The sequence below is a fragment of the Coenobita brevimanus genome, chromosome 61, assembly GCF_032717465.1.
Source record: "Coenobita brevimanus isolate Jiangsu-jjx chromosome 61, ASM3271746v2, whole genome shotgun sequence".
NCBI classification, from domain to species: Eukaryota; Metazoa; Arthropoda; class Malacostraca; order Decapoda; family Coenobitidae; genus Coenobita; species Coenobita brevimanus.
This window is the reverse complement of record NC_137014.1, coordinates 34144833-34289011: the sequence shown is the minus strand read 5'-3', so window position 1 is coordinate 34289011 and position 144179 is coordinate 34144833. Positions and strand designations below refer to the sequence as shown.

Genomic DNA, 144179 nt, shown 5'->3' with positions numbered 1-144179 from the left:
ATTGATAATGTTCATTCCCATCTAGGAGGAAGCACTGTCGTAAACTAATTAATCAGTCTAGTCTGTCCCAACCGAATTCTCTCAATACCACGAGAGTGGTTAGACTGCTTCCAAGCGTGACTAAAGCATGACTGGGACTGCCTCTGACTCGACTCGAGATCATCTGAGCAAGACTCAATGAATTAGGACTGAGAGCGTGGTCGAGAGTCCGAGCAACTGAGGTCTCGAGACTCGTAATTGACCGAGGCCTAGCCGAGCCTCTGGAGAGAAGAACAGAGGCGATCCACTAATCAAATAACTAAAATGCTTATGTGCACATTCCATCCATGCCTGGGAAAAAGACTAAATTATGAACCATAGTATAAATATACGTAATCCTATATACCCATCTCCCTGGGTTACGTATAATACATTATACTTCCAAAATACGACTGCCCATCACCAACTAAAATAGAAAATGGGAGGAATTATTCCTAAATTTCCGACACGCACACCTACCCCCCGCATGTCCTCCTTCACTACATCCATAAACCTTCTCTTTGGCCTTCCTCTCCTTCTCCTGCCTGGTAACTCCATTTCCAGCATCCTCCTTCCGACATACTCCTCATCCCTCCTCCGCACTTGTCCAATCCATCTCAGTCTCGCCTCTCTAGCTTTGTCCCCAAACTGACTTACGTGTGCTATCCCTCTAGTATGTTCATTTCTAATTTTGTCCAACCTCGTCACTCCTATAAAGCAACATCTTCAATTCTGCTACCTCCAACTGTGCCTCCTGTCTTTTTGTCAATTGGTACTGTCTCCATTCCGTACAACATGGCTGGCCTTACTACAGTCTTATAAACTTTCCCTTTCATTTCTGCAGAGACCCTACTGTCACAGATCACTCCTATCACCTTTCTACACCCACTCCATCCCGCCTGCACTCTCTTTTTTACCTCTCTACCACACTCTCCGTTACATTGAACAGTTGACCCCAAGTATTTGAGTTCATCTAACTTTGCCACCTCCACACCTTGCGGCCTCACGGTTCCCCTGTCATCTCTCTCATTTACACACATGTACTGAGTCTTGCTTCTGCTTACTTTCATTCCCCTTCTCTCCAGTGCATATCTCCATCTCTCAAGCTCTGTCTCAGCTTCCTCCCGGCTCTCACTACATATCACAATGTCGTCTGCAAACATCATTGTCCACGGAGGCTCCTGTCTAATCTCATCTGTCAATTTGACCATCACCATTGCAAACAAGAACGGGCTCTAAGTCGATCCTTGATGCAATCCGACCTCCACCTTGAAACCCTCAGTCATTCCTACTGCACATCTTACTGCTGTTACACTATCGTCGTACATGTCCTTCACCACCCTCACGTACTTCTCTGCTACTTCTGACTCTCATACAGTACCACAGCTCCTCTCTCGGTACCCTATTATTAGCCTTCTCCAAGTCCATAAACACACAGTGCAACTCCTTCTGGCCTTCTCTGTACTTCTCCATCACCATTCTCAAAGCAAATATGGCGTCTATAGTACTTCTCCCCGGCATGAAACCAAATTGCTCCTCGCAGATCCTCACTTCTCTTCTCAGCCTAGCTTCCACCACTCTTTCCCATATCTTCATTGCATGGCTGATCAGCTTTATACCTCTGTAGATGCTGCAGCACTGCGCATCACCCTTGTTCTTGAAAATCGGAACTAGAATACCTTTTCTTCACTCCTCCGGCATCCTCTCACCCTCCAGGATTTTGTTAAACAATCTGGTAAACCACGTCACAGCCATCTCTCCTAAGCTCCTCCATGCTTCCACTGGTATACCATCTGGACCGACTGCCTTGCCATCCTTCATCCTCTTCATGGCATTCCTCACTTCCTCTCTGCTGATCTCTTGCACTTCCTGAATCACTACCTCCAACTCTTCCAACTTTCCCTCTCTCATATTTTCTATATTCATCAACTCTTCGAAATACTCCTTCCACCTTCTTAGTACACTCTCCTCACTTGTCAGTACATTGCCATCTGCATCCTTTATCATTCAAACATGCTGCACATCCCGCCCAGCTCTGTCTCTCTGCCTGGCTAATCGGTACAGGTCTTTTTCCCCTTCTGTACTATTCAACTTCTCGTACAGCTTCTGGTATGCCTTTTCTTTTGCCTTAGCAATCTCTTTCTTGGCTATGTTCCTCGTCTCCTTATATTCCTGCATGCTTTCTTCGTCTCTGTGTCTATCCATATTCTTCTTTGCCTGCTTCTCCTATTTATCCTATCCTGTACTTCCTCATTCCACCACCAAGTCTACTTGTCTTCTCTGCTCTGTCCCGATGTCACCCCAAGTACTTCTTGGCGTTCTTCCTCACCACTTCTGAGATAACTGCCCATCCGTCCTCGTCTTCCCTGCCTCCGATAGCCTGGCTCACCTCATCCTTAAATTTACTACTGAAGTCTTGCTCCTTCAGCTTTCACCACCTAATCCTTGGTTCAGCTCTCACTTTCCTCCTTGTCTTCGCTTTCAAACTCATCTTTCCAATCAATACCCTATGCTGTCTTACTACACTCTCCCCTGGCACTACCTTACAATCACTGAATTCTTTCAAATTGCATCTCCTACACAGGATATCATCTATCTGCGACCTCCTTCCCCTACTCTTATACGTAATCCTGTGCTCCTCCCTCTTCTTGAAATAAGTGTTTACTACAGCCATCTCCATCCGTTTTGAAAAACCAACAACCATCTGACCCTCAGCGTTCCTATCCCTGACACCGTACCTGCCTATCACCACCTCGCCACCACTGTTTCCTTCTCCAACATGCCCATTCAAATCCGCTCCCATAACCACTCTTTCCTCCCTGGGTATGCTCTGAATCACTTCCTCTACTTCACTCCAAAACTCTTCATTTTCCTCCAAGTCACACCCCACTTGCGGGGCGTATGCACTGATGACATTCATCAGGACCCCCTAAATTTACTTCCTCAAATTTATTACTCTATCCGACACTCTTTTCACCTCCAATACACTATCTACATACTTTTCCTTCACTACCACCCCTACACCATTTCTCCTCCCATCCACATCATGGTAAAACAACTTGAACCCTCCTCCAATTATCCTCGCTTTACTTCCATGCCATTTTGTTTCCTGCACACACATTGTATCCAACTTTCTCCTCTCCATCATATCGGCCAGCTCTCTCCCTTTACCCGTCATCGTGCCCACATTCAAAGATCCCACTGTCATCTCCACTCTTCTACTCTCCCTTCTCTCCCGCTTCCTCTGGAACTGTCTTCCTCCTCTTCTCCTCCTCCTCTCCTTCCTTTGTCCAACAGTCGCATACTTTCCACCGGCCCCCTGTTGGACAACAGCACCGGTGGCGGTCGTTATTGACCCGGGACACGACCGATCCTGTATGAAGTTTCCTTTTGTGCTCTGCATATTAAGTTGGCTAGGGTTTTTACGCCGGATGCCCTTCCATGACGCAACCCTCCCCATTTATCCGGGCTTGGGACAGGCACTGAGATGCACTGGCTTGTGTCCCCAGTGGCTGGGTTAATGGGAAATGAGAACAGTATTAAGGGGAAATTATTTATCATGGAGGGGAGTGACTTGTGGAGTTCCACACGGCTCAGTGCTGGCACCAGTTATATTTTTAGAGTATATGAATGACGTAGACAGTAACAGTGGAAATGGAAGGTATCTAAATATGTTTGCTGATGATGCAAAAATACAAAGAATTCTAACACAGATTCTTGCAGAGAGCTACAGGAAGAATTAAACTTCGTGAACAGAGCAATAAATGGCAAATGAAATTTAATGTGGACAAATGCCATGTAATTAAGTTTGGTAAGAGTGAAAAAAAGACCAGACTGGGATTATAAGTTAGGAAGTTCAACCCTACACATGTCAGAAAGGGAGAAAGACCAAGGAGTGATTATCAATAACAGACTATCTTTGGCTGACCACATCATTGAGAAGGTACGTAACACTTATATACTGTTTGCTAAAATGAGAATAGCATTCACATATATACAGTAAATGAAGACATGCTGAGAAAGATGATTAAATCATTCATCAGACCAACCATAAAGTATGCATCAGCAGCCTGGAATCCTCATCTCAAAAAAACACATAGATAAGATTGAAAAATTACGAAGGGCGGCTACAAGATGGGTACCAAGCTTAAGGGATCTAAGCTACAACGAAAGACTAGTAAAAATTGAATCTACCAACACTACGGGAGAAAAGGAAAAGAGGAGACATGATTATGCTATATAAATGCATCTCAGGGAAAGAGAAAGTAGACATAAATGAGTACATAACTTATGAGGAAGCATCAGGAAGAGGACACTGAAAAAAACTGCACAAAAAGAGAGGCGATAAAGACGTAAGGAAATTCATTTTCCCAAATAGGGCAATTGATCAGTGAAATGCACTACCGAATGAAAGAGTGTGTGCCAAAACTATTCATAAATTTAAGGATATGTATGATAAAAATGATTTAATACACGGGGCAGTACGAGTTTAACTCATTCCTGTAAATATACAATTGGGTAAGAACACACACACACACACACACACACACACACACAACACTCCGATGTCATACTCCATGAAGTTCCTACATGAAACAGTGGTAGAGAAATGGTTCACTGCCGGGATCTAAGTTGAATAAAATCTTTTGGTGTTAGACCGAACGTATGCGCCAACCACAAAGAGTTAAAAAGAAACTTCGTAGTGAAGACCATACTATTATATGTTACTGTAATCGTGACGACAGCATTAATTCTCAGTCTCCTATGACGTACTCTCATCTGAATAAATTAGTCTGTCATCAGCTGGAACAGAATGTCAGATTTGTTACGCCCATGAGAGGGTTTTAAAATGTCTCTTACGTGTCAAAAATTTAAGGATACTTGTTTACAATATGGGGTAACGACAGACACCTGTCTCATCCCATGCACACCTGTCTTACCGCTTAGACTACGAACACTTGACTAGCCTCACAACACCGCCTCTTATCACACCACTCTATCTTCACTCTCTGAAAAGTTGATCAAAGTAACGTGTACTGCAGAGTACCGAGAACATAAACAGTACGCAAACGCGTGAGCAAAATTACTTGCCCTGCCAGGGGTGTGGCTCCTTTGCTGACACAGTAACTCAAGAGTGAGTAAACTTCCCCTCAGAGGACATGAATCTGGGGACACACACACACACACACACACACACACACACACACAAGCGTGTCCATGCCAAAACTCTAAGCATCTTGTCACACACACTTCGCAAGAACGGCTGCAGGAACACAAAAGTGACAAAACACTCCCTCAGATGATAATAGTTTGGACCAAAGTCGGAATATTAGCTATTAGCTCCCGTTGATTGCGTGTGCAGTTTTGTCAAAAACGGTTGTCCGAACTGGAGCTGTTACATACATTTATATATACACACACAGCTTCAATAATGTAGGTGACTGAACAGCATTCAATTGTTATTCTCTCTCTCTCTCTCTCTCTCTCACACACACACACACACACACACACACACACACACACACACACACACACACACACACACATCATGCTTCGACTCTCCATTGTACAGTGTTTACTATACTTTGTTCACTTTATTTGGGCGTAAAATTGCCATCTCTCTATCTCGAAATCACAGGGAGAAATTAACACTAGAATATGTTGCTAAACACGAAAAAGTGCAATGGAGAGGATGCATGGCCGTACTCTTTTCTTGTTCAGCCACGGGAAATGGACTTTGAAAGGAAAAAACACTCCAGATCAATGTATTTTTAGTATAATCTTGGTATCTCCAGACGATTTTGTTAAGCTTTGGAGAGACTTTTCAAGTTCAAGGGGTTAGATATAGCGTTACTTAGTCCCTTTGCCATTACGGTTGAAGAAAGCAGCTGAGTATTTTGTTATAGTGCTAGCAATATTAGAATAAGAATGTGTCATAATAGTGAACTGGTTACGGTGAATGCATTGTCGTCCAGCTATGACCGACGACGATGAACAAGTACTTGACAAAAAAAAAAAAAAAAAAGATCCTTCGTCATATTTGAACAGATGGTCGAGCACACCTTGATAAAATTGAACAAACATGTTTATGACCAGTTGAACCTAACCCTCTCATGATCTGAAGAACTCTAGCAGTCACGATTTTATTCAGCTGAGAGTGACTCTAGTGGCCTGAGAGTGTTGCTACTTTCACCATTAATCCTTTCATAGCTGAAACAATTCATGCCTTCTATTCCAGCTAAAGCCAAAAGAACGTGTTCAGCTGAAAGTGAGTGCTAGAGCCTTGGTGTTGCATGTCACTTTTAACCCTTCATGGTCGAAAAAAAAAAAAAAAAAAAACAGTATTCTGTACTAGTTAATGGTAAAAGTTTTTATTACTCGGAAAGTGAGTCATAGGAGATCGAGAGTGTTGTCAGTTTTCAGATGCTATAAAGATGAGTAATGTTGGACAAGTGTTCGAGATGCAAATATGGAATGGATAAACCAATTTGCCTTAACGTTTTTACTGCCATGACGTCTTTAAAATTCATTCATAATGCCTGCAGTTATTCCCCCCGGCTGTTGAGAGACTTCGAGCTGGAGGTGTTAGATAATACAACCTTGATTAAACACTTCGCTACAGAATCCCTCCTAAAATTAAAAATCGTCTGGGAGTGACTTGCATTAAATAAAAAATACGTCATTGGACTGAAAGGTTAAAGAGCTCGTTAGCGTCAGAAGCCTCTAGATAAAAAAAAAAAAAAAGTCTTTGAAACAGTGAGTCGTATTTTGAGTAGATTTAGAGATTTCGTAACATTGCTTCCTTGTCGATTTATTCTGAACACTGCAGTAGATCTCTATATCTTCAAGCTGCATGTTATTGATGTAAACTACGCCTGTATTACAACGGCATCAATAGCACACAAGAAATAGTTAAGGTATACTATTCAAATAAATCACTAAAGGAAAATGTGCTATACGAGGCCTCTTCAGTCATTTCGAACTGGGCTTAGTGTCTCAATCGGAAAGCATTTGATGTACAGTCCTACAGTACAAAGAGTGTAATCGTGAACGATAACAATAGTCAGGCTTAAACAGTAGCAACATTTTCAGATACAAAGGCCAAAGAAGAAGAAGAAAAAGAAAGAGGAAGAAAAACGGAGAGGGAAAGAAGAAGAAAAGTAAAAACGGAGAAAAAGAAGAAGAAGAAGAAGAACAACAACAACAACAACAACAACAACAACAACAACAAGAGCAACAAAAAATGAAGATGAAAAAAAAGTGCAGTCACTCGTTCAAATGACTCAGTCGATTATTATTCATATTACAACCCAATGCCAAGATGCAAATGAATCATTCCTGCTGTCAAAATATTCTAATGGGGTATAGTCATCAGTATCAAGTCTCTTGCTCTCAGTCTCTCCTCTCCACATTTTTACTTCTCTTATCATTCAACTTTCACTTTCCTTTATCTTTTATTCCTTAATTAACATCTACAGGCTTTTAAATAACGTAGCAGTATATCCAATATTTAACTCTCCCCTTTCTCACGTTTTCTTACCTCTTCATTCATTTTACTGTTCCCTCCCTCTTCTATGATTCACATCTCTCTCGTCCCTTCTTCATCTCTCGTTTTCCTCCCTCCCTCCCCCCCCCTCTCTCTCTTTTTCCCAACACAACACATCTGTGACAACAAGTGTTAATAAGCTTCACGCACACGACGCAGGTCATGCTATTTATTTTCTTACCTTCGGAGGGTATTATTCAGCTTAGAGACTCTTTTCAAACAGGCAGAGTGACAAAAGGCTTTCATTTACCCTTTACTCCGATGACGAGGTATATTACATTTTTTAAATTCATTCTTGCTACTCCAGACGATTTTTACTGCTTTAGAACAGACTTTTTGAGTGGTGACGTTAGATGTGATCTAAATATCACATCTAACGTCACCCCTTCACTACAAGACAACTCTTTCAAGTTGAATAAAATCATCTGACGGGGCTTGATTAAAACGAAAAATACATCGTTGGTTTGAAGGGGCTAGCCTCACCAGTATCACAGGCCTTTCCGAAGTTGAAAAGAATCGTCTATAATTGACAGGAACAAGAAAAAAGACAGAGTGTAGGTGTCTCAGAGGGTAGCTTGAGAGACTTATAACTGGCGAGAGAGAGAGAGAGAGAGAGAGAGAGAGAGAGAGAGAGAGAGAGAGAGAGAGAGAGAGAGAGAGAGAGAGAGAGAGAATACATATAATGAAGGGATAAGGTGTAGGGGTTCTTATTTATTATCCCAACACCTGTCACACACCTGTATCACTCACACACCTGGTGCCACGCTGTCCCTTTCTGTGGCTGTATTGACAAATGAGGAATATACCGGAGAGAGAGAGAGAGAGAGAGAGAGAGAGAGAGAGAGAGAGAGAGTTATGCATACTACTTGGGAATTTATTCTAATCAAATGTAAGCAATTTTTCATGTTACACGAACACCACCCGTTGCTCGAGTCATGATCGCGCCCTCTCTGTCGGTTGAAAATGAGTCATAGAGACTCTAAAAAATACTTTCACCGTTAACCCTTTCATGGTGTGGGGAACCCTAGCTTCCTTTTCCAGGGCTGAGATGCACATGTTTTGGTGGAACGTGTCTTCCTTCCCGTTCAGGCTTAACCTGGTTTTCAGGGAGGTGAGGAGGGAAGGAGGGAGTTGGTGGTCACCCAGAGCTCTAGATTCACGTTATGTAGAGGATATTTATGAAGTTTTCCACCAATTATATTTTTATGGCATGATTTTGAGTTACATCGCATAAGTAATGCAGCTCAATGAAAATTAATGATCATACGTAGAACATTTTGAGTTTTGCATATTATACTATGGTCCATTGGATAAAAAATATCAGCAAGTACAGTATACATACATATGAGTGTAATATCCAGAGTAATGCCCGAGGCAAGACTCGTTACGAAATCCCCTATGCCTGCTAAAATATGGTTCTGTGGGTCGCTTTCTAAGCGGCATGAGAGATTTCGTTAACATCTTTTCCTTAGGAATTTATTTTGCACATTACACCTTGGTATATTCTTATATGCTATTGTTTTAAACTATGACCATATAAAAACGGCATAAACAGGGTCAGATTAACTTCGCTGGGGGCCCTAGACTAAACTAGATATGGGGCCCCCTACTCAGAGTAGGGGGCCCCATATAAAGATTCTAATGACCATCACTGGAACTTGTATGGTGCCAGCTACAGTTATTGTCATCATTTCTCCATTTTTCCATTTAAGTTTTTATTTTGTTATTATTTTTCTAATAAATGGGGCCTCCCTCCAGGGTGGGGGCCCTAGGCTGTGGTCTACTCAGCCTAGTGGTTAAGTCATTTCTAATTTTTTTTTTTTTTTTTTAATAGGAGCCCCTTCAACGGTGGCACTTTTTTTTACTGTGCCTGTTGATTAATCCGGCATAGGGCATAAATGACATACAAGAAGGTACTAAGATGTAATACTTAACTAAATCAGTATGGATGAGTGCTACGAAGCCTCCCATGCCAACGATCAGGTTTAATATCCTGTGCATTATAACACTTTCCATCTGGTGACTTTTTTTTTAGTTTATTCTTTGTATCCCAGGAATATTTTATTTTGTAAGGATCATCTGTAAATTAATAACGGAGTTGGAAAGTCTCCATTAACCCTATAAGCTGAGTAATATCACATTAAACTAGCAAGAATAAACTAACAGGTAAAGAATTCCCAGATGGATGAGGGTCCTTGTGCAGCTTCGGTAAAGTGAAGCACCGTATGGGGCCTCGCTAGAGTTGAGTGCATAGTCTGCGTGTGAATATCCTAAGGCAGCTAAAGTGAAGCACTACAGTATATGGGACCTCGCTAGAGTGTAACACCTTGCGTTTGAATATTCTTAGGGAGCTAAAGTGAAACACCACATGGGGCTTTACTAAATAAAACATGATGCGTGTAAAAATCCTTAAGCATGAGTGACGAAAATGGTCGCTCCTGGAGATGTTCCAGTAACTAAAAAGTATATCACCGGATTCAAGTGGATGAACGCCTTGTCCCGGTGGTTCGGTCTTTGCGTTCACATAGCTGACGAAATAACCTTGGAAAACCCAAGTCCTGCAGTTGCCTTCTTGACTTAACAGAGACAGGTTGTGTTAGCATATCTTTGTTGGTTTATAGGTTATTTGAGTTTGTTTAGTCACTACATGATTTTTTTAGTTATTGGATAAGGCTCAAGAATTTTTTGAGAATTTTAAAAATCTTTTTTTGGTCAGGGTAGGTTTATTTTTTCCATCTTAAGTCTGATTATATTGTGAGTTTAGGAGGCTGTTGTTTCAATTCATTTTCCTGATCAGGACGACTCTTATTCTATTCCTACCAGAGCTAGATTTTCCACTGGGTGAGTAAGAAGCGTGTGAATTAATGGTCTTCGTATTTAGGTTGCTTGGTTGCTGCCCCGTGTTTTTCATATTGCTGAACACTACTTCTTGAACACTACTTCTCATAGTTTTAGGCAAACCCGTGCTCTACGATATCAAGGTTAGATGAAACCTGCTAGTAAACTAGTTCGCTTAAAGTCTTTTATAAGAACTGCCTAGAGTAGTTCAGTGATATTAGGTTCTGTACTTTGTTTATGGATAGGTCCCATTAAATTGTATACATTCCCCTGCAAGGATGTCTGATCTGCACCTGAAATTGGTTTATTTCGACGCAAAGGGCCGCGCAGAGCTGGCCCGCTGGATTCTGGCCTACGGGGATATTCCTTACACGGACGAACGCATCAAGACTGAAGACTGGCCAGAGAGGAAGAAGGGTTAGTATACATTTTATTAGACTATCTGTAGTTCAAGAAGTGTGCAAGAGATAAATCTTCCTAATGTTGGAAAGAGTAATCTGACTAAAATTAACATAATTTTTAGACCCAAGAATGTTTCAGGATTTAAGTCTCTACAGTAGACGTGGCTTTCATATAAGAAAATGCAAATGTTGAAGCTTCAAATTAGGTTATAGAAGATTGAGAAAAGGGCATATAACGCAGATGATCTTTGATTCTTGCATTTTCCTGTGGCATAGTCTGTCATTTAAGTAGTAAATATCCTTTTGTCAGAAATCGTTGGTGGAAAAGTGCCTGTACTGGAGGTGAACGGAAAGCAATTGCCTCAGTCCCTGGCTATAGGACGGTACGTGGCCCGTCTATCGGGTCTTATGCCTGAGGACCCATTGGAGGCGGCAACATGCGACGCCCTCATAGACTCCATCAACGATATGGCAATGTTAGTTGCTATAGTTTTTTCCATCTGTATAAATCAAGCCATTCCCACAACATTAATGCTACAGAATTCGTGGCTGCAAAATCTGGATCTATTTTTTCATGTAGTTGATTAATATAAGCTTAGGTGAAATTTGTCTGACTTCTTTTCAGAGTTAAGTGTAATTAGATTGAGGGCTGATTTGGTAACAAAGGACTCGGTCCTGCCTCATAACTAGTCCTTTCAATTTCGTGCAACCGTGACTTTTTCGAAACTGTGGGGTTAGCCTAGTTCAAATAATTGTGAAGAGTATGGGCTATACGTTGTGTTCTAGCACTTAAGGTTGTGGTCATATAAAATCTAGGGCGGTGTATGTATCCAGCCTAAAATTTATGGGCTGCTTTAACCTGTGTAACAACTCCGTATCGTGGCTCAGAAATAGGTTAAACCCTGTTCTTGCGTTATACCCTGCTTTTGCGTATTTAATGAACGAGTTCTTAAACTTGGCGCTCGTGATTTTGGTACAATCGTAGCTTAAAATTATGGCACCCCCGTGAATCAGGACTTCTGTTAGTACCTGCTGACTAATTTAGCTTGCCGTACATTTCTAGTTAAGGGGTTCATGACTGCAACAAACTAGCCTCTAGCTCATTTATAAACGTAGTCTTTTTTTAACCTGAAACTACAAAGCAAGCATCGTTTAGATTTTACTGGTATACTCGTTGATAGTGCACACCAGATGAACGACTGTTGTGTGGTCGATAGCCCTTTCAGACATCCTGGATAATCGAATGTCTAGCAGGAGGCCTATCAACTACCGCAGTGGTTGGTTCATCTAATAATTATGGATTTGAAGAGGATACATTTTGAAATGTCTCCCACTCAGGGCAGCACATTTAAACTATTTTCAGGTCGTGTACTAACGACTCCCAGAAGGTGTACGAGGAGCAAGTGTACCCCAAGATAATAAAGCCACTGCTTGAACGCCTGAACAATTCGCTGGAAGGCCAGGAGTGGTACACCTCGGGGAAGGTGGGTTCTTTTTTTTTTTTTTTTTTTTCCTAGGCTGTCTTACTAAAAGGGGCATTGAGACATGTAGTACCCAGTTATATCTTTATTTGTAATTCAAACATTCATGCTGCATAGTTTAGTTATAGTACCAGGTTTCCACCAATTAGATAAAATCATACGGGCATTTGTCATAGTGTAATAGTATATGGCAGGATGCTTATTAACAGCTAGGGAAGTAAAAAAGTAGTTGCAGAACAGGGAGGTTTTAGGAATGGAAGAGGTTGTGTATATCATATATTCCTTTTTAAGTCATTGGTGGGAAAGTTTCTAGAGAAAAGAAAAGTTTTATGCGGGCTTCATGGATTTGGAGAAAGCGTATGACAGGGTGGATAGAGAAGGAATGTGGAAAGTATTAAGAGTATGTGGAGAAAATGGTAAGTTGCTGAATGCCGTGATGGGTATGAATGAGAATGTTATGGCTACAGTACGTGTGGACATTTTTTTTTTTAATTGAAACAGATGTCAGTCTCCAAGGTTGTTCAATCTGTAAATAGATGGGGTTGTAAGAGATGCAAGGTAGGGCAGTGGATGTCGGAATGGCCCTAATGAGAAAAGGCAATGTTTGGAAACTCCCTGTACTGTTGTTTGCAGCTAACTGTATGTGCTAAGTGAAGACGATGGGGAGTTGCAAGGCTTGGTGAATGAGACTGGGAGAGTGTAAGAAACTAAATATAAAAGTGAATGTAGGGAAGAGTGAAGTTATGGTTTTCAAGAGAAATGAAGTCGCTGAATGTACAGTGAGATTGTATGAGGAGGAAATGGAAAATGTGCGTTTAAGTACTTGAGTAGTGTGATGAGTAAGGATGGAAGTTTAGATGGCGAAGTGCTTGAAAGAGTACAGCAAGGAAGAAAGGTTTGTTCTTTGAAAGCAGTGATAAGAAGCGGGGAAGTGAGCATGGAAGTAAAAAAGTTGCTGCATGACAGTATTGTGATACCAACTGTAAAAATAAGGAAGTGAAACTTGGACCTTGTTGGAGAGACAAAAGTTGAGTACAGTGGAAATGAGTTGTTTGAAAGGAGTATGTGGAATCGCATTCGGAGACAGACTGACAAATGAGGAAGCGAAGGAGCATTGTGGTGTGGATGTGATAGAAAGAATTAGAAGAAATACAATGAGGTGGTTTGGCCATATTGACAGGATGGAGAATGAGAGACTGACGAGGAGAATGTGTGAGTGAGGTGGAGGGAGGGAGTAGAGAGGTATAAATAGAGAAGAGTGTGTGAGCGGGGAGCAGGGCAGGGAAATGGCGGGGAACAGGGAGACATAGAGGCGATTTGCCTGTGGCCACCCCTTATGGGATCAAGGTGTCTGGCAAAAGAAAAGCTAATCGTTGTGGAATGAAAACTTGTAAGATAACTTGCAAGCCTCGGAGAGCGAGCGAGAGAGAGAGAGAGAGAGAGAGAGAGAGAGCGAGCGCGAGAGAGCGAGCGCGAGAGTAGGCAGTCCCGTCCCCAAGGCCCAGCAGTCTTGTCCCAAACCTTCGCCTATCGCCACGTTGATATAATACCCACCGTCCATAATTAATATGGGTTACCAGATAGGGCCGTGTAGTGGTTTGATTTGATGTCGATGGGTGTTTATCTGTATACTGGTTTAGTATGTACAATGTTATTGTTCCAGCCTGGGATCTACCTCGTTTGCTTTTATGAGCGCAAATTACTTGTGAACACGGGCCCATTGGCAGTGGGACAAATCGTGAAATGAGGACAAAACTGCGTTAGACGGACCCCTTGGTAGCATGCACTATATTCAAGCTTGTATGAGTCATTCAAGCTTGACTTCATAATCACAGCCTAAATGATCCACACAATGAATACTTTCCAGTGGTCATTGGGCAGAAAATTTGGACTGAAAAAAAAAAAAAAAAAAAATCTGGCCTCATTCATACCTATTGCTGGTCAGTTCTCTTGCTGGAATAGTTTTCCATACAAAGTTGGAAACTTTGGTAGTTTTCAGTCGATGAAAGTTCTGTTTGAAATTAATGAAGGGCGCTAGTAAGTGTTAATGAAGGGCGCTAGTGTTTTCTTATATTAGCATTTGTGTGTGGGGGGTGGGGGTTACTTTAATTCGGAGTATTGTCAGGATTGGCTCTTGGTTCAGGTTAACTTCTATGGTTGTTGAGGGTAGATTTTGGTGTTTCTCGTTATGACTTAATTATAGCGAGTTAGCCTTTGTTTGAAAAATCCATTCAGATCAGTGAGGTAGTTTCTACATTTTCGGGAGTTAGTCATTAAATGATAACTGATGCCCTTAAGTTGACTCGGTACTTTGCAAAATTGCAATACTGTGCAAACTATTGAAGGATAAAAAAAAACAAGTTTCATGCCTTGTCTTTCCAAAAAATTAAAATTGGTCTAAATTGTTTAACTAGCTCGTAAATAAAATTTTCACAACCCGATTTAGATTGGCAAGCAGTAAATAATTCACGAATACCCCAGAGTTCTTTCAAACCTAGGAAACTCTCATAATTTCCCCATAACACAATAGCGAGGAACATTCGGAGTGCAACACCCCCGACCGCCTGGTCCAGGGTCCTAATATGACTTGACTCTGTTAGCCTACTTTGTCCTTAGACGTATACTCTGTGTTGAATAAACTTCATTTTTGCCTGTCCTTAACCTTTTTCTTTGACCCTGATTAGAGAACTGAGTTGACTTAACTCAATGACCATGACTTGACCTTTGTGACCTTAGCCCTGGAAATATATCTTAAAAAATCCATGATTTATCACTGAACCCTTAGTCAGCATAGGATAAAAGTTTCCGTAACCCTGTGATCTTTATATCTGACTTTAAAACTGTTGGGTTATTCTTGCCTGACACTCCTCATCCAGGTTGGATAGAGATTGACACTAAAAAGCGTCGAACCAGATCAAAATTTGATTTATCCCTTTGACCTTTACATTTTGATCTATCTTGTTACGAAACGGTGAGTTTAATCATTGGATGAGTTCTACTGTTTAAACCTGGAAATGAGTAGGTACGCACACGTGCGCGCTCGAAACCTAACTCCTGCTCTGGGTTAGTCGCGGGTGTAAAGGTATTGGTCATTCTTGATAAATTCAGTCAGTGTGGATACTAAGTGCGATATTAACGTAAAAGCTGGCTGGATTTTATGGAACCCGTTCAAGACCACAATTCTAATTCTTTGTTGGCAGACTACCTGGGCTGACCTGTACATCGGACTGGCCTTCAGCGCGCTGAGGGAGAAGCGGCCGCAAATCCTGGATGACTTTCAGAACATTTCCAGACTGGTGGATCGGGTACTGGAGCTTCCAAAGATCAAGGAGTGGAACGACAAACACCCCGACAAATAGTGAAAAGACGGAGCACAGCTGAACAAAACTGAGTAGAAAAACTAACATTCCGCCAACCTTAGTCAGGACAAAACTGAGGTCCCGACATTGGGTTCTATTTGCTGAATTTTATCCAGAAATAAATAAAAATATTGGTAGTTTTACAGACTGTATTAATATTGTCAAATTATTTAAATGATTAAATTATTTAAAATGAAGTCTTAATCTTGTTTTAAAATCCCGTGTATGATGGAGTTGCTATCCGTTACTTGACATTACCAGAGTTATGCAAGCGATACATTAAAGACCAGCTTTTGGAGAAGGTCTATACCTGAAACAAGCATGGAGCACTGGAGATGATACTTTAACTAAGCCTAAACTGGCACAGATTTAAGAGGTTGAAAAAAAAACAAAAAACTGCTAAGATTCGTTCAGCTGGGCAACAAGAGGCATTTAAGACTCCGTCTTAACTATTTTTTTCCTGGATGGTAGGAATTTCTTTTAATTTAAAAACTTGCAAGAAAATTTTGAACTTAGTCTGCGAGAAATAAAAGGTATATGGTGTCATTCACTCCGAAAACAAGAATCTGAGCTAAACTATCAAATTTTCCTGGTGAGCATAGCCCATTCCCTCTTTCATTAGCCAAGGATGTGTGAAATGTGTGCGACACGAGGTAAAAGTCGTGTATTATAGGGTCCGTGCTCGTAGTTAAAATGCTTGTTTGCACTTTGCTTCATATTGCATATTTTCTCGTTCTTTTGTACGGGAGTGAAATGGCTTTGCAATATCTGCATACTGCATAAAATACTGAACCTCCATATGCGGATATAAAAGTAAAAGTCATGGTACATTGTGGAAATAAACTTACTGTAACGTATGTTTTTTTTTTTTTTTTTTTTTTTCCGACTCTGGGCATAGGCTTCACAGCCTGCTATTATGGCCCAGCAGTCCTCCTACATACCATACACCTCTACATGTCTGCCATGCTTCAAATTTTACTAGGAGCACCCACCATCCACTCACCTAATGCAGTATTGTATTCAAGTGACTACGTCGAATGAAAAGCTAAATGTGTTTGTGGGTATGGGAACAATTCATTACTTTGGGTGCTAACCATATAACAAGAAAATGTCCTATATAGTTATTAGCAATTAATTGACTGTGGTCCATGAGGCTTTACTGGCCCGGTACGTCCTCACCACCCTCATTATTTTCGGCAGACCAATTGTTAATACAGAAGACCAATGTCCTATACTAATATTTTATACAATAAATCTCGCTGCACTTGCATTAAGTGGTAGGTGGTGGAGACCATCATCCACTCATTTGATGTGGTGCTGCGTACTTTGACCTTCATCTTTACTCTTTTTCTGTCTGCCTTCCTCTCTTTATTTTTTCCATGTTTCCTGTCATTTTTTATTGCTCTTGTCTCCTTTTCATGTGGCTTTACATTCAGTGACAAGTCCAATGGTTTCCTGTACATCGGGAAACCATTTACAACGCTGGGTGGTAACCATATAACCAACTCATGTGTTCCCTACGTGTCAATAAGTGGGTTGGTGGAGAGTTGGTGCCCCTCGCCGCAAAATGACAAACGGCCACCTCTTACGCGATTATGGCGTCTGACTATCGATAGATAGATGTCGTAGATGCAGATAGAAAATACAGACTTGCATTTGTCTAATTAATTGTAAAACCATGATTAACAGAAGTAAAATAAAACTGCACGTTGATTGTTTAAATGCATTATGGTAGTTCCGTATAGACGGAAGGGGAGGGTGTAGTCGGGGAAGGAGACATCGGGACGGTGATGAGCTTGCTCTTTAGTTGGTGGAAAGCAGCTCTCCGTTCGTCGGTCCTCGTAAAAGGCTCGCCCTTTTTGGTCAAGTCATGGAGGGGTTTGGCGATGTCGGTAAACCCTTTCATGAAGCGCCGATAGTACGACGTGAGGCCCAGGAAGACACGGACTTCGTGAACATCTCGTGGTAGGGGGAGATTTGCGATGGCACGCAGCTTGTTGGGGTCGGATGATATTCCGTCCCTAGAGATGACGTGCCCTAGGAAGGCAACGGTTCGTACTGCCATGACACATTTGGAGAGCCTGAGCTTGAGGCTGGCCTGGCGGATAAGCAGAAAGACTTTCATGAGGTGCAGGAGGTGGTCGGCCCATGTTTTGCTGAAAATAATCACGTTGTCCTGGTATGCCAGGCAGATTTCCCAGGTAAGGCCACTTAGAACAGACTCCATAAACCTGAACAAGGTGTCGGGGGCGTTGCAAAGTCTGAAGGGTAGAACATTGAACTCATAGTGTTTCCCATTGCTAGTGGAAAACGCAGTTTTCCCCATGTCCTCGGGGTGCACGGGGACTTGCCAATATCCCGATTGGAGGTCTAAGGTAGAGAACCAAGAGACTCCATGCAGGGAGTCGGGGGAGTCGTCTATCCTGGGAAGGGACGTGGCGTCCTTAGTGGTTACGTCGTTCAATCGGCGGTAGTCCACGCAAAAACGCATGGTGCCGTCTTTCTTCTTGACGAGGACGACTGGGGAGGACCACGGGCTGGTGGAGGGTGATACGATACCGGCATCGAGGATTTCCTGGACCTGTCGGTCTTCCTCAGCCTTTTTTTTTTTTTTTTTTTTCTGGGATTTTTTTTTATGCAAGAAAGAAGAAACCAAAGGCCAGGAGCCCGCAAACCGTTCCTTCCAAGAAAAAACAAAAACAAAATACAAAAGAGAGCCAAATTCAAGATCCGTTCATTTCGAGATGCCTGGACACACTGCGTTTGAAAGACTGGAGATCATAGGAAGTAGGATATATAGACAAAGAGAGAGAGTTCCAGAGTTGACCTGTTGCATAAGTGAAGGACTGGGAGTAACGGTTAACTCTTGCATTAGAGAGTTGGACAGAAAAGGGATGAGACTTTGTTGCTAGACGGGTGCTACGCATCCGTCGTAGAGGTGGAGGGATCCAAGCAGACAGTTCAGAGGAGCAGTGACCATTGAAGTAGCAATAGAAGAGAGATAAAGATGCAACAGTGCGGCGAAGAGACAAAGGTTGAAGGGAACCAGTAAGAGAGGAGAGTTAATGAGACGAAAAGCCTTTGACTCCACCCTATTGAGAAGAGCTGTATGTGGAGAGCCTCCTCACACATGAGAGTTGTACTCCACACAGAGGCGAATAAAACCCGTGTATAAAGTCAACAAGTGCGCAGGGATAAAGAAGGTTGGCGAATGGGTGGTCCTGTGGTATGTATTTCATGCATCAGGTAGGTGGTGTGGCCGATGTCGGTAGGGCCTGACGCAAAGAGGTCTTGGAAGTCCAGGAGAAGGCGGCGGAGGCTGTCCTCCTGGTGAGGTGAGATGTTCAAGTATGGGGAACAGGTTGGTGGGGGGAGTGGGAGGGGGTGGCACAAGGCTTGGCCTCCTCCATCTCTCCTACTATTAATCCCCTAGATAGCGAGAGGGGGGTGGTGATGTTGGAAATTCTGACTGCTGCGATGTGGGGGGGGGGGAAGGTGGGGGACAGCGGACAGGCCGAGAGGGTCCCGAATGGTAGGTCGGGGGAGAACAGGACGGAGGCGCCAGTAGGCCTGTTCAGGGCTGCGTTTCAACAGTCCTTAGCGCCCCAGAGCGGTCCGGGGGTAGTGGGGGTAGCAGTGAAACCACCAAATACTTGGAGCGCGAATTCGCTTTTACACTAGATATCCTTCCTTCAGAATACTTAGCAGTTATGTATATCTGATCATTACTAACAACAGTATTATTGTTATATAAATATTTGTCAGCAAAATATAATTGTAAATGCATATTGCCGAAATACTTTGGAAATATTAAAGCCGTAATGAAGAACCATAGCAAATCCTGCCTTCGCCACAGCTGCTTCCTCTTGTAATTTCCTCCGATTTTGAAGACGAAATGAACCCAGCAGTGCAAGACTACAGTGGAACAAGATGGCTTTGGAAGATATGATCATTGTGCAGAGGTGAGGAGGTACTTCGTGGAAGTATGATTTTCGCGGGAATGAATGAAAACAAACCCTCAGTCCGTACTCTTTAGATCCGCATAGCCTTTACTTTCATTGAGCCGAAAATCAATACTCAGTTGAAAGGAAGAGGGTATTGTAACAAATCTTTTCATTTAGGACAAGTTAGTATTCAAAATCCGTTCACTCTCCCAAATCACACATAATAATACCCTGGCATTGAGAGTCCTGTTATCCTTTACACGACTGTGATCCAATCCATTTACAGCTGTCAGATGTCGCCAGAGAGACCCACCTCACCAGACAGTTCCAACCGCGACGGAGGCCGCGACAACCCCCTCTTCTCCCCCAACACTTTCGCTCTCGAAAGCGCCGTCAAATTCCGTGGCGCTCCAGCTGTTGAAACGCACCCCAGATGTAACCAAGCCTCGTGCTGGGGAGGGATCGTTAGGGCGGATATAATAGTCGCTGGAAAGGTGGGATGTGGGAGGTAGGGTGGAGGAGGAGCTGAGGGGGTGAAAAGGGGGGTCGGTGGGGAGGAGTAGGGGGGTCTACACGTGCACAGGTGCTGGGGGGGGAGTGTGATGGTGGTCTGGGGGCTTCTGGAACTAGAGTTGCCGCTTGCGGCAGTCGTTGTTCGTGCGCAAATTCTGCAGGAGGTCCAGTCCCAGATAACCATCATACGCACAGCAGGTCGAGTCGAATACAATACATTTCAGCTGAATGGAGACTTGCTGGTGGGTGTCGGTGCATAGGGCCTAGGTTTCCCCACGGATGGGTAGGGGGCCATCCCCTGCGTCCACAAGATGAGCTGATGTAAGGAAAAGCGGGGCCAAAAGCCGACTTATGACAGGAATAAAAATGACTGTAGAGGCAGGATCTGGCCGCTCCCGTGTCGACCAGTAACCTCGCTTTTACCCCGTTCAGTCTCATCTTGTCCCAGACCGGGGGGCGGTATTTCTGAGAGGTGGCCCCCGCCACCGTGGGAAGGTGCGGGGACGGGCCTAAAAATCCAGCTGCTGAGGGATCTTGTCTTAATTTGGCTCCGTTTCCCAGGGGTCGGTGTCTCCGGTGGTGCGTCATCGTCCTCAGGGCCCTTGTTATTGAGGGAGGACACTTTTCGTCACCCCTGAGTGGTTGGTCTGTGCCTGGCAGCCTTTAGTTGTTCCCTGATATCATGGCTGCAAGCAGTGAATTCCCACGGGTTAATGAAAATTAAATTCTGGTTCTCCTTGGGGTTGAGGCGCTTGTTGGTGGGATGCGCCCTGGGTAGGTTGGGTGTTGGTGTGGGTTGAGGGCGGCTGAGGTTTGTTGTGTGGCGCTGGTCTTTGGATGGGGAATTTACTGACGACGTTGATCTGTTGTGGGGTGGAGCAGGAGGTTAGGAGGCGTCGTATGAGCTGGATATCTTGAGCTAGGTCTCCCATAGGGTCGTGTATTGTAAAATGTTCCTTGACCATAGAAGGGAGCATTCTTAGGAGCGTGTTGAATGTGTGTTGTACCCGGGTTATTACATCCGTTTCTGGGTATGCGGGGGTGACGAGTCTCCTGGCCTGGATGAGTGTGTCATCCAGGTTTCCATTGTAGGTTAAACTGTCGAGTTGCGAGAGTGCCACAAATCTTCCTAGTGATGGCGTGACGGCCTGGATCACTGTTTTGGTAAAGTTCGCTCATGTCAGCTCCGGGATGATTTTGGGTGCGATGCTGGCCGCTGCTTTGCCCAAGAGGGGTAGGGTGACTGCTATTTTTTGTGTGTCATCCTCGAACCCTATGTCTAGCAGCAGCTTGATTATGGATAGGTATGTGTGTATGCCATATTGTTCCTTGTTGAATTTAGGTAATTGTATGTGAGTTTTTGTTGCCATTTTTGCTGTTGTCCCTGTTTGCTCCTCCCTGTATTCTGCCCGGGTCAAGAACCACCGCTGGACACCAGTGTTATGCTTGGTGTTTTTAGGCCGACTTCTCGTCCTAGAAACTCCAGCTATAGAGCCAGGGTCCTCTTTTGAGGCTGGAGCTAGAACACACAACGAGAAGAACATGACATAAAAACTCTGGACAACAACCTTACACGTGTATTATCTAAATTACAACCTTTATACAATATGGATGGGAGTTATACACAATACACTATTCACTATCAAATGTACTAGGCAGACTCGAGGGCTCTGACTGGTTTGTGTGGTACTGGTATCACACAGGATACTATCCAGTCATAAGGACACTGAACGGACACTGTACAACAAGTGATGGTAGATCTCACACTGTTCGTTACTTGAGCTCTAGTATCAATCTGAATGCAAGTGTCTCGCTGTATATTATGCAGTGGTAGGGGCACTAATAAAACACAGTACACAATATGGATATAGAGTAACACTACGTAGTCACCAGAGCATTAGTTTGGCACTGTATATACCAGGAGCACATAGTCACAATATGTACCGGGCAGTCACTGTTACACTGGGCAGGCTGGAGAACTCCAGCTAGGCTGCAGGAGCTGGGTGGTCCCCAGGTTGGCCAGGTGTTGGAGGGATTCCATCTGGTGTCCCTTCTCTTAAGGGCCACGGGATGACCCTCAAAGGTGACGTCATCTGCTGTGGGCTGCGGTCGGGTGTAGTGAGAGGCCCTCCACTCGTGGGGTCTGGCTGGGCAGTCTGGTCCTCGGGGCTCGGGCCAAACAGCCCGAGTAGCTGCGCTTGTCTGCACCCACCCTGGAGAGGAGGTTGCCATCGTCTAGGGCTGGGAAGGGATTACGGGGGCACAGCAGGGAGTCCGGCGTCTGTAGTCTCCCTCCTGTCAGGCCGCCGTGAGGGTCGGACTGTGGCATCACCTCCGGAGGGAGTCCATCAGCTGGTCATCTCCCACGGGTGCTGGCTGGATGGCACACACTCCCGGGGACAGCACAGGGCCTTGCCACACTTCTTCCAGGCAGGAAGGCTCCTCCTGAGGGCTGCCTCTGTGAAGAGGACCGGAGGAACGTCCTGCTCGGCTACAGGAGGGATGAGCTGAGCAAGAGTTGTCCTCCGCCAGGGAAGTCTCAGGGGATGAGAGGCTTTGGTGGTGGTGTCTCTCCCTGACATGGCTAGAGGCCATCGCTGAGGTCCTGTGGGCAACAGGGGGAGGGCGGCTAGAGGCCGTCCCTTCCCTGTCAGTGCAGTAGGAGGCCATCACTGGAGCCTGACTTCCTAGCAGGACCGCTGGTGAGGTGCGGGTGGAGGCCGTCACCTGACCACGGGTGCGGCTAGAGGCAGTCACCGGTATCCTGCAGGGGGAGTGACATGCAGTCAAGGTGTAGGCGGAGGCTGTCACCTGCTGCTGGTGTGGCTGGAGGCCGTCACCGGTGTCCTACTCCCAGAGGCAGCTGCAGAAGGAGAGGGGGATGTACCTTACTCTCCCCGAGTGCAGATGGAGGCCGTCACCAGTTTCTGCAGGATAGCGGGGGTTGGCAGCACTTGAGTGGCTAGGGGCCATCTCTATTATTGTGCAGCTAGAGGCCGTCACTTTTGTTGTGTGGCTAGAGACCGTCACTTTTGTTGTGCGGCTAGAGGCCATCACTTTTTGTGTGTGGCTAGAGGCCGTCATTGGTTTTGAGGGGCTAGAGGTTGTCTCTTGTTGTACAGCTAGAGGCCGTCACAGGGGTACTGCTCCAGACTGAATCTTCAGCCCCACCCCGAACCTGTCTAGGGCTAGTCCAGTTGGAGGGTTATGTACGTGGACTGCGACATTCCCGCTGGGTCCGTTCTGGGGAATAAGGGAGCAAGGTGGTCGGAGACATAAGTCCATTCTTCCTTGGCAACGTGAGCGCCTTCAGAGTCCCTCCGTTGTCGCCTCCTGGGAGGGGGGGGGTGTCACTATCTATGTCCCGGTGGTGCTCAGTTGCCACGGTCGATATTTCAAAAAGTATTGGCTGAGCTGCTTCTCCCCAGCCTAGGAAGAGGACATCCTACATCTCTGTCCCTAGATGATCGTATTTCTCACTGGTCGTGAGCAAAACATGTTCGGTCAACACTCCAGCAGCACTCTTCCACTCCTCTGTCTCTCTTTAATTTTCTCTCAGCTCCATCACTCTGTTAATTGTACGTCATTCCAGGGTGCACTGATGTGTCAAGTATGACTAGCTATTTCATCATGTCAACACTGGCCGCATAAATGTATACTGACTTTTTAAATACTATCGATTTGTGAACAGTAGGAAGTGAATAAGGACAGTTTTAGATTGTACTTCTTTTTAAGGAAAATAAAAGGACAGGCAGGTCCCCAAAAGAACAGACAAGGACAAACCTGGCAACCCTCCCCGGGGGCCCGAGGCCCTTTGGACTCTTGAGCTAGTATAGTGTTCTGCACAGTACATTATCTGTCTACTGTGCTCACAGAGGCGAATATAAGGCTGAGGGTTTCCACATTATTTAGCAAATTAAACAAATGACAAAAAAACATTTTCATTTTTAATTTTGTGTGATTCTTAAATTAAAAAAAAAAAATAAAAGCTAGAGTTTTCCAAGATTTCTGAGCTTTTATAAAATTTCTTTCAAGCTCTCAAGGTTAGAGCCTATATTTCAAGATCTGGAAATAAATTTCAAGCAGTGGCACCACTGTGTGAATGGTCCCCATAGCCATACGAGTATGTAATAGCCACTGAGCACGCTTGTGGCGAGGCGGCCTTGGTGGTTGGGAGCAAAGTAGTCTATATACTTTGGTAGGGCGTGCACCGGTGATGGCTGTCGCGGCAACAGTTTTGTCACTCACGCATTAGTCTCATATAACTTATAGTTTTGTCTTGTGCCTGAGTGAGTGGCCCAGCCCCAAGCCCCTACGTTCTTGTGCTGGGCAGTATTAGAATGGATGTCCCACCAGTTGGGCTCGAGTTGTTAATTAAAGATAATTGTGTAATTTAATTTATGTAAAATTTTTATTAATGAAGTACCCACCCCCACGGGAGACCCCCGTAGGGGTGTCACAACACCCACCCCATGGAGGAGCCACGGCCCAGGTGTCGCAACACACACCCCGGGGAGAGACCACGGGGAGGCACATAGGGCATGTGTAAGGCCCAGGCGAGATGGACCTGTGTTCCCCACAACCTTGCACCCCTCTTCCTCTCACCACGGCCACAAGCAGGAACGCTGCCCCAGCAGTCTACTCTGCAGCTGGGCCAGCCCTCGTCAGGATCGGGGTGGGACTTGTCCTAGTACCAGGCAGCACTGTGACAACAGCCACCATCCGCACTGGGAAGGAAGAGACGGCCACTGTATGCGCTTCTGCTGCTATGCCCTGCAGGATGGTGATAACTGCACCGGGAAGGAAGGGGTGGCCACCATACACCCTTTGGCTGACATCCCAGAGAAGGGCAGAACCAAGCTGATGGCCACTGTCTGCACCGGGAAGGAAGGGACGGCCACCGTAAGTCCTTCGTCTGCCACATCCTCAGGGAGCAAGACTGCAGTGATGGCAGCCATCCGCACTGTGAAGGAAGGGACGGTCACAGTACACCCTTTGCCTGCTGTCCCAGGTGCCAGTGGAGCTGCAACGATGGCCACCGTCTGCACTGGGAAGGAGGGGACGACCACCGTATGCCCCTTGTCCACTTCCCTTGTGACTACCCCTATGGAAGAAATCCCTTACTTGCATCATCACCCACCCAGAAGCCAAGCACGACACCTTTCTCTCTCTCTCCCCACAGGTGCAGTTCCCTGGAGGAGTTGCAGCTGGAGGAGGTCTGGCAAGGGCCCATCACGAGTATGGGAGTCAGTGCTCTGCAGCTAGCACCCGGGCGACGCCCCACACTGATGGACTCCACAGGAAAGGGACGCCACAGGCAGCTCCTGACAGTGACTCGGCCCAGATGAGACCGCAGCTCCCAGACGCCCAGGGGCACCCCCAGAACTCTGGGATATGACCTCCCCAGCCCCAACAGCCGGCAGTCCTCCCCCAGGAACAGACGGAGGTGAGCCTGCCTGCTCGCCTTGTTCGGCCCCAGCCCAGAAAGTCTCCTTCCTCACTGAGGCCCCACTAGGGAAGAGCCTCCCTCCACGCTGACCAGCAGCCCATCCTGGATGACTCGGCCTTCAGCAGTAGTCCCATGCCTCCTGCGAGGAGGCTACCTCCCATGCCCAGGCAGCAACCACAAGCAGCCCAAGACCACAGCAGCCCAGGCCAGTGTCATCTAGTCCAAATTGTGTCCCTTTAACCATCGGCTAAGATCAAAATGTAGTAAAGGGTAGTGTCCCCTTAACCTGACCTGTGTTTCATATTTGAAATACCCACCCAACAGAGCCACCCCGACACCACCACCCCGAGAGGAGGACACGGGGAGGTGACACCCACCCCAAGAAAAGGCCATGGGGAGGCTTAGAGGTGTCTCACGCTATGCCAGCCCATATCCCCAGCTACCTTATGCCCCTCTTCCACACAGCCAGACCCACGAGAAGTGCATCGGCCAGATGCATTACCCTCTGACGGGGACAGCACTCACCAGACTCAGGGTGGGACATGTTGGTATTCAGTCCCAAGTAGGCCTTCGGTAGCAGAGTCCACTGGACCTACCTCCAAAAGGGGAAGAGAGACCACTGGTCCTCGAAGCCCTACTTTTCCCCAGGGGAGCAGCTGCACAGTAGTGTTCATCAGACCTGCTGTAGAAGGAGCGTCCACTGGATCTCCTTCTTCTGCCACCCACCTTCGGAAGCAGGTGTCTCGGACCGTCAGTCAGACAACCTTCACCTGCAATCCCAAGGAGGGAGGCGGACCCATGGTAGAGTCCATCGGACCTGCCACTGGGGGAGAGACCACCAGTCATCCCCCAGCTGCAACTTTCCCCAGGCAGCAGGAGGGCGGTAGAGTCCACTGGACCTGCCGTGGAATCCAGAAAGTCTGCCAGACTTTCTTCTCCTGTTGTCCTCGGGACGAGTGGTCCTCCGACAGCGTCCATCAGACCTGCTGGACCGAAGGAGAGTCCACAGGACCTCCTTCGTCCACTACCCCGGGAGGGAGCCTGGGTAGCATCCACCGGACCTGCCAGGCAGAAGGAGAGTCCCCTGGATCTCCTTCCTCTGCCTCAGAGTGGAGTTCCAGTAGAGTCCATTGGCCCTTCCAGGCTGAGGAACAGACCACTGGTCGTCCCTCCTCCACTACCCTGGAGGCTTCCTATTAGGGCACAGTCTTTGACTCAGCCCGCCCCTCCAGAGGCCGAATGAGATGCCCCTCCTGCTCCTCGTTCTCTACAAAGGACGGAGACTGCTCCCCAACAAGACTCCTGTTGGACAGTGTCTGGAGCAGACCTGTTGTGAGCCTGGGTGTTCTGTTCCTGCAGCCCAGTCCCCGATGCCCCCTGCAGCTGACAGACTCTCCAAGGGCAAGCAGCTGCAGACAACCCCTGACGGCCTTTGCCTTCCGACAAGACCACAGCCCTTGGACCTCAATAGGCACCCCGCAGCCGACCCCAAGCACGGACCAGCACGGACCCTCCTCCAGGACTCCCGCCACAGCCAAGGACAGGTGCCATGGAGTGCACCTCTTAGCCCTGTTCAGCCCCAGTCCCAAGGGCCACCACACTCCTAGGGCCCCCACCAGGAAAGGGCCACCACACCGTCCTCCAGCTTACACCGGACTCCTGAGTACACCGCCTGAGACCAGCATCCCTATCAGGAGCGCACCCCTGATGGCCCTCCTCCCACACGGAGCCGTCACCTGTACCTACGTGAGACGTAGCCTCTGTGCACCTCAGTGCCCCACCAGTGGTGTTATCTACTCTGTGCAACACGTGTCCCGTTCTTAGTGCTATAGACCCTGAGTGAACTCCATTCCCTCCGTCCAGAGTGTCTTGCCCCTGTGTAATACTTGTGACCTCCCTATGGTATCATGGACTCTGAGTGTGTATGCCCTGTGTAGTACTTGTACCCTTTCCATAATATCGTGACCCCTGTGTAACACTCGTGACCTCTCCATAGCGTCATTGACCCTGTGTGTTACAGCCTATGTGTAATGTGGTGCCCCACACCCCTGTGTAATACTTGTGCCCAGTTGTGATGTCACGACCCCTGTGTAACACCTGTGACGCCTCCATAGCATCATTGATCCCGTGTGTTACATACTATGTGTAATGCTGTGCCCCACACCCCTGTGTAATACTTGTGACCCAGTTGTAATGTCACGACCCCTGTGTAATACTTGTAATCATCTATAGTGTCAACTCTGTGGAATACTTGTCCCCCTTTGATACATAGTGTTGTGAGATAGTAAGATACACCATACTTGTGCCCATGTATAGTGTTGCTTCATGTACTAATTGTGTAAAGTCCACTGTATTGTTTGTAAGGTAATATACGCGTAAGACTGGCTAGCCTGTGTTTGAGCCATATCCCTTGTTTCCATGCTCTACCCCGGTCCTGAACAAAAGAACCCAAGTCCGTGCCCGTATCTGAGTTCAAGGAGTTGGACCCAAAATACACTGTATGAATAAGGTTATACAGTACGTGTAAGGTTGATCGACCAGAGTTTTTATGCCCTGTTCCTCTTGTTGTCTATTCTAGATCCGGTCTCGAAAGAGAACCCCAGCTCAGTAGCTAGCGTTCTAAGCATGAGAAGTCGACCCTAGAACACATAACATAACAAATGATTTGTTTAGGTACTGAGTCATTATTTGGGCAAATTTTCTAGTTTTATAACTATTTTTGTTTATAATATCTTTCTATCTTGCCAGAGGCCTTAATCCATACGGGGTGGCTACAAACAAATCGCCTCCACGTCGCCCCATCCCCCGTTATTCACTGCCATGCCCCCAACTCACACCCCCCTCTCTCATATACCTCTCTACTCCATCCCTCCTTCTCATCCCTGGCCTTCCCCTCCCTCTCTCCCCATCCACCTCACTCACACACACTCTCCTCGTCAGTTTCTCACTCTCTATCCTCTCCACATGGCCAAACAACCTCAGTGTGTTTCTCCTAACGCTTCCTATCACATCCACATCCACACCACAATGCTCCTTTACATCCTCATTTTGTCAGTCTGTCTCTCCATGTGACTCCACGGGCTCCTCTTAAATAACTCATTTCCACTGCTCTCATTCTTGACTTCTGTCCCTCCAGCAAGGCCCAAGCTTCACTTCCATACGTTAGAGTTGGTATCACAATACTGTCATGTAGAAACGTTTTCACTTTCATGCTTACTTCCCTGTTCCTTATTACTGCTGTCAAGGAACCAGCAACATTTCTTCCTTGTTGTACCCTTTCAAGCACCTCACCCTCCAAACCTCCATCCTTCCCAAGTACTTAAACGTACTTACATTTTTCATTTCCTCATCATCCAGCTTCACTGTACGCTCCCTGACTTCACTTCTCACGAAGACCATCACTTTACTCTTCCCTACATTCACCTTTAGATTCCGTTTCTTACACACACTCCCGAACTTATCCACCAAGCCTTGCAGCTCCCCCTCGTCTTCACTTGACAACACAGTATCATCTGCAAACAACAGTACAGTTAGTTTCCAAACACTGCCCTCTTTCACTAGGGCCACTCCAACGTTCACTGCTCTACCTTGTATCTCTTTTATAACCCCATCCATGTACAGACTGAACAACCATAGAGACATGACACATCCCTGTTTCAGTCCAACTTTCAAATAGAAAAATTCACTCAGTTCACTATCTACACGCACTGCAGCCTTAGCACCCTCATACATACTCTTCACAGCATTCAACAACGTCCCATCTACTCCAATTCTTAATGCTTTCCATAATCCTTGTCTATTCACCCTGTCATATGTTCTCTCCAAATCCATTAAGGCAGCATACAACTTGTTTCCCTTCTCTAGAAACTTTTCCACTAAAGATCAAAGAATGAATATCTGATCTACACAACCTCTTTCCTTCCTAAAGCCTCCCTGTTCTTCTCCAACTAATTCCTCTGTTATTTCCCTAACTGTGTCAGTAAGTATCCTACCATACACTTTTCCTATTACACTAAGAAGACAAATGCCCCTATGATTACCACACACTTGTTTTTTCCCCTTTCCCTTTGTACATGGGAACAATTATACCTGACTTCCAATCCTCCGGGACTCTACCTTCCTCCCAGGCCAATGTGCACATCTTTCACATCCATTCTACCACCATCTCTCCTCCTTGCTTCAGCATTTCATCACACACTTCATCAATTCCTGGGGCCTTCCTCATTTTGACTTTTTTCATTGCTACCACAGCTTCTATCCTACTGATTTCTTTATGTTATCTCACCTCCCTTCTTCTCCCAGCCATTCTCCAGCCACTTATACACGCATTACTTTCATTCTCTGTTCAACAGTTCCTTAAAGTGCTCTCCATCTGCTCACTTTTTCTCCCTTCTCAACTAGTAATCTATCATTTTTATCTTTTACTCTCCTACTAACTTCATTGCCACCCTGTCTAACTCTCTTTACCTCTTTTCAGAACATTTTCTTACAGTCCCTCCACTTTACACTCAAATTCCTTCCAAATTCCTCATCCACTCTCCTCCTCTCTCTCACTAATCTTTTCACCTCTCTCCTCCTTTCTACATATAACTCTCTCTTCCGTCTCTCAACTTCCACGCTCCTATTTCTCATCCATTCATTATATGCTTTCTTCTTATGTGCCACAGACTGTCTCACCTCTTCACCCCACACACCACCTCACATACTGCACATATTTCTTCTGTGAATATCTTGCACACACCTTCCACGTCCCTCATCTGCTCCAGGTCATATTTTCCCAATCGTTCCTCCTCTTCTTTCTTATATTCTACCTTTTTCTCATCCTCTTGTAACCTTTCCACTCTCCTTGAATTTATTCTTCCGCCCGACCTTCCCTTCTGTTTCTTTTTACTTGGCTCATGATTCTAACCACCACTTCCACTCCCCCTACCTCTATATGGCCTTGCATCCATTACACATCTTCGCATCCTTTCATCCACACTCACATAATCACTCATTCCTTCCTTTCATTCAGTTCACCACCCACCCTTCTCATCACTCGCCATATATACCTGTGGATCATTTTGTTCCTGCATAGGGTATTGGCTATCATTCACTAACTCCCTCCCGGCACAAATGTCCACTAAAGCACTGCCATTCTCATCTATCTCAGCAGGCACACCCCACTCACTAACTGCTCCATCCCCCTTCACATTCCCTACTTTCCATTCATATCACCAGTCAAAAACACTCTCTCATTTCTTTCAAACTTTTCCATGCACACTTCCACATTTGTCCAAAACTCCTCTCTCACTCTGCTTGCACGATCTTGCGTTGGCGCATACACGCACGCAATCGCCCACATTTGTAGTCCAACTTTCAATCTGACCCACACCTTTACCCACACATTCCTTGAGCCACCTGATCCATTAGAATATACCAACACGTTATAGTCATCATTTTGTGTTTCGAGCATGTACTGCATGATTTCGCTACGATTTACCTTTCGGAAATATTTTTACATTAAAGTGGAATTTCTTGACATCTAACTTGAATTTATTTGATATTTTTATTTTGAAAGTGAAACTTGCCGCGGAACCATCATCAGTGCCAGGGCCAATGTAGGATTAACAAATCAGAGAAGAGCACGTTCTACGGAGTTCACAGCATTACGAATCGGTTTAGGTGGTTAAAAGGAGGTGTATATGGGAATCTGAATCTATATTGAATTTGTTTACATGCGTTTGGGTTCTGGGCTTATGATCGAGGTTAGTGGAGGGCACGGGCGGGCGGTTGTGAGTTGTTGCTAGTTAATCGTAGACAATAACATGTCCAGCTCACTACAGGCGTTGTTCCAGAAAGCCAAATTCCCTATTTACGCTGGAGGGGTATTTTTCCTCTACTTCTACTACGGTGTGCTGCAAGAGTCAATGTAAGTGGCAAGATTATAGGGGGTAAATGTGGATGCTGACAAGTTCGATGATGTGACACTAACATATGTGAAACATTAAGTTAATGTTGCGCAAGGTATATTGTTTCTTCTCGCTACTCTTAAATGTTATTTAATTTTGTCTCATTACTTAACGTAACAGTGGGATGTTATGTTTTTAACTACGGTAGTCATCTGAGTATATATGGTGAGTGAAACGGACGTCAAAACGGACAATAACGGTAGGATGAAGCATGAACAGAGTAAGTTCATAAAGTAAGCAGAAATCCTCCAGTCAATATAATCCTACTTACAATGCAGGGAATTTTGACTACTGGTAAAATTAGTCCAGATCAGTTGTCACATATTATCCCAGTGTTGCACCTCTGTACCATCATGCCGGACTAAAGACATGCTTAAGTGCAATTCATACTACCTTAAACTGGTACGTTGATATGTTCTTATCATTGCATTTGGATATATCCGTTTATTAGGGGAGATATTGTTTTGTTTTATTTCCCTCCAGTGTCATGATATGCCCAAATAGGTAAATATTTAGAAGCCACAACCACAGTTCAAATATTTTGAAGTATTTTCTGTTTTTATCACGATTGCTGACACTTTTCTTCCATGACACTTCTGTCACAAATTACTGTAAATCTTTCCTCCTTGGGCAAGTATCAGTAAAGATCTGCAAATCATCTCTTTTTATTATTTGTTCAGTGTCGTTTATCCCAATAGTTTTATGTGTAATTTGTTCAGTTTTGTCGCTTATTGCAAGTAATACCTAGGTGGGGGCTTTACTCCCCCTAGAATCCCCAAAGCTTATCACTAATCTCAGACCAGTTTGTGAAGGAAATGCCACAAGAAGGAAAATCATTTATGTGTATATTGGAGAATAATACTGGAAACAAAAATTTATCAATATCTTTGGAGAGTAGGTTTGTAAACTTAAACCCAGTAATCACTCCTTGTAGTTAATAGTCTCTGTGAGTCAGTAATCTCCAGGGGGCATTTGGAGTGGAAATGTCAAAGAAGAAAATTGGTAACAGTAAATAATTATATGTAAATAGAAAACTCATCAAGATACATGAACTTCAGTCATGGCTTATGTTGATATTATCCTCCGAGACTGAGTCAGCAGTATAGACCTATTAGCTACCATATGGTTGAGGAGCCTACATATTGTGGCACTGCATACCTTGGGTGGACGTAAGCAGCCTAGGTGTCCATCCAGGAGTCAGGCCTCCTCATATTTCTCTGCACCTTGCTATGGAGAAGGACCCTGGTTCAACCCTGGTGAGGTGCTGTCTACCACAAGGGGGTGCTGGCCCCTTGCATGGTGTAGGTACTGTACTACAGTATGGTATAAGCAGAGGATATGCCTCACAGAAGTAGCTGCTTATCTGTGGTAAGTGGGTAACAACCATATCATGCTACCACATGTAGAGTTGGTATCATAACTATACTCGATTTTTTTTCCAGCTGATGATCCACTTTCGTGAAAGTGGCATCTGTGCACTCCTGCCGCATGATTGGTTGGTTTCAGTTTCCTACCTGAAGTACCATATTCACAAAAAATAGTTGTACCTTATACTGGTATTCCAGTTCTCATAAATGCTGTTTTGCATTGTCATTGTACTATACAAACAGACATGAAACGAGTATGTACAGTATCCATGCATCACCCAAATGGACAATGAATTTGAGGAAGTTGAATCAGAATTGAAATATTTACTGTTGTAAAAGATACAAAGTTGTTGCATCTCTAATAAATAAATAAATATATATACTTACGGGTAATATGGGGAAAGGTATCGAAGCAGTGGAGTAAGTGTGACCCATAACAAAGTCTTGGGAGTTGAGACAACTTGATTTCCCACCTGGCCATCTCTCGTGGCCCCCCCCCCTCCTCTGTAACGACTGTTCCATTCACCTCCCCACTTCCACCGCTTTACCACTGACAAAACTGCTAATTTACTTGGAATGGTACTATTGTCTAAAGTAACAAGTGCCTAAGTACAGTATTAAGATACCTTTTACTTGCACTTACCCAGCCAAATGTGTTTATTTAAAAAAAAAATATAGGGAGATGCAGCAACTCTACCATTTGCAACAATAAATATTTCAATTCAGTTTCAACTTCCTCAAATTCATTGTCCATTTGGGTGAAGCATAGATACATACTCATTTCATGTCTGTTTGTATAGTACAATGACAATGCAAAACGGCATTTATGAGAATTGGAATATAAGGTACAATTGTTTTTTGTAAATATGATACTTCAGGTATGAAATTGAAACCAACCAATCACGCGGCAGGAGTGTGCAGGTGCCACATTCACGAAAGTGGATCGTCAGCTGGAAAAAATCAAGTATAATGGCATCCATTTAATAATAGTACGATAATAATAATAATAATAATAATAATAATGTGGTCTTTTGTTTCTCCAAACTGCAGGCTTTTCCAAAAGAAGTCACTAATACTGGAAAGACATACAAATATGCACTTCACCTTACAGTTTAAAGAACTGTGACATCACTTATATACAATAGCTACAAACATCATCTGCAGAGTTGGAAGAAGTTTTCATTGGAGACAGCCCTCATTGCAAACTGTTCTCTGGACCCTGGCCATTTTCTCACTTTCTAAGCAGACCTGCACTGTATTTTAAATCATTCTATTTATAAAGGGGTTTTGAAGGTCAGCCAAGTTTTTTTGTAGCTACAGTACGAACTCAGATCTGAAAATCCAAATTTTAAAAACTTCCTCTTACCAAAGTAAGCAATAGAGGAGATATTGATAATGCCTTTCCTCACACAATCAGTGCATATTTGACTTTTTATGTGGACTAAATATAAGAACAGATAATTAATCACTAATACATGGCACTTTACTGTATTTACTGTTGTTGGTTTTGTAGGCTGTTTATCGCAGAATTTGGTCAAGACTTATCATTATGTAGGCAATAACTTTGCTCTGATTTATTTCAGAACACGCACCCGTTATGGAGAAGAGAAGGAAAAGTTTAGGTACTCCTTGGCTCTTGTATTCTTCCAGTGCATTGTTAATGCCATATATGCAAAGATAAGTAAGTACTGTACTATATAACTTTTGACAACATTTTAATTTTAATACAGTAGCTCCTCAGTTGCAGACTGTCAGACCACATAGACTTGTATTCATCCCACCTGGAATAAACAAAACATTGCCTTTTTGAAGAATTTTGCTGACTCATGGTCATAATTCAACATGGCTAAAATTTTGGGATGTGAAATGGTCTGTTTGCACTTGATCAGATGCCACACAATCACTCACTGCCTGCCTCTTGTCTCTGTCGCCTCGTTGCCACCACTCTACATATTTTTCCTTCTTTCAGCCAAGACTTTTGTTAAAACAGGTCATAAAACAACATGTCAAAAATTATGGGACATGAAATGGTCTGTTTACACTCTATCAGCTGGTCACTCACACATAAACATGCATATGTACACACTTTGCTTGCTGCCTGCCTATTGTCTTTCTCAATTCATTGCCACCACTCACAATGTACTTTTTCTTCTGTCGGCTAATTTTTTCATCACTGCTACCGAAATTGTTTTTCCACTAACCTCTAAGTAGGTAAATCGTCATATGAAGATATCCCCTTCCCTGACACCCATGCATCATCCAGACCTTTGTCTTGGTGAGTGATTAGTGAGTGATTACCATTAATTTAACACTTTTTTATGCCCAGTGATGTTCCTAGAGGTATGTGTACTGCAGTGAATGTTAGTTTATGGTCAGGAGGGGTAAACATTTTTCAAGAAGTCCAAAGGGGAGACATTGGGAAAATTTGGGGATTTCATCATAACAGTTAGTCATAATTTATAACATGGGTTTCAGAGGTGCGATTTACACAGCAAAATTCCTAAATACAGTAGCCACGCAAGTTGAGGGTCTTCTGTAAACTAGTGTTAGAAAGTACAGTACTGGTAAATAGTAGGCACAAGGTTACAACATACCTTTTCCAAAGGACAGTTTTCCAGTCATGTGCTTCTGCCTTATTTAGTTGCCTTTAATGACACATGGGTAGCCTTCATTTTACTTCTATCCTGAGAGGTATTTTAATTATACAGTATACCGTACCACACACATTTATATTCACTTTAATGCTTAGATGAGCTTTCAGTTGAAGACATCAGCCCGATGTGACCCATGCAATTTGTATCTTACAACAATAAACAGGTAAATCTTTGATGTTGTCCCCTGATACAAACATAATCACTAAAACTACACCACAAGCACAGAGAACAGCAACAAGTGCTAGCTTGCTGACTGCAGTACTTTGGTAGACAGTCACATTTTACACTTCAGGGCAAGTCATCACAAAGACAGAACTTCCCTAAGGGAGTTCCACATGGCTCTGCTTTGTAACCCATACTTTCGACCTATACTATATATGCATGACGTTCCTGTACCCCAGCTGCCTATAAATATTGCCTCATGTGCAGTTGACATTACCATAATAACATTCCACTGTATACACAACCTGTCCACTGCAGTAAGACTGCCTTTGTGCACTTCAGGCATGGATTGAGGAAAACATGCTGATCTCTCTAGTCAAATCCAGCAGTAGTCAAATGCACAGATTTGCCACCCATAACATCTCATGCAACAATGTACCCATGCCATCTCCCTTCCCCACACTAAGATCCTTGGGAGTAACGTGTGACACTGATTTCTCTCTCAAGGACCATGTACAAGACATTAAAGGGGTGGTGTACCCTCAAACTCAGTGCACTCAGGAAAATTACTGGGACAGATTTTGGGCAAAAAAAAAAAAAAGAGGAAATACTGGTACTCTCCCTACTGTACAAACAGTATGTTTGATCAGTGATGTCCTATACTACCCTGGCATGGGTTCCCATCCTATTAACACCCACACCAACACCTAATAGACTATACTGTATTGTGCTGTGTATCCTGACTGGCTGCACCAATACCTTTTCCACAGTTCACTTACAACTCGAAACTAAGGTCCTCCATTGATTAAGAGGCACACAATTCTACATGGCAGCTGGCATTAACAAACACCTTTCATCATATGACGGAGTCACACAACATAATTAGACATAAAACAATCACTGGTCAAATACCACTAGGCCTATTCCAGCATCCCATCTCCAGACACTCCAACACTAATAATGAAGAAACATTTTCATATCCATTTCATGCCTAGAGCAGTGCAACACCTTGATCAAACACTGTTCAACCTTTAAGACCCCTCCTGGCATCCACCCATCAGAGGCATCCTTGAATACAGCAGACCTGTTTCACCTAGGTAGGCTTAGATCAGGGCATCACCCAGCCATCCACAGTTATCATCATAGATTTGAATTGGGTGGAATCACTGATAACACGTGCCCCTCTTGTAAAATAGCCCCACACAACATAACTCACTTAGTGAAGCACAACACATGCCACACCAATATGCGGACAGAACATCAGTGGTGTAGAGAACCTACGAGATGACCCTGTAGGAACAGTTACGTTCTTGAGGTTGACTGGTCTGCTGGACCAGGCATGACTGGGACTGAGTAATAACAGCAACAGCAAAGGATTATGTAATCCAGGTGATTGAGTTTAATGCACAGGAATATTTGACACTAGTAATTCTTGTGAGGATACAGCACCACTTCCAATAGCAATTAGGAAAGAAATGATGGATTGTGGTTTCATTTAAGAGAGCAGACCTCATAATGTTACTCTGGTATACCATCTCACAGTGAAGAGAGTTGATAAAGATAGATGATAGTTGGTCTTTAAGTGGGGATACTCTCTTCTCACAAACTGTTATCACATAAGGCCAACTCTGATCACTCCAGGCATCAAAATGTAACAGACAGTTATTTATTGTTACTGTACCACTGTCCACCAGCTTTATATCCATGTATCATGCTTTTTAAGGTGGACAGGTATTATTATTATTATTATTATTATTTGTTTTTTATTATTATTATTATTATTTTTTGTCATATATTCGTTATACTGTATATTTTGTAAGTGTAAGCAACTTTGGGTCTGGTTAGTACTTGGATGGGTGACCGCCTGGGAACACCAGATGCTGTTGGCATCCCTACGTCAAGTGGGGTTGGTGGAGGATTAGTGCCCCTCCCTGTAAAACAATTAACTCTAAGCCCTTGGCCACCCCGTCTGGGATACATGGCGTCTGGCAATGAATGAATGAATGAAATAAAATATAACTTGTATTACTTGCTGTAATCCATTTGTCTTGTTTTTTCAAGCTGTCCTCTCCTTTCATCCTTTTAATACTATACTGAATTATGCTTTCATATTTATCCGCTAATTCTCTGTTCCCATCTTCTTAACTTGCAAATGCGTTATACCATATCTGTTGTTTGATATGCAATTTAGTATCCATTACTGTCTTGCCATGACACTCACATCATACCTTATCCATGTAGTCTAACGTGCTCTGCTTATTTGTGCCTCATTGTGTCCTAATGCAACATCCCCTGTCTTGCCCTGCTCTGCTGTCCCCTTCCTCACCCCTGCCTGACTTTGGAGCAGTGGGGCGGTTAGTGCTGACACAAGGAGAGGACACGACACGACGCAGCTATTATGCCTGCTGTGCTCTGACGTACCTCTTGGCCATGGTCTCTTCAAACATGGCCCTACAGTGGGTTAACTATCCCACACAGGTATGGTAGTTTATTTTTTATAGTAGCTGTATTGTAGTACATACTTGTGATTTTCAACATGTGTTTATAGCAGTTTTCACTTTTTTTTTACTTTTCTAAAATGCTGTATAATACTGAGCTTTTGTTGAAAATGTACGGTTCCTTTCCAAAAGCAGTCAGAGCCAGTGCTGTCACTTCTGGATGAGATATTAATGGCCTGTATTTGCTTAACCCTCCCCCATCCTGACGTTTTCTGGGCAGTGGTACGCCCCAGTCCCGACATTTTTGGACCTTTTTTTGGGGGCTCAAACATCCGCTTTTGGTGAGAAACATCGAAAATTCATAGAGAAATCGCTCACCTGAGGTTTAAAATACTCGATCCAGGTAGAAGTACCTCCTTACCTTACAGGGTTTTCTATCAGGCTGGCTGCAAAGAAAACGAGTTCTGTGGGAGGATAACTATTCCACACCACTCATAAATGGTATTTATTTATTTATTTGGTACGAATTTATATGTAGTACGAGAGTATATTGGTTTTCAAACGGTAATATAGGCATTATAAGCATTGTTTCACTCCCTAGCTCATCACCATTCCTGACCTTTTTTTGCCACATTACCTGATCATCATTTCTGACTGTTTCTTCCTCTAATGTTTGTCCACCACATTGTCATCGATTGGGGAATCACTCTGGCCCTGAATTTCGTACCGTGGCATGACATGGCTTTACTGGCCAGGTCATTGATAACAGGTGAATTGCTGAGAAAAGGGCATGCAGGGGGGGGAGGAGGTCATGCTGGGTAAGGCATTGTCCCTGCCTGGCATCTTGTAGAGGAAGGTGTCCCGTGTATACGTGCCAAAAATCACTCGCGAAAATTGAAAATTGTGCAAATTAAATTGAAAATTGTGCAAATTAGGGACCTTGCAATGTTGCCGCGTTAATTTACGTCTCCGGGATATGAGTGCACATCGTGTGAGGACGTGAATTCACGTCTCCAGGACGGGGCGGGTTAACTCGTTCATATGTGACCTTATGAAACCACTTCACATTACAGTAAACTCACAATTATCTCTCAGCACATTACTGTATTTGGTAGTAATGTCCGTCACAACAAATGGAGCTGAGTTTTAAAATTCTTTGGGAAGTCCCAAAATTGAAATCTGTGCCAGGAGTCCCGCCACTGAAAAAATTCAGTGTCATGATTCTTGCATCCAAAACTCTGTTGCAAGTCTCATAACCAAAATGCTGCTTTTGATTTTGGCAGGTTTCCTTTTAATTTGTTACCTTTACACATCCTTTCCTGTCTTTCTTTCCTTCATTCTTTCCTCTTCCTTCTGCCTTTGGGTGACTCTACACAGAGTGACAAGCCAAATGGTTTCCTGTACACCAGGAAACCATTTACTGCGCTAGGTGGTAATCACATAACCAAATTTTGGCGCCTGGTAGTTTCGTGGGTAATTACAGTGCTCCAGTCGGATTGAGCCGTTGAAGGTTTATATTCGAAGGATGGTTAGGGTTTATTACTTACATAATGCCACTCAGGGATGAGTTGGGTTGGTCACTCTCATCTTAAATGTCAGGATCAACTTGCCTAGCCCCGGGTTCCTACGCTTCTCATGGGGCAATGTAGGATTGGATGATGATGATGACCTGTATTTCCCTATCTTTTGCCTTCTTCTCATGTTCATTATTAAATACACCTACTGTATATGTACCTCTCCTCCTCAATGGATTCCACACTCTTTTCTTCCTCGTGTATCTCATCCCAAAATGTGTCGGTCCTCCCTCATCCCCCAAGGGTGCTGCACCATGCTCTCTCTGCAGTATTGTCATGCCACATTGCAGCTGTGCTTACACTGGAGTTTGTGGCATTTTTTGTCATCCCTGTCCTTCTACATGTCGTGCTGGCGTCTTGCCTTCTATTGGCATGTGTCAGTATGGCACCAACTCCTACCAAGCGCCTCAGGAATGTCATGTCTCTTGAAAAGGAGCATTATCGGGAAGCTGGCTAGGGATGGACAGTGAGTCAGGCAGCTTAATTTTTTGGTGTCCCTTATGTGCATGGTCATCAAGAAGGCGCAAGAACAAATCTTGCAGTATGGGACCGAACATGGGCACGCATCCCGACGTCTTTAGTGGAAAATGATGGACAGACCCAAGCACCAGGATTTAGACCAGACATTGTTGAAGTGGTACTGCCAACAGTGGAGTAGTGGTGTCATGGTGTGGGGAGCTTGAGGATGTGGCAGCCAAGTTTGCATGACAGCTGGCAATAACCACCACAAACCTCATGGGATTTACTGTATCCAGAAATTCTCATGCGACTTTCTGAGTTTATTCTCCCTAACACCGTCTGTTTTATTTGTCATTCATGCCTTACTCTCTCTCTCTCTCTCTCTCTCTCTCTCACTTGGTTAGGTCTGCCTATCCTGTTTCTGCCTGCCTTGCTAACCTGCCTCACCCTGCCTAACTCTACCTGTGTGTGTCAGATGTACTGTGTGTGTGTGGTACTGTACATTATACAGTGCAGTACAGTACAGTGACATTGTCATGCTTATTACAGTATTCGAGGGTGTTTTCCTATGTTTAAATAGTTATATGGTTGTATAAAGATGTTGATCATCTCTGGGGGGTTTGAAAAGGGTATTACTTCAGTTTTCATCAGTACATCACCTTCTGTCAGCTTTTTGGCTGCTATATGCCAAACAATTGAGATTACTGTAATTACCTGCTGCTGATGGGGCACTTTGTTGTTGGGGCACCACCTACCAGGGGATCTACTGGGAACTAGACCTTCCCAACTATCCTGTCCCAGTGGAGTGTGGTGTCCCAATGCTGTTGCTGTTGTGGAGCACCTCACGCACCGGGAGTGCTTGGCCAGGGTGCCAGTCTCTTCAGATCTCCTCATTGAAGATCCAGTGAGGGCAGTTGGTTTCCCCTGTTATTTCAGTGTTCCACTGGGGTGACTCCATGGGCAACGCAACAATAACAACAGTAACTATAATTATTTGAAGCCATATCCCAGTATTTGCCACATGCACACAGTCCCACAAGCCCTTAACATACAAATTTGTTCAGAAATAATTAGGGTATTGAACATGTTACTTTTATTAATTTTTTATTTATTTATTTAATTTTTCTGGGGGTAGGGGGTTTTCAAGAATACTCCCCCAGTATCCCTGCTTGTCGTAAAAGGCGACTAAAAGGGTTGGCAGAGGGTTAGTGCCCCTCCCCGGAAAACAACTACACTAACTAAAAAAACAAACAAGAAGCCTCGGACAAGGACTGACCAAACGATGACGACCCAGGACCGGACAAAGGACTTGGTAATGAGTACATGGAATGTAAGAGGAGCGAATGATGAGGTGAAAGAGAGAGAGATTGTCCAGGTGCTTGAGGGTGCGAAAGTGGATGTATGTGGAATAACTGAAACAAAATGGAGAGGAGACAGTGTGAGAGAATGGGAGTATGGATGGGGTATATGTGCAGGAGTAGATGAGAATGAGAGGGCAAAGGAAGGAGTATGTATAGTTTTGAGTAAAAGATGGAAGAAGAGCATAAGACAGTATGGATCAGTTGGGTCAAGGATTGTGTGGGTAAAGTTGAAAGTTGGAATACAAATGTGGGCGATTGTGTCTGTGCATGCGCCAACGCAAGATTGCGCTAGAAGAGTGAGAGAAGAGTTCTGGACAAATGTGGAAGTGTGCATGGAAAAGTTTGGAAGGAATGAGAGAGTGTTTTTGATTGGTGATATGAATGGTAAAGTTGGTAATGTGGAGGTGGATGGAATAGTTGGTGAGTGGGGTGTGCCTGCTGAGATAGATGAGAATGGGAGTGCGTTAGTGGACATTTGTGCTGGGAGGGGGTTGGTGATAGCCAATACCCTCGTCAGGCATAAAATGATCCACAGGTATACATGGCGAGTGATGAGAAGGGTGGGTGGTGAACTGAATGAAAGGAAGGCAATGATTGATTATGTGTGTGTGGATGAAAGGATGCGAAGATGTGTAAAGGATGCAAGAGTGTATAGAGGTTGGGGGAGTGGACTTTCTGACCACTACTTGGTGGTGGCCAGAATTAGGATGCAAGTAAGATGGAGGAATAGAAGAAGGGAAAGACGAGAGGAAGGAGTAGTTGCAAGGAGAGTGGAAAGGTTACAAGAGGATGAGAAAAAGGCAGAGTATAAGAGAGAAGTGGAGGAACGATTGGGCAAATATGAATTGGAGCAGATGGGAGACGTGGAAGGTGTGTGTAAGATATTTGCAGAAGAAATATGTGCAGCATGTGATGTGGTGTGTGGAAGGAAGAGAAGACGGAGGGGGGAGCAAGGAAGAGCGTGGTGGACTGAAGAGCTGAAACAGGCTGTGGCACAAAAGAAGAAAGCATACAATGAATGGATGAGAAATAGGGGCGTGGAAGAAGTTGAGAGTCGGAAGAGAGAGTTATATGTGGAAAGAAAGAGAGAGGTGAAAAGATTAGTAAGAAGAGAGTGGATGAGGAATTTGGAAGGAATTTGAGTGTAAAGTGGAGGGACTGTAAGAAAATGTTCTGGAGAGAAGTGAAAAGAGTAAGACAGGGTGGAAGTGAAGTTAGCAGGGGAATGAAAGATAAAAATGGTAGATTACTAGTGGAGAAGGGAGAAAAAGTGAGCAGATGGAGAGAACACTTTAAGGAACTGTTGAACGTAGAGGATGGAAGTAATGCGAGTATAAGTGGCTGGGGAATGGCTGGGAGAAGGAGGGAGGTGAGAAGACAGGAAGAAATCAGTAGGATAGAAGTTGTGGAAGCAATGAAGAAAGTTAAATCAGGGAAAGCCCCAGGAATTGATGTGGTGAAATGCTGAAGCATGGGGGAGAGATAGTAGTAGAATGGATGTGGAAGATGTGCAGATTGGCCTGGGAGGAAGGTAGAGTCCCGGAGGATTGGAAGTCAGGTATAATTATTCCCTTGTACAAAGGAAAAGGGGAAAAAGAAGTGTGTGGTAATCATAGGGGCATTTGTCTTCTTAGTATAATAGGAAAAGTGTATGGTAGGATACTTATAGACAGAGTTAGAGAAAGAACAGAGAAATTAGTTGGAGAAGAACAGGGAGGCGTTAGGAAGGGAAGAGGTTGTGTAGATCAGATATTCATTCTTAGATCTTTAGTGGAAAAGTTTCTAGAGAAGGGAAAGAAGTTGTATGCGGCTTTCATGGATTTGGAGAAAGCATATGACAGGGTGGATAGACAAGGATTGTGGAAAGTGTTAAGAATATATGGAGTAGATGGGAAGTTGTTGAATGCTGTGAAGAGTATGTACGATGGTGCGAAGGCTGCAGTGCGTGTGGATGGTGAACTAAGTTAATTTTTCTCTTTGAAAGTTGGTTTGAAACAGGGATGTGTCATGTCTCCATGGTTGTTCAATCTGTACATGGATGGGGTAATAAAAGAGGTACAAGGTAGGGTAGTGGATGTTGGAGTGGCCCTGGTGAGAGAGGATAGTGTTTGGAAACTCCCTGTACTGTTGTTTGCAGATGATACTGTGTTGTTGAGTGAAGACGAAGGGGAGCTGCAAGGCTTGGTGGATGAGTTTGAGAGAGTGTGTAAGAAACGGAACCTAAAGGTGAATGTAGGGAAGAGTAAAGTGATGGTCTTTGAGAGAGGTGAAGTTATTGAATGTACAGCGAGGTTGGATGGTGAGGAATTGGAAAATGTGAGTACGTTTAAGTATTTGGGTAGTGTGATGAGTAAGGATGGAGGTTTGGAGGGTGAAGTGCTTGAAAGGGTACAGCAGGGAAGAAAGGTTGCTGGTTCCTTGAAAGCAGTGATAAGAAACAGGGAAGTGAGCATGGAAGTGAAAAAGTTACTACATGACAGTATTGTGATACCAACTCTAACGTACGGAAGTGAAGTTTGGACATTGTTGGAAGGACACAAGTCAAGAGTGAGAGCAGTGGAAATGAGTTATTTAAGAGGAGCCTGTGGAGTCACGTGGAGAGACAGGCTGACAAATGAGGATATAAAGGAGCGTTGTGGTGTGGATGTGGATGTGATAGGAAGCGTTATGAGGAACACACTGAGGTGGTTTGGCCATGTGGAGAGGATGGAGGGTGAAAGACTGACGAAGAGAGTGTATGTGAGTGAGGTGGAGGGGGGAAGAGGGAGGGGGAGGCCGAGGATGAGATGGAGGGATGGGGTGGAGAGGTATATGAGAGAGTGGGGTGTGAGTTGGGAGCAGGGCAGTGAAATGGCGGGGGACAGGGCGACTTGGAGGCGATTTGTTTGTGGCCACCCCAAACGGGATTGAGGCGTCTGGCAATAGATAGATAGATAGATAGATTTTTCTTTATGTGTTCAACTCTGGGCATAGGCTTCACAGCCTGCTCGCGAGGCCCAGTAGTCCTCCTACATACCATACACCTCAACACCTTTACATGTCACCACTCTTAAATTACCAGAAGAGGCTGGATGACTCTGTTGCTGATGCTTGTCCAAAATGTAATGCAGCACCCCATACTATTAAGCACATTATGGAAGACTGCATTGCACACAATCACCTCTGCCAGCATCACAACATACACTCCTTGAGAGCTCTGTGGGAAAGCCCGGTCTTGGCCATGACCTTCCTTAGGGACTCAGGGCTGTTCGGCCAGACTGCCTGGGGAACAACTACTACTACTACCACATGTCACCACTTTAGTGCTAACACCCACCGTCCATGTTGAATATATGCTAGGACTGTCTCATACAGAACTGGTGTATTGGTATTAGCAGGGGTATTTTTACAACATGTCGGTGGGTCGCCTGGTACATCAGTAAAGTCTGCTTTTATGAAATTCAGATCCATTAACTGTTCCCTGCCTTAGTGGAGATTTGAACCTGGGCCCGTTAAGACTGCAGTCCACCTCTCTACCAACTGAGCCACTGCCTCGCTACTGCCTGTGGTTGTGTTTACCTAGTTGTGTAGATTTGAGCTAAGCTTATGTCACCATGTCTTCATTTATCCAATTTGTAGTGGTAGGTGGGGGCTCTCACTATCCACTCACTCGATGTAGTGCTGCTTTGGGTGGCTGCCCATTCCTCTCTTCCCTCCTTCCTCTTCTATAATTCTTTCCTTCATTCTTTCCACTTCTGCTTGTGGGTGATTCTGCACTGAGTGACAACCCAAATGATTTCCTGTACACCAGAAACCATTTACTACGTTGGATGGTAACCATATAACCAACTTATGGTGTCTGGTGGTTTAGTGGGTAATGAAGGCTCTCCAGTTGGATTGAGCCTGTGTAGGTTTATATCCAAGGGGTGGTTGGGGTTTACTGCTCACTTATTGCCACTTAGGGATGTGTGCGGCTGGTCACTCTCATCTTAAATGTCAGGACCAACTGGCCTAGCCCTGGGCTTCTACGCTTCTTATGGGGCAACATAGGATTGGATGATGGATGGATGATGGTTTTTTGAACACAGAGAAGTTCTTTGCCAGCACCACTTCCTCTTCCAAACTGTTTCAAATTCAGTAACTGTTTATTAGGGAAGCTAAGTTTTTGTATTTATTCATTTTTATCATTTAAACATCCACTCTTGCCCAGTTTATAGTCATGTCCTCTTGTCCTCGTGATGGTGTGTTGATGCACACTGTCTTACGAAATCCATGGACGTTACACCTAGGATACAAAAAGCCATTCTGGCAAATGAAAATGATGTACAGTACTGTATTTCCAGACTGTTTGGAAATACATCTTTATTGTCTGCCAGTGTGGATTTTCGTATTCTATTTCATGGTCACAATAGTGTGACTCTTCAGCTGACATTACACTTGCAGTTTCTGTCTCATTGTTTGTATTTAGTTTAAACTTGTGATTGCAGAGCATTGATTTAATGGGTCGCAACCTTTTGCCGTGTACTGAGCTATCCACTTAGCAGAGAGGGGGCCTTTTGAGTATTTAAGTTTAGCTAGTGCCAGAAACTTGTTCAGGCATTTGAAAGAAAAAGTTATTGAACATTTAAAATGAATGTTGAACAATATTTTTAGGCAAGGCTTTAGTGAATGGCAAAACTGAGGATAAGTAGTCTGTAACTGATTCATTTCAGCCTTTGATAATAACCCCTACTGACTGAAGATAAACTGTTTTGTCAGGTGGTTGGCAAGTCATGTAAACCCATCCCAGTGATGGTATTGGGGGTCATCTTGGGCCGCAAGTCATACACCTGGCGGAAGTATGTCTTCATCATCCTCATTGTTATAGGTGAGTCAGGCCTTTTTATATGTATTTCTCAGAAACCTGATAGATAGATTTTATGAGGTGAGTGAAAAGTGACAGACCAACTACAGCTGTTTTGTTTTTACCTGATGGAACTGAGCTACTTCCTCAGTCTGAATGTTGATTCATTTTTGTGTGGATTTCGTTGAGTTACAGTTATGATGCAGGAATGAAATTGCTTACTGATTAAGTGGACCCTCCTTTTTTACAGCACGTGGCTATTAGCTGAGCTGAAAGGAGTTAGGATTTTTGTGAGGTTAGAACAAGTGCACCATAGGTCCCATATTCTTGTCAATCAAGGGGGTTCTGGTGTCCTTCAGTACCATTTTATTTGTATGCTTGGTATGGTAGTATGTTCCTGTATGGTACAGTATGCATATTGTTAATACAAAAAAGATATATAAACATACCAGAGAATAATGATTTGTAATAAGCAAAATAAGTTTGAAAGGAAATGGTGCTATAAAGCCTTTAAAGTAGTGGTGGTAGTTGTTCCCTAGCCAGTCTGGCTTAATAACCCTGAGTCCCTAAGGAAGGCCACGGCCGAGACTGGGGTTTCCCACAGAGCTCTCAAGGAGTGTATGTTGTATTGTTGGCACAGGTGATTTTGTGCAGTGCAGTCTTCCATAATGTGCTTAATAGTATGGGGTGCTGTGTTGCAGTCTAGACAGGCATCAGCGACGGAGTCATCCAGCCCCTTCTGATAACTCAAGAGGGCTGGATGATGCCCACATCTCAGCCTTGCCAGCTGGACCCTGTCCTCAAGAGGGAGGTAGGATTCAGAAGGATCCATATCAAGAGGCTGTGCATGCAGCTGTGTGTTGTCGTTGAGTGACTGAATGGAGCAACGAGTGATTTGTGCATGGATATACTTTGGAAGCTGGTTTGAGGCGGGCAAAAGGGGAGAGATGACAGTACTGGTGTATGATATAGTGAGCTGGGTGTTGTTTTGATGTTCCTTTGTGTGTGTGGATGTGTTGCCATGTAGTATATTGGATGGTGTGGGTTTGGAGAGTCTGTGACAAGAATTTGTGTGCCTTTCATGTCTAGGTGATCCTTGACTTTGGGGACTTTGGTTTATTGATGTAGGTGGTGTGTAGGTGTAGTAGCTGTGCAGCCTGTGATTATTTTTAGGGCCTTGTTCTGTATGGTCTGTAGGGTGTTGTAGTGTGTTTCAGTGAAGTTAGAAGCCCAAGCAGGGCTTGCTTAGTTCATCACTGAACATATATATTGTTTGTATGCTGTGGTGGTGGTTTCTTGTTGTGGCTGAATGTTGTATGGGCAAGTGACCTTAGGGCGTTGAGCCTCTCAAGTTATGACATATTGTTTTCTTCTCTCTTACTAACTCCAGATGATTTTAAATAGTTTAGGATAGACTTTTCTAACTATGGAGATTAGATTTAGCTTTCTTTGACATTTTCACTACAGGAGGTGTCCCCTAACTTTAGTGAAATTGCTTGGAAATAATAGGAGTAAAAAGAAGGAAAAAAATCACCGGACTGGAGTTAAGTTCATGAGAATAAAGTTGAAACTTAGAGGAGTGTATGTGAATAAGATAGAAGGAAAAAAGGAACGAGGGAGGCCGAGTATGAAATGGAGGGATGGGGTAGAGAATAAGAATGAGAGAGTAGCAGTAGTAGTAGTAGTAGTAGAAGATAGCACTGCTTTGTCTGGACGAGTAAACCCACCAAATACAGGTAAGCAGTTGCCCTGGAGGGTTGTCATGTGCAGTGAACTTATGTTCCTTGCAACGGTCAGCACCTCGCTCTGGCAAGGTAAAGAGAAGAATGTGGAAGTTTGGTACCTGAATGGATGCTGCATGATTTGTATCTCTCCACCTAGTAAACAGAGGCATCCTAATAAGGTCAACATCACCCTGTTATATGGTTACCACTTAGCCTTGCAAGTGGTTTCTTGGGTTACAAGAAACCATTAGGCTTGTCACTCAGCATAGAGTCACCTTAGGACGAAGTAGGCAGCACAACATCAGATGAGGGGATGATAATCACCACCATCTGAGAGAGGTGTGAGATAAAAGGTATGGCAGCCAGACAGTGGAGGACAGAGCAGTGTGGAGGTTATTTGTTTGTGGCAGCTCCCTGTGGAGTTAAGTCATCTGGCTGTTGATAGATTTAATGAAGGAACACTTGTGATTATACGATGTTAAATGTTCAGATGGGAGAATTATGCTCGCACATGGAAATGTTGTTTATTGCGAAGGCTCTAGTGTTTACTTCACTCCCCTCCGACCAGTGATTATATGATGTTAAATGTTCAGATGGGAGAATTATGCCCACATATGGAAATGTTTATTGTGAAGGTTCTGTTGTTTCCTTCACTCCCCTCCCCTTACCACTCCCTTAACATCCCCTCCCTCTCTCACCCTCACCTTGCCATAAATACCTTTCATATACAGTATGCATGTGTCCCATCTCTGTGTACACCTTAAGAGGGTTCAGGTTTGGTAGAAACAGTTGTATCTTCCCATTAACAATGTACAGTAACTGCATTCAAGTACTGTGTAGTTCAACTGAAGTTGCTCTTCTCCTTATGAACTTTTGAGTTATGAACTGAAGGAGATGTGAGCTGCTGTTTGAGAAGCATGCTTTGCTATACTATTTCAGTGACATCTGCAAAATTCTGTTTGTGGTACTTTATTTCATTTTATTTTGTTTATAGAGGCCCCAGCATGCATGCATGATTCGGCCTTGGTCACTTGATGGTTCGAGCTACCCTTGGTTTTCACACCTTTCACCTTCTGCACCCATTTGTTATCTTCCATCCTCTCAGCATGCCAGAACAATTTAATCCACCCCTCTTCATCACAACAGTTAATACACTGAGGTCCTGTCTTACCTCTCAACTCATCAATTGCAGTCCTAACCTCCCAGGCCTCTGATTTAGAGATGCAGTACACATTCATCTAATCATTACGGTATCATTTCTGTATATTTGAACCTATGAATATCCTCTTCCTTTATTACCCAGGTCTCACTACCCTTAAGTGTTATACTCCTAACACATGCTGCATACAGTGACTCCTTACCACGGAGGGAGAATCCTTTCAGTGTTAGGAGAGGCAGCAGTCCCCAGAACTTCCTCCAACTGCTCCTTACCCAAGCCACAAAACTATTTCCAGTCCCACCTCCAGCACATAATATGTCTCCCGAAACAGCAAAATTCCTCCACACACTCAAGAGAGTCAACAGCAACCCCCCTTCCAATCCTACTCCTACTTCACACCTCCACAGCCAAACCCACTGACCCTTCCCACACCATCCAGTCTCCCAACTCCTCCCATTCCAACCCATCCTAATCCACCTCAACCCTTACCTCCATCACAACCTCCTCCTACCCCTTCCCCTCCACCCACACCACCTCCCCCTCATGCTGCAGCAGCCGACACACATCGCACACACAACATAAACATCCTTCAGTTAAACAAAGATGGCATAAACACCAAAATACATGAACCCACACAATTCACCAAACAACAGAACATACACACTGCCATCTTACAAGAAACAAAACTACACAGAGCACAGAAAACACTGACATTTCATAACTTCACCACCATTCGACAAGACCGGGCCGACGGCGGTGGCTGTGGACTCATCACCCTGGTACACAAATCCATCAACTTTGCAGATACCAGTGCGCACACAAAGTCACTTCTTCCCCCACATGACACCACAACAGAAATACAATCAATCAATCAATCAATCAGTCATTTCCTGTGGCACCCAACGGGATGCATAGGGCCTCAATGAACTCTCTCCACCAATATTTGTCTCTTGCCATCTCCTTCAGGTCCCACCAACACTCCTCTCCTGCTTCTTTTTTCATTGTCCTCAACCAGGTTTCCCTCGGCCTGCCTCTACCTCTTCTTCCTCTAGCAATCCACTCTGGCACATCCTGTATTAAACAACCTTCTTTTCTGTATATGTGCCCCAGCCACTTCCAGCGAGACAGTCTCACATATTCATTAACTGGTTCCACTCTTGTAATATCCCTTACTCTTTCATTTGTAACTCTGTCTTGCCACTTTACCCCAAGAATCCTTCTCAGTATTTTATTCTCAAATCCTAATACATTCTGATCTGTTGCAATTGTACTGTACCATGACTCATGCCCGTAAATTAAAATTGGTCTAACCATGGACTTGTAAATTTTCACTTTAGTATGTACCAAAAGCATATTATTATTCCAAACAGATTTCAACATTCCAACAGCTCGCCAAGCCTGTCTAATCCTCTCCTCAATTTCATTGTTTAATGATCCATTAGATGATACAATCGTTCCCAGATATTTAAAGTTTTCTACATTCTTCACCACATTATTCCCAATTACACAATGGATTTGGTTCTCCACATTCATATTAATAATTTCAGTCTTTCCACAATTTATTACCAATCCCACTTTTTCTCCTTCCTCCACCAGACAATTGAGCACCCTCTGCTTCTCGTAAATACTTCTGCAAATCAGTACAATATCATCAGCATAGTCCAAATCCATCAGCTTCTTATTTTCTGTCCAGTTAATTCCTGCACCTGTTCTCCTTACAACCTTTTTCATAACATAATCCATAACCAAAACAAACAACAATGGCGAAAGAACTCCTCCTTGAATCACTCCTGACCTAACTTGAAATGGATCACTCAAAGAACCACCCACCATTACCTTACAAAAAGTACCTTCATGCAGGCTTCTAATAATATTTACAAACTTTTCTGGTATACCATAGAATCTCATAATTTTCAACATAGCTCCACGTGAAACACTATCAAACGCCTTTTCAAAATCCACAAAACACATGTTAAGTGGCATTTTCATCTCATTAGCTTGTTGCATTAGATGCCTTACAATAAAAATCTGATCATTACAACCTCAACCCTTTCTAAATCCCGCTTGTTCTTCTCTTAAAATTTTATCAATTACTGGCTCTATTCTGTTCAACAAGATTTTGGAAAAGACTTTTGCAACTACAGGTGTCAAAGTTATCCCCCTCCAATTGCCACACACACTTAAATCTCCCTTTTTTGGTATTTTTATAATCACTCCATTTTTCCACTCTTCTGGAATTCCACCATTATCCCAAGCCACATTAAAAAGTTTCAAAAACGCATTCATCAACTCATCATTTTCCACCTTAAGCATTTCAGGGAATATTCCATCCTCACCTGGAGCCTTAAAATTCTTTAACTCCTTTATAGATTTTGCTACCTCTTCCAAAGTTATATCCCCTGTTTCTATCTGCAAATCTCTCTCGGCTGGCAAAATGTCCTCTTCAGCTGGGATTGGTCTATTTAGAACAGATTCAAAATGCTCTTTCCACCTTCCTTTTATATCCAAATCTTTAGTCATCAAATTACCATTTCTATCTCGGACAGGTATTTCCTTCCTTCTCCTTTCAGTCTCAGTTAACTCCTTTATGGCCTGATACGCTACTCTTGTGCTCTGACCGTCATTTTTACTTAATTTAATTTCTGTCTCTGTCACCTTTTCATCATATAGTCTCCTCTTATCACGTCTAACGAGTCTTTTTACTTCAGAATGTAAACTCCAGTACTTTGCTCTAAGTACTTCAACTACCTGGCCATCAACATGTTGTTCTTCACTTCTTAACTTAGCCTCTTTCCTTTTCTGAATTAAATTCCATGTTTCATCTGACATCCACTTTTTCCTTCTCGCTTTTCCCGTTTTCTTAATAGTAACCTTAGCACTCTCATGCAAAACCTCTTGTACCTCTCTCCACATTTGATTAATATCATTGTCTTCAGATTCCATGAAAGTCAGCAGGACTAGAAACCTGTTTCTACATTCGCACCGAAACTTTTCCCTCGTGCTCTCATCACTTCTCAGCTCATCAAAATCATAATTATTACCTCCTGTACAATTACCATTAACGTTTCTCTTAAGTTTTATTTTAATCTTTGACACAACAAGTTGATGATCACTACCTATATCTGCCCCCCTCCTTATGCAAACATCTTGCAAATAACTTCTATGCCTTCTGCTAATTGCAATGTGGTCGATCTGGTTACAATATTTACCACATGGTGAAATCCAAGTAGTCTTATGTAATTTTCTGTGCTCAAAGATAGTTCCACCAATGATAAGGTCATTTGCAAAACAAAAGCTTGCAAGTCGCACCCCATTCTCGTTTCTTATACCAACACCCTCCTTACCCATACAATCTTCAAAGAAATACAGTCAATTAAAATACGCACTGGTAACAAATCACATATAACAATCGCTAACACATACATTCTCCCCCCATCGTCCCCCACAGTACCACACAGTTACTCTCCACAGATGCACCACATCACTAACATACCCAACATCATCCTGGGTGGTGATTTCAACGCCACGTCGTCGGCCTGGCATGTCAACAACCCTGACACAGACAGAGGGCTGGTACTACAATCCCAGACAGATCATCTTTTCATACTAAACAGTCTAGACCAACATACCCATATCCCACACCAAGCCCTCTTCCTCCCATCATCTCCAGACATCACCTTCTGCTCCCCAAACCTCGCTCCCACTACATCATGGAGAGTGGTCAAAACCCTAGGTTCTGATCACCTCCCAATCATCATCACTGCCAAAACCAGAATCACCCCAGCTGGCCACAAACACACATACACTAATTATAAGAGAGCCAACTGGGAGGCCTATGTAACTGAAATTAGAACAACATTTTGAAACACTAAACAGTACACCCATCACAGATATCAACACCGCTGTGCACACTTTCAATACAATCATACAAAACGCAGACAAAAGACACATCCCGAGAGGCAACAGAAAGAAACACAACCCCAACTTCACACCAGAAATTCAAGGCCTCATCAGACAGTGGGACACACTGCAACACTGCCCAACACCCCATACACAAGACACCATACAACAAATACAGGAACTCAACACTCAGATAAACAGTAAAATATCAGAACAGCAAATACTAAACTGGAAAAATTACCTCTAAACATTTGACCACAAAACACACATCAGCAAACTCTACAAAACACTAAACAGCATCACACTTTCCAACAGCAACACCATACAATCGCATGCTGCCATCACAACAACAGACACCATACCCTCAAACAAACAACAAGCAAACACTTTCATCAATCACTTTTCTCAAGGCAGCCATCTAACCCCCCATCCAGAAGACCGACGTATCATCAGACGTAAGAGACAGTTCCCCACAGACCCAGACTACGCACCTTTCACTTACAACCAGACGAAGCACATCATTAACAACCTCAAGCACTCATCTGCCTGTGGACCTGACAACATAAGCAACATTCACCTTAACCCCTTAACCGCGGGGCGTCACTTTTGTGACGCTCGGGCGCAATGGATCATACCGCGGGGCGTCACTTTTGTGATTCTGTGTTATTTTGAATTATCCCGCACTTACAAGTGGTGGCTTGTATCATCTGTCATTACTGCCAATGTCCAACACCAGTCAGCACTCCAAATCTCATCTGTACTCCCATCCATTGTTGACAATTTAGCCATTTTTCCCTGTTCCTGACTCCCCTCCCTACCTCCCCTCCATTACCCTGTCCTCTCACCTCCCACGCCGCGCTGCGCTAAAGCAAATTTCCCCCGGAATTATCTACTGATTCCATTCATTGAAATAAGCCCTATGCCCTATTCTTATACAAAATAATGTATACCAAAAAGAAATAAGGTAAGTGATAGTGTTATACACCTTGATTTGGCTAATTATCACCTGACAACACCTCACGTGCACTCGTTCACTAATTTCCCACGGAAATTTCCCCTTTGAAATATGCCGTATAATCTATTCTCGTAAAAAAAATTTATATAAGAAAGGAAGGGAGAGGCCAAAGTGACATTTACATTCACTTGGAACTACCTACTTTTTTCTGTATTTTCGAGATTTCTTACTAATCATTTTATAGCATGTACTGCCACTGTCCACCAATAGTCCGCACTCCTAATCTCATCTGTACTCCCATCCATTATTGACAATTTAGCCATTTTCCCCCGTTCTTGACTCCCCTCCCTACCTCCCCTCCAGTACCCTTTCACCCCTCCCTACCTCACCTCCTTTACCCTTTCCTATCGCCTACCCTGCCGCGCTGCGCTAATCAGATCTCCCCCGGATTTTTCCACACATTTCATCCATTGAAATAAGCCATATGCCCTATACTTATACAAAATAATATATACCAAAAAAAAATAAGGTAAATGATAGTGGTATACACCAGGAATAGGCTAATTATCACCTGACAACACCTCACATGCATTCATTCGCTAAATTCCCATGGTAATTTCCCCTTTGAATTATGCCTTGTAATCTATTTCTGTAATAAAAATATATATCAGAAAGGAAGAGAGAAGCCTAAGTGACATTTACATTCATCTGGAACTACCTATTTCTTTATGTATTGCCGAGATTTTCTACCAATAATTTCTTGGCATGTAAGTTAGCAGCTGTCAGTCCCATTGTCACTGTCAACCCTTGCCTTCTCAGATAAGCCGCGACATTTGGTTCCTTTTCCTCCTCTGTGGTCAAAGCATGTCGCACTCGCGCCCTGCCATTTCTGCTGCTTCTGTGCCCATTGCAAAGGGCCCTGTGACCTCTACACTCAGAAAAACTCGTGGGGGAAGCAGGAAAGGACTAAGTGACTCTGCAATGGAATGTGAACTAGCCGAATTATCAATGATAATGATGGATAGTGACTATGACCCTTTGGGGGATTCGTGTGATGAGCCGGGTGAGGAAATCGTGCCAGAAACTACTAGTACGAGTGCTTCAGTGTCCCAAGTTATCCCTAGCTCCAAGGGGAAGGAGCTGTTAGTGCAGCAAAGGAAGGAATTTGGGAAGGGAATGAAAAGGCGGCGGGTTAGCCCCGGAACAATGGCCCCGCGTGACCCAGCCCGCCATGAGTCCCGATCCCCAAGCCCCACTTCACTCATTTCTTCCTCTTCTTCTGCTGAATTATCTCCGGAGTCTTCATAGTCGGAGTCACCACCAGCATCAACAGTGAAGGCAGGCCGTAGAGGAAGAGGTAAATCCCTGACCTGTAAAAGTAGAGTTGCCAGTAGAGTAAGGGCTGCTAGTGCTGTACAGCAACCCAGGGTCAGTGCGAGTGACCTTGAACCAGATAAATCTGCCTCACAGCCACCCTCCACCGTCACCCACCCTACACTGCCACGACAGGGAATCCTGGACGCCTTCGCGTGGACGGAAGGGTCCGATTTTGTGCCTGAACATCTCCATTTTGACGAGAGTTCCTCAGGAATACAGCCTGCCTTCACTCTTGACGAGGATACTGAGTGTGTGGACTTCCTTTTGGCCTTCCTCGATGACGAAGTCATGCAGCACATATGTGATGAGACCAACAGGTATGAATCACAACGTGCTACAAGTGGTACAGGTGCAGCCAAGATGCAACAGTGGTCCATGCTGGGAGCGCAGGAGCTGTATGTGTTCTTCGCCCTCATGCTTCTCATGCCACACTCAAAGAAGCATGAGTTGGAAGAATACTGGTCCATGGACCCCTTACTACCCTCACCCACCTTCAATAAGTACATGGCCAGAGATCGCTTCCGGAACATCATGGGAAACCTGCACTTTGCCGACAACGATGTACCTTCCCAAACCGACCCACTCTGGAAGATCCGGGAGATTCTGAGCAGAATGAAGGATAAGTTTATGACATTCTTCCACCCCTTTCAGAAGGTTGTCATTGACGAATCCTTGGTTTTGTTCAGAGGACGTCTTAGGTTTGTGCAGTACATTCCAAGCAAACGCCATCGCTTTGGAATCAAGTTCTTTGTACTGTGCGACTGTAAGACGGGGTACATCCTTGACTTCGTCATTTATTCAGCCAGCACTGTCGATCTTGATAAAACACACCCCCTTGGCTTCTCAGGCTGTGTAGTGAAAGTGCTCCTTGAAAGGTATTTTGGTGGGAATCATGTGCTGTATACAGACAACTATTATACAGCACCGAAACTTGCCAAATACCTTTCTGAGCACGGCATTGGCTCCTGCGGCACTGTCAAAAGTAATCATGCCCACTTCCCTAAATTCACAGAGGCAGGAACCTCTCAGCGAGGAGACGTGCACCTACGCAAGTCTGAGAAGATGCTGGCAATACGGTGACATGACAAGAGGGTCGTGCACATGCTCACCACCGTACATAAGGGGGAGATGACAGACAGTGGGAAGGTCGACTGTAGGACAGGCGAACCTGTGATGAAACCTGATGCTGTGTTGGACTACAATATCAACATGCGGGTGGTGGACAAGTCCGACATAATGATTGGTGAGATCGACTGCCTCAGGAAGAATATTAGGTGGTACAGGAAAGTTTTTCTGCATCTCATAGATATGACGATGCTGAACGCCTTCATCCTGTACAAGATGAAGGTCAAGCCACCCAAGTCCTTCTCCCTGAGGTTGTTCACCAGGACTTGTGTCCAGCAGCTGCTGGAAAGATATGGTAGGGTGACAGCAGCAACTCCAAGGCGCCATCCAGTAACACTTCCTGACCGACTTGAGCAGAGGGCGTATATGGATCGGCACAGACTGGAGCTAATGCCTGCCACAGGGTAAAGGAAGGCTGCGATCTGAAGGTGTCAGATGTGTGCACATACCACCCGCCGCACACCTGAGCACAAACGCACCTCTTGGCAGTGCGCTGAGTGCCAGGTTCCCCTCTGTGTTACCTGCTTCTTTGATTACCACAGCCAGAAGCAGTTCTAACAGTGCAAGTGGGAAAGGAGAATAATGTGGAAATAATGTGTAAATAGCAAGTGAAACCAATGGATGTTCAGTACATATGATTGAACAGTGTATTATAGTTTTATCTTACTGAAAGTGACAGTGAATAACATAGTGTAAGTAAAATAGAAGGGTAAATATTGAAAATACAATAGAAAATGTAAACAGTAATGTAAGTAATTAGTAATATAAGAATATGAGTACAAATACTTTATGTTATAACAGTGAAAGTGAATCCGTGGCTCTCTATGTATTTTACTGAATGAAAAATTGAATGACTTCAGTGACAATAAACTAATACTACTGAAGGAAACTTATGGATAAAGACTGCAGATATATATAAGTGTGATATAGTAATAGAAATATAAAGTGTGAGGGGTTTTAGGAATAATAAATGACAGAGTACCAAGAGAGAACTAGCGCAAGTGCGACGGTCAGACACACTCGTAATTTCCATTGCTTTCACAGTGTTTTTTTTTTTTTTGGAGTATGGATCCCAAACTACTTGAAAATCATAGAGTAGTGTTTATAGTGTTAATATCTGGCTGTGGTAATCATATTACGGGTTGTCGGGAAGTGTAAAGTGGAGACTTCGTTACCCAACTTCAGAGGTCTCCACAAGTCCTACGGTAACCGACGAAGGCTCAACAAACATTCCAGGAGAAAGCTGAAGGTATGTGCCATAAGCATATGTAATTTTAATATTCTAGGACTAATAACTGATTTTTGGCAAATATTTTTTGAGAGTCTGTCGGAGCCCGAATAACTCCGCGGGACACACAAAACATTGGTAAACATGCCCACGGTGTAGGGGTTAAACAACACATCACAAACATTAAAAATAAAATAACACCAAGACTCAATGCTTTGAGGTCACTTGCCCATACAATATTCGGACACAACAAAGAAACCACCACCACAGTATACAAACAATACATACATTCAGTGATGAATTATGCAAGCCCTGCCTGGGCTTCTAACTTGACCAAAACACAGTACAACACTCTACAGACCATACAGAACAAGGCCCTAAAAATAATCACAGGCTGCACAGCTGCTACACCCACAGACCACCTACATCGAGAAACCAAAGTCCTCAAAGTCAAGGATCACCTAGACATGAGAGGGACTCAGTTTCTTGCTGCAGCCTCCACAAACCCACAACATCCACTACAGTACATGGCAGCACATCCACCCACACCAAGGAACATCAAAACAACACTCAGCACACGATACCATACACAAATACTGTCATCTCTCCCCTCTCGCCCACCTCAGACCAGCTTCCAGAAGCATATCCACACTCAGATCACTCGCCGCTCCATTCAGTCACTTAAAGACAACACACAACTGCATGCACAGCCTCCTGACATCCATGCTTCTGAATCCTATCTTCCTCGTGAGGACAGGGTCCACCTGGCCAGGCTGAGATGTGGGCACCATCCAGCCCTCTTAAGCTACCAGAAGAGGCTGGATGACTCCGTCGCTGATGCCTGTCCAGGATGCAGCACAGTACCCCATACTATTAAGCACATTATGGAAGACTGCATTGCATACAATCACCTACGCCAGCAACACAACATACACTCTTTGAGTGCTCTGTGGGAAAGCCTGGTCTCGGCCATGGCCTTCCTAAGGAACTTGGGGCTGTTCGGCCAGACTGCCTAGGGAACAACTACTACTACTACTACAGCAAGAACATTCCTTTTATGCTTCTCGGTCTCTGCATGATGTCCCCAACCAACCCGTGACTCACATGAAATCAGCATTATTTTGCGGCCTACCTCTAATACCACTACATCTTCTATGCACCCACATATCATACACTGCACAAAATTGAATTACCTATACTTCCCACATGCTTACGGCAAACCGCACATGGCCGCACTCCCTTTGCATTGACAGTATCGCCACCAGCTCTAGATATCATGACTTTTGTTTTATCTGTGTTTACTCCCAAACCTTTGTACCCATTCCGTCTCTCCTCACTTCCTAAATCTCTCCATTGCTTCCTCTCATTCTCTACAGTCAACACCAAGTCATCAGCATACATCTCCCATGGGAATCTGTTTTTGAAGTAACATGAAAGAGCTTCAAGCACCATGGTAAACATAAGGGGTGCAAGACTGACCCCTGATGCACACCAACATTCACGAAAAACTCACTCAAATCTCCATTCACTCTCATCTGAGTGTGAGCACCCTCATAAATTGGAGTAACCACTCCAACCATCCACTTCTCAATCTCAAGCTTTCTCATTGTTCACTTCTCCACCTTCCTAGGAACTGTGTCAAAGGCCTTGTCCGTATCAACAAAAGTGAAGCAGAGCTCCCTCTTCTTTCCAGTATATTTTTTCTGAAGCAGTTGGACCATATTGCATCGGTGGTCCCTTTCCCTCGCATAAACCCCAAACTCCCATATCATACCTGTTAGGACTCTTTATTACCTTCATTATCTGGTCCAGAAGTTTAATACCTCTATAATTTCTCTTTTCCAGGGCATCATCCTTCCTCTTATTTACATTTACAGTCACACTCTTCAGTCATTCATCCAGAACAGCACACTCATATATAATCAGATTTATTAAATCAGTAACTAAACCCACTCCTATATCTCTTGAGGCCTTCAACACTTCAACAGTCAACTCAGACACACCTACCACCTTCTGTAATTCCATCCTGCCGATTGCCTTGCTCTCAGTAGTAGCATCAAAGGTTTCATTCAGCAACCAATTTTAATGCTTTCTCCAAGCATCTTTAATATCCTCACTCCCCACCATTACCTTTCCTTCATTATTCTTCATACACTTCTCACCTATGATATCCCTAGTTTCTCTCCTCATCTGTTTTACCACAGTAAATACCATGTCTTTCCCATTGGCATTATTAACCCTTTGACTTACCAGTGATGACCTGGGTTGTCATGCATTTGTCAACCTCTGACGTCAGTATGACGACTTTGCCCATCATCCGATGTAATCTGTAAAGAAATGTTTAGGGAGTCGACATTTTTGTTGGATGACAGGCAAAAGTGGGTGGAGCTAAGCCTGCCACAGCTGGTGCATGCGTGCTCACTTGGTTTGCTTGGCTCAGTGTGGTGTGAGGTTCCTGTTTTTTTTTGTGTGTGTGTGTATATATGCGGCATTATTATTTAAGAAAATATAACAAATAATACATTATTGGAAAGGAAATTTATTCTGCTACATACTGAAGCAAAAACTATTATTACTTCTTGAATAGTTTTTTTTTTGGCAAATTTTTTTTTAAGGACTGTAAAACTTAACATGTCAGCTAAATTCTGGTCACTTTTTTTTTGCATTTTATTATGTATATATTGTCTTTTTGGACAATGTTCAACAAAACAAAACTCTTCATCTTCAAAATGAGACCAAAGTGGCTTTTCTATGATGAATAGTAACTTTTCTACAAGCGTTAGAAGTAAAATATCTCTACGCGACTGGTCTGAAAGCTGTTGAGCGAGAGTTACGTGCACAGCCAAAATTTACGCTCCTCCCTTCACGGGGTAGGGTTAAGGCTATTCAGTAAAAGTCTCTGAGACTCTGACTTTGTCCTGTATACCTCCTTTCTGGTCCTACACGGGCTCATGGCCTTTGGTTCCTTCTTCCTCGCATTAAAAAAAAAAAAAAAAAAAAAAAAAAAAAAAGCCAAGTATTCCTCTCTGTTACCACCCTTTTTCCATTTGTGGAAGTCTTTTCACTTAAGTGTGGCTGCTGCACCCACAACCCACTACCATGTTGCCTTATGTCTTGGTAGATTCCTTGTCCATCCACACACTGAATCAATAAGTCTCAAGAGATTGTCCTTGAGAGCTTTGTATTGCTTATTTACAGTATACTTTTTGTCTATAGTGCCCTATTCAGTCACCACTTGATTCATCTTGCTATTGAAGGCATCCCATACTGCTCGATTTTCAGCTTCCATATTTTCCTTGCGGGTCTTTTTCTTCACTACTTGCTCCTTTTGCACCATGCCACATATCAATGGCTTTTGTTGCTGCCCATATTCTTTGCTCCCCATAACTTTAATGTCCTACACAAACCTCCTGTCAGCCCTCCTGTCCAGGAAATACAGTATTCAGTCTGGCTGCTATTGCTTCCAGACTAATACGTAATCAACCTACACTCTCTCTTCCTAAAATGTATGTTACACTCAGTCATGTTCATTGCCTTCCTGAACTCCAGCATCCTTTCCCTTTCCGCATTCCTCATACCATATACGCATCCCCCGTGCAAACCATCACTTCCTTGAGGTACTGCACGCACATGACAATTTAAATCCCCACTCAAAACTACATTTCATCATTCCCCATACCACCAGCCACATTTATCAGATCATCCCAGAATGTGTCATTTTCATTATTACCCAAGCTAACTGGTGGAACGTGTGCTGAGTTTTCCAAACAATATTTTCAGTGTTATAATCCATTTATTTGCTCTCATTACATTCATAAAACATTCCATCCAAATGTCTTCAACAAGGGTGCACACTTTTTTTTTTTTTTTTTTTTTTTTTTTTTTTTTTTTTTTAAATAACAGGACAGAAAAAAAGAAAAAAAACTGGTGTCCTACGTTGATAAAAAATCTGTAACAGTTGGACTTGAACAGCTGTAGGTTGAAGTTTGGGGGGAAACAACTTGGGGGAAGTGAGTTCCAAAGAGATGTAGTTCAGGGAAAAAAGATTTCTGTTAAGTGGAAGTTTTGCAATATGGCAGGGTGACATTCCTGTCATGGCCAGATGCCTGTGTAGCTCAGGGAAAAGTATAGAGAAGTGGCACAATGGATACAACTTCATCTGAGCAATTGCCATAAATGTATCCGTAAAATAGTGCAAAGGAGGCAACATTCCTTCTTGCCTGTAGGGGTGGTAGTTTATTTGTAATAGTAGGGTTATTAATAATTCTGACAGTTTTGTTCTGAATTTTGCCTACCAGTAGTTGTTTTAGTGCAGCCTTTCCATATCCATTCCACAAGGGTGAGCAGTATTCCAGCTGAGAGCGCACATGACTTATAAACTACAGCTTACTGCTCGTCTGTGAAGGGGCTACGAACACTGTACAATAATCCAAGTTTCTTTGAGGCGGTTTTAGCAAGTGATCTGACATGAGAGGTCCAGCTGAGGGCATTGTTAAGTGAAACACCGAGAATTTCAATACTTTTAGAGATAGGAATATTAGTAGCATTGATGATAATATGGGAATCTGACAATATCTGTTTAATAGTAAGTTGTATATGTATTTGGTTATACCAGCATTAAATGAGACAAGGTTATTTTGTCCCCATTCAGTAATCCTAGATAAGTCTTGATTTATGGAGGTGGCTGTACCGAGCTGTGAGTTAGAGATATTAAACTTTGTGAATGAGTTTTTAAGTGGGAATGAACTGTGATGTGTTGAGTTGTTTTTTGCATATGAATGGATGGAATTATGGGTGACAGATAAGAGATCATTAATATGAATTGGGAATAGGTTGGAGCCAGAACTGACCCTTGTGGCACACTGGCGTTAACTGAGTGGAAATTGGAATATACATCATCTACCATTTACTACGCTGGGTGGTAACCATATAGCCGTATTTTGGCACCTGGTGGTTTAGTGGGTAATTATTGCGCTTCAGTCGGATTGAACCGGTGAAGGTTTATATCCAAGGGGTAGTTGGGGTTGATTGCTCATGTAATGCCACTCAGGGATGAGTGAGGCTGGTCGCTCTCATCTTAAATGTCGAGACCAACTGCCTAGCCCCGGGCTCCTACCTCCTCATGGGGCAATGTAGGATTGGATGATGGATGGATGGATGGATGCTTTTATCCTTCTGTCACTGAGATATGAGGAAAGCAGAGGAACAAAAGATGTTGGCCCATAGCAAAGGAGTTTGGACAGGTGGGAACAGTGCCACTCTCTTTACAAATATCAAGGGCTACTGCATGAGTTTCTCTATGTTGGTTGATTGATTGATGGATGGTGTGAGTCAGGAGATAGGGTATATTAATGGTGGATTTTTTGTGGCAAAAACCAAATTGTCTATCACCAATTAAATTGTTGGATTCAGGCTGTTTGACTGTGTATTTATTCATTACAAATTCTTTACTGTGTATTTATTCATTACAAATTCTTTACCAAGAGAAGACGTGATAGAAATTGGTCTGTAATCAGAGGGGTCAGAGAAACTTCCTTTCTTTGGAATTGGGTGGATATTGGCTTCTTTCCAGGAATTAGTGAATGAAGAAGTACATATGCATAGTCTGAATAATTTAGCTGGAACAGAAGCAGGTTCTTTAAAAAAAAAAAATTGGGGGAATTCCATCTGGGCCTGGAGCTTTGTTGGTTGGTAAATTGTCTTGGGTGGATTTTGCATATCAGATCTGTACTTAAGTGGAGCATTTTGGGAGAGCCAAGTTCTAGTACTGAGACATTCTGGCTGACTTCCTTTGACATAGAATTTCTGGCAAATGTACTGGCAAGGATATTTGCTTTACCACGTGGGTCATTTGTAACGTTACCTTTTGAAGCCTTTTGTGAGGGAATGGGTGATGACTTATTAAATTTATCATTGAAAGAATTGAGAGTTGGCCAGAATGTTCTATTGTCATTAGGATTGTTTTGTAGTTTGGATGCTTGATTGTGAAGAAAGTTTGATTTAGTGAGATTTATTACTGCTTTTGCATGGTTTTAGCAATTGTAAATTTCCTGAGCAGTTCAGATTTTTTTATTTTAATTACCAGGAAGAGTTATATGCTAATGTCTTTTGGGCCATTGCTCTGGCACAATTGCTACCAAGCTTATTAAGACTTAATGACAATGGAAATACAGGCAGCCCTCCACATTTGCAGATTCAACTTTTGCGGGTCTCACAGATTCGCGGATTTCGCCTCTGTGGAGCCAAGATTTCGTTGGTGGCTGCAAAGTGTAGCAGTGTGGACGCTCATGTGTCATTTCGCGCCATATCAGGCCTGCACCGAACCAATGTGCTCTTGCGCTCATCTGTCTCTCCCTCAGAGTGTGTCCTGCCACTGTCACGGTTGCTTTGCTGCCTCTGCGCTGCCACGCCAAACTTCCCGTAATTTCGTTACTGTGCCCAATGATTGTGCTCTTGTGTGTTCAGAGGTAACAAGTGCATTGCTGTGCTATGAGGTGAGTGAACTAGCGCCCAATTGTGCGATTTACTCGTGATAACTTTGCCCCACGTGTGTCATGTTCATCATCATCATCATCACCACAAGTCGTCAGAGTTCGTCCACCAAAACTTTAGGGACAGTGGTGAGTTACCTCTGAATTTAATGGATATGTGGTGAGTGAACTCTGAATTTAATGGGTATGGTTGTAAGAAGTTGGGGTAAATATGTAGCTGATGACTTGCCCACGCTCACGTGGATGTGCCGAGATGCACTCAGTCGTGGGAGTCCGTGGAAGTCACCAGGTACATATTTACCCTAACATAGTACACCCATACCCAGTCAAAACTTATTTGTTGTTAAACTTTTTATACAGTTGGTCTGTTACCATTTGTGATATTTTATGCTGTTTTCGTGTCCCAGATATGAATTATTAGGTACAGTACATGCACACTTGCTCACAGGGAGTGATTTGTGGCTGTAGAGGCATTTACGGGAGGGCCCACCAAACATTTGTGGAAATTCCACATTCGCAGGAGTCTGTGTCCCCTAGCCCCTGCGAAAGTGGAGGGCTGCTTGTATTTGTACTGTATTTATTTGAAGCAGTTAGTCTGGCAGTAACATTTTAGCTTCTTAAGTTCACATATGATTTGTACATCTTTGACCCCAGATACAAGAGGCCCCACTTCACAAATGAGTTTTGTTCCTGAAAAACTGTTTACTAAGCAATATTTTATTGTGTGAACCCATTATAACATGGGTTAAATGGGGTTTGGTTCCAGGACTCCGATTTTCCCCTGTCCACCCGTATTAACCCTTTTTTTTGCTCAGTCTGAATCAATATTTATGTATTTTATAACTGCATTGCAGGGTCATGAGCTTGGGTGGTCCTTTTAGCCCGCAGAAACAATGTATTTTCCCCTGCTTTCTTGATAGTCTCCCTAGATTTAAAAAATTGTAGTGACTGTCGATGGTGCGAAGCCATGGTATCAAGCTATGTTGTTTGCCGTCTCACAGCTCTTGTGCCTCCTTATTATGCCTAATTTCAGCTCGAGCAAGGCTTTTCTTGGCGGACTTAGCAACTTGTTTGCTGGGACTTGTAGCAGGGCATGCAGGTGGCGTGATGACAAAATAAATGTTGAACATGTGGCGGCACACTGTCCTGTTTTGGATGGTAGAGTGGGGGTTAATGGTATACGTTTTCTCCGTTAGTGGTGCTGTGGTGGAATCAGCCGCCTGAGAGCACGCTTGGTTTAACCCCTCTGTGGCCACCAGCGTTGAACGATGTTTTACCGTAGCATGACTGCCAGCATTGATGCAGTGCGACTTGTAGAAAACTGCGAAAATTTTGAGAAGTGAATGAACGTCTCGGATCCCTTGAGACCGACCTGCACACCACTCCCACACATCCCATCTGTCAGTTGAGCACTTGATGCCATGATGAGTGGATGTCTGATTTTTGCTCGTGGCCATGCTTAAACACACACAGCTACACCCATTATCTCGATCCAGACAGAAAATGTCATCTTTCTCCTTCCATGTGACAGACACTCAACAACCCTGTTTATGATTATAAAAAAATACAGGCATAAGCAAAAAGAGACATGAAAATAAGAGAAAAATACATTTATTTTTGTACAGTACTCTATCTTTACCTACTTGCACAGGTTTGTTGTAATGTACAGGTTTGGACCATTCGATGCAGTGCAGCTTGTAGAAAATTTTGAAAATATTTGAAAGTGAATGAATGTGAGAAAATGCTGGAGTATAAGAGCATAGTAGAAGAAAGATTGGGAAGGTGTGAGAGCAGATGGAAGGGGTGGAAGAAGTATGCAAGATATTCACTGAAGAGATGGGCACAGCATGTGAGGTGATTTGTGGAGTGAGGAGGAGATGCAGCAGTTTGCAAGGGACAGCATGGTGGAGTGATGATGTGAAACGGGCTGTGAACCAAAAAAAGAAGGCATATAGTGACTGGCTAGTGAGTATAGGTAGGGGAGAAGATGAGAGAGAGAAGAGAGAGGTGTATGTAAGCAGAAGGGAGGTGAAGATATTGGTGAAGGAGAGTAAGAAGAGAGTGAATGAAGAGTTTGGGAGGAATCTGAGTGTGAAATGGAGGGAGAGTAAGAAACTATTTTGGAATGAGGTAAAGAAAGTAAGACAGTGAGAAAGGAGAAGTAGTAGGGGAGTGAAAGATGGGTGTAGATTGTTGGTGGAGAAGAGAGATAAAATGAGGAGATGGAAGGAGCACTTTGAGGATTTGTTGAATGTAGAGAGTGAGAGCAGTGCGAGTATAAGTGGTTGGGGAATGGCTGGGAGAAGAAGAGATGAGAGGAGGGAGGAAGAGATCAGTAGGGCAGAAGTGGTTGAAGCAGTGAAGAAAATCAAGATGGGAAAGACCCCAGGAATTGATGCAGTGTGTGTGGTGAAATGCTGAAGTATGGGGGTGAGATTGTTATGGAGTGGATATGGAAGTGGGTAGATTGGCTTGGGAAAAGGGTAGAGGTCCAGAGGACTGGAAATCAGGTATAATTGTTCCTTTATACAAAGGAAAAAGGGAAAGAGAAGTATGTGGTAACCATAGGGATATTTGCCTTCCTAGTGTACTCAGAAAAATGTATGGTAGAATACTTATTGATAGGGTTAGGCATATTACGGAGGAACTAGTGGGAGAAGAACAAGGGGGATTTAGGAAGGGAGAAGGGTGTGTAGATCAGATATTTATTCCAAGATGTTTAGTGGAGAAGTATCTAGAGAAGGGAAAGAAAGTGTATGCTGCCTTCATGGACTTGAAGAAAGCATATGACAGAGTAGATAAGCAAGGTATGTGGAAGGTATTAAGCATATATGGAGTGGATGGGAAATTGCTGAGTACTGTGAAGAGTATGTACGAGGGAGGTAGGGCTACGGTGCAAGTGGTGAGGTCTTTGATCTAAATGTGGGACTGAAACAGGGATGTGTGATATCTCCATGGGTGTTTAATACATTCATGGATGGGGTTGTAAAGGATGTGCAAGGTAGGGCAGTGGATGTGGGGGTGACTCTAATGAAGGAGGGTGAGGTGTGGACGATTCCGGTGTTGCCGTTTGCTGATGATACAGTATTGTTGAGTGAAGATGAATGGGAGTTGCAAGGTTTGGTGAATGAGTTTGGGACAGTGTGTAAGAAGAGGAATCTGAAAGTTAATGTAAATAAAAGTAAAGGTATGGTGTTTAAGAGGAATGAAGTCACAGAATGTACAGTACTTGGGTAGTATGATGAGTTAGGATGGAAGTTTTGGGAATGAAGTGTTTGAAAAGGTACAGCAGGGAAGGAAGGTTGTTGGTTCACTGAAAGTGGTGATGATACATAGGGAGGTGAGTATGGAAGTTAAGAAGTCACTGTGATAGCATTGTGATCCCTACCCTGACATATGGAAGCAAGGCTTGGACCTTGCTGGAGGGGAACAAGTCGAGTGAGAGCAGCGGATATGAGTTACCTGAGAGGAGCATGTGGAGTGACATGGAGGGACAGGTTGACAAATGAAGAAGTGAAAGAATGTTGTGGGGTGGATGTGGATGTGATTGAGAAAATTAGGAGAAAGACACTGAGGTGGTTTGAATATGTGGAGAGAATGGAGAATGAAAGACTGACTAAGAGGGTGTATGTGGGTGAAGTGGAGGGAGGGAGAGGGGAGGGGAGACAAGAATGAAGTGGAGGGATGGAGTTCAGAGGTATATGAGGGAGGGGGGAGTGAGTTGGGGGAGGGCAGTCAAATGGTGGATGACAGAGCGACTTGGAGGCATTTTGTCTGCGGCCACCCTTTGCAGGAGTAGGGCGTTGGACTGTAGATAGATAGATAGAGTGAACATATTCTTCACCAACATCCGCAGTCTTAGTACAGATTTAAACTCAGTTCATTTTTTCCTTCAATCCATATCCCCTCTGGCCCTTTTCCTCACAGAACCAGAAATCTCACCCTCTACTGATATATTCCCATTTTGTTTTCCCGGTTACCATCTCCTCACAAACTTTAGTAACAAGGGCGGCACCTGTTGTCATATGAAATCCCAATATGCAGTTGACACAATTATAAACTTCACTTCATCCAGTTTTGATTACTCATTGTATAAACTAAGTTGTCAAAATATTACCAAATATATCTGCGTAGTCTATCACTCCCCCAATGCTTCTTCGGAACCCAGTATATTTTATTCCGTATCCACACAGTTGAGTAACTGTAACCTTGCCTTTAACACCGAAATTACCATTTTGGGTGATTTTAACATACATAATGTTGAATGGTTATTGCACTCAGCCAGGACTGATGACGCTGGTCTAGAGTGCGAGCTGTTTGCAGAATCGTTTAATCTCACCCAGTTTGTAAAGCAAGCAACCAGAATACCTGATAATCGTGACCATAATGCCCATCTCTCGGATTTATTCTTGACAAATAATCCAGATCAGTACAGGATATAGGTACTGTCACCACTTGGATCCTCTGACCACAATCTCCTCAAAGCCTCATTAGATAACCCCCCACACCTCCCCATTCTGAACCTGTCAGGATGACCCAATGGCACTTTGATAGGGCAGACTGGGATGGATTTAGAGATTAACTTGCTGACATTCCATGGCAGTCTTTCTTTCTCTAGTGATCCCAGTTATACACAGTCCCACATTTGGGACTTAATACTAGCTGGTATGGATTTATTCATACCAAGTCAACAGTTCACTAAAAGATTGAACTCTCCAAAATGGTTTGATGGCAGCTGTGCCAGAGCAACAGCCCAAAAGTCATTAGCATATAACTCTTACTTAAAATAAAAAACATCTGAATCACTCTCTCAATTTAAAATTGCTAGAAATCATGCAAAAGCTGTAATAAATTTAGCTAAATCTAACTTTCTTCAAAAGCAAGCATCAAAGCTACTTAACAACCCTACTGACAATAGAATATTTTGATCAACTCAATTGTTTCAATAATAACTTTAACAAGTCATCATCCATTCCCCCACTACAATCTTCAGATAGCAACATTACAAATGACCCATGTGTGAAAGCAGATATTTTTACCAGTACATTTGCTGTTAAGAGTATGTACGATGGTGCAAAGGCTGCAGTGCGTGTGGATGGTGAACTAAGTGAATTTTTCTCTTTGAAGGTTGGGTTGAAACAGGGATGTGTCATGTCTCCATGGTTGTTTAATCTGTACACGGATGGGGTAATAAAAGAGGTACAAGGTAGGGTAGTGGATGTTGGAGTGGCCCTGGTGAGAGAGGATAGTGTTTGGAAACTCACTGTACTGTTGTTTGCAGATGATACTGTGTTGTTGAGTGAAGACGAATGGGAGCTGCAAGGCTTGGTGGATGAGTTTGGGAGAGTGTGTAAGAAACGGAATCTAAAGGTGAATGTAGGGAAGAGTAAAGTGATGGTCTTTGAGAGAGTTGAAGTCAGTGAATGTACAGCGAGGTTGGATGGTGAGGAATTGGAAAATGTGAGTACGTTTAAGTACTTGGGTAGTGTGATGAGTAAGGATGGAGGTTTGGAGGGTGAAGTGCTTGAAAGGGTACAGCAGGGAAGAAAGGTTGCTGGTTCCTTGAAAGCAGTGATAAGAAACAGGTAAGTGAGCATGGAAGTGAAAAAGTTACTACATGACAGTATTGTGATACCAACTCTAACGTACGGAAGTGAAGCTTGGACGTTGTTGGAAGGACATAGGTCGAGAGTGAGAGCAGTGGAAATGAGTTATTTAAGAGGAGCCTGTGGAGTCACGTGGAGAGACAGGCTGACAAATGAGGATATAAAGGAGCATTGTGGTGTCGATGTGGATGTGATAGGAAGCGTTAAGAGGAACACACTGAGGTGGTTTGGCCATGTGGAGAGGATGGAGGGTGAAAGACTGACGAAGAGAGTGTATGTGAGTGAGGTGGAGGGGGGAAGAAGGAGGGGGAGGCCGAGGATGAGATGGAGGGATGGGGTGGAGAGGTATATGAGAGAGAGGGGTGTGAGTTGGGAGCAGGGCAGTGAAATGGCGGGGGACAGGGCGACTTGGAGGCGATTTGTTTGTGGCCACCCCAAACGGGATTGAGGCGTCTGGCAATAGATAGATAGATAGACATTTGTCAAAAATTCTACCATAGACAATACCAGCCAGAACGTCCCAGTACTAAAACTTGACTCTCCCGAAATTGCCCCACTTAAAATACAGACAAAATACGTAAAATCCATCTTAGACAATTTACCTACAACCAAAGCTGCAGGTCCAGATGGAATTCCACCAATTGTTTTGAAAAAGTGTTCCCCTGAACTTGCCTTTGTTCTAGCTAAATTATTCAGACTATTCATATGTACTTCTTTACTCCCAAATTCATGGAAAGAAGCCAATATCCACCCAATTCTGAATAAAGGAAGTCGTGACCAACTGCCTAGCCCCAGGCTCCTACGCTCCTCATGGGGCAATGTAGGATTGGATGATGGATGGATGGAAGTTCCTCTGACCCCTCTGATTACAGACCAATAGCAGTCACATCTTCTCTTGGTAAGGTATTTGAAACTTTAATTAATAAGCACATTGTTAAACATCTTGAATCCAACAACTTAATCAGTGATAGACAATATGGTTTTTGCCACGAAAGATCCACCATTGACATACACAATCTCCTAACTCATACCATCCATCAATCAATTGACCTACATGGAGAATCTCATGCAGTAGCCCTTGATATTTCTAAAGCTTTCGATAATGTATGGCACCGTTCCCTGCTGTCCAAACTCCCTTGTTTTGGACTAACATCTTTTGTTCCTTTGATTTCCTTATATCTCAGTGACAGGAAAATAAGAGTAAAAGTAGATGATGTATATTCAGTTTCCACTCGATGAACGGTGGCGTGCCCCAGGGATCAGTTCTGGTGCCAACCCTGTTCCTGGTTCATATTAATGATCTCTCATCTGTCACCCACAATCCCATCCACTCATATGCAGATGACTCAACACTACACAGTTCATTCACACTCAGACACCCATTTACGAAGTCTAATATCTCTACCTCTCAATTCAGTAGAGCCATCTCCATAAATCAAGACCTATCTAGGAACGGGGACAAAACAATCTATCTATTCTATCTATAGTCCGATGCCCTAATCCTGCAAAGGGTGGCTGCAGACAAAACGCCTCCAAGTCGCTCTGTCACCCACCATTTGACTACCCTCCCCCCAACTCATCCCCCCCCTCCCTCATATACCTCTCAACTCCATCCCTCCACCTCATCCTCGGTCTACCCCTCCCTTTCCCTCCCTCCACCTCACCTACATACACCCTCTTAGTCGTTCATTCTCCATTCTCTCCACATGTCCAAACCACCTCAGTGTATTTCTCCTAATCTTCTCAACCACATCCACATCCACCCCACAACGTTCCTTCACTTCTTCATTCGTCAACCTGTCCGTCCATGTCACTCCACATGCTCCTCTCAAGTAACTCATTTCCACTGCTCTCACTCTTGATTTGTTCCCCTCTTGCAAGGTCCACGCCTCGCTTCCATACGTCAGGGTAGGGATCACAATACTATCATGCAGTGACTTCTTAACTTCCATACTCACCTCCCTATTTCTCATCACTGCTTTCAGTGAACCAACAACCTTCCTTCCCTGCTGTACCCTTTCACGCACTTCATCCCCCAAAGTTCCATCCGTACTCATCACACTACCCAAGTACTTAAATGCACTCACATTCTCCATATCCTCACCATCCAACCTCACTGTACATTCTGTGACTTCATTCCTCTCAAACACCATAACTTTGCTTTTGTTTACATTAACTTTCAGCTTCCTCCTCCTACACCCTGTCCCGAATTCATTCACCAAACCTTGCAACTCCCATTCATCTTCATTCAACAATACTGTATCATCAGCAGACATCAACACCAGAGTCTTCCAAATCTCACGCTCATTCATTAGAGCCACCCCCACATCCACTGCCCTACCTTGCACTTCCTTTACAACCCCATCCATGTATATATTAAACAGCCATGGAGACATCACACAACCCTGTTTCAGTCCTCCATTGAGATCAAAGAACTCACTTAGCTCACCATCCACTCTCACCGTAGCCCTAGCTCCTTCGTACATACTCTTTACAGCACTCAACAATTTCCCGTCCACTCCATATATTCTTAATACCCTTCACATACCTTGCTTATCTATTCTGTCATAAGCTTTCTCCAAGTCCATGAAGGCAGCATACACTTTCTTTCCCTTCTCTAGATACTTCTCCACTAAACATCTTAGAACAAATATCTGATCTACACACCCTTTTTCCTTCCTAAATCCCCCTTGTTCTTCTCCAACTAGCTCCTCTATCATATGCCTAGCCCTATCAATGAGTATTCTACCATATATTTTACCAGTCACACTAAGAAGGCAAATACCCCTATGGTTACCACATACTTCTCTCTCTCCTTTTCCTGTATATAAAGGAACAATTTTACCTGATTTCCAGTCCTCTGGAACCCTTCCCTCATCCCAAGCCAATCTACACAACTTCCATATCCACTCCACAACAATCTCACCCCCATACCTCCATTTCACCACACACTCCATCAATTCCTGGGGCCTTTCCCAACTAGATCTTCTTCATTGCTTCCACTACTTCTGCCCTACTGATCTCTTCCTCCCTCCTCTCATCTCTTCTTCTCCCAGCCATTCCCCAAAACAACCTTGTCTACTTTAATGCTAGTAAAACTAAATATATAAAGTTTACTGATAGACAGATATTGCCAGATTCGTATATTACCTTCAGTACTACTAATATTCCCATCTCCAAAAGTATTGAAATTCTCGGCGTCTCACTTAACAATCCCCTAAGCTGGACCTCTCATGTTAGATCACTTGCTAAAACCACCTCAAAGAAACTTGGTCTAATGTACAGAGTCTGTAACTTCTTCACTGACGAGCAGTTAGCTGTGATTTATGAGTCATGTGTGCTCTCAGCTTGAATATTGCTCGCCCTTTTGAAATGTATGTGGAGAGGTTGCATTAAAACAATTTAGACAAAATTCAGAACAAGGCTGTTAGAATTATTAACAACCCTGCCATTACAAATAAACTACCTCCCCCACAAGTAAGAAGTAATGTTGCCTCCCTTGCATTATTTTACAGATATTTTTATGACAAATGCTCAGACAAAGTTGCGTCCATGGTGCCACCTCTCCATGCCTTCCCTCGTGCTACACAGGCATCCGGTAGCACTCATGACTGGAATGTCACTCACCCATATTTCAGAACTTCTGCCTATCAGCATTCTTTCATTCTCCGAACTGTATCTCTTTGGAACTCGCTTCCCCAGAGTTGTTTCCCTCCACGCTTCAACCCACAGCTGTTCAAGTCTAACTGTTACAGATATTTTATGAACAGAAGACACCAGTAATCTGGTGTATGGATTATTATTTTTTAATTCATTTGTTTTTCCTTCCTCTGTTCTGTTATTTAAAAAAAAAAAAAAAAATCTTTGATGTCCTGAGACTGACCTTCTTTACACTCACACACACCCAATCTGTCAGTTCACTGCTTGCTTCCACATTGAGTTAACATCCGATTTTTGCTCATGGCCATGCCAAAACACACACAGGTACACCCAGTATCTTGACCAAGACAGAAAATATAATCTTTCTCCCCCCTTGCGACACACGCACAATCATCCTGTTTACTATCTATCAATCTATCTACTGCCAGATGCCTTAATCCCGTAAGAGGGGGACACAAACTAATCCCCTCCATATCACCCTGTCCCCTGCCAGTTCACTGCCCTGCTGCCAGCTAACACCCCTGTCCCAACATATACCTCTCCACTCTATCCCTCCATCTCATCTTTGGCCTCGCTCTCCCTCTCCCCTCCTCTACCTCACTCACATTCACTTCCCTCGTCAGTCTCTCGCTCTCCATCCTCTCCACATGGCCAAACCACCTTAATGTGTTTCACCTAATGCATCCTGTCACATCCACATCCACACCACAATGCTCCTTCATTTCCTCATTGGTCAGTTTGTCTCTCCATGTAACTCCACATGCTCCTCTCAAGTAACTCATTTCCACTGCCCTTACTCTTGACTTGTGTCCCTTCAACAAGGTCCAAGCTTCACTTCCATGCATTAGAGTTGGTATTACAATACTATCATGCAGTAACTTTTCACTTCCATGCTCACCTCACTATTTCTTTCAAAGAACCAGCAACCTTTCTTCCTTGTTGTACCCTTTCAAGCTCTTCACCCTCTAAACTTCCATCCTTACTGATCACACTACCCAAGTACTTAAATGCACTCACATTTTCCATTTCCTCCTCATCCAACCTCACTATACATTGATGGACTTCATTTCCCTCGAAGTCCATAACTTTACTCTTCCCTATGTTTACCTTTAGATTCCGTTTCTTACTCTCCCAGACTCATTAACCAAGCCTTTCAGCTCCTCTTCGTCATCACTTAAAAACACAGTATCATCTGCAAACAACAGTACAGGGAGTTTCCAAACACTGCCCTCACTCATTAGGGCTGCTCCAACAGCCACTGCCTTACCTTTATAACCCCATTCATATACAGATTGAACAACCATGGAGATATGACACATCCCTGCCTCAATCCAGCCTTCAAATAGAAAAATTCACTCTTCTTTGTCTGCACACACTGCTTCCCTGGCACGCTCGTACATACTCATCACGGCATTTAGCAGCTTCCTATTTACTCCATATATTCTTAATACTTTCCACAGTCCTTGTCTATCCACGCTCTCATATGCATTCTCCAAATCCATGATGGCCACATACAACTTGTTTTTCTTGTCCAGAAACTTTTCCACTGAAAACCTAAGAATATCTGATCTACACAACCTCTTCCCCCCCTGTTCTTCTCCAACTAATTCCTCTGTTATTTCCCTAACTGTGTCAGTACGTATCCTACCATATACTTATCCTATTACACTTGGAAGACAAATGCCCCTATGATCACCACACACTACTTTTTCCCCTATTCCTTTGTACAGGGGAATAATTATACCTGACTTCCAATCCTCTGGGATTTTACCTTCCTCCCAGGCCAATCTGCACATCTTCCACATCCATTCTACTACTATCTCTCCCCCATGCATCAGCATTTCACCACACACACTATCAATTTCTGGGGCTTTCCCTGACTTTCTTCATTGCTTCCACAACTTCCATCCTACCTTGTTTATGATTATAAATAAATACAAGCATAAACAAAGAAGACATGAAAATAAGAGAAAAATACCGGCAAACCACTATTTATGATACCCCTATATGCGATGCCCCGGATTAGTGATGGGGGTAGAAATACCACCCTACCCCGCCTAACGATGGCTGGGCCCAGTTTAACGATGGGTCCGTAAAGTCTCTGACTACTATCACCCCACCTCACCAGGTTTCCCCCCTCAGGCGTATAGCAAGGATGACGACCAGGACCAGACATGGACTTACAAGAGGTAAGTGATGAGAGGTGTTTGATATTTTGTGACCTATTTTTTATGATTTTCAGATTTTATTTGTTGGCTTTAGTGAGTTGTTTACAGGTGTTAGACGTAGGTTAGCATTTTGTACAGCTGTTAGGCCATTTAGATTGGGTTTTAACTGTTTTTTGGACTTGGGTAGGTTTAGGGCTTGGTTGGGGATGAAACCCGAGGCTCAAAAACGCATCCCTGTACTTTACGTGTTAAATCATTCATTCATCATTCATTGCCAGACGCCATGTATCCCAAACGGGGTGGCCAGCGGCTTAGAGTTAATTGTTTTACAGGGAGGGGCACTAATCCTCCACCAACCCCACTTGACACGTAGGGATGCCAACAGCATCTGGTGTTCCCAGGCGGTCACCCATCCAAGTACTAACCAGACCCAACGTTGCTTAACTTCGCTGATCGGACGGGAAGCGGTGTACTCAACGTGGTATGGACGTGTTAAATCGTTCCTGATTTATGATACCCCGCCTAGCAATGGGTTTTTACTTAACCAGTTGCTTCATTCAACCGGGATTTGCTTGTACGGTACTTTTTTTTATTTTTCCAGGTTTATTGTACTTGTTTGGATCATTTTGCAAACTTTTCTTGCCATGTTCTAGCATTGCTGCAATATTTTGCCGTGTTCATGTGGTGTTTTGGTGGGTGGAAAGGCCTCTCTTCCCTTCCCGCTAATCATCTCGTGTGAATTGCTGGTTGTCTCGCATTTCAACCCTTACTGTTCAGCCTGTACACTCAAGGGATGACCTTTATCTCATTTAGGTCTAAAAATATAGTCTCTCGCCTCCCATTTCCCACAAACTCCACCACCTAAATTACAAAAGTAAGTCGATACTACTACAAACACAAGAAACACTGAAAAATGCTAAATAAATTCATATATATATTTTTTGTATTGAAGCCTCACATGTTATGTACTGATTAACTTCAAAATACACATATCTAGTCATTTTACATCATTTCACCATTTGACATTGTTTTTTCTTAAAAAAAAAAAAAAAGCAGCTCAAAATTGCATTGTCAGGTGCGTCTGACATTTCTATTCAATTTGGTAAGAGTAAAAATCGGCCTCCTGCTCGGCCTGTGGGTTGCAACAAATTCACTACAGTCAGTCATGGAGGGGTTAAAATTACCAGCAGAAAAAAATTCATTAGAGTGAATTTTGGCATTCGTTAGGCAAGCAAAGAGTAGTAAAACGAGATCTTTGTTAAAGCGAGTATTCATTGCATGATAGTTTGTAAAGTGGGAGTTGCCTGTACTAGTTAATTTTGATTTACAAAATTAGGAACCAACGCTTGGAACCAATAACATTTATTATTGGGGGAGCAACTGTACTGTTTTTTTTTTTTTTTTTTTTTTTTTTTTTTTTTTGATAGTCTGAGCTCCCCTTGTTTCCATCAGTGGAAGGCCTTGTGTTAGTTTTCATTTTGCACTATAACAAAATGTCTTGCGATGAACTATTTCTGTATATTTTTATATCATACCTTTTGTTTAATAAGGAAAGGAAACAGCTTTTGCATTTTTGTATCTGCCTCGTACAGTTGTTATGGAAATAAATTGTATAAATGTGCATTTTGTATTATTCCTTCCATTGTTTCTGATGTTCATTACATTGACAGGTGTGGCACTATTCATCTATAAGGACTCCAAGGCTGGAGCAGCTACTGCTGGTGGAGGGATTGGTCTGGGAGAGGTCTTGTTGGTGAGTCATAATTTTGTAACATAAAGGATACCACTTTGATCTGGCAGTGGATTTTTGTGTGGAAGTTGTTAGGCTGGCATGAACTTGGTTTCTCTGGGTTCTTGTAAACAGGAAGGAACACACAAAACACACTTCTGATACACTCTAGTGGTACAAAGTGGGCACACAATCTCAGAGTGCCGATACTACAGGTTTATTATTATTCATACACTCTAGGTACAATCTTGGTACATTAAGCCTGAGATATAGAAGCAGTGTGAGGGGAATGGTCAGTCTGGGATGTGGGTCTCAATATGAGGGTCTGAAGAGACCTCTACTTTTAGTGCACTAGGGAGATCGCCACAAAGTATATACACTGGAAAAGGGGGAGACGCGGGGGGTGAGTTTATGTCTGTAGTGTAGGGTGTTGTTAAAAGTGTATCAGGACAGCAATAGGCCAAAAGGGAGAGACTATGACTTTAGTTCTGAAAGTGAGGAACCTGATATCTAGTTCTCCCTAAGAACCTGGGGAACAGACGTTAGTGTGTATTGTTCCCAGAGTGGGCACACAGGGAGGTTAGAAGAGACCCAAGAAAGTTGGGACAGCAAGGTTGTATAGTGGTATCGCCAGGATCTCTTTTTCTGTAGGGGGGAGGGGACTGGAGGACGTGGAAGGGGGAGCACAGAGAGAGAGGTCACTCTGGGGACTGGAGTTATGTTCAGCAGTCAGTCTGGGCTAGGGATATATTGTGGCTTCTCTGGAGGTGAACTGCATTGAGCCAGTTTGGATGGCAAGGAGGGACATTGTGGCTTCTCCTTAGCTGAACCGCATCGAGCCAACTCAGTAGGCATGGAGGGACGTTGTGGCCTCTCTTAAGCTGAACCGTGTTGAGCCAGTTCAATCGGTGAGAAGGGACGTTGTGTCTTCTCCTTAGCTGAACCGCGTCGATCCAGTTCAGTACGTAGGTACGGAGAGATGTCATGGCTTCTCCTGAGGGTGCTTAGGTTGCAGTGCATATAGATAATGAACCGAGTGTATTTTTCTATTTGAAAGTTGGGTTGAAACAGTGATGTCTCATGTCCCCATGGCTGTTCAGTCTGTATATGGATGGAGTTATAAAAGAGATACAAGGTTAGGTAGTGGATGTTGGAGGGACCCTAATGAGAGAGTGCAGCATTTGGAAAATTCTGGTACTGTTGTTTGCAAATGATCCTGTATTGTTAAGTGAAGACGAAGGGGAACGTCAAGGCTTTGGTTAATGAGATTGGGAGAGTGTGTAGGAATGTAAAGGTGAATGTGGAGAAGGGTAAAGTTATGGTCTTCAAGAGGAAGTCACTGAATGTACAGTGAGGTTGGATGATGAGGAAATGGAAAATGTGAGTGCATTTAAGTATATGGGTTGTATATTGGAGTAAGGATGGACATTTGGAGAGTGAAGTGCTTGGAAGGGTACAACAAATAAGAAAGGTTGTTGGTTCTTTGAAAGCAGTGATAAGAAATAGGGAAGTGAGCATGAAAGTAAAAAAGTCATTGCATGATAGTGTTGTGATACCAACTCTAATGTATGGAAGTGAAGCTTGGACGTTGTTGGAAGGACACAAGTCAAATGTAAGAGCAATGGAAATGAGTTATTTGAGAGGAGCCTGTGGAGTCGCATGGAGAGACAGACTGACAAATGAGGAAGTGAAGGAGCATTCTGGTGTGGATGTGAATGTGATAGAAAGCATTAAGAGATATACATTGAAGTGGTTTGGCCACATGGAAAGGATGGAGAGCAAGAGACTAACAAAGAGAGTGTATGTGAGTGAGGTGGAGGGAGGGGGAGGCCAAGGATGAGATGGAGGGATGGAGTGGAGGGGTATATGAGAGAGAGGGGTGTGACCTGGGAACAGGGCAGTGAAATGGTGGGGGACTGGGTGACATGGAGGCGATTTGTCTGTGGCCACCCCTTACGGGATTGAGGCGTCTGGCAATAGATAGACAGAGATAGGCTTGTCCATAGTTATTTTACTTATGCCATTCTTACAACACTCAGCATTCATCATATTTCAACATACTTCTGATATTTCAAGTAGGCATGTGATGAGGTTGCCACTAGGTAGCCTGCTCATTACGATGACATTTCTTATTCTTTATTTTTGCTGCACTCGGACAAATTTCGTCATGCCTGCATACATTAGTAAGAGTTGTGTGAAGTATATTTTCCAGCCAAACCATTCACCACATTCCAATCTCTTAATATTCACAACAAATGAAAGGTGCTGGGTGAGGTGTCTTTTCCTGGTAGTTGAGTAAGATTGAAAGTTGGACAACAAATGTGGGCGATCGTGTGCGTGTATGCGCCAATGCAAGATCTTGCAAGTAGAGTGAGAGAAGAGTTCTGGACAAATGTGGAAGTGTGCATGGAAAAATTTGAAAGGAATGAGAGAGAGTTTTTGATTGGAGATATGAATGGAAAAGTAGGGTATGTGAAGGTGGATGGAGTAGTCGGTGAGTGGGGTGTGGCTGCAGAGATGGATGAGAATGGCAGTGCTTTAGTGGACATTTGTGCCAGGAGGGGGTTGGTGATAGCCAATACCCTCTTCAGGCACAGAATGATCCATAGGTATACATGGCGAGTGATGAGAAGGGTGGATGATGAACTGAGTGAATGGAAGTCAATAATGGATTATGTGTGTGTGGATGAAAGGATGAGAAGGTGTGTAATGGATGCAAGAGTATGTAGAGGTTGGGGGAGTGGACTTTCTGACCACCACTTGGTGGTGGTCAGAATCAGAGTCCAAATGAAATGGAGAAATAGAAGAAGGGAAGGACAGGAGGACGTAGTTTATACAAGGAGGGTGGAAAGGTTACAAGAGGGAAGTGGAGGAGCGATTGGGTAAAAATGGATTGGAGAGATGGGGGACTTGGAAGGTGTGTGCAAGATATTCACAGAAGAAATTTGTGCAGCATGTGAGGTGGTGTGTGGGGTGAAGAGAAGACAAAAGGGGGTGCAGGGAACAGCAGGTTGAATGAAGAGGTGAGAGAGGCTGGTAGGTGGGGACACCCATCATCCACCCACTTAGTGTAGTGGTACCCTGTTTTTAGGGTAGCTCTACATCGAGTGGCAACCCAAATGATTTCCTGTAAACCAGGAAATCATTTACAATGCTGGATGGTAACCTTATAACCAACTGACATGTGTTCCCAACGTGACAGCAAGTGGGCTGGTGGAAGGTTAGTGCCCCTTCCCGGAAAACAACTAACTAAAAATACGAACAAGAAGCCTTGGACCAGGACTGAACAAAGGACATGATACGGATGGTGACGTGGAATGTAAGGGGTGCAAATGATGAGGTGAAAGAGAGAGAGATTGTCCAGGTGCTTGAGGGTGCAAAAGTGGATGTATGTGAATTAACGGAAACTAAATGGAGAGGTGAGAGTGTGAGAGAATGGGAGTATGGATGGGGTATACGTGCAATAATAGGTGAGAATGAGAGAGCAAAAGAAGGAGTGTCTATCATTGTGAGTAACAGACAGAAGAAGAATATAAGAGTGTGTGGATCAGTTGGCTCATGGATTGTGTGGGTAAGACTGAAAGTTGGATTACAAATGTGGATGATTGTGTGCGTGTATGTGCCAACGCAAGATCGTGCAAGCAGAGTGAGAGAAGAGTTCTGGACAAATGTGGAAGTGTGCATGGAAAAGTTTGAATGGAAATGGTGATATGAATGGTAAAGTAGGGAATGTGAAGGTGGATGGAGTACTCGGTGAGTGGGGTGTGCCTGCTGAAATAGATGAGAATGGCAGTGCTTCAGTGGACATTTGTGCTGGGAGGGGGTTGGTGATAGCCAATACCCTCTTGAGGCACAAAATGATCCACAGGTATACATGATGAGTGATGAGAAGGGTGGGTGGTGAACTGAATGAACGGAAGGCAATGATTGATTATGTGTGTGTGGATGAAAGGATGCGAAGATGTGTAATGGATGCAAGACCATATAGAGGTTGGGGAAGTGGACTTTCTGACCACCACCAAGTGGTGGTCAGAATCAAGGTCCAAGTAAAATGGAGATATAGAAGAAGGGAAGCACGGGAGTAAGGAGTAGATGCAAGGAGAGTGGAGAGGTTACAAGAGGATGAGAAAAAGGGAGAATATAAGAGAGAAGTGGAGGAACGATCGCGTAAATATGAATTGGAGCAGATGGGGGACGTGGAAGGTTTATGCAAGATATTCACAGAAGAAATATGTGCAGCATGTGAGGTGGTATGTGGGGTGAAGAGAAGACGAAAGGGGGTGCAAGGAACAGCATGGTGGAATGAAAAGGTGAGACAGGCTGTGGCACAAAAGAAAAAGCATATAGTGAATGGTTGAGAAATAGGGGCGTGGAAGAAGCTGAGAGACGGAAGAGAGAGTTATATGTAGAAAGGAAGAGAGAGGTGAAAAGATTAGTAAGAGAGGGTAGGAGGAGAGTGGATGAGGAATTTGAGTGTCAAGTGGATGGAATGTAAGAAAATGTTCTGGAAAGAGGTAAAGAGAGTCAGACAGGGTGGCAATGAAGTTAGTAGGGGAGTGAAAGATAAAAATGATAGATTACTAGTTGAGAAGGGAGAAAAAGTGAGCAGATGGAGAGAACACTTTAATGAATTGTTGAACATAGAGAATGAAAGTAATGCAAGTATAAGTGGCTGGAGAATGACTGGGAGAAGGAAGGAGGTGAGAAGACACGAAGAAATCAGTAGGATGGAAGTTGTGGAAGCAATGAAGAAAGTCAGAATAGGGAAAGCCCCAGGAATTGATGGAGTGTGTGGTGAAATGCTGAAGCATGTGGAAGAGATGGTAGTAGAATGGATGTGGAAGATGTGCAGATTGGCCTGGGAGGAAGGTAGAGTCCCGGAGGATTGGAAGTCAGGTATAATTATTTGCTTGTACAAAGGGAAAGGGGAAAATGAATTGTGTGGTAATCATAGGGGTATTTGTCTTCTTAGTGTAATAGGAAAAGTATATGGTAGGATACTTATTGACGGAGATAGGGAAATAACAGAGGAATTAGTTGGAGAAGAACAGGGAGGCTTTAGGAAGGGAAGAGGTTGTGTAGATCAGATATTCATTCTTAGATCTTTAGTGGAAAAGTTTCTAGAGAAGGGAAAGAAGTTGTATGCGGCCTTCATGGATTTGGAGAAAGCATATGACAGGGTGGATAGACAAGGATTGTGGAAAGTATTAAGAATATATAAGTAGATGGGACGTTGTTGAATGCTGTGAAGAGTATGTATGAAGGTGCTAAGGCTGCAGTGCGTGTGGATAGTGAACTGAGTGAGTTTTTCTGTTTGAAGGTTGGGTTGAAACAGGGATGTGTCATGTCTCCATGGCTGTTCAATCTGTTCATGGATGGGGTTATAAAAGAGATACAAGGTAGGGCAGTGGATGTTGGAGTGGCCCTAATGAGAGAGGGCAGTGTTTGGAAACTCCCTGTACTGTTATTTGCAGATGATACTGTGTTGTTAAGTGAAGACGAAGGGGAGCTGCAAGGCTTGGTGGATGAGTTTGGGAGAGTGTGTAAGAAACGGAATCTAAAGGTGAATGTAGGGAAGAGTAAAGTGATGGTCTTCGAGAGAGGTGAAGTCAGGGAGCGTACAGTGAGGTTGGATTATGAGGAAATGGAAAATGTGAGTATGTTTAAATACTTGGGTAGTGTGATGGGTAAGGATGGGAGTTTGGAGGGTGAAGTGCTTGAAAGGGGAAAAAAAAGGGAGAAAGGTTGCTAGATCGTTGAAGGCAGTGATAAGAAACAGGGAAGTGAGCATGGAAGTGAAAAAGTTATTACATGACAGTATTGTGATACCAACTCTAATGTATGGACGTGAAGCTTGGACTTTGTTGGAGGGACACAAGTCAAGAGTGAGAGCAGTGGAAATGAGTTATTTGAGAGGAACCTGTAGAGTCACATGGAGAAACAGACTGACAAATGAGGATGTAAAGGAGGGTTGTGGTGTGGATGTGGACATGATGGGAAGTGTTAGGAGAAACACATTGAAGTGGTTTGACCATGTGGAGAGGATGGAGAGTGAGAGACTGACGAAGAGAGTGTATGTGAGTGAGGTGGAGGGGGAGAGAGTTAGGGGAAGGCCAGGGATGAGATGGAGGGATGGAGTGGAGAGGTATATGAGAGGGGTGTGTGAATTGGGAGCAGAGCAATGAAGTGGTGGGGGACAGGGTGACGTGGAGGCAATTTGTTTGTGGCCACGCCTTACGGGATTAAGGCGTCTGGCAATAGATAGATAGAGATGTTGCAAGACGTCATGTGGTTATATGGTGACCACGGAATGCAGTAAGTAGTTTCTGTATTTGGTACTTTATGTATCTGATACTTTATGTTCTTGTACAGTAACTGTTGACTCGTGCTGGTAAGATATAAATAAGTAGTTTCTGTATTTGGTACTTTATGTATCTGATACTTTATGTTCTTGTACAGTAACTGTTGATTCGTGCTGGTAAGATATAAATAACATATGAGATAAGTAAGGTGTAACTTGCAGGGTAAAATGTGTAGGAAGTAGTTCTGGAAAGCCCCCTAAACCGATGAGAATATGAGCCCAGACCAGGTTGTGAACAAATGAACACTTGACAACTCAGTCTTGTGGATCATATACTGTAGTCACGGCGCTGGACTCTGAGGTTGTTATTATCATGCCCTAGCAACCTACCATTCAGAAGTGCGTCTGATTTCGTGTATAATATGAGACGCATGTAATTTATGTACAGTGGGGCACCAATTTTCGCGCCTAATTGGGTCCAAAAATAATGCGCGAAAGTGGAATTAGCGAAAATTGGGGCATTGTCTTTATGGCAAAAAGGCTAATTGGTTCCCGGTTATCCTAAAGTAACATCAGATTTTCATTTTCACTTGCACTACAGTACATCAAATCACTATTGTACATTGCATTGTGAGATACAAACAATAAAAACTGTACAGTACACATTATATGAGGAGAAACATACCACAGAGACCAGGTTGAGGTGTTTAATGGATGTTGGGGGTAAGTATCCGAGGCGCATGGCTGGCTTATTTAGCCACGCCAGACGTATTGGCGCCACCTCTTGCTGCCTCGCTACTGTCGATTCTGGGATGTTAAATATACGGCAGATTTCACTGTTTTTTGCGCCCTTGTCCATGTGCTCAACTATCTTCCTTTTCATTTCATTATTATACTGCCGTTTCTTCACTCCAACACGATACTCTCTTTTAGCCTTGGTCTTTCCTCCCGACTTTGAATGTCCTGGCCACTTTTTATCACCACCATTGCCTCCCGGCCCTCCCCCCACACCACCAGGCTCTTCCCCCACACCACCAGGCCCTTTCCCCACACTACCAGGTTTAGTAGAGGCCATTGAACCGTGAGAATCCAACACAGTGGAGCTAGCACGCTCGTACACAATGGCGGGAATGGGTGGACAGAGTGTTGACATGACGTCATTCAAGATGGCGGTGGGTTGCGGGCGGGTGGTGCAGGAAATTCAAAGTTCAAAATATTGTCCCAAACCCAAAATTTGTGCGCGAAAATCGATTTTTTTCAAGCGAAAGTGGAAGTTAGGGAATATTTGGTGCATGCCGCGAAAGTGGATTCCGCGAATCCTGCTGTAGCGAAAGTTGGTGCCCTACTGTATAATATGTTCGTGTATAGTATACTTATGCAAAATAACATGATTTGTGTATGATATGAAATCGGACGCTCTTTTGAATGGTAGGTTGCTAGGGTACGATAATGAGAACCTCAGAGTCGTGCGCTGCGACTATAATAATAATAATAATAATCTGGCCTTTTGTTTCTCAAAAGCGCCAGTTCTTCCATTTGGGAATTCACTAGCGCTCGTTATTTTTACAGTTACAAGAATTGTGACATTTCTTGTATATAATACAAGCTACATCATATATACATGAAAGTGGCAAAAATTAAACCCTATAATCATGTCATAGTACCTCTCTCCAGGTCGTAGCATTTTGAAAAAAGAAAGGCTTTCAGCTGTCTCTTAAAGGATTCAACAGTAGAGAGTTGTCTTATGGACAATGGCAATCTGTTATATAATCTACGGGCTCTATATGCAAAAGAATGATCAGAGAAAGATGACTGGCGAATGGCTCCTGGCTCATCAAGATGCAAGGAATCATCTTCACTGCATAACATCACACCCGGGCGTGTCGATGGGAGTTTTAATAATTCAGCAAGATACTTCGGTTCACCAAACTTAAGAACCTTGAATGTAATAAGATACAGTTTAAATTCAGTTCTAGCCTTTACTGGTAACCAATGCAACTCGATCAGAAACGGGGTAGTTGAGGTTCTCGGGGAGACCAAAGATAAGCCGTGCCGCCCTGTTCAACACAGACTGAACTTTTGTTAGTATATTATTTGGAAGGCCAACCCACAGTGAATTACAATAATCAACACGAGACAAGACCACTGCATGGACCAATGTTAGGAGGCACTGTCTATTCAGGAATCTTCTCACAGAATACAGATTTCTGATATGCAAGTTACACCCTCTTACAACCTGATTAATGTGTTCTTTGTAATTTAACTTAGAATTAAAATAAACACCCAAATTTCGAACAGAACTGACTGGATGCAGCTGTGACACGCCAATGTTCAAAGCAAGGGCATTGTCAGTGTCATCACCCCTTCTGTTTCCTCTGATGATGATGATCTCAGTTTTACCATCATTCAGCTTAGGTTTCCTCTTAGCCATCCAAATCTTAATATCAGACATTAGAGATTCAAACTTTATCTTAGTATCGTTGATATCTGACATCTTAACATAGAGCTGGGTGTCATCAGCATAAAAATGATAGGACACATCATGAGCATCAAGTAGAGACGATAAACTACTTGTGTAGATAGTAAATAGAATTGGACCCAAAACTGATCCTTGAGGGACTCCAAATAGAAGAGGAGCAGAATCAGAGCTAACGCAATCAACAACCACTCTCTGAGATCTGTCCGACAGAAACGACTTAAGGAGCAAAAGGGCACTATCACGAACGCCATAAAAATACAGATCATCCAACAGTAGTTTATGATCTACTGTATCAAAAGCTGCAGACAGATCCAAAAGAACTAGGAGAGAGGACATCCCACTACAAGTGTTTGCCACCAAGTCGCTCTGAATCCTTGTTAGTGCAGTTTCAGTCGAATGGTATTTTCTGTATGCTGATTGAACAACAGGAACAACTCTGTTGTGTTCCAGTAGCGGTAAGAGTTGGTCAAGTATGGCCCGCTCAGTAATCTTGGATAAAAAAGACAGGTTAGAGACAGGACGATAATTTGTCATGCTCTCGACATCAAGGCCAGGTTTCTTAATTAGGGGCCTAAGCAAAGCACGTTTCTCAGACTGCACAAAATTACTTTCTAAGAAGCATCTATTTATTATGTTGCAGATAAAGTCTGCAGCATGCTTATACACATCAGGCAGTTGTGACATGTTACATGGATCGAGTGAGCAAAATGTTTTATTAAGTTCTCTGATGTAACATTTGACTTTGTTTACATCCAGTGGATGAAATGTTGAAAGCAAATGATCCCCGGTGCACCGTGGCTGGAAGTCAACTGAGTACACTTCATTAGGAGAACTGCTGTCTAAATCACTTCTTATGCGAGATATCTTACTTGTAAAAAATGAAGCAAAATCAGAAGCTAATTGGGCATCAGATAAAGAAGTTGGTTTAACAATTACATTCCTCTGACCAACCAAATTGTTCACAACTGCAGACAATTTTTTTGGATCACCACCACATGAATCAACTTTATTTCGATAATACCTAGCCTTTTGGGCTTTTACAATGTGAACGACTGCTCTTCTCGCAAAAACATAACGCAAACGAGTTACTTCGGTCCGCTGCAAGCGCCACTCACGTTCTGCCCTTCTACGTTGTCTACGCAAAGAATTAATGGATGGACCATACCACGGAGAATTATCACGTACAGTGATTGTTTTTACTACCTCAGGACAATAATGGTCAAAAATTGACCTGAGCTCGTTGTTGTAAATATCAACCAATTCACCAGAAGAAAGACTTGAAGAATCGATGGAGTTTAAATGTTGATCAATTTCAAAACACATCAACTGGTGGTCAACATTGTTGTCATTTCTGAACCTGATGACCTTCTTATATGAAGGTGATTTCGGGACATCAAAACTAAGAGTGATCAGAGCATGATCAGAGATGAGGGGGTCAAATGAGTCAACCTCCACATCTGATACATGCCTGCAACCAACAGGGGACAAGATCAAGTCAAGGACATGTCCTGAGACATGAGTTGGATTACTCACATGATTGAAAAAATTGTTCTGGGTGATCAACTCAAGGAATTCTGAAGAAAATGGTTTTGACTCTGGACTGTCAACCCAATAATTGAAATCACCACAAACAAGAAGTCCTCCAGATCTAAGAGAAAACCCTTCAAGAAACTGCCCAAACTCCTCCATTAAACCTCGATCTCTGCCCGGATGACCTGGTCGATAGACAATTGCAATTCTAATGGTATTCTGATGGAAATTTATTAATACTTCCATAAATTCAAATGATGATGGGGTCAGCTCAGAGTCAATGAGAGAAACGTTTGCAAGTGCTGCAGAGTAGATGAGTGCTACGCCTCCTCCTGGATAGTCAGCAGCAGGCCTGGGAATACTAATAATAGAATGTGTCTTAGGCAAGGCATTACGAATAATATCGATATCAGACTCATACAACCAGGTTTCAGTCAAGCACAATATGTCAAGCTCGTGCTGATTTAGGGTTTCATTAATATAGTCTATCTTATTACGGATGGAACAAATATTTAAAAGACCCATCCTTAACTGGTTCAAGAGGGACGTAGTCAGTTTTTTGAATGGTCAAAATTGGTGTTTTCAATCAATCTATTCCTATGAGAAATCATAATTGGACATTCTCTACTTGAAGCAAAATGGGCAGCCACCTGTGACTTTGAATTAGCATCTTGATGTCTTAAAGAGGAGCAGTTGATGCATTTGGGAGAATTTCTGTTACTACAGTCCTTAGATTTATGGGCTCCAGCACAAAAGACACATTTAGTTTCATCACTTTTCCTAGAACATCTCTCAAATGTATGACCAAAGCCTTGACAGTGATGACACTGTGTAACCCAGAATCTATCGAAAGCGCGGCATCTTGTAAGATCCACATAGATGTAATTGCCCTGTTCTACAATGGAGGATCTCACCTATAGTGGCATTGGAGACCCTGGATGGGACTCATGAAGGTTTGCATCTGAGGAGGCAGTTGGGATTTATTGCATACATAATGCCAGTCAAGGAAAGTGAGGCTGGTAAAGTTTTACTAAAGGTCAAGTGAAGCTGGTAATCCTCATCCTAAGTGTTGGGAGTGGAGTAGCCTAGCCTTGCACCCTTTATTTCATGAGGCAAAAAAAGATTGGATGGACAGATAGATAGATAGATAAAAGAATTTACATAAATAGGTTGACAAAAGTCTTTAGAAATAAAAGAATGGTTAATGTTAGAAGAGAGAGTGAATAAAATGTAGAAGGAAGAGTAGAATTGTTCATTGGGGAGAGAGAAGGAAGAGGGAGAAGAGAACTGGGGAGAGAGAAGGAAGAGGGAGAAGAGTACTGGGGAGAGAGAGAAGGAAGAGGGAGAAGAGTACTGGGGAGAGAGAGAAGGAAGAGGGAGAAGAGTACTGGGGAGAGAGAAGGAAGAGAGAGAAGAGTACTGGGGAGAGAGAAGGAAGAGGGAGAAGAGTACTGGGGAGAGAGAAGGGAGAGGGAGAAGAGTGACAGTGTGTGTGAGAAGCATGTTTGGACAAAGTGGCCTTAATACAGTTTTGTCTTGGCTGTTTCCTGTTAGGAGGTTCTCAGGAGGAAGCATGGTGTTGGAGGTGATAATAATGAAAGACTTTGATGAAACAAATGAAAGACAAGAGTAATAAAATTAGAAAGTAAAATAATGTATCTTATCACTTGCATTATTGTTAATATATATAGAAAATGGAGAGTAACTTAAGGAAATATTTTTCTTTAGAATTTTCCATACAGCTATTTTGCTGTGTTTTGATCTCAACATTTGTGCACGTTTTCCAGCTGCTGTCACTAACAATGGATGGCCTAACAGGGGCAGTGCAAGAGCGGATGATTGCTGAGTCCAAGACCAAGTCAGGTCACATGATGCTCAATATGAACCTCTTCTCCATTGGTTATCTTGCTGTTGGTATGTAAGAATTGCTTATCAAAAGGTTACATTATTATATTGAATCAGACTAGACTAGATTTTGCCATTTTAGGATGGTGCACTGTTTACAGTTGAAAGTTAATGATACTATACTGTCATTTTAATCTTGCCCATATGTATAGGAAACTCAGTTATCTGACATAATTCAGCCAAGCTTTACACCAAAGAACATGAAACGTCACATATTGCATAGTACCCTTCATCAGTTCACTATTTGGCATCCAGCCAGATATTTTGTTGTTATCTGTTTCAGCCCTCTGTCCTATAAAGTAAAAGATGGAAAAAAAGTAAAAGATGAAAATTAAACATAAAATACAGTAATGATACAGTACAGTACTACAGCGCTAGTTGGCTACTGTTTACGAGCTGGTTGAGATCCCTTAGTGCCAGATATTGCATAGAATTGCTGGTTATGTCCCATTTTGGTGCCGGGTATTGCATAATTATGCCAGATATTGCTTTATTAGAGCAAAGCCAACAATGCCAGCTTTAATGTTGGGCCAGGTATTGTGACGACGGATAATTGAGAGTTTACTGTATATTGTATATACTGTATATATATAGTACAGGATATTGAACAACTACAGAGACATTACACACTCTTGTCTCACTCTAACACAGTAGTTGAAATACTTACCCATACATACACCTACTTTTACATGTCCGTCACCACCATCACAGCATTCTTCAGTTATCCATCCACACAGTACATATGTGAAACTTTCCATAATCTTTGCCTGCTCACATTGTCACACACTTTATCCATGTACCCTGCTTTTAATGTATACTGATTAATTATTCAGAGCTTATACTTATAATTTTGTCATTTGTTTTACATTCTGTTCTCATTTGTCATTAGATAACATGTCACAGTTTAATACATTAAGCATGTCTTTAACCCCTAAACCACGGGCTTGTTTTGCTTTGACTTGTGGCTCCCGCGGGCATATTCGTGCTCCGACAGACTCTCTAAAAATATTTGCCAAAAATCAGTTATTAGTCCTAGAATACTAAAATTACATATGCTTATGGCACATACTTTCAGCTTTCTCCTGGGATGTTTGTTGAGCCTTCGTCGAGTACCGTAGGATTTGTGGAGACCTCTGAAGTTGGGTAATGAAGTCTCCACTTTACACTTCCCGACAACCCATAATATGATTACCACAGCCTGATATTATCACTGGAAACACTATTCTATGATTCTCAGATAGTTTGGAATCCATACCCCCCCAAACAAAACACTGTGAAAGCAATGAAAATTACGAGGGCGTATGACCTTCCCACTTGCGATCGTTCGCCGCTGGTGTTCTGTCATTTATTATTCATAAAACTCCTCACACTTTATATTTCTATTACTATATAACACTTATATATATCTACAGTCTTTATCCATAAGTTTCCTTCAGTAATAGTAGTTTATTGTCACTGTAGGCATTCAATTTCTCTTTCAGTAAAATACGTAACGTTCACTTTCTCATCCTGTATACTAGCGTTGAGAGTGAATGTCACTTTCACCTTCACTCTCATAACTTATAGTATTCATACATGCTAGAGTGAAACTTTCACTTTCATTACTCCTAGTACAGTACAAGTCCCATTATTCGGCATCTATGGGACCAGGATGATGCCGAGAAATTAGATTTGCCGAATAATCAAAAACCTACCCACTCAGTACCTTAAATATATTGGTGAACACTCATCACCACTTATGGTACGGTATTACAACTGTGTTTGGAGAGAGTACTGTATACTGTACAATACTGCAATCAATACAGTACTATACCTGAATCTGAAATATATATATATATTAGTGAACATATACAAGGGTAATGACACAGTAGGCCTACAAGTCAGATAACACTTCATGGATGGCCGAAATGATACGGAATATTACCTACCAGCTCAGTATATCACTTGTATTGGTGAACTCATCACTACTTATATTATTACAAATATGTTTGGAGTGAGTACTGTATACAGTACTTTTTCCAAACAAAATAAAATAGTCGGAAAATTGCATAAAATAAAGGGATCTGAACTGGTAAGGTCTTTCTGATGAAAGTCATAAATTACATTTAGCACTCTTGTTCGTTTTTTTTTTTTTTTTTTTACATGTGAAAGGAGAGTACTGATCGAAACAGTAATGTATTCCATGAACCCCTTAATAACCTCCGACATTGAACAACCCTTTAAAGTACCGATGTCGAGTTAGTGAGCTATGGAAAAACTGTGAACAATTATGGGAATGGAACGAAGGTCACTTGTATGTTTACACGACTCTATGCTACGATTCCAAGCAGTCAGGGGGTCAGTTAATCTCAGATGTTTTCGCCCATTTGGTAAATGTACCGTAAGTTTATCAATTCTCCAGTCAATCATAGCGAATCATAGCATGGGTTTAGGGAGCTAAATAACACATTTCTAGGTGCGCCAGACGATTATCTTCACATCTTATAAGAAAATGGAAGAAATTAAATCCCTTTCTGAGTACGTAAAGTTCTTCCATTCTTCTGAAATCAATTTATTTTTCTTAAAGATGGGAAGATAATCGTCTGGCTCACCTTGCAATGTGTTATTTAACTTCCTAAACCCATGCTATGATTCGCTAGGAGTCACGGAAAGATTGATAAAGTTACGGTGTATTTACCAAATGGGCGAAAACATCTGAGATTAACCGACCGCCTAACTGCTTGGAATCGTAACGTAGTCATGTAAACATACCACTGACCTTCGTTCCCTCCCCATAATTGTTCAGTTTTCTTTATAGCTCACACTAACTTAACATCACTGACATCGGTACTGTAAAAGGTTGTTCAGTGCCGGAGGTTATTAAGGGGTTAATGGGATATATTACTGTTTGCATCAATGCTCTCTCTTTCACGTTAAGCACAAAAACAAACAAAAGAATGAGCACTAAATGTACGTTTAACTTTCATCAGAGAGACCTTAGCAATTCATATTCCTCCAGTTTATTTTTAAGTATTTTTCTTACTTTAGGTTAGGTTAGGTTTGGTTAAATTATAAGGTACAGTTAAACTCGGTTAGGTTAGGTTCAGTTAAACAGGACAGTCCCTTCCACCATTATGCTGAGGAATAAAAATACTAGAGCTGTCACAGCCGTACAGCTAAAAACAACGGGGAAACTAATTTAACAAGCAACATTTATTTATGGGTAATGCATTACAGTGTCAGTGGTTCATGGGCTACTCAGTTACCGGTGTCATTTTCAGGAAGGCATCAAGAATGAAAGAATTTCAAGAATTAGCGTGGGGGCTTGGAACGTAACCCTCGCTAATTTGGTGGGGGTGGTTACTGTAGTGTATGATACTGTGCAATATTGTAATCAATACAGTACTATACCTGAATCTGAATAAAAATATAGAAATTAGTGAACATACAGAAGTGTAATGAAACATTAGGCCTACAAGCCACAGATAACACCTCCTAGACTGCCGAGATGATTCCGGACATCTGCCGAACAATCAATGATTTTCGTAAATGGGACTATTTCTCAAAACTGCCGAAATGTCGGATCTACCGAACAATCAGCTGCCGAATAATAGGACTTTTACTGTATATATACTCGTATTCTTATAACACTACTCATTTACATTTCTATTTACATTCTCTATTTTATTTTCATTACAGTAATCCCGCATATTTCGCGGTAGTTACGTTCTTGTAACCCCCGCGAAATGCCAAATACGCGAATACTCTATTAACAATTGAATCTTGCACTTGTGTCCAACATGCTATCCATCACACAGTCCATGTCCATACTGGTTGCGAGAGAATTCGCCGTCAGACAATTCCCTTTCAAAACATGGACGATTCCCCGCCATTCTATAAATATACTTATTATTAATTAATCAATTCTTTTATAAATATACTTATTATTAATTAATCGATACTTTAATAACTATATTTCAGGGGGATCCAGCAAAGTCTATGTTCAATAGCGTAGGCTCTGGATATTATTTATTAGTTGCACCTTTAGTCAATAATTAACTTGTTTCTTCCTCGCTGTAGTCGCCTTTGAATTATATTCTAGCGTCGTCCATAGCTATCTTCATTAATGAAGGCGAATTGTCTTGTTTTTGTTGTGACGGCGATTTGCCTTGACAGCGAATTGTCCCGAAACCTCCATACTCATCCCGAAATACCTTCTTACAAGATTGAAAGTACATACTCCATTATAAAGGAAAAACGTAAACACCGTACTGTAATACACAATTATCTACACATTTATTCACAAAACAGTACAAAATAAAAAGATGCAGTAACTGGTGATAGCAAACACTCGCATGGTCGTATGTCCCCCAACTCACACAGTCGCACCTCCCCCGACCACTGCCAGCTATTTACTGTTTGCTGCCAGCCACCAACGCCACTCGAAGACTCACAATCTGACAAAATGATTTTTCAATCATTACACCACAAGTTAAGTTGAAATTATTAAACTTGTTACCTGACTTTTTTGCTCAGTATCACGTACTGTACGTATACAGTATATATATATATTTTTTTTCCCAAGGTGTGCACCACATAAAACTTTAATTCACGTCTATAAGTACAGGAATATTATTAGTTAATGTCTGTTTGTTATCATTTTACATACCTTTAGTTACAGAAGAGTTTCACTCAGAGACATCAGACGAGGCAGGGGAGTTAGGACAGGGATCATCAGCTGACTCGTCCTCCATGCATGAATCATCCATGCGTGGTGAGGCAGGAGAGGATGAGTTGCCAGATGTAGATGGCAGGGCAGATGCAGGGCTGCGTTGGTTTTTCTTTGAGAAAAACATAGTTATTGGAAGTTGCTCTCTTTCACGTTTCATCTCCTTCATTATTTCATGGTAGGGAGCAAACACGGCTTCCATCCCATTCTTCACTTTTAATGCCCTGTCCAGTGATAGGTCATATGACATTAGTAGGGAGATAGTATGCCTCATACTGCGAGTGATTTCCCCAAGCTTTTCTAGTGTCAACGCCTGTGGTAACTCGTTTATACCAGATTCCTCTTCCTCTTCATCTTTCTCTTCTTCATTGAGCAGTTCTTCCAATTCTTGAGTCGTCAGTTCTTCTCCTGCATTCCCCAGCAGTTCCTCCTGAATTTCATTTTCTTGCAGGTCAGAAAACCCTTCACCTCCGACAGTCCTCGAAAGATTTTTAATTCTTATAAGTTCAGCATCAACAGTTGGGAATCCTGCAAAGTCATTCACGACTGAAGGCCACAATTTCTTCCAACAGGAGTTGATGTAGCTAGCAGAGAGTTCCTCATGGCACTGTTGAATTAACATGATGCAGTTGGCTATGTTGAATTTCTTCCACCACATTTTGATGTTATCTCCTTCTTCTATGCCTTGTCTAATCATAGCAAAGCTTCGTGCCACGTATTTTGCCTTGAAAACAGCAATGATGCCCTGATCAAGTGGCTGAATGAGTGATGTGGTGTTCTTTGGTAGAAAAACTACCTCGATGTTAGGGTGTGCAAATTTAATTGATTCAGGGTGACCTGGGCAGTTATCTATTACCAGCAGCACTTTAAAGTCTATCCCCTTTGCCTTCAAGTATCTTTCAACCTCGGGAACAAAACAGTTATGGAACCAGTCACTGAACAATACTGCCGTCATCCACGCTTTCTTGTTGCTACGATAAAACACTGGCAGCTGATTCAAGTCTTTCCCTTTAAGTGCACGTGGTTTTTTAGCCCTGTATAGCAGCATAGGCTTGATCATATGACCAGCTGCGTTCCCACAGAATAGCAGCGATACTCTGTCCTTCTGAGCTTTAAATCCAGGTGCCTGTCTCTCCTCTCGAGATATAAAAGTTCTGCTGGGCATTTTTTTCCACCACAGCCCAGTCTCATCGGCATTGAAAACTTGTTCCGGCAGATACCCTATGTCCTTCACTATTTTTTCAAATTCTGCTGGATACGTTTCTGCTGCCACGTGATCAGCAGAGGCTGATTCGCCAGTAATCCTGAGATTGTGGAGTGAGAATCTCTTCTTAAAGTTCTCAAACCAGCCTTTGCTAGCCATAAATGTGTGCTTCCCATCTCTCTCTCCATCACTGAAATGATTGTACAAATCCTTGGCCTTTTCTCTGATCGAATTTGTGTCAACAGGAATATGTCGGCGGTTCAAATCTTCAATCCATATGTTCAGAGCCTTTTCCATTTTAATCAGAGCATTATCACGAACATGTTGTGACACCTTTGCTGACGTTGATGCACAGCTAGCAACTGCATGTCTTATTTCTTTTTCACTTTTCTTAATGTAACGCACTGTCGATTCGTTCACTCCATACTCACGACCGCATGCGGCGTAGCTCATGCCACTTCTTAGCTTGTCCAGTAACACAATTTTCTCTGCTAAGGTCATAACTTTTCTTGATCGTTTTGTCACTTTGGAGTTCTTACTGATTGTATTATTAGCCTTCAGTGAGGCTGGCTTATGTCCTGGGGCCATGTGGAAATAACGTGGGAGACCAAGTGGCTTGTATTACAGCGCGGTTACTAGTGCACCAAGCAGGTGAGGCAGACAGGCGTGGACTGAGGGATGCAGGGCAGAGGGACCGTGGGAAAGGGATAGATGGTGGCGTGAGTTTACCGCGCTACAATTGGAAACGGCGGGAATTTCACATTTTTTGTTCTCCGTATATTCAAGGATATTTTTGAACTTATTAATGCTAAGAAAATCCGCGAGAGGGCAAAACCGTAAAAAAAAAATCCGCGAAACATACGGGATTACTGTACAGTATTTACATTTCAATTTTATTTACACAGTGTTAGGCACTGTCACTTGCAGTAACTTATAAAACTATTTTCCACTGTTCACTTATATTTACATTCATTGCTTTCATTTGCTGTTTACACATTATTTACACATAATTTACATTTCCACTTGCACTGTTTTACTCACCAGAAAGATCGTAGTCACTCTCTATCATTTGTCAGCCCTTTACCTCTTTCCACACGAGGTTTAGTAGGGGGTAGAGGTCACAGGGCCCTTTGCATGGAGCTAAAAAGCAGCGGAATTTGACAGGTGCGTATCCGACGTACTTTCACCTTGAAAGATGACAGTAAACTGATACTGGTGGCCTGCCTCTAGGGGGAGTGCAATACTGCCAATGTCAGCCTTGTGACAGCTGCTAATATATAGCTATGAAATGATTGGCAGGAAATCTAGACAATACATAATAAATTAGGTAGTTCCAGGTGAATGTAAATATCACTTAGGCTTCTCCCTTCCCTCCTTATATATATTTTTATCATGAGAATAGATTATACGGCATATTTCAAGGGGAAATAAACATCGAAAATTAGCAAATGAGTGCACATGAGGTGTTGTCAGGTGATAATTAGCCAATTCCAGGTGTATGGCACTATCACTTACCTTATTTCTTTTTTGTATATATTATTTGGTATAAGAATAGGGCATAGGGCTTATTTCAATGGTTGAAATCAGTGGAAAATTCCAGGGAAGATTTACTTAGTGTAGAACACATTGTGGTGGCCTGCAATAATTAGGTAGTTCCAGGTGAATGTAAATAGCACTTAGGCTTCTCCTTTCCTTTCTTATATATATTTTTATTACGAGAATAGATTATACGGCATATTTCAAGGGGAAATAAACAGCGAAAATTAGAGAACGAGTGCATGTGAGGTGTTGTCAGGTGATAATTAGCCAATTCCAGGTGTATGGCACTCTTACTTACCTTATTTCTTTTTTGTATATATTATTTGTTAAGAATATGGCATAGGGCTTATTTCAATGGATGAAATCAGTGGAAAATTCCAGGGAAGATTTACATAGCGTAGCACGGTCGGGTAGGCGAGAGGATAGGGTAATGGAGGGGAGGTAGGGAGGGGAGTCAAGAACGGGGAGAAATGGCTAAATTGTCGACAATGGATGGGAGTACAGATGAGATTAGGAGTGCTGACTAGTGTTGGACATTGGCAGTACTGATAGATGATACAAGCCACCACTTGAAAGCCCGGGCGAATTCAAAATAACACAGAATCATAAAAGTGACGCCCCACGGTATGATCCCTTGTTCCCAAGCGTCACGAAAGTGACGCCTCACGGTTAAGGGGTTAATAGAGGACAGTGTGGGATCATCCAGAATATGTGCAATTCAGAAAGCCTCAGGAATTTTTTGAGTGTTGGATATCATCATGGAGACATTTTCCCTGATCTAGTATTTCCAGAATTCTGATAAGACTGCTCATCAGTTTGATTTTATATGACAGCTGATCCACTCCTGTCCTGAATATCATTAATAAACTGTGAGTGCATGAATTTTGATGAACCTTAGTTATGAGGTAGAAATGAGTCTAGTTGGTTACTAGTCAATTGACCTTTCAATCTATCATCACTTGGCCTTCAGCAAAACTAAAAGGTGTTACAAATTTTAATTACTGTATATGTTAAAAAATAAAGTGCTTTGTAATGCTCTTTGTCCTCCTTAGCCCTGCTGGTAACGGGAGAGCTGTTCACCTTTGTGGCATTTGTGCAGCGCTTCCCAGAGGTGATAACCAAAATGCTTCTGTTTAGTGTCTGCAGTGCTCTTGGTCAGGTGGGTTCTGTTGTGCTTTAATCCCTTCAGTCAGGTCTTTCATTTTCTAGTTTATTCTTGCTGTGGCTAGATGATTATATTGAGCATTGGAGAGACTTTAATCATAGGAATTAGATATAATCCTCATTAACTCCATCATCATTAGGGATCTGTCTGAGGTTGAATAAAATCATGTAATGAGATGAAGAACAAACTTATCAGACTGGTGTACATCATCTGAGTGGAGGGGTTAATCCATTCATGTTAGTCTCGTAAATTTAATGATTTACTGTATTTTGTATTGTTCAACTTAAGGAGGACCACTGTTCATAAAAGGGGTGATGGTGACTATATTTTACCACTCCAGCTCAAAAATTCCCTTCCTGTTGTGGATGAAGTTATGTGGTGGTAGCAAAGATAGAACACAAAATACAGTGACCTTGCAATTTACATGAGGGATGTGTTCTATGAACAGTTGTGTAATGTGAATTTCATATAATTTAAATATAATTACCCCATAACTGTTAAAGGTAAGTGAAGGGGTTAGGTTCTGTGTTTGTTAAGCACTGTGATAATTTACTCATCATAGTGCTTATTTTCTACTTTGTACATAAAATCTATCTATCTATCTATCTATAGCCCGACGCCCTAATCCCGCAAAGGGTGGCCGCAGACAAAACGCCTCGAAGTCGCTCTGTCACCCACCATTTGACTACCCTCCCCCCAACTCACCCCCCCCTCCCTCATATACCTCTCAACTCCATCCCTCCACCTCATCCTCAGTCTACCCCTCATATACCTCTCCACTCCATCCCTCCACCTCATCCTCAGTCTACCCCTCATATACCTCTCCACTCCATCCCTCCACCTCATCCTCAGTCTACCCCTCATATACCTCTCAACTCCATCCCTCCACCTCATCCTCAGTCTACCCCTCATATACCTCTCAACTCCATCCCTCCACCTCATCCTCAGTCTACCCCTCCCTCTCCCTCCACCTCACCTACATACACCCTCTTAGTCAGTCTTTCATTCTCCATGCTCTCAACATGTCCGAACCACCTCAGTGTATTTCTCCTAATCTTCTCAACCACATCCTAATCCACCCCACAACGTTCCTTCACTTCTTCATTCGTCAACCTGTCCCTCCATGTCACTCCACATGCTCCTTTCAAGTAACTCATTTCCACTGCTCTCACTCTTGACTTGTTCCCCTCTTGCAGGGTCCATGCCTCTCTTCCAGACGTCAGGGTAGGGATCACAATACTATCATGTAGTGACCTCTTAACTTCCATACTCACCTCCCTATTCCTCATCACTGCTTTCAGTGAACCAACAACCTTCCTTCCCTTCTGTACCTTTTCACGCACTTCATCCCCCAAAGTTCCATCCTTACTCATCACACTACCCAAGTACTTAAATGCACTCACATTCTCCATATCCTCACCATCTAACCTTACTGTACATTCTGTGACTTCATTCCTCTCAAACACCATAACTTTACTTTTGTTTACATTTAACTTTCAGCTTCCTCCTCCTACACACTGTCCCAAATTCATTCACTAAACCTTGCAACTCCCATTCATCTTCACTCAACAATACTGTATCATCAGCAAACAGCAACACCAGAATCTTCCAAATCTCACCCTCATTCATCAGAGCCACCCCCACATCCACTGCCCTACCTTGCACCTCCTTTACAACCCCATCCATGTATATATTAAACAACCATGGAGACATCACACAACCCTGTTTCAGTCCCACATTGAAATCAAAGAACTCACTCAACTCACCATCCACTCGCACCGTAGCCCTAGCTCCTTCGTACATACTCTTCACAGCACTGAACAATTTCCCTTCCACTCCATATATTCTTAATACCTTCCACATACCTTGCTTATCTATTCTGTCGAAGGCAGCGTATACTTTCTTTCCCTTCTCTAGATACTTCTCCACTAAACATCTTAGAACAAATATCTGATCTACACACCCTTTTCCCTTCCTAAATCCCCCTTGTTCTTCTCCAACTAGCTCCTCTGTCATATGCCTAACCCTATCAATGAGTATTCTACCATATATTTTACCAGTCTTACTAAGAAGGCAAATACCCCTGTGATTACCACATACTTCTCTCTCCCCCTTTCCTTTGTATAAAGGAACAATTATACCTGATTTCCAGTCCTCTGGAACCCTTCCCTCTTCCCAAGCCAATCTACACAACTTCCATATCCACTCCACAACAATCTCACCCCCATATGTCAGCATTTCACCACACACTCCATCAGTTCTTGGGGCCTCTCCCAACTTGATCTTCTTCATTGCTTCCAGTACTTCTGCCCTACTGATCTCTTCCTCCCTCCTCTCATCTCTTCTTCTCCCAGCCATTCCCCAACCACTTATACTCGCACTGCTCTCACTCTCTACATTCAACAAATCCTCAAAGTGCTCCTTCCATCTCCTATTTTTCTCTCTCTTCTCCACCAACAATCTATTATTCCTATCTTTCACTCCCCTACTATTTCCCCTTTCACACTGCCTTACTTTCTTTACCTCCTTCCAAAACAATTTCTTACTCTGCCTCCATTTCACACTCAGATTCCTCCCAAACTCTTCATCCACTTTTTTCTTACTCTCCTTCACCAGTCTCTTCACCTCCCTTCTCCTGTTCACATATACCTCTCTCTTCTCTCTCTCATCTTCTCCCCTACCTTTGCTCGCTAACCATTCACTACATGCCTTCTTCTTTTGTTCTACAGCTCGTTTCACCTCATCTTTCCACCATGCTGTCCCTTGCACACCCTTGCATCTCCTCCTCACTCCACAAACCACCTCACACGCTGTGCCTATCTCTTCCATGAATATCTTACATACATCTTCCACCGCTTCCATCTGCTCTAGCTCATACCTTCCCAATCTTTCTTCCACTATGCTCTTATACTCTGCCATTTTCTCACTATCTTGTAACTTCTCCACTCCTCACAGGAGCTATTTCCTCCTGTCTTCCCCTTCGTCTCCTCAACCATTTTCTTTGCAGCTTTACCTTGGCCATTACTAAGTGATGGTCCAAGACTCCATTCCCCCACCCTCTCCAAACTCTTGCATCCAACACTTGTCTTCCATTCGCTCATCCACACACACCTAGTCTATCATTGCCTTTTGTTCAACAAGTTCACCATCCATCCTTCTCATTACTCTCCATGTATACCGGTGGATCATCTTATGCCGAAAGTAGGTGTTGGCTATTGCCAACCCCTTACTAGCACAGATGTCCATCAATGCACTGCCATTCCCATCTACTTCAGCTGGCACACCCCACTGACCAACCACTCCATCCACTTGTCCATTCCCAACTTTGCGATTCATGTCTCCAATCAAAAGCACTCTCTCGCTTCTCTCAGATTTGTCCATACATGCTTCTACTCTCACCCAAAACTCATCTTTCACTCTTGCCACTTGGTCCTCTGTCGGAGCATACACTCACACAATCGCCCACGCTTGTATACCTACTTTCATCCTCACCCATACAATCCTTGCACCCACTGTTCCATACTCTTGTATTCTCCTTCCACTTCTTGCTTATCATCAGACATACTCCCTTTCTTGCCCTTTCATTCTCATTGACTCCCACACATATACCTAGACCATATTCCCATTCTCTCACCCTTTCACCTTTCCATTTAGTTTCAGTCAATCCACATATATCCACTTTTGCATCCTCAAGCACCTGAACAATCTGTCTCTCTTTCACTTCATCATTCACTCCTCTCACATTCCATGTCCCCACCCTCAGAATGTCGTTTGTCCGTTCCTTAGTCATCAACGTATGGTCCGTCCTGGTTCGAGGCACTTTATTCACTTGTTTAGTTAGTTCTTTTTACAGGATGGAACACTAACCCATCACGAACCCTTTTAGTCGCCTCGTACAACAAGCAGAGATACTGAGGGAGTATTCTTGAAATAAAATCATCTCATATTTTACGATGTTTAAAGTACTGTATTTATACCTTGAAACAGGCCCTTTTTGTTAGTTTCTATGAGCTGAAATGGCTAGCAATGGGAAGCAATTGTTACATTAGTGAGTGGCATGCTTGTTCCACACTGCCTGACAACAAAGGCAGATGGAGATCATCATGGATTGTGCAATGAGAGAATTTCGTAACACTGTCTTGTGGTTCTGCAAACTGATGCTGTGCCACTAGCATCTGAGTAATGAACGCACAATAGATGCTCGATTTAACGAACACCGATGTCTTGTGGTTCTGCAAACTGGTGCGTGCTACTAGCATCAGAATAATGAATGTACAGTAGGTGCCCAATTTAATGATCACCGATTTAGCGGAAGCCCAAGATAATGGAATAATTTTTTCCCGGTATTTTTTGCCCTACATAAAGGAAAATTTCTTTTAAAATGAGCAGGGATACCACGCTGTATGATACCTCACTACTCGTTACCCTGGATTAGTGATGGGGGTAGAAATACCACTCTACCCTCCCTTTTGTAGACCTACCCCTGGTTTTGCAATGGGTCCGGCGAGGTATTGTCTGGAGATGTTTGGCCAAAAGTTTGAATTGTCATCCCCTGAGCCATCGCCTCAGTCTCCCGCTACCATCACCCCACCTTGCCAGCCTTCCCCCCTCCCCCAGAGATGGGGTTTGAGGGCTTTGAGGAGGATGAGTGAGTGCTAAGGAGCACCACGTGTCCCCTAGCCTGGGGGATGATGACCAGGACCAGACATGGGCTTAAAAGAAGTAAGTGATCAGAGCTGTATGAGATTTCCGACCTATTTTTTATGATTTTCAGATTTTATTTGTTGGTTTTGGTGTGCTATTAACAGGTTTTAAGCTTAGTTTAGCTTCTTTAAAACCTATTAGGCCATTTTGATTGGCTTTAAACTTGTTTTTGGACTCCTTTGGATGGCTTTAGGACATGGTTGGGGAGGAATCCCAAGGCTCAGAAACACATCCCTATACTCCACATGTTAAATCTGCCCTTCTGTACAATATCCAGCCTAGCTATGTTTTGTTTCTTAACGCATCCCATCGTAAAACTGGAGTAGCCCTGTTTGATTACAGTAAGGAAATTCTGCTCCAAAAACCACCTAGTTACCGGAAAAAAGTCCTGTAAATCAAGTGTGCCATCGAGCCCATACAGGAAACACTTACTTAACCGGCGGTGTGCAGTGTTGCCACATGTCCCTGCCAAGCATGCAGTCTTCTCGTGATCTCCCAGCTGTAAACAACTGCTCCGCATGTGTGTGGCTTTGCCTTGGTATTGTGGCCATATTTGTGTTTTTTTTTCAGTGAACCAAAACTTTTATGAACCATGCCTAAGGTTCAGGAAAAGAAGGTGAGAGTGAGACTTTTGGCCAGAAATTGAAAATAATTGAGTTGATGGAGTGCCATCCCTGATGCTCTCCAGTCCCTCTGTCACTCCTGTACCACCTCAAACGCTGATGGAGGGTGACTCTGACAGTGAATAAATCACACCCAGGCCTGACACAGGTTTGGGGGGGCCAATATGGCTACCTGTGTCAGACATATTTCTGCAACAAGTGCAAATTATTTTTGGAGGTAAGACTTGTACTTTACTATCCCTGTTTACTATAGTACAGTATTTGGTACACTACTGTCCTCACCTTATTATTTATGTGTGCATATTGTATTAGTAAGTACTGTATGGATCACTATTAACTTGTACACAATAATTCATTGAAGTGGGGGTATTAAGAATGAGTTCAGAGTGCTGTGTGTAGCATTGAGAGTTAGCATAGCTTACTAGGTTTGGGTGCACAGTGTTAGGAACTCAGCTTGACCGTTGGCTTCTAAGATTCAGCGGAAAGTACCTCAGAATATCGGAAAAGTTTCCCTTATATTGAACCTTGGTTACGGAACTCGATTTAACAGAAAATTCGAGATAAAGAAATAGGGGTTGGCTGCATTTGCTTGTTAAATTGAGCATCTACTGTAGTCTCTTTCGTGACGCTTGTGAGCAAAGGATCATACTTCGGGTCGTCACTTTTGTGGTTCTGTGTTATTTTGAATTCGCCCGGGCTTTCAAATGGTGGCTTGTATCATCTATCAGTACTGCCAATGTCCAACACTAGTCAGCAATCCTAATCTCATCTGTACTCCCATCCATTGTTGACAGTTTAGCCATTTCTCCCCGTTCTTGACTCCCCTCCCTACCTCCCCTCCATTACCCTCTCCTCTCGCCTGCCCAGCCGTGCTACACTAAGTAAATCTTCCCTGGAATTTTCCACTGATTTCATCCATTGAAATAAGCCCTATGCCAAATTCTTATGCCAAATAATATATACAAAAAAGAAATAAGGTAAGTGAGAGTGCCATACACCTGGAATTGGCTAATTATCACCTGACAACACCTCACATGCACTTGTTCTCTAATTTTCGCTGTTTATTTCCCCTTGAAATGTGCCATATAATCTATTTTCGTAATAAAAATGATTATAAGAAAGGAAGGGAGAAGCCTAAGTGATATTTACATTCACCTGGAACTACCTAATTATTGCAGGCCACCACAATGTATTCTGCGCTAAGTAAATCTTCCCTGGAATTTTTCACTGATTTCATTCATTGAAATAAGCCCTATGCCCTATTCTTATACCAAATAATATATACAAAAAAGAAATAAGGTAAGTGATAGTGCCATACACCTGGAATTGGCTAATTATCACCTGACAACACCTCACGTGCACTTGTTCGCTAATTTTCGATGTTTATTTCCCCTTGAAATATGCCGTATAATCTATTCTCACGATAAAAATATATATAAGGAGGGAAGGGAGAAGCCTAAGTGATATTTACATTCACCTGGAACTACCTAATTTATTATGTATTGTCTAGATTTCCTGCCAGTCATTTCATAGCTATATATTAGCAGCTGTCACAAGGTTGACGTTGGCAGTATTGCACTCCCCCTAGAGGCAGGCCACCAGTATCAGTTTACTGTCATCTTTCAGGGTGAAAGTACGTCAGATTCGCGCCTGTCAAATTCCGCTGCTTTTTAACTCCATGCAAAGGGCCCTGTGACCTCTACCCCCTACTAAACCTCATGTGGAAAGAGGTAAAGGGCTGACAAATGATAGAGAGTGACTACGATCTTTCTGGTGAGTAAAACAATGCAAGTGGAAATGTAAATAATGTGTAAACAGCAAGTGAAAGCCCTATCTATATCTATAGCCCGACGCCCTAATCCCGCAAAGGGTGGCCGCAGACAAAACGCCTCCAAGTCACTCTGTCACCCACCATTTGACTCCCCTCCCCCCAACTCACCCCCCCCTCCCTCATATACCTCTCAACTCCATCCCTCCACCTCATCCTCGGTCTACCCCTCCCTCTCCCTCCCTCCACCTCACCTACATACACCCTCTTAGTCAGTCTTTCATTCTCCATCCTCTCCACATGTCCAAACCACCTCAGTGTATTTCTCCTAATCTTTTCAACCACATCCACATCTACCCCACAACGTTCCTTCACTTCTTCATTCGTCAACCTGTCCCTCCATGTCACTCCACATGCTCCTCTCAAGTAACTCATTTCCACTGCTCTCACTCTTGACTTGTTCCCCTCTTGCAAGGTCCACGCCTCGCGTCCATACGTCAGGGTAGGGATCACAATACCATCATGCAGTGACTTGTTAACTTCCATACTCACCTCCCTATTTCTCATCACTGCTTTCAGTGTGCCAACAACCTTCCTTCCCTGCTGTACCCTTTCACGAACTTTACTTTTGTTTACATTAACTTTCAGCTTCCTCCTCCTACACACTGTCCCAAATTCATTCACCAAACCTTGCAACTCCCATTCATCTTCACTCAACAATACTGTATCATCAGCAAACAGCAACACCGGAAGCTTCCAAATCTCACCCTCATTCATTAGGGCCACCCCCACATCCACTGCCCTACCTTGTACCTCCTTTACGACCCCATCCATATATATATTAAACAGCCATGGAGACATTACACAACCCTGTTTCAGTCCCACATTGAGATCAAAGAACTCACTCAACTCACCATCCACTCGCACTGTAGCCCTAGCTCCCTCGTACATACTCTTCACAGCACTCAACAATTTCCCCTCCACTCCATATATTCTTAGTACCTTCCACATACCTTTCCTATCTATTCTGTCATAAGCTTTCTCCAAGTCCATGAAGGCAGCGTACACTTTCCTTCCCTTCTCTAGATACTTCTCCACTAAACATCTTAGAACAAATATCTGATCTACACACCCTTTTCCCTTCCTAAATCCCCCTTGTTCTTCTTCAACTAGCTCCTCTGTCATATGCCTAACCCTATCAATGAGTATTCTACCATATATTTTACCAGTCACACTAAGAAGGCAAATACCCCTATGGTTACCACATACTTCTCTCTCCCCTTTTCCTTTGTACAGAGGAACAATTATACCTGATTTCCAGTCCTCTGGAACCCTTCCCTCTTCCCAAGCCAATCTACACAACTTCCATATCCACTCCACAACAATCTCACCCCCATACCTAAGCATTTCACCACACACTCCATCAATTCCTGGGGCCTTTCCCAGCTTAATCTTCTTCATTGCTTCCACTACTTCCGACCTACTGATCTCTTCCTCCCTCCTCTCATCTCTTCTTCTCCCAGCCATTCCCCAACCACTTATACTCACACTGCTCTCACTCTCTACATTCAACAAATCCTCAAAGTGCTCCTTCCATCTCCTCAATTTCTCTCTCTTCTCCACCAACAATCTGTTATTCCTATCTTTCATTCCCCTACTATTTCCCCTTTCACACTGCCTTACTTTCTTTACCTCCTTCCAAAACAATTTCTTACTCTCCCTCCATTTCACACTCAGATTCCTCCCAAACTCTTCATCCACTTTCTTCTTACTCTCCTTCACCAGTCTCTTAACGTCCCTTCTCCTGCTCACATATACCTCTCTCTTCTCTCTCTCATCTTCTCCCCTACCTCTACTCGCCAACCATTCACCATATGCCTTCTTCTTTTGTTCCACAGCTCGTTTCACCTCATCATTCCACCATGCTGTCCCTTGCACACCCTTGCATCTCCTCCTCACTCCACAAACCGCCTCACACGCTGCGCTTATCTCTTCCGTGAATATCTTACATACGTCTTCCACCCCTTCCATCTGCTCTAGCTCATACCTTCCCAATCTTTCTTCCACTATGCTCTTATACTCTGTCCTCTTCTCACTATCTTGCAATTTCTCCACTCTTCTCACAGGAGCTGCTTCCTCCTGTCTTCCCCTTCGCCTCCTCAACCACTTTCTTTGCAGCTCTACCTTGGCCATCACTAAGTGATGGTCCGAGACTCCATTCCCCCACCCTCTCCACACCCTTGCATCCAACACTTGTCTTCTCATTCGCTCATCCACACACACGTAGTCTATCATTGCCTTTCGTTCAACAAGTTCACCATCCATCCTCCTCATTACTCTCCATGTATACCGGTGGATCATCTTATGACGAAAGTAGGTGTTGGCTATTGCCAACCCCTTACCAGCACAGATGTCCACCAAAGCACTACCATTCCCATCTACTTCCGCTGGCACACCCCACTGACCAACCACTCCATCCACTCGTACATTCCCGACTTTGCCATTCATGTCTCCAATCAACAGCACTCTCTCGCTCCTCTCAAACTTGTCCATACATGCTTCTACTCTCGCCCAAAACTCATCTTTCACTCTTGCCACTCGATCCTCTGTTGGAGCATACACACATACAATCGCCCATGCTTGTATACCTACTTTCATCCTCACCCATACAATCCTTGCACCCACTGTTCCATACTCTCTTATATTCTCCTTCCACTTCTTGCTTATCATCAGACATACTCCCTCTCTTGCCCTCTCATTCTCACTGACTCCCGCACATATACCTACACCGTATTCCCATTCTCTCATCCTTTCACCTTTCCATTAGTTTCAGTCAATCCACATATATCCACTTTTGCATCCTCAAGCACCTGGACAATCTCTCTCTCTCTCTTTCACTTCATCATTCACTCCTCTCACATTCCACGTTCCCACCCTCAGAATGTCCTTTGTCCGTTCCTTAGTCGTCAACGTATGGTCCGTCCGGGTCCGAGGCGCTTTATTTGCTTTTTTAGTTAGTTCTTTTTACGGGGTGGGGCACTAACCCACCACCAACCCTTTTAGTCGCCTCGTACGACAAGCAGGGATACTGGGGGAGTATTCTTGAAACCCCCCTACCCCCAGGGGGGGAGTGAACAGTGGAAAATAGTTTTATAAGTTACTGCAAGTGTCAGTGCCCAACACAGTGTAAATAAATAGAAATGTAAATAATGTAAATAAAATAGAGAATGTAAACAGAAATGTAAATGAGTAGTGTTACAAGAATACGAGTATATATACTAGGAGTAATGAAAGTGAAAGTTTCACTCTAGCATGTATGAATACTATGAGTTATGAGAGTGAAGGTGAAAGTGACATTCACGCTCAACGCTAGTACAGGTATACAGGACGAGAAAGTGAATGCCACGTATTTTACTGAAAGAGAAATTGAATGCCTACAGTGACAATAAACTACTATTACTGAAGGAAACTTATGGATAAAGACTGTAGATATATGTAAGTGTTATATAGTAATAGAAATATAAAGTGTGAGGAGTTTTATGAATAATAAATGACAACACCAGCGGCAAACGATCGCAATTGGGAAGGTCATACGCCCTCGTAATTTTCATTGCTTTCACAGTTTTTTTTTGGGGGGGGTATGGATTCCAAACTATTTGAGTCATAGAATAGTGTTTCTAGTGATAATATCAGGCTGTGGTAATCATATTATGGGTTGTCGAGAAGTGTAAAGTGGAGACTTCATTACCCAACTTCAGAGGTCTCCACAAGTCCTACGGTTCTCGACGAAGGCTCAACAAACATCCCAGGAGAAAGCTGAAAGTATGTACCATATGCATATGTAACTTTAATATTCTAGGACTAATAACTGATTTTTGGCAAATATTTTTAGAGAGTCTGTCGGAGCTCGAATATCCCTGCGGGAGCCGCAAGTCAAAGCAAAACAAGTCCGTGGTTTAGGGGTTAAGAAGCAGAGGATTCAAACTGGTGGACAGTATTTCAATAATAATCAAATTTGAAATCAATAAAAAGCAGGGGATTCAAACTATTTCAATAATACTTTGTTATTATTTCATCGTGCTCTAATTGAATATTTTATTCACAATTACAGAATTGATATTAACCTCATTTGAGTACTAATCTTAGTAGCAACCTGCAAGTCAGACTTGTTTTCCATTTCTCACTACAAGAAAAATCTTGCTGAGTGTTGATTATTTTGTCTATTTGCATGCAGCAATTACCATACTGTTTTTAGCGATATGTGATGCCACCTTAAGTTTGTGTACTATTTTGTGAATTTGTATTTAGAGCATTTTTTTTTTTTTTTTTTTTTTTTTTTTTTTTTACTGGAGATGGTAGGTATAGTCATCATAGCCCCACCAAGATACCTCCTATAAGTTCAACAAAATCATCTGGTGATGTCCTGCTGAAAATGAAAGCAGTGCCTTCAGATTCGATGGTTTAAGCAAGTGGATGTTGGCTGAAAATTATTATGATACTATACTGATTTTTTATTTAAGTGCCATGTAATATTAAAGTGCCAGGTGGTTATTGGTTAGAATGAACCAGTTTGAGTGACAGCCTTGCATTGGTTCAATCCCTAGGAGACAACTTTTTTTTTTTTTTTTTTTTTTTTTTTTTTTTTTTTTAAATGTCATCAGGGGAAGTAGCCTGGTTATTTGCTCTTAAGTGTACTGTTCTATGGTAATCTAGCTTTGGGCATCAACACTTAAGAAAGGGTAACATGGTATTGGCAGTTAGCATTTTACCAACTGATTTCATATATTTGAGTATTACCCTATAAGTGTTGGAGGTGTCACCTAAACCCTTTAGTCTGATGTTATACTGTATGTCTTAGTTTATTCTTATTTCCAAACAGTTTTATTCATCTTAGGATACACTTTATGAACTGTAGAAGTTAGATGTACCATTCACTTACTCTGTCAATAAAGGTCTCGTCAAAGTTGAATAGAATCGTCTGATGATAGCAAGACTGTACTCATCATCATCATCCTGATCATCAACATCATCTGGACCTCCTTTCCCACCCAAGGGCAGGGTGTGGAGTAGCAGTGTCCAGACAGCACAGACTTGCCCAATCCAAATAGGCCACACTTCCATTCACTCATCATTCATGCCCCCGGAATCCTGGCTCTACCGGATACGCCAAAAACATTCACCACATTCTGCAGCTTCACACAAACGTATCCAATTGAGTCAATCCTGATGCTGCCATGCTCACAAGGGGTGCCAAAATCCCTGATCATGCACTTCTCACAACATTCATCCAGCCAGCACAGTCTCTTGTTAGTTCCCTAGCCCCACCGACTTCCAAACCTCTCTTCCTCAAACACTCATCCACCATATCACTCCACCTTCTCCTTGGCCTACCTTGCCTCCTCCCTCCTTCAAATTCGCTCAGGTATACCTTTTTCACCACTCTATTGTTATCCATTCTTTCCACATGACCATACCATCTCAGGACATTCTCTTTGATTCTGGTGTCCACTGACTTCCTCACGCCACACCTTTCACGAATCACATTATTCCGTATCCTATCCACCCTCTGTACTCCACATACTTTCCTCAGCAGTCCCATCTCCACTGCTTTTAGTCTTGACTTTTCATTTTCATGCCACACCATAGTCTCACACCCATATGTTAGAGTTGGCACTAACACTCCCTCATGTAAGCCTCGTGCAGCTGCAACACTCAAGCCTCTTGTTTCTTATCAAGGCCTTCATTGCACCAGCTACTTTTCTTCCTTCTGTCACTCTACTTTCAACTTCTTTTGCACATTTTCCTCTCTTTTCTATCACTGTACCCAAGTATTTGAACTCTCTCACCAATTCCAGTCTCTCTTTCCATTCACTGTGACATCACACTGGGAGTCACCTTATCTCAGTAACTATCACTTTACTTTTCTCTGCATTTACTCTCAAGGCACAACGCTCACAGACATCAGCAAAACTCTGCACGAGCCTACCAAGTTCTTGTCCGGTACTTGCAAGCATTACTGCATCATCAGCATACAACAGATTTGAGATATTCCATCTATCACCATTCATTACCAACGCCATCCCTCTCTCTATTACTCGTGTTTTTACTTCTCTCATCACCTCATCCATATATATTTTGAACAGTCATGGGGACATCACACAACCTTGTTGGATGCCTGCACCGATCATGAACCATTCACTTGGATGCCCATGAACCTTTACACATGCTTTGCTACCATCATAAAAACTCTTGACAGCACCTAGCAGCTTACCATCTACGCCATACATGTGCAAAACTTTCCACAGTCCCTTTCTGTCTACTTTGTTGTATGCTTTTTCCAGATCCATGAATGTCATAGACACCTTATGGTCCTTCTCACAAGCCTTCTCTGCTATCTGTCTCACTGCAAATACTTGATCCACACATCCTCTGCTACACCTAAAGCCACCCTGTTCATCACTCACTAGGACTTCTGATATCTTTCTTACTTTCTCTATAATAATTAATCCATATATGTTCCCTATCACACTCAATAACCTTATGCGACGATAATTCTTGCACTCACTTTGCTCACCTTAGTTTTGTACAGGGGTACAATCACAGCCTTTTTCCACTCTGCAGGCACAGTTTCACTCATCCATGCCTTCTTACGTGTCTTCAACAAGCACTTCATTCCACTCTCTCCACTACACTTAATCATCTCTGGATACACCTCATCAGTCGTAGCTGCTTTCCCATTTTTCAGCCGTTTCACAGTGCTCTTCACCTGTGTGAGTGTCACGTTTCCTGGCACTGGATTCCTTCTCTGCACACCCCCAAATCCAATCATGTTTACAGCCGCTCTGCTTTCTCCATTCCCATTCACCAGGCTTTTAAAACATTCTTTCCATCTGGTCCTTACTTCATCCCCATGGGTTAATAACCTCCCACCTGCATCCTTCACACTATCACATTTCTTTCCGCTTTCACTTCTACATTTCTGCACTTCTTTCCAGAATGACTTCCTATTTTCAGAGTAGTTCGCATTCATTTTTCTTCCCAGATCATCATTTACCTCTTCTTTTTCCTCTTCGCAAGTCTCTTTACGTGCTTCTTGCTCTCGATATACTCAGTTCTTATTTCAACTGAACCCCTATCCCGTAACCACTTTAGCCACTTCCTATTTTCCTCCACCGCTCTCTTAGCCTCCTCATCCCACCATGCCGTACCCTTTTTTTGTTGATACTCATGCCACACCACACACCCCTTTAGCATTCCTAACTAAGCAATCCCTGTATGCATTCCACAAGCTGTTCAGATCCCATTCATTCCAGTTCGCTGATTCTAACTCGTCCTCTACTTTGGTCCTTTACTCATCTGCCACTTCTTTGATCATCAGCTTCTCAACTTTTAGTCTTCCACCCTGACTGCTCCTCTCTCTCTTGATCCACCTCACTCCTCTCAACTTGATCTTGCATACCACAATCATATGATCTGACTATACGGTAACTAAAAATATGCCATTGGATTGATGGGGATAATCATATGAAGCACTTGTGGAAGATCATAATATCTATACATTGTAGATGATGATGATGATTATACTTATAAGGTTTGTGCATGTCAGATGTAAGTCGATGTATTAGTAGACTGAATCATGATTGAGTAGACATGTAGTTTTGTCCTTATTTGTTGGTATTCTGGTGATAGTTCTTGTAGTAGTACTTTGAGTTCCTATTTTCTAATTTCTGGATCCTGGCCACTCCATTTGTTTGCACACCATAGGGATGTGATGAAAAAATTTTCATGGGGGTCTGGTAATTATAACTCCCCATTTGGAGTGATGGCATTACATGAATTTGATCCACAACAGTTTGTTGTTGTTGATCAACCACAGTCTGTCTGGCTGAGCAGACTCATCACTGGCAGGCAAGCAACTGCCCTTGCAAAGCTGACCTGTGCAGTGAATCATTGTTCCCTTGTGGTTGACAGCGCTTCATGACAGTGAGGCACAGGGAAAAGTGTGGAGATATGGTTCTTGGATGGATGCCTTATTGTCATTTCTCTACTCGGTTAACAGAGGCACTATAATAGGCTTCACTTCATCCCATTTTTAGGTTATATGGTTACCCCCCCTGGGGGTAGGGGGGGGGTTTTCAAGAATACTCCCCCAGTATCCCTGCTTGTCGTAAAAGACGACTAAAAGGGCTGGCAGAGGGTTAATGCCCCTCCCCGGAAAACAACTAACTAAAAAAACAAACAAGAAGCCTCGGACAAGGACTGACCAAACGATGACGACCCAGGACCGGACAAAGGACTTGGTAATGGCTACATGGAATGTAAGAGGAGCGAATGATGAGGTGAAAGAGAGAGAGATTGTCCAGGTGCTTGAGGGTGCAAAAGTGGATGTATGTGGAATGACTGAAACAAAATGGAGAGGAGACAGTGTGAGAGAATGGGAGTATGGATGGGGTATATGTGCAGAAGTAGGTGAGAATGAGAGGGCAAAGGAAGGAGTATGTAGTGTTATGAGTAAAAGATGGAAGAAGAGCATAAGACAGTATGGATCAGTTGGGTCAAGGATTGTGTGGGTGAAGTTGAAAGTTGGAATACAAATGTGGGCAATTGTGTGTGTGTATGCGCCAACGCAAGATCGTGCTAGCAGAGTGAGAGAAGAGTTCTGGACAAATGTGGAAGTGTGCATGGAAAAGTTTGGAAGGAATGAGAGAGTGTTTTTGATCGGTGATTTGAATGGTAAAGTAGGGAATGTGACGGTGGATGGAATAGTTGGTAAATGGGGTGTGCCTGCCGAGATAGATGAGAATGGGAGTGCGTTAGTGGACATTTGTGCTGGGAGGGGGTTGGTGGTAGCCAATACCCTCTTCAGGCATAAAATGATCCACAGGTATACATGGCGAGTGATGAGAAGGGTGGGTGGTGAACTGAATGAAAGGAAGGCAATGATTGATTATGTGTGTGTGGATGAAAGGATGCAGAGATGTGTAATGGATGCAAGAGCTTATAGAGGTTGGGGGAGTGGATTTTCTGACCACTACTTGGTGGTGGCCAGAATTAGGATACAAGATGGAGGAATAGAAGAAGGGAAAGACGAGAGGAAGGAGTAGTTGCAAGGAGAGTGGAAAGGTTACGAGAGGATAAGAAAAAGGCAGAGTATAAGAGAGAAGTGGAGGAACGATAGGGTAAATATGAATTGGAGCAGATGGGAGACGTGGAAGGTGTGTGCAAGATATTTACAGAAGAAATATGTGCAGCATGTGATGTGGTGTGTGGGAGGAAGAGAAGATGGAGGGGGGTGCAAGGAACAGCGTGGTGGACTGAAGAGGTGAGACAGGCTGTGGCACAAAAGAAGAAAGCATACAATGAATGGATGAGAAATAGGGGCGTGGAAGAAGTTGAGAGGCGGAAGAGAGTTATATGTAGAGAGAAAGAGAGAGGTGAAGAGATTAGTAAGAGAGAGTAAGAAGAGAGTGGATGAGGAATTTGGAAGGAATTTGAGTGTAAAGTGGAGGGACTGTAAGAAAATGTTCTGGAAAGAGGTGAAAAGAGTAAGACAGGGTGGAAGTGAGGTTAGCAGGGTAGTGAAAGATAAAAATGGTAGATTACTAGTGGAGAAGGGAGAAAAAATGAGCAGATGGAGAGAACACTTGAAGGAATTGTTGAACATAGAGGATGGAAGTAATGCGAGTATAAGTGGCTGGGGCATGGCTGGGAGAAGGAGGGATGTGAGAAGACAGGAAGAAATCAGTAGGATAGAAGTTGTAGAAGCAATGAAGAAAGTTAAATTGGGTAAAGCCCCAGGAATTGATGGAGTATGTGGTGAAATGCTGAAGCATGGAGGAGAGAGAGTAGTAGAATGGATGTGGAAGATGTGCAGATTGGCCTGGGAGGAAGGTAGAGTCCCGGAGGATTGGAAGTCAGGTATAATTATTCCCTTGTACAAAGGAGGTGCAGGGTAGGGCAGTGGATGTGGGGGTGGCTCTAATGAATGAGGGTGAGATTTGGAAGCTTCCGGTGTTGCTGTTTGCTGATGATACAGTACTGTTGAGTGAAGATGAATGGGAGTTGCAAGGTTTGGTGATTGAATTTGGGACAGTGTGTAGGAGGAGGAATCTGAAAGTTAATGTAAACAAAAGTAAAGTTATGGTGTTTGAGAGGAATGAAGTCACAGAGTGTGCAGTGAGGTTGGATGGTGAGGATATGGAGAATTTGAGGGCATTCAAGTACTTGGGTAGTGTGATGAGTAAGGATGGAACTTTGGGGGATGAAATGTGTGAAAGGGTACAGCAGGGAAGGAAGGTTGTTGGTACACTGAAAGCAGTGATGAGAAATAGGGAGGTGAGTATGGAAGCTAAGAAGTCACTGCATGATAGTATTGTGATCCCTACCCTGACGTATGGAAGCAAGGCACGGACCTTGCAAGAGGGGAACAAGTCAAGAGTGAGAGCAGTGGAAATGAGTTACTTGAGAGGAGCATGTGGAGTGACATGGAGGGACAGGTTGACGAATGAAGAAGTGAAGGAACGCTGTGGGGTGGATGTGGATGTGGTTGAGAAGATTAGGAGAAATACACTGAGGTGGTTTGGACATGTGAAGAGAATGGAGAATGAAAGACTGACTAAGAGGGTGTATGTAAGTGAAGTGGAGGGAGGGAGAGGGATAGGTAGACCGAGGATGAGGTGGAGGGATGGAGTTGAGAGGTATATGAGGGAGGGGGGGTTGAGTTGGGGGGAGGGTAGTCAAATGGTGGGTGACAGCGACTTGGAGGCATTTTGTCTGCAGCCACCCTTTCCAGGATTAGGGCGTCGGGCTATAGATAGATAGATAGATAGACAAAGGAAAAGGGGAAAAAGAAGTGTGTGGTAATCATAGGGGCATTTGTCTTCTTAGTATAATAGGAAAAGTGTATGGTAGGATGCTTATTGACGGAGTTAGAGAAAGAACAGAGGAATTAGTTGGAGAAGAACAGGGAGGCTTTAGGAAGGGAAGAGGTTGTGTAGATCAGATATTCATTCTTAGATCTTTAGTGGAAAAGTTTCTAAAGAAGGGAAAGAAGTTGTATGCGGTTTTCATGGATTTGGAGAAAGCATATGACAGGGTGGATAGACAAGGATTGTGGAAAGTGTTAAGAATATATGGAGTAGATGGAAAGTTGTTGAATGCTGTGAAGAGTATGTATGATGGTGCTAAGGCTGCAGTGCATGTGGATGGTGAACTAAGTGAATTTCTCTTTGGAGGTTGGGTTGAAACAGGGATGTGTCATGTCTCCACGGTTGTTCAATCTGTTCATGGATGGGGTAATAAAAGAGGTACAAGGTAGGGTAGTGGATGTTGGAGTGGCCCTGGTGAGAGAGGATAGTGTTTGGAAACTCCTGTACTGTTGTTTGCAGATGATACTGTGTTGTTGAGTGAAGACGAAGGGGAGCTGCAAGGCTTGGTGGATGAGTTTGGGAGTGTCTGTAAGAAACGGAATCTAAAGGTGAATGTAGGGAAGAGTAAAGTGATGGTCTTTGAGAGAGGTGAAGTCAGTGAATGTACAGCGAGGTTGGATGGTGAGGAATTGGAAAATGTGAATACGTTTAAGTACTTTGGTTGTGTGATGAGTAAGGATGGAGGTTTGGAGGGTGAAGTGCTTGAAAGGGTACAGCAGGGAAGAAAGGTTGCTGGTTCTTTGAAAGCAGTGATAAGAAACAGGGAAGTGAGCATGGAAGTGAAAAAGTTACTACATGACAGTATTGTGATACCAACTCTAACATATGGAAGTGAAGCTTGGACGTTGTTGGAAGGACACAAGTCAAGAGTGAGAGCAGTGGAAATGAGTTATTTAAGAGGAGTCTGTGGAGTCACATGGAGAGACAGGCTGACAAATGAGGATATAAAGGAGCATTGTGGTGTGGATGTGGTTGTGATCGGAAGCGTTATGAGGAACACACTGAGGTGGTTTGGCCATGTGGAGAGGATGGAGGGTGAAAGACTGACAAAGAGAGTGTATGTGAGTGAGGTGGAGGGGGGAAGAGGGAGGGGGAGGCCGAGGATGAGATGGAGGGATGGGGTGGAGAGGTATATGAGAGAGTGGGGTGTGAGTTGGGAGCAGGGCAGTGAAACGGCGGGGGACAGGGCGACGTGGAGGCGATTTGTTTGTGGCCACCCCAAACGGGATTGAGGCTTTTGGCAATAGATAGATAGGTTACCACCCAGTGTTGTAAATGGTTTTATTGGTTACGGGAACCCATTAGATTTGTCAGTCAGTGAAGAGCCACCTGAAGTGGAAAGAAGAGTAATGAAAAGTGATAGGCAGGAAAGGGAGAAGTAGGAAGATAAGGGGGCAGACAAAAAATTAGGATGATAAAAGTGAAGGAAAAAGTAGGCAGCATTACATCAAACGAGTGGATGATGGGCACCCATACTTTGTACCATCCTCAGCAGGTGATGGGGCTTTTCAGTCATGATGCAACTAAGGAAAGTTTGATGGTCGTTTACCCTTGCATGTACACTTCTGGACAGTGATAGCCTAGGCTTAGGCCCCTACACCATGATGGGGATCATATGGGGTGGACTGTTATCACTTTTACTGTTCATTGTATTTGGATTTGCAGTTCTTCATCTTCTTGCTAGTGAGTGACTTTGGTCCTCTACCATGCTCTGTTGTCACCACCACACGCAAGTTCTTCACAGTGTTGGGGTCTGTCATCCTGTTTGGCAACACTCTGTCCAATAGGCAATGGATTGGAACTGTGTTAGTGTTCTCTGGTAAGTTGCATCCATTATTATGTGTAATAAGACTTATGGCAAATTGGCTACATTGCAGTTTATTTCAGCTACCGACGTATGATTTCACTAGTCAAGGGAAAACTGACTTGCCATAAATGATCAAAATTATCGAGATTAGTATTTTAGCCAAGAATAAGAAACTTTGCATATAATCCAGTTCGTGACAAAGTTTTATTAAAAAATTACCATGATTAGTATTTTAGCAAAGAATAAGAAACTTTGCATATAATCCAATTCATGACAAAATTTTATTGAGGTCATAAACTCACTGCAGTCAGAACGTTTAACCTTGTGATGGAATTTGCAGATTGTATTTATACACTGTAGTATTTTCCTGCATATTGTAGAATTTATGGTGACTAGAATTTTGGCTGGATTGCCAGGGCATTTCATTACTTAGTTTTATGCCAACTTGTTTCAGATATTATTCTAGTGCTTATTATTTTTCTCGATGTAAGAATGATACCTTTTGCTTGTTGTAGTAAATATTACCAGTATTAAATAAATTAAACACCTCAAATATAATCAGCTCTGATTTGAGCAGCACAATAGAGTATAACATATATTGTATCATTAATGACCATGCCTTGTGATAAAGTTATCATTTGTCCATGCAGGTCTCACCTTAGATGCCTTGTATGGTAAACCTCCCAAGAAGGAAGAAGAAGTGGAAGTGAAGGAAAGTAAAGAGTGAGCAAAAAAGAAAAATATGAAAGTATATGATGACAGAATGGGAAGCCTGTGCTGTGTGTAGGAGAACTAGATAACCACTTGTGGCAGTGAGAGTAATCCAGGAGAGTGATCATAGTGTAAGGTAAATGTGAAAATTGTTTTCTTAGTATGGGAACAAACTGATAAAGCAGCATTTTGCTGAAAAGTGATGATGTGTTATTGAGTTGTAGGAAAAGAATTATAAGTTATGTTCAGGTGAGGTTTTTGAAACAATGAAAGGGAAATGATGTGCTTAAATATGGCTAGTGTGAATGCTGCAGAACTAGGTGTAAAAAGAGAAAATTTGATGGGAGCACCATGTTGTTATTTTATTGTAAGTAAATTATTTCTTAGAATAGTTAGGATGTGAAGGAGTCCTGGTGAGCACAATCATTAATTTAACACTGTTGAAAGTAAGATATGACAGTTGTATCTGATTGTTCATGAACTGCTTGTAAGTGTTCTTAGTTTTGGGAAAGTAGTAGGTTGAAAGTAATAGGAAAGTTGAACTAGTTTTTTGTAACTGATGTTTAAAGAAATGTGATCTGTCCAATATACTGTATTGAAGGTGAGTGAGATTAGTTTTTAGTACTGGTACAGTAAATATATATCCTAGAATGATGTGGTCTCCAGTTTAGTAAGATTAAAGCATATTTTTCAAAAGGAGCCTGATGTGTACTAGTGCATTTGGTGCGTCAGTGAGGTGTGTGCCATATTGATATCAATCAAAATGTTTTTTCAGTTAATTTTTGTTTGTAGTGGATAAAAGCTGATCTGTGTTTGTTAATGTATTTATTTATTTTATTTATTTTTTATTTATTTTTTTTTTTTTTTCCCTGTACAGCAGACCCCTGTTATATAATAAACTGGTATGCAGTGGATCATTTATATGATGATGAAGAAGTTAGGACTTTTTCAAAATACATTAGAATTTTCACTTATACAATGATTATGATCCTGTAAGTAGTCTCGCTGATTGATATATGATTGCTATTTTCACTGATATGATCACCTTCATGCAAGTCAACAGTCATTTGTTTGTTCCAAGATGGGATTTGCACTCGTTCACTGTTGTGTGTGGTAGCATCAGGGATGGAAGGAACAGTAATGTGATGTTGGAGTTCAGGCAGCAGGAGAAGTGAGTGGCATGTAATAACTTCCAGTTTAGATGAGTTGTAAACTTGTTTTTAGGCTCTTTTTTTTTTTTTTTTAGCAGTAAGCAGCAAATGAAGTTCAATTAAGTGAAATAGTAACCAGTTTAGGCAAGTTGGAAACTTGTTTTTAGACTTTGTTAGGTGGATGACCTTTGGCCAAAAATGTATTCCCGTTGAACCTGTGTTATAATTGACAGTGTATGATAATTGTTTTGCTATGGGTTTTTTCAAATGCATCATCATTTTACTCCTAAACAAGGGCGTACTGTATTTAGAAAATTCTCACTTGTATTTTATCTTCATGTTTCCAAAGAAAGGGGTGTATTAGGAACAGCAGTATTTATTGTGTGTTTTTTAATAAAGTCTTATCAGTGCAGTAAATATTTAGTTTCATCTGTAAGGCAGATAGCCAGCCAAGTACGAAGCTGTAAGTTTTCTTATATCTCATAGTATTTCCTTTATGCGTAAAATGGTATTTGGTGGTGATAAAAAGACATGATTTTTTTTTTGCAGTTCCATTGAGGGCACTGTACCACATCCATATTTAGCATCAATAATTAGATATATTCTCATATTTTGAAGCTGCCCTTAAGGATAGGGCATCAAATTTTGCCTGAGGCTATAATATGCTCTGAAGTAGATCAAAGATTTATACTTAGGTCTTTAGTGGAAAAGTTTCTAGAGAAGGGAAAGAAGTTGTATGTGACCTTCATGGATTTGGAGAAAGCACATGACAGAGTGGATAGGTAAGGAATGTGGAAAATATTAAGAATATATAGATGGAGTAAATGGGAAGTTGTTGAATGCTGTGAAGAGTATGTATGAGGGTGCTAAGGTTGCAGTGCCTGTAGATGGTGAATTGAGTGAATTTTCCTATCAGAATGTTGGATTGAAACAGGGATGTGTCATGTCTCCATGTTTGTTCAATCTGTATATAGATGGGGTTATAAAAGAGATACAAGGTAGAGCAGTGGATGTTGGAGTGACCCCAATGAGAGAGGGCAGCATTTGGAAACTTTCTGTATTGTTGTTTGCAGATGCTACTGTATTGTTAAGTGAAGACGAAGGGGAACTGCAAGGCTTGGTTAATGAGTTTGGGAGTGTGTGTAAGAAATGGAATCTAAAGATGAATGTAGGGAAGAGTAAAGTTATGGTCTTTGAGAGAAATGAAGTCAATGAATGTACAGTGAGGTTGGATGAAGAAGAAATGGAAAATGTGAGTACATTTAAGTGCTTGGGTAGTGTGATGAACAAGGATGGAACTTTGGTGGATGAAGTGCTTGAAAGCGTACAGCAAGGCAGAAAGATTGCTGGTTCTTTGAAAGCAGTGATAAGAAATAGAAAAGTGAACATCAAGTAAAAAAGTCGCTGCATGATAATATTGTGATATCAGCTCTAACATATGGAAGTGAAACTTGGACCATGTTGGGAGGAGACAAGTCAAGAGTGAAAGCTGTGGAAATGAGTTTTTTGAGAGGAGCATGCAGATACAGACAGACAAATGAGGAAGTGAAAGAGTGTTGTGGTGTGGGTGTGATAGAAAGCATTAGGAGAAATACATTGAGGTGGTTTGGCCGTGTGGAGAGGATGGAGAGCGAGAGACTAACAATGAAATTGTATGTGAGTGAGGCAGAGGGGGGAGTAGAGGGAAAGGGAGGCCGAGGGAGGGATCGAATGGAGAGGTATATGAGAGAGGGGGGGGTGTCAGGTGGGGGGAGGACAGTGAAATGGTGGGGGACAGGGCAACATGGAGATGATTTGTTTGTGGCCACCCCCTAGGGGATTAAGGTGTCTGGAAATAGATAGATAGAAGTTGTCAGTCATAATAGTTACAGGGCAAAGGTAGTGTAATTCAGTTTTGCAGATCATGATTTGAGAGATGCATGGTAAATATGATTCGAGATTTAATTATTATTATTTTCTCTGATAATGCGTGGAGGACATAAGACTGTGATTGAAGGGTTTATGTTTTTATCAGTTTGGTCAAGAAGGTGTGATTTTACAGAATGATAAAAAAAAGTATTGCTTTGAAAAGGCATGCATCTACACTTGTTATTGTGATTCCAGGCTCCCCTAAATGTGAACCCAGTGGACTGCAGGCTGAAGTTACCCTTCTCTTGCAGTCCACCATCCTCCTGGCAGGAGATACAGTGGGAGTTGAGGGACATTCGTATATCTGGGCAGCAGATCCACTTTGCTGTATTGGTGGTACTACATGAAGGGGTCCTTCTCCAGCATCATTCACACCTGTGTGACTGTATTTCAGGTTTAAACACAGTAGTACTATGATAGCATAATGTATCAGTAACAAGCATGGTATAGTTTTGTGGTCGCCAAGTATGACTGTGAAGTTAACTTTTGATGTCGATCTTTCAGCCAGGATGTGTTGCTAGTGTGTGAAGTGAAGGGCAGAGACCAGGGCTAGTATAGAGTGCTGTAGGCTGCATGTAAGTTAAGTTTATTATTTTATTCTCACGCTCGTAGTCCTAATATCTGAGGTTATATACCATATTTATAGCAGATATATAATTTTGTCAACAGTAAGTAAACATCCTCCTGCTCTGTTTGGAGATGTAGGATGCTGGATTTTAGATACAGTAGTACTTTAGTGGGTGAATAGTTGACTGATATAGGGAGTACTGATGTCTTCATAATCATCATCATCTTGACTTTTTCACCACACCTAATGATGGGGTATGGTTGAGAGTATTGACAGATCTTTTTAGTGTGAAATATTCCAGGAGTTGTCTGTCTATCTCTTGTGGTGTGATTCTTAGCTCTAAACTATTGTTTAAAGTGTTGACAGTCACTGGGTGTGAAGGAATGTTCTCTGTACTGTACAAAAAAAAAAAAATCAAGAGCCAAGCACAGTTACAGCAGTAGTAACAAGACAGTGTGAGGTATATGTTTGGTGAAAATTTACAAAAGTACAAAAGAAGTCACTGCATGATAGTATTGTGTTCCCTACCCTGACGTATGGAAGCGAGGCGTGGACCTTGCAAGAGGGGAACAAGTCAAGAGTGAGAGCAGTGGAAATGAGTTACTTGAGAGGAACATGTGGAGTGACATGGAGGGACAGGTTGACAATTGAAGATGTGAAGGAACATTGTGGGGTGGATGTGGATGTGGTTGAGAAGATTAGGAGAAATACACTGAGGTGGTTTGGACATGTGGAGAGATTGGAGAATAAAAGACTGACTAAGAGGATGTATGTGGGTGAGGTGGAGGGGGGGAAAGGGAGAGGTAGACTGAGGATGAGGTGGAGGGATGGAGTTGAGAGGTATATGAGTGAGGGGGGAGTGAGTTGTGGGGAAGGTAGTCAAATGGTGGGTGACAGAGCGACTTGGAGGCATTTTGTCTGCGGCCGCCCTTTGCGGGATTAGGGCGTCGGGCTATAAAGAGATAGTTAGACATAACCACCTGTACTTCCTTTTCATTTAAAAAATTAGCACTTAGATTTTGGATTATTGACTCATATAGTTGTTAATTCACAGTCATTATACTACTCCTGCCATGCAGTCATCCAACAAACCTCTGATTTACGAGTGTTTATAGGCTGTTAAACAGGAAGAACATCATTTCCTGAGAGTATCTAGAATTTAGAAAAAAATCATCATACTTGAAGGGGTTGATGGAGGCTGTTTTTAACCCTCTCACTATGAGAGGTGTCTCCTCAACTCAACAGAATTGTTTGGGTGTAACTTGCATATACCGAAGGGTAAGATGTTATTTTACTGAAGAGGCTAAGCCAAAGTTTATAACTTTAATAAGAACAGTTGTTTATTACATTACTGTTCTAGGAATGACAGACTGAGATTAAGTGACATTATTTAAAAAATATTAGTTTGATAAAAGAAAAAAATGCCCATGTGTTCAGTAGAGGTAGCTATTGCTTAATATTTTTTCAACTCTGGTTTCTGCTTAGTACAGTACTCATTCAGTTTGTTAACAACATAATGAGTCACTACAGTTGTTTATTGTATGTGACTGGCAAGGTTCTGATATATTTACTTTTCTTTGAACAATCTATGATATTTCTACTCTTCATCCTCTTACTAATACACTGCACTGCATTGTTGATCACAGTACAGCGTATCTTCATCTCCCATCACTGCCTTATCATCATGATAGTTTTCTGTCTGTAGCCATTATTCTTCTCTGAAATACCTACATTGGCATCACAGTGTTGAATCAGGACATTTTATTTTATTTTTTTTATGTATTCTCCTCTCATAATAAGAGTTGTTACCTAACTAACAAGAAAAAGACCACCCAAAATAATTTGTTTCATTCATTCATGGGGGAGAGATAGTAGTAGAATGGATGTGGAAGATGTGCAGATTGGCCTGGGAGGAAGGTAGAGTCCCGGAGGATTGGAAGTCAGGTATAATTATTCCCTTGTACAAAGGAAAAGGGGAAAAAGAAGTGTGTGGTAATCATAGGGGCATTTGTCTTCTTAGTATAATAGGAAAAGTGTATGGTAGGATACTTATAGACAGAGTTAGAGAAAGAACAGAGAAATTAGTTGGAGAAGAACAGGGAGGCTTTAGGAAGGGAAGAGGTTGTGTAGATCAGATATTCATTCTTAGATCTTTAGTGGAAAAGTTTCTAGAGAAGGGAAAGAAGTTGTATGCGGCTTTCATGGATTTGGAGAAAGCATATGACAGGGTGGATAGACAAGGATTGTGGAAAGTGTTAAGAATATATGGAGTAGATGGGAAGTTGTTGAATGCTGTGAAGAGTATGTACGATGGTGCGAAGGCTGCAGTGCGTGTGGATGGTGAACTAAGTGAATTTTTCTCTTTGAAAGTTGGTTTGAAACAGGGATGTGTCATGTCTCCATGGTTGTTCAATCTGTATATGGATGGGATAATAAAAGAGGTACAAGATAGGGTGGTGGATGTTGGAGTGGCCCTGGTGAGAGAGGATAGTGTTTGGAAACTCCCTGTACTGTTGTTTGTAGATGATACTGTGTTGTTGAGTGAAGACGAAGGGGAGCTGCAAGGCTTGGTGGATGAGTTTGAGAGAGTGTGTAAGAAACGGAACCTAAAGGTGAATGTAGGGAAGAGTAAAGTGATGGTCTTTGAGAGAGGTGAAGTTAGTTTATGTACAGCGAGGTTGGATGGTGAGGAATTGGAAAATGTGAGTACGTTTAAGTATTTGGGTAGTGTGATGAGTAAGGATGGAGGTTTGGAGGGTGAAGTGCTTGAAAGGGTACAGCAGGGAAGAAAGGTTGCTGGTTCCTTGAAAGCAGTGATAAGAAACAGGGAAGTGAGCATGGAAGTGAAAAAGTTACTACATGACAGTATTGTGATACCAACTCTAACGTACGGAAGTGAAGCTTGGACATTGTTGGAAGGACACAAGTCAAGAGTGAGAGCAGTGGAAATGAGTTATTTAAGAGGAGCCTGTGGAGTCACGTGGAGAGACAGGCTGACGAATGAGGATATAAAGGAACGTTGTGGTGTGGATGTGGATGTGATAGGAAGCGTTATGAGGAATACACTGAGGTGGTTTGGCCATGTGGAGAGGATGGATGGTGAAAGACTGACGAAGAGAGTGTATATGAGTAAGGTGGAGGGGGGAAGAGGGAGGGGGAGGCCGAGGATGAGATGGAGGGATGGGGTGGAGAGGTATATGAGAGAGGGGGTGTGAGTTGGGAGCAGGGCAGTGAAATGGCGGGGGACAGGGCGACTTGGAGGCGATTTGTTTGTGGCCACCCCAAACGGGATTGAGGCGTCTGGCAATAGATAGATAGATTCATTCATTCGTCATCTAATCCAGTGTTGCCCTATGAGGAATGTAGGTTTCATGTTATATATAAATTTGAAAATGTTTAGTATAGTATTCTGTTATCTTAAATCTTCAAGATCAGCATCTCATGTTTCATACTGGCACACATCAACCCGCCCCAATTGTCGGTGGGAGACAATCCTTGCATGTCTTTGCTTGGGCCATACCCGTCTTACTCATGGTCATTTAATGAGCAGTGACCCTCAGCCCTTCTATTCATACTGTAACTGCCCAGTGATTGTCACCTCTTGATTGCTCGCCTACACTCCAACACCATCTCTCAGCTTTCCCCTTCTGATCCTCACTACATTGACCCCCTCAACTTACTGATTTCCTTGATGACTCTCCCACTGTTTCTGTTTCCAATATTATCATTTTTCTTACTGCTCTTCACATCATCCATCCATCCATCCATCCATCATCTAATCCTACGTTGCCCCATGAGGAGCGTAGGAGCCCGGGGCTAGGAAAGTTGGTCCTGGCATTTAAGATGAGAGTGACCAGCCTCACTCATCCCTGAGTGGCATTACGTGAGCAATATACCCCAACCATCCCTTGGATATAAACCTTCACCGGCTCAATTCGATTGGAGCACCTTTATGACCCATTAAACCACCAGGAGCCAAAATTTGGTTATATGGTTACCACCCAGAGTAATAAATGATTTCCTGGTGTACGGGAAACCATTTGGCTTGTCACTCAGTGTAGAGTCACCCACAGGCAGATGGAAGAGGAAAGAATGAAGGAAAGAAAGACAGAAGAGGGAGTGTGAAGTCACCTGCAGGCAGAAGAAAGAGGAAAGAAAAACAGAAGAGGATGGATGGAAAGAAGGATGGAGGAGAGGAAAGGGCAGACACCCGAGAGCAGCACTACATCAAGTGAGTGGATGGTGAGTGCCCCCACCTACCACAATTCACATCATACTATCTATCTATCTCTATTGCCAGACGCCTCAATCCCGTTTGGGATGGCCACAAACAAATCGCCTCCACGTCGCCCTGTCCCCCGCCATTTCACTGCCCTGCTCCCAACTCACACCCCACTCTCTCATATACCTCTCCACCCCATCCTTCCATCTCATCATCGGCCTCCCCCTCCCTCTTCCCCCCTCCACCTCACTCACATACACTCTCTTCGTCAGTCTTTCACCCTCCATTCTCTCCACATGGCCAAACCACCTCAGTGTGTTCCTCATAACGCTTCCTATCACATCCACACCACAACGCTCCTTTATATCCTCATTCGTCAGCCTGTCTCTCCATGTGACTCCACAGGCTCCTCTTAAATACACATAATATAATTATTTCCCCTGCTCCCTTCTGACTTGGTGTCATATTGCCATATTATGGCTTGGTGCTAGTTCTTCATTATTCCTTCGTTCCTTAATATCTCATCCTGTACATCCTCTTCAGCATGTGACATGAGATGTTGATTTATTGGACTGCATGTCATTAAATATATATGACCCTTTAATTCAGATCCATTCACATTCATAGTTCCTGCCATATGTGTGGTTGTTTGTTTGTCAGTTGTAAATCATAGCTGCATTCAGTCTGTCATACTAGCATGATGCATTAATAATGATAAGGACTTTGTTGCATCTCCTAGTTCATTTGTGTCTCATTCATCCCTCTTTGAGTCCAGTATTTCATCAAGGAGCACAATGCTTTCTGCCCGCTGAATCTCATGTTGAGTAATAAGCTACTGTCCCACAGTTTTCTCTGTTAGACTTCATTCTCGTGATCATGAAAATGATACCATGCTTCCTCTTTAGATTTTTCTGTGCCAGGATTGGCCAAGATACAGCTAAATGTTTTTATTCTAAGCTTACCTAGCACCAAAACTAGCAGACAACTCAACAGGTGTTAGAAACTGTTGGGAAAACATATATGAACTTGGACTCACCTTTTGTGGCTAAGTTCCTGTACTTATCCCATTCAGGCATTGGCATGCTTTTCCAGTGAATTCTTTAAGGATGAAAATTCTTTGACAAACCTTAACAGAGAGATGAAGGGATATGAAGCTTAGACTCATAGCACACACTGTAAGTTTTGAACTTATATACAGGCAAACCTCAATTTACGATACCCCAATACAGTATGTGATACCCCGGATTAGTGATGGGGATAGAAATACCATCCTATCCCACTTAACAATGGCCGAACCCCGGTTTAATGATGGCTTCTCCGATGTTTCGTCCAGGAGTGATGGGCCAAAAGTTTGAATCACGCGCGCTCCCGCCGCCAGCTAAGCCTACCCGCCTACCAGGATGTGCAGAAACGCAGATTTTTTTTTTTTTTTTTTTTTTAATAACAGAACGGAGGAAGGAAAAACAAATGGAGAAAAAAAAATAATCCATACACCAGATTACTGGTGTCCTCTGTTCATAAAATATCTGTAACAGTTAGACTTGAAGAGTTGTAGGTTGAAATTTGGAGGAAAACAACTCTGGGGAAGCGAGTTCCAGAGAGATGCAGTTCGGGGAATGAAAGAATTCTGATAGGCAGAAGTTCTGCAATATGGTTGAGTGACATTCCAGTCATGAGCGCTACCAGATGCCCGTGTAGCACGAGGGAAGGCATGGAGAGGTGGCACCATGGACGCAACTTCGTCTGAGCATTTGCCAAAAAAATATCTGTAAAATAATGCAAGGGAGGCAACATTCCTTCTTACTTGCAGGGGAGGTAGTTTATATGTAATGGCAGGGTTGTTAATGATTCTAACAGCTTTATTCTGAATTTTGTCTAGTTGCCTTAATGCAACCTCTCCACAACCATTCCACAAGGGTGAGCAATATTCAAGCTGAGAGCGCACATGACTCTTATAAATTATAGCTAACTGCTCATCGGCGAAGAAGTTACGGACTCTGTACAATAATCCAAGTTTCTTTGAGGCGGTTTTAGCAAGTGATCTGACATGAGAGGTCCAGCTGAGGGCACTGTTAAGTGAGACACCAAGAACTTCAATACTTTTGGAGATGGGAATATTAGTAGCACTGAAGGTAATGTACGAGTCTGGCAATATCTGTCTATTGGTAAACTGTATATATTTAGTTTTACTAGCATTAAAAGAGACAAGGTTGTTTTGTCCCCATTCACTGATTGTAGATAGATCTTCATTTATGGAGATGGCTGTATTGAGTTGAGAGGTAGAGATATTAGACCTTGTAAATGGATGTCTGAGTGTGAATGAACTATGTAGTGTTGAGTCATCTGCATATGAGTGAATGGGATTGTGAGTGACAGATAAGAGATCATTAATATGAACCAGAAATAGGGTTGGCGCCAGAACTGATCCCTGCGGCACGCCGGCGTTAATTGAGTGGAAATTCGAATATACATCATCTACTTTTACTCTTATTTTCCTGTCACTAAGATAAGAAGAAATCAAAGGAACAAAAGACGTTAGTCCATAGCAAGGGAGTTTGGACAGCAGGGAACGGTGCCATACTCTGTCGAAAGCTTTAGAGATATCAAGAGCTACTGCATGAGTTTCTCCAAAAGATCTATTGATTGATGGATGGTATGAGTTAAGAGATTGAGTATGTCAATGGTGGATCTTTCGTGGCGAAAACCGTATTGTCTATCATTAATTAAGTTGTTGGATTCAAGATGTTTAACAATATGCTTATTAATTAAAGTTTCAAATACCTTACCAAGAGAAGATGTGATAGCTATTGGTCTGTAATTGGAGGGGTCAGACGAACTTCCTTTCTTCGGAACTGGGTGGATATTGGCTTCTTTCCATGAATTTGGGAATAAAGAAGTACGTATGCATAGTCTGAATAATTTAGCTAGGACAGAGGCAAGTTCAGGGGAACACTTTTTCAAAACAATTGGCGGAATTCCATCTGGACCTGGAGCTTTGTTGGTAGGTAAATTGTCTAGGATGGATTTTTCAAATCTTGTCTGTATTTTAAGTGGGGCAATTTCGGGAGAATCAAGTTCCAGTACTGAGACATTCTGGCTGGTATCATCTATGGTAGAGTTTCTTGCAAAGGTACTAGCAAAGATATCTGCTTTCCCACGTGGGTCATTTGTAATATTGCCATCTGAAGATTTTAGTGGGGGAATGGAAGATGACTTGTTAAAGTTATTATTGAAAGAATTAAGAGTTGACCAGAATATTCTATTGTCATTAGGGTTGTTAAGTAGTTTTGATGCTTGCTTTTGAAGAAAGTTTGATTTAGATAGATTTAATACAGCTTTTGCATGATTTCTAGCAATTTTAAATTGGGAGAGTGATTCAGGTGTTTTTGATTTTAAGTAAGAGTTATATGCTAATGACTTTTGGGCTGTTGCTCTGGCACAATTGCCATCAAACCATTTTGGAGAGTTTGATCTTTTAGTGAATTGTTGACTTGGTATGAATAAATCCATACCAGCTAGTATTAAGTCACAAATGTGGGACTGGGTAGAATTGGGATCACTAGAGAAGAAAGACTGCCATGGAACATCAGCAAGATAATTTCTAAATCCATCCCAGTCTGCCCTGTCAAAGTGCCATCGGGTCACCCTGACAGGTTCGGAATGGGGAGGTGTAGGAGGGTTAACTAATGAGGCTTTGATGAGATTGTGGTCAGAGGATCCAAGTGGTGACAGTACCTCTATCCTGTATTGATCTGGATTATTTGTCAAGAATAAATCCAAGAGATGGGCATTATGGTCAGGGTTATCAGGTATTCTGGTTGGTTGCTTTACCAACTGGGTGAGATTAAACGATTCCGCAAATAGCTCGCATTCTAGACCAGCGTCGTCAGTCCGGGCAGAATGCAATAGCCATTCAACATTGTGTATGTTAAAATCACCCAAAATGGTAATTTCATTGCCAAGGGCAAGGTCAAGGTTACTCAACTGAGTGGATATGGAATCAAATACACTGGGTTCCGAAGAAGCATTGGGGGAACGATAAACTACACAGATATATTTGGTAATGTTTTGGCAATTTAATTTATATAATGAGTAATCAAAACTGGATGAAGTGAAGTTTAAAATAGTATCAACTGCATATTGGGATTTGATATAACAACAGGTGCCGCCCTTGTTTCGAAAGTTTGTAAGGAGATGGTAACCGGGAAAACAAAATGGAGATATATCGGTAGAGGGTGAGATTTGTGGTTCTGTGAGGAAAAGGGCCAAAGGGGATATGGACTGAAGGAAAAAATGAACTGAGTTTAAATTCGTGGTAAGGCCGCGGATGTTGGTAAAGAAGAGGGCCACACCGTCACCTCTTCGCCGACGAGTTTTTCCGGAAATAGCAACAGTCGCTGCTGGCACAGTCGCTTGATAGCGACCGGGAGGACCCTGTGCCTCCAGCCCTACCCTGCCGGTGGTGGCAATCCGAGATACCACCTCATTTGATTGTGAGATTGCAGCGGCCATTACTAAAGATGTGAATAGAAGGTGTGATATGTTATGCGCATGTAGTGTGGTGTAGACAGTTGAAGGTAGAGGTATCATGAGAGCATGCTGGCCTACTCTCTGTGTAAATGAATTCACTGAAAATGTTCAGAAAAGGGAGATGGTCAGGATCAAGTCCTGAGGGCTGGTGAAACGGGAGCTCCAGCTCTCCCTATCACCAGCTTGCCATCAACCTCGGGAGTACTGCCCTGTTCGACTGGTGCTACAGTCTACTCCCCGCACCCATTTCTCACCACGCATGCACCCATATCGTTCTTCTCGCACCGGCTGTCTCTCCTCATATACTCGCCTACCCCGTAATCATGTTGCATCAACAACATTATGCAAGCCGCTATCGCAGTGCATCGTAACTGTGTCCCAGCAGTGCCGTGAGTAGGGCAGTGATAGTAATCGTGTGTGGAGTATGATTTTGTGTGAATTTTGGCCTAAATAAATGTGAGCATGTCTGGTCAGGGCGCTGCACATGTTGGGGCTACTGGTGCTAGTGGTGGTGGTGGTGACCCTACTCAAGGTGGTAAGCGGCCTGTTAGTATTGGTGTTGGTGATGTTCCTGCGAAGCGCACTCATAAAACTGTGGCTCTGGAAGTGAAGTAGATATTCTTAACCCGTACCGCGCTGGGCAAAAAAATAAACTGATACCCATCTACTCTGCCCTATTTTGGATTTTCTTTTTCTGGCTAAAGGGGCTTAATACACCAATGTAAGATCCCTGGCACTAATACAAGTAATCACCAAGGCCAGAAATTTAGCTGAATCAAGTCAGGTTGGTGCCACTGTACCTCAGAAATCTTCGAGGTTACTGAGAGCAAAGCAGCTGTGAGTTTGTGAACTGATTTTGGATTTTTCTTGTGGCTAAATGGGCTCAATACATCACTGTAAGATCCCTGGCACTAAGAGAAGTAATCACCAGAGCTGGAAAGTTGGTTGAATTGAGTCAGGTTGGTGCCACGCCACCTCTGAAATCTTCAAGGTTACTGAGAGAGCAGAGCGTCTGTAAACTTGTGAACCAATTTTGGATTTTTTTGGTGGGTAAATGGGCTTAGTACATCAATATAAGATCCCCGGCACTAATACAAGTAATCACAAAGCCAGATAGGAGAATCGAGTCAGGTTGGTGTCACTATACCTCTGCAATCTTCGAGGTTACTGAGAGAGCAAAGCGGCTGTGAGCTTGTGAATTCTATCTATCTATTGCCAGACGCCATAATCCCGTATGGGGTGGCCATTTGACTCTTAGTTATTTGTTTTACTTAATTTTGGATTTTTTTTTTTCTGGATAAATGGGTTTAATACATCAATATAAGGTCCCAGGCACTAATATAAGTAATCACCAAAGGCAGAAAGTTCGTTGAATTGAGTCAGGTTGGTGCCACTCGACCTGTGAAATCTTCAGGGTTACATAGCACCCCTATACTTTACATGTTAAATCATCCCTGAATTATAATACTCTGCTTAGCAATGGGTTTTTACCTAACCAGTTGCATCATTAAAGCAGGGTTTGCTTGTACTTTTACACTGTCGACAGAGCTCAGAATACAGTAGCTTGAAATATCAAGTAGAAAGACTGCAGAGATTGTATGTGGCATGAGGTTTTGACATGAAAGTGTCAGAGTGTCTGACTGGGTTAAGAAGGATGATTGTGCTGGTAATTGACGATCTTGTAACCACTCATCACACCTAGTTCAGTACGGTATTATTGCAATCAAAAGTTTACTGACACTTCCTTGCCAGAAGTGGTGGTGGAAGGGGATACATTAAAAATTTTTGTGACAACAGTATGAAGTGCACAAAAAAAAAAAAAAAAAAAAAAAAAAAAAAAGTGAGAAGTATATTCTTTGATGTTCGGGGAGGAATGAAAAACACGGAAATCATAACACATGGCTGTTAGGAGATTTTCGATAAACTTTTGGTTGTGATAGCATTTTTGACAGCATCCCAGCCACTTTCTGTGTCCAACTTCTACTTATTCCTTGATATTTCCCTACACTTACATTCCTCCTTGGCATTTCTCTTCCTAAGATTCTGTGATAGATTTTCAAAGACATACAGTAGATGGACACAGATCTCATGACATGGTGTGGGTATTGTGTAATCAAGTATATCTTTGTTTTGTATATTGTTTACAAGAATGGTTTTCCATGCAATGGTGAGTATTGTACTTTAGAGTAGAACATGCATTTTAGGTGGGCCTTGTTCTTCTGTAATAAACTGTTAATGCTCATCTGTTTTCTTGCTGTTATAGTGAACACAGACTCCTCTTGTGTAGTACATGAATAATTTTCAAGCTCCAAGAAGGTTATGGTAGACATGTAGTTTGTTTATGTACAATGAAAGTATACTTTTTTACTGTAGATGCTATTCAAAATCATCCAGAGTTTGGATGCCTAGACGAATTTTACTTGGACAGTTTCGAGTTCTGCTTTACTGACGTTGTCAGGATTGTTTTATGCATCACATTATCTTCATTGGATATGTGAAATATTATTACCTTGGTATGACCCAGAATATTATGACAAGAGGATCATACCATACTTTCGATTTCAATATATTGCATTATCATGATCAAAAGTTTGAAGACACTTCCCTGCTACCTATGGAGATGCAAGGGTGGTATCATTTTTGTGAGTGTGCCCTGTACTTGTGCACTAGACTTAGGCTGTGTGTGGGGGGGGAGGGGGGAGCAGCATGTATGAGTGTTCTTCATGTCAGTCTGCTTAATGGGTACTGTCATCACTATCTCACCTCTTCCTCCTCTTTCTCTTCCCCCTAAGTTAGTCCGATGCAGAAAAAAATGCCTTTCCCACAGTAATCCATTCTGATTGATTGATTGTTCATGTAAGTCAGTGTGTCATCTATCATCGATTGTACAAGGTGTTTTCCTCATCAGTTATCCCTGATGAGTGCCTGCCTTTTGTGTTTACTCTTTGCCGGATCGCAATGCAAATATCCCTCTTCTCTGCTGCAGTACCAGCACGAAATACAACTCACAAACAATCCACTGCCCCCACTACTGCAGCCTCTCACACCACAAACACACTGTCCCTATGCACTTTACTATCACTGCGCAGATAATTCTGCAATATAGCTTCAACAAAAGGTCTGGCAGCGCTTGCTTGAAGTGACCGGTGCCCTGCTGTCCACTGAGCACACGTGCAGCTGAGCCTGGGTATGCAACAACAACAACACTGCTTGCACACATTTTTACTGTGTGTATGTGCTTTATTAATTTATTCATTTTTTTGTGCTCAAGTAGCCAAGTTAGACTCAGTGCTGTTGCTTTGCCTGACCAACTACAAGCCATTCTGAATTCAATCGGGAAGGCAGAAGTGAAGTGTAGTGTGTAGGATCAGGCAAAAATATGATAAATTATAAATTAGGTGCCTGTCATTGTTCTATGAACATGTCAGCTGTCTGCAAAGTGTACACGAGTAAGCGTATACCTTCGTGACTGCACAGGTAATGATGGTGTTGATTATAAAGTACTCCCAACTTCAGAACCATCAATCTCGGACACACTTTTGCCGGTGGCATTCATGTGTATATTTGACTTTCAGTGCCAATAAGAAATAAACAAGGGTTCATTCTTAGTTAGAAGTTAACTCTTACAAAGAAAGTTGAACAAAAGCCAAAATCGGGATCCGTTTATTTCAGAATGGCTGGACACGTTGCATATACACCGGAGATCATAGGCAGAAGGGAAGATAGACTGAGGAAAGTAGTTCAAAAGTGAACGCCTGGGTATAGGAAAGGCTGACAGTAGCCTACTGGCTGATTATTGCGTTAGTTCGATAGTTGGGGTGAGAATGAGTTGCTAGACGGTTGTGGTGTTCCCACCTAAATGAGGAAGGATTGTAAGCAGTTTTCAAACAGCACAGAATGGTAGCAATATGAGAGAGAGAGAGAGAGAGAGAGAGAGAGAGAGAGAGAGAGAGAGAGAGAGAGAGAGAGAGAGAGAGAGAGAGAGAGAGAGAAATGAGGGAATAGTAAAAGAAGTATTAAACCTTAAGACACCGTAAAGGAACTATCAAGTATCGCCAGACTGTCTCCGCGACATTTCCACCCCCTGAGCGAACAGACAATACTTAGTGTGCTATGCAGGCCTGTGTAAAACCATGCGCAAGTTTTACCCGTCAGGAGACAGTGATGAGGCAGGGCGCTGAATGATGCAGGGGATGATTAGAAGCAGAGACCAGGCGGGTAGGTGCGGGCTTAGTATATATTTACTGAATTCTCAGACCTCGACAGCTTGTTCTTTGTTTCAAGACCGCTGAAGCTGGCTGTAAATTGGATGTTATGTCGAGTTGGATAACGCATGCACGCACTTGCGCGCCCGCACACCCACCCTCACACCCCCCCACACACACACGCACACACACACACATATACTATATATATATATATATATATATATATATATATATATATATATATATATATATATATATATATATATATATATATATATATATATATATATATGTAAGTGATCTGTGTTACAGTGGTAAAGTATGCCTTTTCGTATACTGAAGAACGAGGGTTCGCGCCCCGCTAGGGTAATAAACTTTGAGAGCGTTCTTCCCGCCACGTACTGCTTTGGCGGACATAAGTGGTGCTGTGGTCGAATCAATGTTGCATGCTATAAAATATGCTTGCACCCAGTCGGCTCGCGCAGGCCGATTACACATGGTTCACAAACTACACATATATCCAAAGCCACTCCAACACTACAGTCACACTTACAAGCACTTCTCACCCTATATACAATCTCTACTAGACAGCCTAAGCCACTTGATAGAGATACATACAGTATAGGCTGTATTGTCCCCACTTAGGTCGGGATAGGGCGGTCCTGCAATGGACATTCAAACGGCTGATTATGATATTAACAGGTTGGAAGATTGTTTTTAACTTAGTTGGGACTTGGATTTACTTATCATATTTCAGTAAGGTCTTTGTTTGAATTATTTATTGTTGGTCATGCTGACAATATAGGACAAATTAAGTTCGTGATGATGGCCTGAGACGGGCCAAAAATTCGCAGTTCAATATGTATTACAGTATTTTCCACTTTTTTACTACTCCTTTTAAAGTTGCGATACCCAAGATTGCCAGCATCTCCAGCAGATGTCTTACTTGGTATATATATATATATATATATATATATATATATATATATATATATATATATATATATATATATATATATATATATATATATATATAATATTGTGGTAGGTGGGGGCGCTCACCATCCACTCACTCGATGTAGTGCTGCTTTGGGTGTCTACCCTTTCCTCTCATTCATCCTTCCTCTCTTTTTTTATTCTTTCCTATTTCTTCTCCCTACGGATGACTTTACACTCTCTTCTGTCTTTCATTCCTTCATTCTTTCCTCTTCCTTCTGCCTGTAGTTGGCTCTACACTGAGTGACAAACCAAATGGTTTCCTGTACACTAGGAAACCATTTACTACGCTGGGTGGGAGCCATATAACCAAATTATGCCGTATGGTGGTTTAGTGGGTAATTTAAGGTCCTCCAATCGTATTGAGCCTGTGTATGTTTATATCCAATGGGTGGTTGAGGTTTACTGCTCACGTAATGCCACTCAGGGGTGAGTAAGGCTGGTCACTCTCATCTTAATGTCAGGACCAACTTGCTTAACCCAGGGTTTCTACGCTCCTTATGGGGCGAAAATTCAGTTCCGCTTTGCAAATCAGCAGACTAAAAAAATTATTGTCCACAACCGCAAATCCGCAAAATTCTTTAAATTTTGCAGTTCCGCAAATGCAAAAAAGCAGATGCAAACAATTTTATATAAAATTATATAGTTAAACTAAAATATATATTTCAGTTATTATTATTGGAATATTAGACGGTTTTTACTACAAAACAAGGATAAATCCTTCTCCACTGTATATCAATGAATTAAATTACCACACTTCACAGCTCACACTTCACAAGTTGACACACCAGTCAACCTCTACTCCTCGGCTCTAACCTCCTCAGTCCTCACTCCCTAGTCAGTCAAACTCCTCCAACAACTGAGACAACTCCAACATACAGTATATCTATCTATCTATCTATCTATCAATATTGATACTAAAAGGTGGTTGTCTGGTAAGAAAAATTATAAAACTGTGTTCAGTTTCAGTTCGTATAGTTCTTATTTAATGTTATTTATCCACCTAATGATCTTTGTTGAGATTGAAATACTGGCACTGGCAATGCTGTAAGTTTGAAATTTAGACTGCAGTAAAGGTAATATATTATAGGTTGACTGGAGGCTTCGTAGCAAATCTCACCCAACTGGTAGAGAGGTTGCCTGCAGTCCTACCGGACCCAGGTTCAAATCCCCGCTGGGGCAGGGAACAGTTTAAGGATTTGAATTTCTTAAAATCAGACTTTACTGATGTACCAGAAGACCCGCCGACATGTCGTAAAAATACCTCCGCTAATACCAGTACACAAGTCCTGTATGAGACAGCCCTAGCATGTATTCAATATGGACGGTGGGTGTTAGCGCCGAAGTGGTGACATGTAGAGGTGTATGGCATGCAGGAGGACTACTAGGCCTTGAAAGCAGGCTGTGAAGCCTATGCCCAGAGTCGAACACACACACACACACACACACACACACACACACTAAAAAAAAAAAAAAAAAAAAATCCTGACCACCATGCCCATCTTTTGGATTTATTCTTGACAAATAATCCAGATCAATACAGGATAGAGGTACTATCACCACTTGGATCCTCTGACCACAATCTCATCAAAGCCTCATTAGTTAACCCCCCCACACCCCGTTCTGAACCTGTCAGGGTGACCCGATGGCACTTTGGTAGGGCAGACTGGGATGGATTTAGAAATTATCTTGCTGACATTCCATGGCAGTCTTTCTTCTCTAGTGATAGTCCCATATTTGCGACTTAACACTAGCTGGTATGGATTTATTCATACCAAGTCAACAGTTCACTAAAAGATCGAACTCTCCAAAATGGTTTGGTGGCAACTGTGCCAAAGCAACAGCCTAAAAGTCATTAGCATATAATTCTTACTTAAAATCAAAAACATCTGAATCACTCTCTCAATTTAAAATTGCTAGAAATCATGCAAAAGCTGTATTAAATTTAGCTAAATCAAACTTTCTTCAAGAGCAAGCATCAAAGCTACTTAACAACCCTAATGACAATAGAATATTCTGGTCAACTCTTAATTCTTTCAGTAATAACTTTAACAAGTCATCATCCATTCCCCCACTAAAATCTTCAGATGGCAACATTACAAATGACCCGTGTGGGAAGGCGGATATTTTTGCCAGTACATTTGCCAGAAACTCTACCATAGACGATACCAGCCAGAATGTCCTAGTACTAGAACTTGACTCTCCCGAAATTGCCCCACTTAAAATACAGGCAAGATAAGTAAAATCCATTCTAGACACTTTACCTACCAACAAAGCTCCAGGCCCAGATGGAATTCCGCCAATTGTTTTGAAAAAGTGTTCCCCTGAACTTGCCTCTGTTCTAGCTAAATTATTCAGACTATGCATACGTACAGTACTTCTTTATTCCCAAATTCACGGAAAGAGGCCAATATCCACCTAATTCCGAAGAAAGGAAGTTCCTCTGACCCCTCTGATTACAGACCAATAGCTGTCACATCTTCTCTTGGTAAGGTATTTGAAACTTTAATAAGCAAATTGTTAAACATCTTGAATCCAACAACTTAATTAGTGATAGACAATATGGTTTTCGCCACGAAAGATCCACCATTGACATACTCAATCTCCTAACTCATACCATCCATCAATTAATTGATCTACGTAGAGAAACTCATGCAGTAGCTCTTGATATTTCTAAAGCTTTCGACAGAGTATGGCACCGTTCCCTGCTGTCTAAACTCCCTTGCTATGGACTAACGTCTTTTGTTCCTTTGATTTCTTCATATCTTAGTGAGAGGAAAATAAGAGTAAAAGTAGATGATGTACATTCCAGTTTCCACACAGTTAACGCTGGCCTGCCGCAGGGGTCAGTTCTGGCGCCAACCCTAATCCTGGTTCATATTAATGATCTCTTCTCTGTCGCCCACAATCCCATCCACTCATACGCAGATGACTCAACACTACAAAGTTCATTCACACTCAGACACCCATTTACAAAGTTTAGCATCTCTACCTCACAATGCAGTACAGCCATCTCCATAAATTAAGAGCTATCCACGATCAGCGAATGGGGACAAAACAACCTTGTCTCTTTTAATGCTAGGAAAACTAAATACATACAATTTACTAATAGATAGATATTGCCAGATTCGTACATTACCTTCAGTGCTACTAATATTCCCATCTCCAAAAGTATTGAAATTCTTGGCGTCTCACTTAACAATGTCCTCAGCTGGACCTCTCATGTTAGATCACTTGCTAAAACCGTCTCAAAGAAACTTGGATTATTGTACAGAGTCCGTAACTTCTTCGCTGATGAGCAGTTAGCTATAATTTATAAGAGTCATGTGCGCTCTCAGCTTGAATATTCCTCACCCTTGTGGAATGGATGTGGAGAGGTTGCATTAAAACAACTAGACAAAATTCAGAACAAAGCTGTTAGAATTATTAACAGCCCTGCCATTACAAATAAATTACCTCCCCTGCAAGTAAGAAGGAATGTTGCCTCCCTTGCATTATTTTACGGATATTTTTATGGCAAATGCTCAGACGAAGTTGCGTCCATGGTGCCACCTCTCCATGCCTTCCCTCGTGCTATACGGGCATCTGGTAGCGCTCATGACTGGAATGTCACTCAGCCATATTGCAGAACTTTTGCCTATCAGAATTCTTTCATTCCCCGAACTGCATCTCTCTGGAACTTGCTTCCCCAGGGTTGTTTCCCTCCAAATTTCAACCCCAGTTGTTCAAGTCAAACTCTTACAGATATTTTATGAACGGAAGACACCAGTAATCTGGAGTATGGATTATTTTTATTTTATTCATTTGTTTTTCCTTCCTCCGTTCTGTTATTTTTAGAAAAAAAATTCTTTGCGTTTTTCTTCTTGTTAATGGCTTGTACTGTATGCTAAACAAGTCGTTCTAGTATCAATGTTGTTTACATCATTAGCATACATTATACAGGGTGTCCACAAAAACATTCCCTGATTTCAAACAGGTATAACATGTAACTTTATTGTAATAATCTTTCACAGTTAGTAGCTTCAGATGCAGGATTTCATTCAGTTTCATGTGGTATAGGGTAGCATTAAAGGCACTCAATGTGCTCACCAAAAGTTAATGTGTTTTGTGCCGTATCAGAGAGGACAGTGTATGGCCCTTTATTCTTTGAGGGAGGAACTGTTACTGGTCAAAGTTACCTTGAGATGCTGACCAATTGGATGTTTCCACAACTAGCTGCTGAGGGTGATGACTACCTTTTCCAGCAAGATGGTGCTCCACCGCACTGGCATCTCGCTGTCAGGAGATTTTCCAATGAGCACCTGCCAAACAGATGGATTGGTCGTGCTGGACGAGATGATCAGGTGTTCTGCAAGTGGCCTGCGAGGTCACCGGACCTAACTGTTTGTGACTTCTTTCTTTGGGGGTACGTGAAGAGCACAGTTTACGTACCACCACTACCTGCAACCCTGAAGGAGCTGAAAATTTCGATCACTGAAGCAGTTCGCATGATAACTCCAGATATGCAGCAGAGCGTCTGGACCGAACTGGACTATCGCATCGATGTTTGCCGAGCAACCAGAGGGGCGCACATTGAGTGCCTTTAATGCTACCCTATACCACATGAAACTGAATGAAATCCTGCATCTGAAGCTACTAACTGTGAAAGATTATTACAATAAAGTTACATGTTATACCTGTTTGAAATCAGGGAGTGTTTTTGTGGACACCCTGTAGCATCTAAGAATCTGGAAAATAAATTGATCTTGAATTAGGCTGTATACAGTACTTTTCTTCATCTACTGGGGGCAAAATATTTGCTGGCTTCTATCAGATTCTTATTTCTTATCCTTCCCCCAGAGAGCACAAACAGTATATCATTAAATGACCATAAAAAATTAGGGGCTTGTATTTACAATTTAAGGTTTAAGCAAACAACCCGTTGGTACAGGTGCGTAAAAAAGTGCTGATGTGAACTGTTATTCAAAATTCAAACTACGTGTAGTTTGAAGGAAAAACTGGAATGACTAACTTAAGCACTTTAATACGAGGATGTCTTTCATTTTCTTTTCAGAGATGAAAGTAGAAATGATGTGCTCGGACTGAATGATTTAACCTTTTGAATCCGGCTATGTACTTATTTTGTTTTTCTCTACAGCCTTCCGATCTTGTTCAATTTTGAAGCGACTTTTCGAGCAGAGGAGTTAGACAATGTAACCTTCATTAACCCCTTCTGCACGAGAGATCATTCGTGCAGTGAGTAAAGGCACCTGGCAGCAGAAAAAATAAAATCCAAATTCATTTAATCGACGTGAAGTGTCTGAGGCCCGCTAACCAAAAGATAGGTGTGGAAAGGGTGATTGGAGAGGGCTTGAAAAGGGGTGAGGAGATAGAGGGAGTGGGGTAGGAGAGAGTGGGGAGATAAGAGGGGAAGAGTTTGGGGTTTGCAGGGGCAGGAGGAGTTGGTGGAAGAGGGATGGGAGGGGGGAGGAGACGGTGGAGGGGAGATGGGAGGGGCAGAAGGGGGGGATGAGGCGAGGGAATGTGCTGCTCCTCTCGTTCGTACTGACATCTGGCGGTGAGAATGAGTGGATATTGAATTAGTTGGGGTGAAGGAGGCAAGTTAGCGGGTTATGTGAGGTGGCTGCTTCACTGGGGCTGTAATCCATTGAGAGAAAGAGAGAGAGAGAGAGAGAGAGAGAGAGAGAGAGAGAGAGAGAGCTGTTACCTGTTGTGTGTGTGTGTTCTTACCTACCTAATTGTTCTTACCTAATTGTATCTCTACAGGAATGAGTCAAGCTCGTACTGTCCCGTGTCTTAAACCATATTTATCGTACATATCTTTAAATTTGTGAATTGTTTTGGCACACACTATTTCATTCGGTAGTGCATTCCATTGATCAATTGCTCTGTTTGGGAAACTGAATTTCCTTACGTCTTTATCACCTCTCTTCTTATGCAGTTTTTTGCAATGTCCTCTTGCTGATGCTTCTCCATATGTTAAGTAATCATTTATGTCTATTTTCTCCTTCCCTGATATGCACTTATATAGCATTATCATGTCACCTCTTTTCCTTCTCTCCTGTAGTGTTGGTAGATTCAGTTTATTTAGTCTTTCTTCGTAGCTTAGGTCCCTTAAGCTTGGTATCCATCTTGTAGCGGCCCTTTGAACTTTTTCAGTCTTGTCTATATGCTTTTTGAGATGAGGACTCCAGACTACTGATGCATATTCCAGGGTTGGTCTAATGAATGATGTTATTATCCTTCTTAGCATGTCTTCATTTATGTATGTGAATGCTATTCTCATATTTGCAAGCAGTGTATACATGTTCCGTACCTTCTCGCTGATGTGGTCAGCCGGAGATAGTCTGTTATTGATAATCACACCTAGGTCTTTCTCTCTTTCTGATGTGTATAGGGTTTTATTTCCTTACTTATAATCCCAATCAGGTCTTTTTCCACTTTTACCAAACTTGATTACATGACACTTGTCCACATTGAATTCCATTTGCCATGTACTACTCCATTCATGAAGTTTATTTAATTCTTCTTGTAGCTCCCTACAAGAGTCTGTGCTAGTAATTCTCCTTTGTATTTTTGCATCATCTGCAAACATATTCAGATAGCTCTCATTTCCAGTGTTACTGTTTATATCATTTATATACATTAAAAACATGATTGGTGCCAGCACTGAACCCTGTGGTACTCCACTAGTCACTTCTTTCCATGATGAGTAGTTTCCTCTTAGTACTGTCCTCATTTCTCTTTTTATGAGAAAGTCTTGCATCCAACAAAACAGTTTGCCTCGAATTCCTCCTTGATGGTACAGTTTCCATAAAAGTCTTTGGTGTGGTACTGTGTCAAAAGCTTTCTTGAAATCTAAGTAGATACTATCCACCCATCCTTCCCTTTCCTGTATTGTGTTTGTTACTCTGTCATAGTAGCTCAATAGATTAGTAACACATGATTTTCCTTTTCTGAAACTAAACTGTCTTTCTGTTATCATACTGTGTTCTTCTAGATGATTTACCCAAGCTTTTCTTATAAGCTTGTGTTTAAGAAAATATAACTACATTACGTAAGAGCAGCGGGATGGTGATGTAAATATTATTTGATGAAAATTATGAAAATTTTTGTCAAAGAAGTTACCCCGAGAATCTATATTGTTAGAAATGTCTATGAGACAGGCTAATTTTATTTCGTATTAAGTTTTTGCATACAAGATTATGTTAAAGTTTAGTTTAATTATTATGCAGTAGAAATTTAGAAGTAACTTGAAAGAGGAAAATGAGAGAGAGAGAGAGAGAGAGAGAGAGAGAGAGAGAGAGAGAGAGAGAGAGAGAGAGAGAATGGACTCGGAACAGAAAACTGGATGGAAGAGGGAAAAAGTTATACAAAGCCAAGGAGACAAAAGAAGAAAGAGAGGATTAAAGAACAAAAGAGTGCGAGAACTGATAAACGCGGAATAAGAGATAAGGCAGAAAATAGTGACGGAAGATCAGAATTAGGGAGAGAGGAAGTGAAGCGGAGGAAAGAGCCAATGAGGCGAGAGGTGAAGTGAGGGGAGAGGAGGAGGAGGAGGAGGAGGAGAAAGAGGGGTGGTGTAGGGGATTAGAGAGAGAGAGAGAGAGAGAGAGAGAGAGAGAGAGATTTTAAAGAAGAGGTGAGAAGGAAGAGATCACCTTGTCAGTATGATGACGCTTTGTAAAGTTTATTTTTGTGTTAGCAGATTTTGTTCAACTCGAGAGAATACTGTAAAAGTGGATGGTTTAATGAAGTGTATATA

General features: G+C 42.7%; 2 protein-coding genes and 1 non-coding gene across 4 annotated transcripts in view; 2 read left to right on the top strand and 1 right to left on the bottom strand.

Moving 5' to 3' along the window:
* LOC145403637 (hematopoietic prostaglandin D synthase-like) overlaps positions 1 to 15834 on the top strand; it is an 18545-nt gene extending 2711 nt beyond the window's left edge. The window contains exons 2-5 of one of the 2 annotated variants that reach the window (XM_080275316.1): positions 10723 to 10819; positions 11114 to 11279; positions 12167 to 12287; positions 15485 to 15834. In XM_080275316.1, coding sequence (XP_080131442.1) covers positions 10723 to 10819; positions 11114 to 11279; positions 12167 to 12287; positions 15485 to 15643 — 543 coding nt within the window. In that variant the 3' untranslated portion in view covers positions 15644 to 15834. Of the gene's footprint in view, positions 1 to 10679; positions 10820 to 11113; positions 11280 to 12166; positions 12288 to 15484 lie in introns of both variants that reach the window. The other variant, XM_080275317.1, reaches the window with a different exon arrangement.
* A 15473-nt stretch (positions 15835 to 31307) lies between these two features.
* Positions 31308 to 120387, top strand: meigo (Solute carrier family 35 member B1 homolog meigo). The gene is made up of 9 exons (XM_080275314.1): positions 31308 to 31460; positions 34451 to 34548; positions 38031 to 38161; positions 46253 to 46361; positions 77401 to 77483; positions 89557 to 89683; positions 98178 to 98284; positions 117979 to 118132; positions 118771 to 120387. The coding sequence occupies exons 1-9, from the start codon at positions 31357 to 31359 to the stop codon at positions 118845 to 118847; spliced, it is 990 nt and encodes a 329-aa protein (XP_080131440.1). The 5' UTR covers positions 31308 to 31356; the 3' UTR covers positions 118848 to 120387.
* On the bottom strand, positions 76107 to 76225 carry LOC145403909 (5S ribosomal RNA). Its single transcript, XR_013898101.1, has one exon. It is a non-coding gene; the product is annotated as a 5S ribosomal RNA (ribosomal RNA).
* Positions 120388 to 144179: the final 23792 nt, after the last annotated feature.

Excerpts from the sequence above, each read along its gene's own strand:
- meigo (XM_080275314.1), top strand. The coding sequence starts at position 31,357 with ATGTCCAGCTCACTACAGGCGTTGTTCCAGAAAGCCAAATTCCCTATT. Across the intron at positions 34,549-38,030 it reads TGCCATATATGCAAAGATAA|TGGGGCGGTTAGTGCTGACA; the intron begins GTAAGTACTGTA and ends ACTTTGGAGCAG. Across the intron at positions 77,484-89,556 it reads GTCTGGGAGAGGTCTTGTTG|CTGCTGTCACTAACAATGGA; the intron begins GTGAGTCATAAT and ends CACGTTTTCCAG.